Source organism: Salarias fasciatus, chromosome 7 (assembly GCF_902148845.1).
Source record: "Salarias fasciatus chromosome 7, fSalaFa1.1, whole genome shotgun sequence".
Lineage (NCBI taxonomy): Eukaryota > Metazoa > Chordata > Actinopteri > Blenniiformes > Blenniidae > Salarias > Salarias fasciatus.
Window position 1 is genome coordinate 7012447 of NC_043751.1, and position 141557 is coordinate 7154003.

Consider the following 141557-nt stretch of genomic DNA (forward strand, 5'->3'; position numbering starts at 1 on the left):
AGGGACCTTCTTTGTGTTTCCTGCGGTCATATGTCCGATGTGTCCTTCTTCTGCTGCATTTCAAGTTGAACCGTGATGAGAAAAAGAAGAAAAGCCTGGGAAAACAATAAAGGACTGTTTAGGATGATGTCAGATTAAACTAAAAAAATTCAACTTTTTGAGCAATGTGCAGGTTTTCTGAACTGTGTGGGATGGAAGGAGTTTAGATCCAGCCAGCTGGTTTGTTTTGAATTGCTTTGTGCGAAAAGGCCTCCATGTTTGTTGCATTATAGGAAACAAAATCTATAAAGTTCTACTGTGTGACTTAAACATCTCTATGCGACATATTCAGACTGAAACGAACCGTGAAAACTGATGACAAGACTGGTGACAGTGTTGTGTAACTCTATTCCCATCAGACTCCCACCCTCCCACACCAGCTCCGCCCACAAGGATTTATCTGCCATGAATCATTTTCCATGTGGGCACAAGGTTAAATATTAGCATTGCACGCTTAACAAACTCAGGCCGGCGATGGAAGGAGACAGGACCAGCCGTAACATGCTGATCTGATCAACACCCGATGGTGTAAAGCTGAAAAGCAGAACAGAACCCGGTGCGCCAGCTCTGTGCTGTTGGATGCCTCGTGTCCCTGCGGGTCAAAAACATGCAGAAATATCAGAAACATCAAAACAGGCGATGAGGAATTTCACGCGCTGAATACACATGAGGTTGTGTTTCAGCTTTACTCCTTTTAATTGAATGCATGAACACTTTTTCAATTACTTATATTCACATCTGCATCGCAAGAAACTAAATATTACATTTTAGTGAGGATTTCAGCTCTGGATTTGAAGGGTTACGTCATGGGCCTCGTGGCTCTTTGGCCCTTCTTTTGTGGCAGATCCCTGTATGCCTCACACGAGCAAATAAACACTTTTTTAAGATCTTTTCTATCTCATGTTTTGCACAGAACTGCAGGCAAAAGTGATCTTAAATTATTTCAATCAAGAAAAAGACATCACATGCTTTTCCTCAGAGGTGCTAAGTGTTGAGCCTCCTGTTCTAGTATTTGTTGTCTGCGGCATGAGTCATGGTATCACACCAAAAGGGGACGTTTTTATGAGCTTGATTTTGTTGGTTGCGATTCAAATTCCATGACTTTCAAAAACCAACAGCCTTTCCCGGAGGGTGTCGAAGTAAACTCAGTTAAATGTGATTTCCTTTGGGGTTATTTTTTTGTTGTTGGTGTTGTTGATCGTTTGCTGGTTTTTAATGTTTTAATTAATTCAATTTTTATGCAATTTTATTTTCATTTAGTTTTCAGGAACGGGAGGAAACGGGGCTTGGGGAACACAGCAGGACGATGTCAATGGCTGCATTCACGCTATCAGTGCACTGTGACCCAGTTCTGATTTTTACCTCTTATGCAGCACAGATCATACCTGCTTGTGGACAATTTAAGCAGGAAAAAGACACATGGACTGGATTTGGGATTGGATACGGACCTCATTGTTGTGGGAAAATAGATCAGAACACCACGTGACCAGGCTGATCTCATTTTCGTGACACTGCTACTCTGACGTCACGTCGTTGACCCTATATTGAACACGCGATGAATGAATGAGAACCGAGGAGCTGTCCGACAGGAGGACAGTCCAGCACACAGCTGCTCATGTCTTCTCTGTCGTCTGGGAGAGGAGGAAGTGATCTCAACGTAGGCATAAGATGCAATTCTGGCCTATGTCTTCCTTCATGCCAAAAAATCCTGGCAATGTTTGGTGAATTTCTCAGGCATCAAACATATTCAGAAGTAGCCTGAAGTTTTTAAACACTGGAAGTACATATAGGCAATACTGTATCTCTGATGTTCTTGGCAGGTGTAACTGTAAGAATCAGATCAAATATATATATAACTGCACGGTCCAAAAGATTTGATTCAGGCAGCAAATCTGATCTGGGCATCAAGACTTGGAATGTAAATGTTGAAATAGTCCCAGGTGAGTTCAGAAGTGGACCAGCACATTCTGGTTGCACTCATCAGTTCTCGTCAAAGAGACGACCCAGGAACACCTCCAGCAATCCACAGGGACCAGGCAACAAAGAAACCCCAGAGACCAGCCTCAACCATCAGGACGGCGAGGCCAGAACACCAGAAGAATCACCCCAGTGCCAGAGCCCAAGAACCCAGACCTGCAGGAACCCAGACCTACCTCCATGTTGCAACAACGTGCATTGCTGCTGTCGCTTCCCAGCACCATGGCATTCAACATTTCCTCGCATGGATGCAAATGAACCGATTTTGTATGCTCATACAGTTTAACAAAATGTCCAAAGTTAGTGGAACACCTCAAGTACAAAAATACTTTCTTCATAATGGGAAATGGATCCACACATAGCAGTGTACTGTATGCAATTATTGATGCTTATCAAGTTCCTCAAATATAATCGCAATTTATTCCTCATCTCCCAGTCTTCACATGATCTGACTGAACCAAAAACCAGTTGTAGTTTTATGACCACAGTGCTGAAAATCAGAGAAACAAAAATGCTCCCATTGACACCCTGTTTTAGAGAGCTTGAGGTTCAACAAGCGTCTTTGTCCGTAATTTTAAAGGCTGAGAATTAACTGACTGTGATGAACTACTCATGAATGTATGAAGACTTCAGCCTAAACTGGAACGAAGTAGAGGGCGAGGAAGGCTGAGGACAGCACGACTGACCACACTGACAGTCAAATGGAGCTCTTTGGTGATTCAGAGCAGAAAGCATGGTGGAAGTATCATCATGAGCCGCTGTGTGGCTCTGCTGCCATCTGAGACACTGAGGCGCTGATTTGCTGAGACCCTGTAGAAAACATGCTATATTTTCACACTTGCGGTGTCTCCAGTTGTTGACTTCTCACATTAGAAGGGGCGGGGCTTGGTGACCCGGGGAGGTGTGATGCACTGAAGTAATCGGTCAAAAGGGAGTATCTGCATGACAGCTGTCAGTGCTGCGTATGGAATAAAGGCCGTCTTCATACGTACTCGTCTGTTTCGTTTCTGGTAGCCTCCACACACTCATGCAGATAAGTCAGGGCGACAGGTTGCATGTGTTTTGCAGGTGGCTTACGTCGATCCCCAATTAATGACTTAACTGAAAACACATCATTTCTGTTTTTCAGAAAAATTTTGTGTACACAAAGCAGCATTTTTAAAAGTGAGATCCATTTACACAGAAATGGTAGAAAAGTAGAAAGCTGGAGCTGTTTCCACAACGTTCCGTTTTCAGTGGCTCCGCATTCATTTTATAAATGCAGTAAAAGTTTTTGCGTTTTCACTTCAAATCACAGTCATGTTAACGTCAAGAGACGGCTCGTTCCACCAACCGAGCCACAGCCGCGCGACTGAGGAAACACCTCTCAACACATGTGCACAGTAAAGCCAAACAAGTGTTTTCAGAGGCTGTAAATCCACGTTCTGCGTTTAAACTCCCTGGAGAATCTTCTCCATCTGGAAACACGCGTCCCATAAGTGGATCGACTGCATTAAACTGCTCATCTGTCAACATGAAATCTCAACGCATCCTGCTCGTAAATCAGCGTTCGTGGTTTTTTGTGCTCAGTAAATGAATCAAAGGGTATATAGAGCATCTGTTCATCAAAGGAGTGACGGAACACTGAGATTTATGAATAATTTTTAAAGGGAGCGTGTCAGCTGCAATACAACAAGTTACTCATGATGCGAAGCAGTGAAGGCTTTGAGGTCGCGGTCAGCGGTACAAAGCAAAGGTCAGGAAGGAAAGCATGCTACTTTAAAGTGTCCAGAAATGAGTGCTGGCCAGAAAACAGCTCTCAAAACTTTTGAAGAAAAACAAACCTTTTTTTTTTCTTCTCAAAAGCAGCAAAGAATGAAACCAGAAACTTTTCTTGGTGTGGTTAGAGACCTGACATGAAGCCGCGAATCGTGATTCGACCCAAAGCAGTTAGTCTCACAGCATCAAGTACAGATTTGTAATTTGTCATTTTAATTTGTGAGTTTGCCTACATGTAATCAGATTTTCTATGCTCAATTATGACAAAATTGTGTCAAGTGGAAAAGGATGCATTTAAATTAGTTCTCAAAAAGTTCAAACATCCAGCTGGAAGAAATTATATGAAGTGAAAAAAACAACCAAACAAAAAAACAAGTTGGAGATGTTTGTTCCCAAAAACTGGATTTGGGTGAGGATCCTGTCAGCTTGTCTCCCATCCCCACCTGCTGCCCATGTCTTCTCCCCTGCTTTTGGAATGTGAATGTGACTCTGGCTTGGATTACCTCTTTTAACTAAATAAAACCTGCTCAGCATCTGAATCGATCTGGTCCACATGTTGGTTTTTTGTGTTCCGTGACATTTAACACTGGAAGAACACTGTGTTTGGTTTCTTGAAACGCCCATAAAGAACATTTCTCAGGGTACAAACGATTTCAGAATGATCCCTGTGAACAGTTTTCTGGAACAGGTACTGCATGGCTCTACAGGTGGAGCAGCTCATCCTCCAGTCACAAGACTGGTGGTCTTGTTGTGTCCATGTCTTCAAATTAGTAGTTACTTCTTCAAAAAAGTTAGCGACATTTTGAAAGCAACAAGGCAAAGTAACTACCGCCTGTTTCAATATGTCAAAGAATTTGGATCCGTTCTTAATGGAACTTTAAGATGCATCTTCAGTTATTGATTACAAAACGGAACGTATGCATAATGAAATAAATGGACACTTGACAGAATAAAGGAAATGTTACATTAATCAAAATTGCCAGTAGGAAAGAAGTCCTCATGAATCTCTTGTGCCACACCATGGGGGCCAACCCCCTTTGGTTGGAAATCACTCATTAAAAAAAAAAAAAAAAAAAAAAAAAAAACATTTTATAAAGATGGACAGTATGAGCAACACTTAAAGAGTGTAAGGTAACACTTTACTTGAAGCACCCCTGTATAACACATAAATGATCACAATGCTTTATAACATCAGGGCCTAACGCTAATCCTAAACCTAACCCTAATCTTATGCTGTATAGTGGGTTATAAAGCATTGTGATCATTTATGAGTGTTTATACCTACTTACGATGTGTTATACCGGGTGCTTCAAGTGAAGTGTTACCGAGTGTAAAGCCATCTGGTTCAAGACAAAGTCAAATGCCATTCTGTCTCTCATGTCAGAGGCTGAATGATTTGGAATATTTCAACAACTTTTCTTCAAAATGTCTCAAATGCCTTCAAGGGATTGAAGTGTTCTCAAGGGTCGGCCCCAAATTCTCAGCTCTTAAAAAGTTCAAATGCAGACTCGTGACTGTGATGGTATTTCTGACATGCTTGATAGGCAGGTTTCTGTCCTGGAGCAAAAGTTCCTTATAGTTAAGTGGGAGCTGTACCTGCTTTTAACATACATGCAACAGTATTCTGTATATGCAAATTTTCTCTGAACACGTATCTATTCACAGGTGAGTAGCAGAAGTAAATGCACAGATTTTCACAGTCGGGCTGATCTTACAGCTCTGAAACTGCATTTGGCGGTATCTTAGTGCTCTTTCATTAAATATCATAGGTAGTATTCAGGGTACATCGAGAAGATTTATCATTGTAACGAATATCAAAGTCCTGCAATCAGGGTTAAAGCTTATTGAAAAGATCTTTCCAAAGTCCAACGCCAACTTCTTCAAAGACGACATCTTTGAAGAGTTCCCGTCAGCATCTGTCACCAGTGGCGCCGCCGCCCATTAGTGTCACCCATAGGCCTTCGGGCAAAAGTGGCCACACAGGATGAAATGTGCCCAGAGCTGTCAAAAGAGCCTGAAAATTAGCGGCAAAGCAATCTGGAAGCGTGACTTGTTCTTTTTTCCTCGAGGAGGGCCCGAACAGCAGAAGACAGGACAGATGAAGCAGAAGAAAGAAGACTTTGAAGAAGACTGATTAAGGTGGGGGGGCAGAAGTAGGTATTTATGAAGAATCCGCCAATAAAAACTGAGCAGAAGATCACAGCTGAAGAGTACCTGGCTACATTACAGTTTTCGTCTTTCCTGAAATGTCCTTTGGTGTTGAACTTTACTGCCATCTACAGGATTTCACCTTGTTTTGCAGTCCAAAGACATTTTCCATTCACACAAGTCAGCATCAACAAATACTGTCTGCGCCCAGAACGAAGAAGACACAAACCTTGGTGTGAAACATAAGGCCTGCAGGGCTTTGCAAGAGGCTCCAATCCAGCTAAACCACCAAGAAAAACATTCAATGTTCATATTCCATTAGTGTGTTTCTTTCTTTTTAAGCAATTTTTTTCAAGAAAAGTGGACAAAATGCAACACTGAGCGTTTGTGTTTCTGCTTGGCCGTGCGCTCCAGTGTCTCGGGGTTTCTTGTGTTTCTTGTGTTGATTCTGAATGCCTTTGATTTTTTTTGGAGTATTTTGGTTTTACTATTTCAGAAAAAAATTTAAAAAATGAGTTTCTTCTTCAACAACGACATGTTGAGTTCACCTCTCGCGAGCCAAACATAACAAATTGTTTCACAAGTGAAAAAAAATACTGAAAGTTTACATTTGGAGTTTATTATGGCATTATTTCAGTTCGTCACTCCACTGCAGGTGAAGCTGGGCTGCCTGCGGCCCCTCAACTGTATTCTTGTTGTAAGTTACTGCATGTAGGATAATGGGGAGATGAGATTATCAGTGATAATTTTCCCAGATGATTGAGTTTTTTTTTCTACAAATTTGTGTTATTTTGTGACTGCTTTCAGATCGATGGACCATGGGAGCAGCTTTGTGAGGCTTATCTGATGAAAAAACTCATGCGGATACAAATAAAGTCATCTCCATGTATCTCCTAAAAGCAGAAAGTCACACACTTCCGCTTGATAAAAATCAGTCTGGTAGATTTAGTCCTTGATGCACTAACTACGACAACAACCCAATCTCATTAGTTTAGGTGCTTAGGCTGCATTTGTGCAACTAAACAAGTCCTTTTAAAACACACACGCGAGCATCCTGACCGACTTAATGCATTTCCTCAGCCATCATCCGGATCGTCCACAGTTCATGTTAAGCCTGAGCTGTTTGCCGGTTTAATTAAACCTAATTCAATCCAAAATGAATACGAAAGGAAGTGCTGCAGACGGTATTGGCGGCATGATTTTATCAATCATTCGCACAAAGAGAGGAGTCCGTGTCTGCGTGTGCAGCGAGAGAGTCCATGTCCGCTGTTGGCCTTTAGCAAAAATTAAAGGAAAAAAAATCAATCTGTGTTGCTTTCATGCGATTCAGTGAGTCAGACGTTCAGATCTGGTGAAAAGAATCACAGAGAGCGTTGTTCCACGTCTGTGTTATCCTAGCGCAATGAGCTGTGTGAGGCCACCCCTGAAACCGACAGGTGACGGCATGAAGATCCCACCTCACACACGAGATTTTAGCGGATCACAATTCTGCACGGCCACAAGTCGATGGACAATAACAATGTTTTGCTCCAGAGCGTCATGAGTCCCCGTCCACATTCTCCTGGGACGTGGTCGTTTCAAAAAATGAAACATTGCTGTGTAAATGGGGCGTCAGAGTTTCAGTGAAAGTATCGAAGCAGCTCAACAATTTATCAAATTAAAGTTACATGACACCCACTCTAAGGTTCAACTTATGCTTTCTATCTTCCACTTAACCAAAGAATTCTAATCAGTTCCTTTTCCTTTTTCAGCACTGTGAAGCCTTGTAGCACTGCGTGTCTTCAACATGTTGGATTTCTAAAGAAAGATGTGGGTGCATGCTGTTCCATCTCACACAGCGACCTTCAAAGAGTCTTGTCCTGGCGCTGTGGTGCAAAGTTTTCCACTTGGGATCAGACGGAGTCCAGCACTCATGTGGCAAGCTTGTTTTCACAGAGGACGAGGTAAAGGGCCGTGTTTGAAAAGTTCTGTGCAGCTGGCAGAGTTCTCCCACGCTTGAATGATGCATTGTGCGTCGTTCCAGTTGAAGCTCGGCCACGTTTGCCGTGTTACTCATCAACGAGCTGCTGAATGCTGGAGGGTCAAGAGAGGCAGGTTGAGCAAATCAGCAGAGGTGACAGGAGCGACCTTTACCCAACAAGAGGGACGACTGTTTGATGGTTGCCAGGAAGCAAAGCTGCAGTTAAACCCTCTGATCTTCTCTGTTAGCTCGGTGGCAGATCCAGCAAATAAACAGTCATCTCAAGTAATATTTGAGAGAGTGAATGATTTAATTCAAAATGTCAAGTCAACGTAAAGAGGACGAGTGCCAGTAGAAACCTGATTTCCCTCATGTCTGCACCTCTCACTGACAGCCTGAAACAACTTTTTAGGAGGTAATTTAAGTATGAAACCTTTTTATCTAATGGGGGACAATGAAATGCTCAAATCTGATATTCTAACAGTCAGTTTCAGAGCCTTCCCGTTGTCCAACTTTGAATGTTTTAAGTCGCACTGAGACATTCATTTGAACCGCAGATTTTAATGCTCAGGTCTGAAGTTTTTCTCTTTTTGCTGGAATATCAACGTGACGGTCAGCTGAGGCTTCGTTTACAAGACGAGTGTGTCTTGTAAACGTGTGTGTCAAGTGAAAAAGTTCAATGACAAGTCACAATCACACTAGACAAGACCCCAGGAAGCCCCTGAAACAGCACAGCACGTCACAGCAGGGGGCAAGATGCTGGCAAGGAAAGGCAGACACGGAGCGCCATAACCAGGTTGCGGGCATAGTATGCAGAAACATCTGTGCCGAGTACCGACTGGAGACCCCAGAGTCTCGATGGAGCACACCCGCGAAAGTGGTGGAGAACTACCAAGCCAGGATCCTGTGGGACTCCAAGATTCAGACTAATGAACTGGTGACGGCCAGTCAGCCTGACAGAGTGGTGGTGGAGATACATGCGAAGAGAGCAGGAGTGATGGATGTAGCCATCCCCAGTGACGGCAAAATCAGAAAGAAGGAACAGGAACAGCCGGAGAAATACCAAGGGCTGAAAGAGCAGCTGGAGAAGATGTGGGGTGTGCAGAGCCCTGCAGCTCCCAGGCCTCTGGTAGAGAACCCCAGCCTGAGGGAGACGCTGCCCCGGTAGGTATATATGAAACACAGAACTAGTTCATTCAGTTGATTTCAAATTAAAGTGGCAAAATGAAGGCTTTTTTTCCTGTTTTATTCTCTTCATTATGACTTTATTGATGATTTGATAGAACGTCCTTGTCTTTGTGCCATGTGATTGTCTTTCTCAAAACATGTCAGAGCTGATCCAGGATACAGAAAAAGATCCTTTAATGTCTTCACATTATTTACATGTCTTGCAGGTTGTTCTTCCTGTGCCTGTGTGGGCTTCCCCATCCCAGAGTGAACGCTGTGGCTTCCTGTGTTTGTAACATGCTAAACTACCCCTCTGCTCTATTGTAAGGAACATTACTCATATTTTCTCTGGATTGTAATCCAGAAAAAGAGAGCTTGGCTGTGCTTGGTGGCTCATCAGACACACCAGGAGCGTTCACCAAACGGCAGAGACTGGATCAAGTGGATGCGGAGTTTGAAAACTGCACCGTGGGTTGCTTGGTCGTGTGCAGGTGAAGAGCAGGTAGCCAGAAGATCAGGGGGGTTGTTGTGAGTCAGATGTGCAGATAGGCAGGAAGTCAGGAAACACCGACACTGGCTCCGCCTCACAAACACACAAGCAACAGAAAGCTGGTTGCAGGTCAGAGCAGACAGAGAAAACACTGTCGAAGTATCAACTGAGGCAGCTATCAGGCCAGAAAATCAATATAATTATTTTAAGGAAATGAAGAGACTTCCTCTAAGTCACAAAGTTCTTCATAAAAACAAATAAGACTCTGCAAATAAACAGTCGAGACGATCATATGAAAATCATTTTAGTTGTGAAACCAGACAGAGGACTCCTACAAGAATACGTCCCGTGTTTAGAAATAAGGTTGAGGACAAAAGCAACACAGGATGCTCAAAGCTACATGTTCACTATATATTCTTATTATAAAATAATAAAATAATATTCTTGTTTTATTTGCTCCTTTACGTCCCATTCATATTGAAGCAATATTACAGAACATCATCAGCATAAGTCCACACAATCACTGAGACTTCTTTATGATTACTCTATTTTATCAATATTATTACCACTACCAATGTTTTACTAATTTGGTACAATATAGTGAGATATTTTTTGATATAATATTACTATATTTCTATCAGATTTGTCTATAAAAATATATTTGCAATTTGCTCGTATGGCAATTGATAGGAAAGGATTTTTAACCCTTTTAAAAGATTGTTTTCTTACTATAAATTGCTCCGAAGTAAGTCCTAAAACGTTCTTATGTTCTTAAATCCTTTACAAATCACTTTTTAAATACTTCAGCTGATATTTCACATTCTGGTTTTTGGAAGGATAACAAGGCTGCTTTTGGATCAAGATCATGTTAAAATGCTATTTACAGTATGTTAATAGTAATTAAAACTAATTTAAAGGTGTGAAATTGACAAAAGTCATACTCATTTCAAAACATACAGGGAATTCTATGTAAATCACTTCTCACTGGATGTTTGTTCTTGTTGAGTGATAAAATTCTCCCATTCATTGTGTTATTGGTTTAAAAAAAAAGTATCTTTTGATGAAGTACTGGATTTTTTTTTGTGCAATCAATGATTTTGAAATATTCTAGAATATTTTTTCATTATTTGAAAGCAATAAAAACACACTTCATGAGACGAGTGCAACAGAAGTTCTCCAGAGGTTACATTCGTCCTGCAATCCAACAAAACCCTTTAATCAAGCCTTAATTTTCCAGATATCTCAGAGGTAAAGGGTTCAAAGCGGGAGTACTGATTGATCTGAAGGAATCTGGGAAGCCGTGCAGAAAGCGCATGAATCATGAGGGCAGATCTGATGGCGGAGAGTGACGGATGGAGGCGCTCAGTACTGGGCAGGCTTCACCGGACGCGCCCAGACTCTTGATCAGGAGTGGAAGAGCGATCAGCGATATCGCAGAGCGAGGAAAGCTGTCCGCGTTTAGAGAGAAAGCTGTGAGACGTCCAGGATGGAAGATGGGAGGACGTCTGAACGCGAGTACGAAGCCAGGTGAGGCGCTGATCAGGTTTTCAATCCGAAATGTGAGCAGTGACGATGATCTTCCAGCTCTCGGGCAGCGCCGTGTGGAAACGGCTGGTTAAAAACCCTCCAGGACATCATGGAAGCCAGAAAAGGTGTAGATTCTGTGAATCAACACCCCCCGACCCCCATCGACACACACTTAAAAAGGCCTCTGACCACATCTGCCATGGAGAACTAGTGATTCCATCCTGAAAATGTTGATTGACTAATTCCTCCAGATTCTTGATCACAGCATGAGAAACCTGCCCTGCTGCAGACCCGGAGATCTTCAGAGTAAAACAGCGTTCACCTCCTGAGTCGATGCTCCAGCTGCTGAGTGACGGCAAAAAGAAAAGTCAGCCAGTCAGTCAACACACAATGATACGGGTTGGTCAAACAGGCTGTGTGTGTTTCAACAAGTCTGACAGATTCAGACAGAAGTTTGATTTAATGGTTTGTTGGCTCCGTCAGAATCACGCAGACAGAAGGAAACAGATTTATGTCACGCCAGTGGCCCAGGCGTAACGCCACCTTTGATAATCCTGGTCCAGCGGCTTCCGTTCCGGAAAGTTCTGTGGATTTGTTCCTCAGTTTCTGCTTTCAGACGAAGCGCTGCTCCATCGCTGGTTTCCTGGTCGAACGCAGCTCCAAGATAAAAACATTCAGTACTGTCATTTGGAATTAGTTTTCAACTTCCCGTGGACAGTTTCCATGTGACAAAAGAGAAACAAGTGAAGAATTCCAGCTGATGGCTTTGGAGCAAGCTTATTTAATTTTAAGTACAGGTTGAGCATTGAGTAGAATGTGTGCAATGCTTTCTCAGCTGGAAGCTCAAAAAGCCCTCAGCCTTCGAGTCAACTGCACATGTGCCATTAATACATATTTTCAACTTTATGCTTAAAATACAGGTGACTTCATTTCACTTTGCTGCATTTATGTTTGGAAATTAAACAAATTTATGATCTAAAACACAAAAGTGAACATTTTGCATGTTTCGTAAAGTGCTTTTTATACATTATTTGTAACAGCACAAGTTAAAATGAATTTAAAGGTTGTTAGGGACAGAAGCAGATCTTAAAATAAATCAGCTCCCAGTCATGAAGCTTCAGGAAACATTTCTCAGGTACTTCTCATGACTACAAATCAACGTGGCGCTGCCAGGGGCGGCCCTCGCTCGGAGAGGAACTCTCCTCCAGGCGACGCTTCACACCGCCTGCGATGGCGACGGAGCTGCGATCGTGGGAAACATGGCGACGCCCCCAAAAGCAGGAAGCATCAACACAGCATCTTGACCGACAGCCTGACGGTCGCACTGCGACAGATCGGCTCCGGCGGGGCGCCGCTCGAGGTGTCGAAAAGTTTCCACTCCGTTCTCTCAGGGCTCCTCACGCTCAGTTAATACTTCTTAAAACTCTCATCCACTGCCAGGTGACAGTCCAATGGCACGAAGCCAAGACCAGCTCGCCGACCGGATCCTTCAGATGGAAATAAGACCGAGCTGATTGACACCTTCACACCACGGGGCTTCTGAATTTTGCATGATGAGCTGCAGAAGCTGCTAGACCAGTTCCGGAAAACGTTTGTTTAAAGGTGCTGTAGGCAGGATTTTGCTAGTCATTGCTAATTTTTCTGTGTTTTCTTTGGATTAAATGTTAGAGTATCCATTGATAATCCTTTAGGAGTGTAGCACTACCGCGAGGGCGCAGCGTTTCCATCTGTCTCTGTTCTGAGCTGAAAAGGAATCTCGACAGCTCCAGGTATCTTTGACCAATCAGAAGAGCCCATGAGGCTCTAAACTGTGATTGGTCGAGGGGCGTTCGTTGCACGTTCTTGTGGGAGGGGCTTAACTTGCGTGAGGGCGTGATGTCAGAGAAAACAGGACAGGATTGGCTGTGCTGGGTTTCAAATCGCCGTCTTAGATGGTTCAAACCGCCATCTTGCTTAGGTAACCCTAAGCAAGATGGCGGAGATGCGGAAACCTGCCTACAGCACCTTTAAGTCTAATGGCAGTAAATGATACAGCAAAAGGAGGATGTGAAGTATGAAGCTGAAACTTTTTAAGCGGCTTGGAGAAGTCCTGTGAAGTCCCCCTGCCTTGAAGCGATGCTGCGATTCCTTGATATGCTCCATGGTGCCCTGCCGCACACAAATCTGATCAATTTCTGGACATTTCCAGCACGAGCGGGGCGAGCGAGAGGAAACTCGTCGTAAACAGATGCCGTGCATCTGTAAACCGCATTACATGCTGCATTGAAGTTGCCAGAGCGGATAATGATATCATAGTTTTTGTACATCGGGTTCAAGCGTGGAACTTAATTTGGGAGTTTAAATTGGATTGGCACTGGGACGGACATCCTGCTCTGCGAGCGGATGGCACGGCCGGCCGGGCGTCTGCGCACCGTCTCCCCAAACCCTGCAGCGACCGACCAACCGACCGGCAGGCCGGAGCGCCGCGGGCGCCACCTGCAATGACCCCAACACACACACACACACACCAGAGCCAGAACCATGAGCTGTAATCTCACTTTATTTAATAAAATCTAACCCCCCACCCCACCGTGCTCCACCACCACCACCACCACCACCCAGGGCTATTGCATAAAAAGAAAACCGTACAAAAAAAGGTGAGTGGCTGAGCGAAACCAGGTGAGACGGTAAGGTGGAACGCCGGACGCTTCCTGGATGGAGGCTTCACCTCGCCTGAGGCGCCACTCGAGGAGTTCACACACATTTAACACTGACATGGACTCCCAGGGAAAAGAGGGTTCAGGCCACCGAAATCTGGGCTTGCTTCTTACTCACAAATTCAAGTCTGAACTTAGAGTCACATTTTTTTTTTCCTGCCACAGAATTTTGATAATCATTCTGCAAATTCCAGCTTTCACCCTCAAAGTCTGACCAGAATCTGTAATTCAGTCTTTTTTTTCCAGGAGCATTTATATCTTTCTCTGAATTCTGCCATAAATCTCAAAATTATGACATTTAACACGATTTTCCATTCCAATTCCTTCCAGATCTTGGAAATTTTTAATGTTTTGTTAAAATTCCAATACTGAAGAAACGGTTCGATTTAGCATTTTTCTGGAAAATCTCCCTTAATCCCTTTAATCAACCACAAATCTCACATTAAAAATCTGAATTCTGATGTTTTCCTACAGATTTTTCTCAGAAATCTGCATAAAATCAGACTGTCTTTCCTGAATAATTGCTATTTTTAAATTCAGAATCCTGTTTTTCTTTTAACAACCTCTTGCCAGATTTTTTCTTGAGATTTTCTACTCAAAATTTTGCCTTTTTTTCTTCTTCTCAGAATTCTAATACTGAAGTAATATTTTTTTTACCCTTTTCCTGATCAAACCTGATTTTTAAAAATTCATGATTGTGACATTCAGTTCATAATTCTGCTGTAACCCAGATTTATCTCAGAATTGTCAAACCAAACTGAAAAAAATAGCTTTTTCTTTTCTTCAGTTCGTTTGTTGAAAGTTGGCAGGTTCCAGAAGAGGAACGAGAATTCTGAGGGTTCGTTCTCTGACGTTTTGCAGCAGCAACTGTTAGTTAGTGAAGGATATACAGTAAATGAAAGCATACTGAAAGTGGTCAAAACATCTGCAGTGCATAACGAGAGCAATAAATAACACTGGATACAGTACCGTCGAAAATGTCCGTACAAACACACTAAACCAGATGGATGCATAGCGAGGCTGTGCGGCGCAAAAAGCACCGGCCCTGAACTACTGAGGGGGGTAAACAGCCGCTCGACTGCGGCTGACTGGCCCCGCAGCTCCAATCACAGGGTCCGCCAGCAACCTGGAACACTTACAGCATTTCTTTTCAAACCGCAATTTGTTTGCTGGCTGCCCCACAAAACAGTGCATTAGTGTTAACTCTGCAGAGCAGTATATAAAAAATAAAAAAAAATAAAGGAAGGTGAAAATGTGGAGCAGCCTCTGAAATCAAATCAACATCATCTCGCAGGATGTGGGGCATCCATCCCCCCCCGCCGCCGCCCTGCGAAGACGGAGCTTTGGAAAACACATCGTGCTCAGGAAGCGCCGCTCGCTGTCCAGAACAAACAATCCAGAAAGGAAAAAAAAAAAAAGGTGTGTTCTTCCCAGTGGGCAGAAAGATGTGTGAGGGCTGAGTTTATCAGGAAAAAACAATGAGGGAGGGAAGGGTCGGCGTGACAAAGGGGAGTGAGATAAACGCCTTTAAACGGGCTGGCGGTGAAACGTGACGCGCTGCCGGGAGGGAGGAAGCGGCGAGCCAGATCCATGACGATTACAGGCCCGATGTGTGTGTGTGTGGAGGGGGCAGATACAATCCTACCTTGAGGAAATCTGTTGGGGGAGGGGGGAGGGGGGAGAGAGGGGGGAGGGGGCTTCCTTTAATTGTTTGCGATACAATCATTCTTTTTTTAAAAACACAATAAACGCCGAAGTGACTCACATCGTACAGAGAAAGAAAATCCAGTGATAAACAATGACGACACATTGAGAAGCAACACAAATATAGCAACGATTGATATGTGAAGTCACATTCAGACGGAGAGAGCACGCGCACACACACACGCGCACGCACACACACACAGGCAATATGCTTTAAATAGATCACCCTCGATCGGCTTTGTGCTTATTGTTACATGGACGCCATGTGCAGATGGGCCTTTCCCTGCCTGATGCGGTCAGTGTGGCGGGGCGGGGCCGTCCTCAGCGGCCGCTCGTCCAATCACAGACGTTAAAAGAAGTGGTGAAGAATACGAGTTTGAAACGAGTCTTGATCAGAGAGCTCTATAAAAGTGTTCCAGGTAAAAAGTCCCACAGTGTCAATCCCCGCTCAGGATGCGCTCGATCTCCTCGAGTCTCTTCAAGGCGGCGGCTCTCTTCTCCTCGATGTCCTTGATGTCCTTGGTGGACTTGCCTTTAGTCCGTTGGTCGTGCTGGTGGGAGTCCGCGGCCTCCGGCTGGTCCCCGTCCGCCCCCTCCAGGCTCTCTGCCGAGGATTTCCGCACATTCTTCTCATTCCCAGCCCTCTTTCCAGCAGCCGCGCCGCCCCTCCCTTCCTCTCTGCCCTGGCCGACCTCCTTCGCCCCCTCGGGCCTCTCCTCCTCGGCCGCTGCCGCGGCTCCCTCCGCCGCCGCCGCCGCGACGATCGGCTGCCCCGCGGCGCTCATGGCGGCCATCTTGCTCCGCACGATGCTCAGGTGGCGGCGCACGTACTCCTCGTTGGGCGCCAGCGCCAGCGTCTCCTCCAGGCAGCGCTCGGCGCGCGGCAGGTCGCGCTCCTCGAAGTAGACCACGCACAGGTTGTGCTTGCCCTGGACGTTGGCGGGGTCCATGCGCAGGATGCGCTCGAAGCAGGCCTTGGCGCCGCGCGTGTCCTTCTTGTGGTTCATGAGGATGTCGCCCTTCAGGATCAGGCCCTTGATGTGCTCCGGGTGGTGGCGCAGCAGCTCGTCCAGCACGGGCAGCGCGTCCACCTCGCGGCCGGACTGCGAGTAGAGCAGCGCCAGGTTGAAGAGCGCGCTGCGGAAGCCCGCCTGCAGGCTGATGGCCTTGCGCATCCAGCGCTCCGCCGCCGCGTTCTCGTTGGCGTCCATGGCCAGCATGCCCAGGTTGAAGTAGCCGTTGGCGTCGTCGGGCTCCTCCTCCACGTAGGCCAGGAAGCGGCGGTTGGCTTCGGGCCAGAACTTGGGCTCACCTGTCGGAGGAGACGCACACGTCAGTCGGTCTTCACACGTTCCATTCCGTCTCTTGACCCTTTAAATCAGGGTGTCAAACATAAGACCCGAGGGCCAAAAACCGGCTCACAAGATGCTCGGATGTGTGCGTCTTTGTGTATGACACCTGCTCTGGGTGTCATAAAGACGGGCCGGGTGTCATATTGATTAAAAAGGCGGTAAACATGGGTTTTCCTCTAATAATAACTTAGAGCCCTTTCTGTAGGTCAAAGGTCAAAGTGACCTGGTTTTTTCACCTCAGGTCGCTGCTCGGCAAGACCCAACACGAGCTCCAAACCTGAAACCTTTCAGGCCGCTCCATCATGATCAAGTTTACGAGAATGAGCGAGGCTGCAATGGCCTTGACCTCTGACCTCTGACCACCAAGCACTGGCATGTAGCTCCTCGGGGAGTCCTTGTGACCATTTGTGAAAGATGAAAGAGGAGAGGTTGTCTGGAGACACCGACTTCACCGTCCTCTTTACAGTTTGAACTGCATCCGTTAATTTAGGAGTCAGGAAATATTTCTGCCAAAGCTAAAGGCAGAATTAATTTCTAAGGCCTCATTGAAAACATTTACCCAAAAATCCTAATTGTGTTACCTCTGCCGTGTGATTACCTCAGGCCATCAAAACCTATTCAGCCTGACCTGAAGTGACAGTGACTGTATGTAGAGGAATAAGAAACTGTGGTGAAAAGAAATAGCTGTTGATGCCAAAATAATCTGGTTATGAAAGTAGAAATCTCTACATAATCAGACAGCCACACGGCAGACGCACCGCGATTGCAAAATGAAACCGACAGCTGAGAATGAAAGGACGTGAAATGATTCTCTTCAGTTTGTTAAAAAGCAGGTCTCGACAATTAGCCTACAAAAAAGTCTGCGTGTTTCTTATCAGCCACACACGCCGTCTCCTGAGAGAGCGGAGGAGCTCTGATCAACACAGCTAATCGCTGGGCTCCGGGACACAGACCGCAGCTGGATCGGTCGCAGGGAAACGGGAGATAAAAGAAAAAAACATGGCTGCGGCAGGTTTGGCGCTCTGGCGGCTGAGCCGAGTTCCTGTGGCTGCGGCGGAAGAGACGGTCGGGAGGCGCCGCAGACACATGATTCAAACTGTGAACTGACGGGAAAGAAGAGTGACGTAGAGAAAGCAGCGGTGTGAAGGCGTCTGCTCATGATGGGAGTTTTTGGGTCACATCAGGGATAAATTTTCACTTCATTATTCATCAAAACATCTGGTGCACGGCCGACTGGGAGGCTCTTGATCGACGGAGGTCATGTGAGGAGAGAAAAAAAGCCTTTCCACCTGTGGAGGAGGAGAGCTGCGCTCAGGTGAACGTGTGAAAGGAAAAGGACTGCACGCTTCATTTCTATCCTGAGTATTTGCTTTTTTTAGTCAAAGCTCGTTGCGGCAAACACCCCAGATGTCGGCCTCTGTGGCTCTTATCTGGAGACGTGCCGCCGCTGGAGTGCAGCAGGATTTACAAAAGCAAAGGCCATGGGTGGGATGGGAAACATAAAGCGCCTACACCTGCTGAAAATAAAACTGTTAATTAAATGTTTTGGTTGCCACTGGCTCGGTGAAGCGTGACCTGACAGAAACTTGGCCGCGGACGCCGCGCCGCTGCACACACGGCTCCTTTCAACAGGAGGGTCGATTCTCAGAAGCGGAGTCCACGCCCGAAAGGTAACGTCAGGTTGCCTCCTTTGTTCTGTGCTCGCTGGCGTGAAAGGGCTTTAGAAAAAGTGGCGAGCGGCGCGCTGCGCCAGCAAGTGGAGACCGGATTCAGACGCTCACCGGACTCCTGCATGAGCAGCGCCGAGTTGAAGAGCGCCAGTTTGTGGCGGGGGCTGAGCTCCAGGGCGTGGTTGAAGTTCTTCAGCGCCTCCGACGGGTCCTTCATCTCGATGTTGACGATGGCCAGGTTGTACCACAGGTCGGCGTTGGCGCGGTCCAGCTCCAGGGCTCGCAGGTAGGCGTCCCGCGCTTCAGTCAGCTTGTTCATCTTCAGCAGCAGCTCCCCTCTGAGGAAGAGGAGAAGAAGAACCGGAGGGGTTTCCGTTCGGTTAGCACGCTGGCGCTGCTGGGACAAACAAAGCTCTCTGAGTCAGACTGTTTCAAGAGCTGAGTTTCGGTTCTGGAAGCAGAAAGTCTACAATCTGACAGGCACAGAGGTGAGAAACTCGGGGTCTCGCCTGCTGATGTAGGCCTGTTTGAAGTCGGGCCTCATGCTGATGGCTTGGCGGTAGAGCTGGTCGGCCTCCTCCAGCCGCGAGTCGTTGGCCCGGATCAGATTGGCCAGGTTGATGTAAACGTTGAGGTGGTTGGGAGCCACGCGCGTGGCGTACTTCTTACCTGGGATGACCTGCAGAGAGGAAGGAGAGCAGACAAGCTGTTAGTTCGACTACTTTTGCAACATTAGAGCAATTTAAAGAAAAAAAAAAAAACACGCAGTCACTGCTCTCGTCAGTGGCACTTTGCAACTTTAATCCTCCTCCTAATGGCCAGCTGACGTCACCTCATACATTTTACAATATCCAGTGTGAATGTGTGAGTGAGTCAGAGCAGACTGAAAACTAGTCCGCAGAGTTAGAGGCAGCTCTCAGAATTAATTTGAAGGCTTGAAGTTGCATAATGTGTTTGCGCTGCTTCTGTGGAGGCACACACACACACACACACACACACACACACACACACACACACACACACACACACAACAATCGAGAGGCGAAAAACACAAAAACTGATGACAGCGTTTGTAAAAACCAGACAGCAGATCGTTAAAATCACCTTCAGGGCTCATTTGGCAATTTTACATCTGCTCTTTAAAGTCACGGCGTTATTTCGTACTTTACCCAAACTTTAAATGCCACTATGTAAAACTGAGGAAATACCTATCTCTTGTGTTCCACAGTCTCTACTCTGGTTCATAGCTCAGGATCAGAAAGTAAACTGTGTTTAATAATTCATTAAACACTTATTTATTCCCAGACATATTTTTTCATCCATTGGTTTTTTTTTTTTTTAAATAAGAAAAAGACTAAATGAGTGTTGTTTTTGACCCTTCATAGCACTCAATCTGAATCCTGTAAATCCACTTGATAAAATCCAGGGGCTTCTTGAAGAGACCGATGCAGGTCAGGGCGCCTCCCTTTAGAGAACGTCAAATTTCGTCATTTTCACAGGATGATCCAGTGCATTCAGGGCTCACGAGGGCACGATCTGTAAACCCAAAGCTGAATAATTCAGCGGAATCTTTCAAACTTAGACGACCACCGAGGGTTCTGGACACATTTCTCAGGCTTAGCTGATGACTGGAAAATCCAGCGGTGGGGACTGTTTTCAAGGTAGCTGTCAAAGAGAATAACCTACGGCGAACTGGAATTCTTGGTTGTTTTAATCTATTCTAATGTTTGATATGATTCCTATTGTTCAGTAAATTCAATTCATGTAAGCTCCATCTGTTCTTCAGTTTAAACTGCTGATTGTGTTTCAGTCAGTGTTTCTCACTTCTTCTTAACTGAACATAGAGATCAGTGCTTCAAACTTTGTCTTATATATTACAATTTGGGGCGACAAACTACAGTGGGGAAAAAGATCAGAAACTTCTGGTCGTACTGTGAGTTAAATTAAAAAAAAAAAAAAAAATCAACTGTGAAGCTTCTGTCATGAGTTAAACAATGTTTTCCTCAATATGAAAGATTTTCGGTTTATCAGGACAACACCGATACTAACATGGCAGCAGGTGGACCCTGCTGCCATCTGTCTCCCACCTTCATGAAACCACAGGTGGAGCAATGCGCACAATGTTTACAAAAACTGGATCCATCAAACCAGACACATTCTTATTCTCCTCCAAATGGATCTCCTCTGGAGAAGAGTTATAAGCGTGTGCACTGAGCTGATCATCAATCACAGGCAGCAATAAAGTTTTCATTGGTTTGTTGTGTTGGAGAAAGAAAAACATCAACAGTCCTGTGTGTCCATGACCCTGTCCTCTGATGTCTTTCCTTGGATTGTTCAACAGATAATAATCCTAATCTACCCCGGAATCGCCCACAGAGCAACAGGATAACTACTTTCACCCGCTGTGTTTATTTATTGGTGTTCGATAAAATCGTGCGGCTCTAAAGCGGCCAGTCCCAACATAATTCAGGTTTACTAAATCAACGGCATACAGACTAAATTCTAAAAGAAATATCATCCCGATAACAAGTTTAACCTGCTGAGGCTGTAGCGGGTGAATAAATGAGTTCAGAATGATGAAATGATTCATTTTCACTTGGCTCAGCCCAGCTCGCTGGGGGGTGAGAGACGAGGTACCTGTGGCATGAGTGATTTAGCAACCAGGTAAGCCTCCTCCGCCTCCCTGGACTTGTTCAAGTTCTTGTAGGTTCTCCCGACGTTCATGTGTGCGCCGATGTCGTCTGCGGCAGACAGAATGAAAAGTTAATTTCCAACGCGCAGGAGCATATAGAGGAAACGGCAGGGGTTGTGAGGGAGCCCAGCGGCATAACAACAGTTTGTGGGAGCTGGTCAGGAGGGCAAATGATTGAATGCACTCAGCTGGGGTGAGCTTGAGGAGATTAGCATAGCAGGAAATCCTCACTGGGTTAATGTGTTTACTTTAGTTAATCTAGGGGAAACACTCGTGGGAGGTGAACCGGCGAACGCGTCAGCGAGAGTTCCTGCAAAGCCAGACCATGACTGGGTTTGTTTTACCGACAACTTCAAGAATCACAAACAGACGATATGATTATCAACCAAGTGTGGAGCGACATCAGCCCAACACGGTGTCTGGAGATGAACTGAGCGGCCCGAGACCGACTCTGCCGCCCCCTGCGGGCCCGGCAGCCACACTGCTCCCACCAGCGACCCGTTTACCTGGCTGGACCCGAGTGGCCTGCAGGAAGTACCGCAGCGCCCTGGCGTAGTTGTGCTGGTTCTCCAGAGCGTGGCCGACGTTGTTCCACAGCTTGGCGTTGTTTTTGTTGACCTGCGGTGGAAAACTGATGGGTAAACGGCCCGTCTGGACAGCGGAGATCCAGGCGGCGCGCGGTTGTCCCACCTCACCTTTAGCGCAGACGTAAACAGAGTGTACTCTGACTCCCAGTCCCAGTTCCTGTTGAAGGTCTTCACTGCATGTGTAGTGAGCAGCACGCCGATCATCAACCAGGAAATCTTCTTCAATTGTCTGGAACGAAAGATTCGAGAACCGGCTCATGTTGGCTGCAGCATAGAAGCGCAGTGTTAACCCAAACACTTTAAACGTGCATATCTCTGTGAGGAAACACTACTAAGCTAAAAACAGGATCTTTTCGGGAAGAAACTCACCCTTTATGCGAGACAATCCTGAATCCATGAGCAACGAGGACACAGAAGCCCATACTGGGCACGTAGAGAACCCTCTCTGCCACAACGAAACCCACCGGGAAGAAGAGGTTGGAGGCCGGAATGAAAGGCAGAACGATCAGAGACAGGGCCTGAAAGGCAGAGGAAGCTTTTTAATGCAGTAAAGATGACGGCGCATGAAGCTCTGCTTATAAAGTTGTGCTCGTTAAATGAACGAACACGTGTCTAAGATTCTTTCCAGTAGAAAGAGTGGAAGAATTAGGATCTGATAGCAGCGACGGCCACACGGCCACCCAGTAACAGTCTGCGTGTGACTCAGTGGTTGTTCTCACTTCTCTGCTCCATTTGAGAACCAATAGATCTGTTCTAACATGTTTCCCTGAGCCAAAGCTTAAAGGCAGCTGTTTCATAAAACGAACAGGACAGCAGGATAATTGGTTTAGCTCATTTCCCGCCCCCCCCCCCCCAAAGACAGTGGATAAAAAAGCTTCAGCTATTTTGTAACTTAAAAAAAAAAAAAAAAAAGCTGCAAAATCTTCCACTGTGGTATTTTTGTCAAAACTTAATAAGTAGTTCGAATCATTAAAATACGATACCTTTGACTGTTTTTTGCAGTACGTTCAGGAAATCATATATTTTCATAATGATTATGCAATTATGGAGTAAATAAAGCGCCGCAGTTCTAATGTGTTGTCTTGATTCAGGTGGGAAAAGCTCTTCAGCAGACTGCGGTCGTCCAGAACTCACGCTCCCCGTGGGACAGCTGGAGATGGATTTCAATGGGTTGATGTGGTGTTCCATTGTTATGCAACATATCCAAACCAGACAAAAACGCCGCAAAACGTCAGGATTTCATGTATTGTGCTTTGATTTGTGCTTTCCTTTCTGTAGAGCAACACTGTGAGGAAGTTGACTGACCTTTCAGTAATGAGAGCCGTGAACCTGTTGCACAACAGATGCCAATTTGTTTCTGTGTCCAACCGCGAACAATCCGCCATTCATCCCTTCAAAGCGCCATCAAACGTTTCGCTTTCATTGCGCTTCTGTGCGGGCCAACAGTTTAATAATGTTTGTTTTTGTTTACTTAAAAACAGGATTAAAAGGGTATAAAAGCTACTAAATCTTGATGTTGCTCATCATTTTAAACTTGTTCAACAAACAAACAACAGAACATGAAGGCAAGAGAAGGGAAAAGCCAACTGGCCTATTTTAGCGACCGATCCAGAAGAAAATGAAGCCGTTTAGCTGCTCATTACGCCGCGGACGCAGCCGTCTGACATCAGGAACCAATTCAGCAAATGGTTTAGGTCAGACCAGTTCCACGAGGAATAATGCCTGGTCTCTCATTGTTCGCTTGTTTACATCCCAACAGAGGTGACTCAACCAAATCTGAGGAGAGAGAATTATGACGGCACAGAGAACACAACGGGGTGGGGGTGGGGGGTAATCCCTGACTGAAGGAGATTGGAATCCTCTTGGTAATTTTCACACAGCCAAAAAATATTAAAGATTTGCTTCAAAGTAGAAAGACGCATTAAAATGACAAATCATACATATATTCAAGAATGGTCTCCAATCTCCAAAGCAAAAAGATTCTCTCACAAATCACATTTGGACTTTAGTTGTAAATATAACCCTAAGACCAGGTCACACACACACAAACACTATGCAAAATATCTTAAAATGTTTTTGTTTGTTTTGTATGAGGTCCTTTTTGGGTGAAAATTCCTGTAAAAATAAAGGTTAACTAAAGATTTGTTTTATTTTCATCTGTCTATAGGACTGTTCAACAGCCAAATTCAGCCATATTTCACCGGGAGTGGGCCAGACCAGTGAAATAGTGCCATAATTATAACCTTTAAATATAGTTTAGTTTTGTTTGTGGCTCAGAATATACATGATGAAAATATCTATACTTTCACAATACCAGAAAATGACTACCATCTTAATATGAAGCTAATTTTAATGATGCCTGTTCTGGTGTAAACTGCAGTGAAATGTCCGGGAAACGTCTCCTACAGCTGAAACTCACTCGGACAGCATGGCTTTGAGGCTAGCTTGTTAGGAACAACACCGCTAGCTTTTAATGGCAGCAACACCGATAGCTCAGGTCTCGGTCTCGGTGCTGCGTTGTGAATGCAACTTCTTAAAAAAAAAAACTGTTAAAAAGTTGATGGTTCTGTCCATAACTAGTCAGGTAAGCGTCTGCTACTGTATGTTCTACCTGGAAAATGTAATATTAATAAAGGGTACACACTGAAAAGTTTGAGAACTACTGCTTTTATAAATGACTGAACCAAGCTTCCTCTCACCATGATGACCGTTCTGGCAGAGCTGTGTCTGTAGCGCAGGCTGTGGTACGCCAGCAGGCCCAGAAATGTGTAGAAGACCAGCGTGGCCAGGTTCCGGAGGTCCAGGAGCGACTCCACCAGGGGGATGGTGCCCATGGTCCAGTCGCAGCACAGCTCGGACGGGTTCAGCAGGAGCCAGGCGTTTACGGGGAGCAGGTAGTTGAACGTCAGCTGCCTGGTGGGAGTGGAGCTGACCGCTGCCGGGTTATCAAACCTGCCACAGAGAGAAGACAAGGACGTTTGGTCCTCCGCCAAGGGTTGGCAGCATTACGGCCAGTTTTGGCCCATGGCCCTTATGTTTGACACCCCTTTTCTAGACTTTTCTATGTTATATATAAAAGCTACAGTTGGGTTGTGCACTGCGCTAACTTAAGTGTCAATCATTAGTGAGACGACTGCGTCCATTTGATTGATTCGTCAGTTCTACAAGTTTAAAGCGAGTCTTCGGCACCATGTGCGAATGAACCTGCCATGTATGAACCGTTTGTTCGGATATAACAGGAACAAAGCTATTTATCTCGCATTTGGTTTTCCATCTGGGGACTGAGACGCCCATCTGGAATGAAAAAGCTGTAACTTGCGTAACCATTGTTCAGGCTCAAATGCTTTCTGTTGTCCCTGCAAGATGAAAAAGTACGTCAGAAAAAGTAGAGACTCTCTTATGGTTTGATACAAACTGTTTGGTTCATCAACTGAAATCTCAAAATGACCCTAGACATTTATTTAGTACTTTAATTATTGATACTCGGTTTCGAAAACTCTTTATGTTTTTAAAGATATGACTTTCAGAAGATGTCCTGTCCCGTTATCCCCGGGTGGCCTTTGACACGATGCAGGCTTCAGGGCATCACTACAAGCAGTCCAGTCACCGGTCAGCTGAAGCAGGCAGTAGAACGTTCTCCACGATTACATGATATGATTTATAGCCACTTGTCCAGTCTTCTGAATACTGCTTTTAGCCTGCGCAAAAGAAGGTGATTGTTTGGGCCGAACAGTTCTCTTTTATTTGTTGGTCAAGAAAACATATTTTTTATAAAGACTTGTGGTCTCGCAATTAAAACGAACTGCAGAATTTATAGAAGTACTTTGTTAGAGCTTTATATAAGCAGGAGGTACTGGACCAGGGCTCAATAACTCAAGTGTGATTAACATCAGAGAGCACAGAGCTCTGACGGGACTTTTTTAAAGTTCATCCTGTAAATGATGCCATTTGTGCATGTGAAACTAGGAGAGTCACTGTAGTACATAAAGCCCGTTTGTTTACAAGTGGAACGGAAAACTTTCATTTCATCTCGGCGTCGATGGGACGCTCGGCGCCACTGACAATGCAAGTTTGTGAAAACAGATCCAGATCGAGGGAAGTGCACATTTTTAACGCTACTCCCGCGCATGTGCATCCCGGTAACAGTAAATAGTTCTTCTGCATATGTGCGAGACGACTGACAATAACACAGTGTCATCAGTTTTATGCTGCATTTTTATCCACAGTCTAGAGTACGTCGTGTTCTTCTCTTTCAACCTATTTGAACAGTAAAGCACTTTGTTTTTAAATGTGCTGTTGAAATAAAGTTGATGTGACATGAGTTGACTCCCAGTCCATGTTCTTCTAGGTCTTCGAGGATTGATTATTGAGAGTCGCATGTAATGCCAATCCAACTTTGTCCATGTAAATGCTGTGTAATCCCATTGACAGCATATTCAGCATATTTTGCTTTGCATGCATGTATTTGTGGTTCCAGTATGAAAACAAAACAAAAAAAAAAATAGCATCCACTAATGGCTTGACATGAAATGACACTGTTCTCAGTATTTCCATAGATATTGCTTTCAAAATGAACCATAAATGTTCAACCTGTCTCAAAGGAAAATACAAAAACCTTGTCACATGAGCAGAAAACTCAATCAGCAGCTCATTTGGAAGTTGTGAAGTCATTAAAGTGGTTTATCCAAGATCAATTCATGATAATGAATTAAATAAATGCCGATTTTGTATTGAAGCGGATCACAGACATCGTAGTAACTCACAAGCACTGAAGAGCCAACCACAGATCCATTATCTATGTTAATGTCAGCCATGAGACATATTTTGCCTGCTTGAGTGAATGTTACGCATTTATGGATGTTCAACTTCAGCGAGACACGCTGAATGCTTTTCAGTGTTTACATTTTTACATGTAATCCGACATAGGATACCCTTTGAGTCAGTTATCGTGGTTATTACGCAAAGTCCCTCATGGCACACGTAATCCCTACTATAGCCAGAGGCAGATAAAATCTCACTGTGGTGTCTTTAGCCTGAAAATGCTTTCAGAGTGCAGAGGATGGAAAAGGGAACACCGAGAGGAAAACTTTTTTTTTTTTTTTTCCAATAATTATTATTCTTCAGAAATTAAAGAAATCTACTGAGTAGGCTCGACTTGGTCACACCAATCAGATGGCGATAAAGTTTAAACAAAAGTCAAGTGAAGTGTATCGAAAGTCAAACTAAGCAAATGCAGCACTGGCGGACATGTTTGGGGTCACCAGGAGCGTTACCAGCCATCGGCTGGGCCAAAGCAAGCGTGAATGGAAATTCAGACAATATTAGCTAAAATCGACCACATCGGGACGGAAACGTCTGAGTCGCGCTAATCCGGCAGTTACACTGAACATATTTTGTCTTCCCCCAGGTTCTTAACACATGATCAGCCTCTCCTTCCAGGTAGGCGCCTCCATCCCGGACATGAGTCTCCGCCTCTCCGGTGTGGTATGCGGTCCAAACGTCAGTGGAAGCGGCGCACAGTCGGTGTGGCGATAATCAAAACACGCACCGTTGTTATGGCTCGAACAGAGAAATTCGCTCAGACAATCTGGAGACAGCTTTAGGATTACGGCAGGAGGATTAGGCTGTCTGGGCTAATCGTCTGGAATTTTATCTTCGCGCTCAAATGCCATTAAGTTGAATCCCGTGCAAACAATTCCAGAGTTTTGACTCAATAAATACTTAATCCGGTGGAACTATTGACATTTGGTCTCCAGCCTTGGGTTGGTACTGACCGGTCACCGAGGTCATCGGAACAGCAACGCCCTCCAGTCCAGGCTGGAGGCTTTGGAGGCACAAAGGACAGAAACACTTCTGAGACGGAAGGAAAAACAGTGTTGGATAACACCGTTCTACATTTGTGTGAAATTAGGCTGGAAAATCTTGGCAACAGTGAGGGCAACAAAAACATCATTTGGGAATTCAAACTGGTTCTTTGGCTGAACCTTGCAAGCAGGACGCGATTTGCCCCGGAGGATGGTCTGGTCAGCGACCAACCATCAGCTGATGGGACCAAACACGCAGTACGATTAGAAGATCTGCGTGAAGCAAAGCTGCCCGCCTTCGATCTCCTCACCCCGTCACGTCAGGTAGAAAGCTTCAGTAGACTGTCACGGCGAAAAAAAAAAAAAAAAAGACCTGGGTGTGGACCTTGGGTGTATGGGTGAATCCATCTCTCTACATTTATTAGCTTAGTCTCCACCCAAACATTCAGCTCTTCACGTTTTGATATTGAACAATTTCATAGGTCTTTAGAAAATGCGAACTTGTGTCTGAATGAAACTACATTTCTAACAGTTCATCTGAAAATACTGGAGAAACTCCATCAACTAGGCTGTTGCTGTGATTGGCCGGTGGCTCGGTCATGCTTTCTATGTAAGTGCTCACTAACAATGTTTCCAGATTGTATTAGGCTTCCAAAGCCCAGTTTGGCCAGAATGAATCAAGGATTTAATTGCATGTTTTCTAATACACGACAGAGTATGAGTTGTTAGACTTGGTATATCTCCAACAATAACATTTGAAAGAATGGGGAATTTTTCACATACCACGGTCTGAGATTGCAGATTGGATTGTTGTGTAATTCGATCAAGCCCTTCTAGGAGGATTTTGTTCTATTGTTTCAGTGAAGCATTGCTGAGTTACAGTAGTCAGTAAATTGTATTTCAGTGTGAGTGAAATTCAAAACTTGAGAAAAATATTTTTTAAAGTCCTCAAAAATAAATAGTTATGTGAATATATATTCTTAGATTTCACTGCAACATAAGCGGATTATGGAGAATATTATTTACAGGTTTCTGTGGTTTTAGCCTTTAACCTTCCCCCACTGATGGCTTTTAGCGCCCGAGATGAGGGAATTAAAGCCGCGATGATTTCGTACTAATGTATTTATAATTCAGGGTCAAGCAGGGCTCTTGATGTTCCACTCAACAAGTTGTGAGCCTTTTCAGTGCATCCGTCAGCTGAGAGCGGGCAGAAGCCATGGGAAGATCTTCTACTTTCATTAAATACAGACCTTATGTAAAGCGTTACGCAATCGCAAATAAATAAAGGAGCCAAAGTAGTATAATGTGTTTATGTAATCCTCAAACCCATTTACATATAAATCACGACCTCCAGTGGCCTCCAGTGTGTGGTAACATTTTTTTTTTAAAGCTGTGACTTACCCATAATGCAACTGACAATGGTAGAGAGAAAAGAGATCTTGATGTGGTTAATTTATATAATCAAACCATGATTTGCTTGATTACTTTAAAATTGTTCTACAAATAAAAACTGGCGTTACATTCATGAAATGTCATAGCTGCCATTTAGATTTACTTTAAGCTTTTTTTCTCTTTTTGTGGATTTCCCCACTTTAGCCATTTTATAGCTCTTGGCTAAAGTTTTCTTTTTTTTCTTTTCCTGTTCTTTCTGAGAAGAAAAATTTTACTAGACGTTTCACTTTGGCCATTTTTCCTGTATTATATATTTAAATTTTGAGTAGTTTAAGTAATAGACCATTCTTGAAAATGGAATGATAATGAAATAAAATGAAAAAAAAAAAAAAAAATTCTTCAAAATTCATGGAGCCGCAGGTCGAACACCTCTTGCAGCTCTAGAGTTGTCCCTACCTGGTGAAGACGGGCAGCTGCGACTGAATGACCTGCACCCGGACGATGACGAGCAGCAGCGTGCTGATGACGAGGACGATGAGCTTGAGCAGAGTCTGCAGGACGGCGTACGGGAAGCCGTCTTTCCCCTGCAGCACCTGGCGCATTGTGTGCAGCAGCATGGGCAGCGTGAACTGAGAGCAGACACAGAACAGTCATTTCAACACACGTTTACTTTTTCCTTGAAACGTTTGCTAATTGAAAATAGTTGGAACAGTCAGCATTGTGTACACTCGTGTGTGTGTGTGTGTGTGTGTTTTGTGTCTGAGGAACTCCTGCTTCTTCCACAGACATGCGTGATGGATGGCTGACTGAAAACACTCAGCGGGTGTGAGATGAGAATGCATTCCTGGTTTGGAAAGACGCCGTCTCCCACCTGGACTCCGTGTCAAAGGCTCAAATAGTGCGGACGTGTTTTTTTAAGCACTACAACTCCTCTACACACTAACGCTGCGGACATGTTAGCTCTTCTTACACATTACGTGTAATGTGAATACTGCATTGTTTAATACTTCAGTCTGAATGTCTGATCAGATTCAGGATTTCAACTCATCACTGCATTATTTTAGGGCTCAACGTTTCTCTGTGGTGGTATTTTTGCAACACCTCCAGTTCTTGCAGTTAAGTGCCATGTCTGATTCGACAAAGGTCCGATCCAAAAGCAAACGCTTGTGGATGACAGTGACCGTCCTGCTTTGGTCAGCTGAGTGTGCAGCAGAGAGCAAGTTGGTCCGAAAGTCTTACCCCCTGTGCCACAAACACTTCGTGAACACAGCAGATGCCGACGACGGTGATGCCCTGCTCCTTACACAGCGTGGCTGCTGCCACCAGGACGACCGTCAGAGCGATGGGCGCCCAGACTGAAAGGGGGGAAAAAAAAAGAAAAGAAGAGGGAATCGTGTGTCGGTTAACATTGAAACATTCACCGTACAGTATTCTTTACCTTGGCATTCCAACACATCTGATTAAAAAAACCTGAAATTTAAGTATAATTAAACAGTTTTTACTTCAGTTTTCTTATAAATGTTTGAATAAATCTGGCTCTCTTACAAGAAATAAATTGCAGTATCGGACCTGACATCCCTAATGTTAAAGTGTGTCGTTCACCACGTCTCACGATGGGAAAACCACCATTCTGCAGATGCTGTGAGATCCTTTGAGCAGCATTCAGCTGTACAACCATTGGGTCATACCAGTCAAGTGGATATTTCCACATGGGTATTTCCTCATGTCCTCGCTCAGCAGGGCGATGCACAAATCAAAACCTGCTTCCCAAGAGGAAGCTGACTTGGATTCCATATTCCCCAGATCTCAATCCAACGGGACATCAGAGGGTATGTGTGAACAGATGATCTGCTGCAGATATCTAGCAGCAGATACCACAGCTCACCTCCAGAGGGGTGGGCTGCACGCCGCCTGGCAGACGGTCAGAACATCACGGCTGACGATGAGCGTTTTTTCTGATTTAAAAGCCACAGTGCACAGTGGGGAATACTGAAAGTTGGTAAAACCCTCGATCACGTGAGCGACATGTCTTCATTCAGCGCAGCACAAAAAACAATTAATCCTGCAGAGCGGTTCGCCTCGTGATTGACAAGGGTTCTTTTCAGCTACCCTGCCTTTGGCTGAAATATCCTAAATGGATGCTTGAAGGTTGAGATTTACAATTTAGTCTTTCACAACTTTAATTCCCATTTAACTTTGCAGCAGAAAGAATCAGCTAAAATTTGGCCCTCTGGTGGTGAATATTAAATTTATGTGGCATTTACACATCAAAGCATAAATCCTGAATTTTTACAGTCGTTACTCCTTCAGATGAAACCGTTTCTCGCCCTTAAAACTGTCTGGGATGGACAGATATTGTCAAGGCAGATTAATGAATCCAGTGCCTTGCCACAGTCCTGATAATGAATCACAAACATTTCCCCAAACTTACCGATGGAGCGGTCCGCACTGGTGGACTTTGTGTATGCCAGGAAAGCAGCCAGGAGGAAAATTGAAGAGAGAAGCTCAGCTCTGCCAACCACACCTGTGACCTGATGGCGAGAGGTGACAGCAGTCGGCGTGCGCTCACATGGAGACACAACACACACACACACACGTCTACAGCGGCAGGATGGCCGCTGTAATCTAATCCGGCTCTCCTGAATCCGACTGTGAAAACAGGTTTACTCAGGTAAATCATCCTCTCAGCAGCAGCTGTCAGTTAAGCAAATGGTGACTGCCCTCGTGTGGGAAGAAACAACATTCTCAGCTCTGTGGGCTTGCAGGCACGGCCTGAAACCGCGTCCGTGGTTCCACGAAGTGTCGCTTAAAAATAGCGAGTTGTGGCTTTCAAAAAAAAAAAAAAAGAAAAAAAAAAGTTGGGGGGGGGATTAACACCAGGATTCAAAGAAAAGACGTGTGCTGTGCTTCAACTAATCCATTTATCAGCTGCAGGGAGGGGTAGAAAAAAAAAAACTCATTCAGCCACGATAAGATGAACTTGTTGCGAGAATATTACCGCTACATCAACAGCATAGAAAAAAAAGAGCATTTTCCTTTAATTACCCACAACATGAGTGTTATATAGCTGCCTGATCCAAAACGATGCCACTTCAGAGCCTGAAGTTATGGTTGGGGAGCACGTAGATATCATTTGCATCTGATTATGCTTGAGGATATGACGAGAAGACCCACAAAACTGAAGTCCCCATTCAGGAAAACACACACACACGCACACACACACACCAAGGAAGACACGGTGGACGCACACAGGGGCTCATTGTACACACTTATCATGAAGGGACCTTCAGTGCTCGGAGCATATCTCAAAAACAAATGATCCGTTCAGAGCGAGATTCCAGACGGCGATAACATGAAGGGCATTTGTTGGACTAACTCTAAGGGCTCATTTGTGAGGCAAATTGTTTCCATTCAAGTAGTCTGAGGAACTCTGCATAGATTAGTGAGCACCGTGAGGACGAGCGGCGCAGCGCGGCGCGCTGTGTAACTGTAGCGCGCCGCTCCGAGAGGCAGAATGTCCTCTTTGTTTCCCAGACCCTGTCTGCTGGTCATCAGCTCGGCTGTGATGAATCGGATGAATTACAAGTTCTAACTGGAGATCAGGGTTTTTTTTTTTTTTGGTTTTATTTTTAGTTGGGCCAAAAGATCAAGTTTCAATTATCAATACTGAAGGAAAAGGTTCAACAAACTCCTTCCTTAATCCAAGTTAAACTATGACAACTTATGTATATTAAATACAAAACATATTGATGAACTTTCCTGCAGAACAGCTGATTTCTCCGTTGAAAAAAATCTGATGAGAAATTACAAAACTTCAAGTTTAGCATCTCTTCTGAGACTGCTGCTGGTTTTAAGTACTGGTTTTAAGATGTTATTGGTTTTAAAGGAGTCATATTATGCAAAATTCACTTTAAGAAGGTGTCTTTACAGTCATATTACCTCCCAGAGCCTCTCTATGATCCCCCAGAAGTGAAAAATTTAGTCACCTCCCTCCACTTTTAAGGAAATATACACTCAAACACGCGATTCTGAAATCTTACTTTTGTCTACATCAACAAGAGGAACACCACTCCCCCCTGGAAGAGGATCCAGCCTTTGGGGGCCCCCCGGATAGGTGGTTATAGTAGTATTGTTGCCGTAGTCTCATTAAGACGTTCAAATTTGAAAATTGTCTTTTTCCTCCTTGTCTCGCTACGCCACATTTTTGAAAATGAAACTGAAACTCCTCAGAGCCACGTTTTAGACCGCTCAAACTCAAACATAGGATGAATTTGGGGCAAACAAACTAATATACTATGTTTTTGGGGCTTCTGTGGCCTATATGACGTGACTGAAAAGCAGCATAATAGGTCCGCTTTAAAAGCGTGGCTTCGCACAGCCACACCTGTCTGAATATTCATCCTCAACAATGTTTTCTTTATTCCATTACGGCTTGAAGAAAACTAGCAGCTCACATGAGAAAAAGCATCAGTAAAAAACAAGCAAATGCTGAATTTTTTAGACATTTATTTCATTTGGTTTATGAGTTGAATGCTTTGTTCTTTTAATGTTTATTTTTATTGTGTTTGTTTTGATGTTAGTATTTTTATAACTCCAATTAATTATGTATCTAATGTCTTAACATCTGTCATTACTTTACAAGTGCTTTGAGCTACGCTTTGATTCTTGTCTCTTTTTTTTTTCTTAAATCAGAGATAAATCATTATTTCGACGTGTTAACCAGTTGCTGTCTTCCTCGCACTGAACACTCCTGTTATTCTGTAGCGTTTCATCTATTCCAGCCTTGTTCCACACGATTTCTAACTTTTAATAAAGTACAAATAACGTCAGATCATAAAACTTAGGCATCAGATTGCTGTGAACACTCAACATGGTGGCACTGCATGGTAATAGTGTCTTCACAGCACAGCAGCAGCTGTAAAAATGCCCATGTCGATAAGTACATGATGCTGGACAATGGCAGAATCAGCAAAAAACAAAAAATACAGTGTGCACTCTTTAGGTGTCAAACAGCTTTTTCCTATCTACCCATTTTAAGCAGCGAATCTTTTGAACAGGAAGTGCAGTGTAAACAGTCCGAACATGGTCCGATTAGCCTCAAACTTAACAGATCAGATCAGATCCCAGCCTCATAACGACAACAATCATCAGCCATTGGCTACCAGCCGCCTGCTGGAAACAGGAACTGTACTGCACGTGCTCCACTCAGCCCCAAAGTTTACATGGAGGAGAAAAAAAAAAAGATCTTGATTTGACTGTAGTCTGTAGAGAACTGTGACCGCCTCAATGAAGTCCACTGTGACTGCGGCAGGCGTCACTATGCTGTCATGTTTCTTCAATATAAAGAAATGTTTTATTTAAAAAAAATAAATAAATAAATCATGTTCTGCAGAGAGCTTTTGTAGCATTTCTCCATTGCCTTGAGTCATAACCCAATGCAAAGCAAATGAAATCAGTACGGCTAAAACAACAATGAATCCTGCTGTTACTCATGAAAGTTAGGAATTTGTTCTAATCAGAGGCCCAGGGATAATAACCATCGTAGTAAAATGAAGAGATGTGAATGGCATTTGTAGCTGGAGTTTCTTTCATCCCATTACGAGTTATAAACATGAGCACAGCATGTCTCAGGATGAAGTATAATCCTGCAGCGAGCATGCCTTACTCGAATGGCTTTCTGGCTTTTTTTTTTCTGCTTACCATGATAACTGAAAGCCGATATGGTTTAGAAGTGTGTTTTTCAACCAGAAGAGAGGGTGGGACGACCTTAGCTTTGATCTCACAGTGAGCCCACACGGCCCGCTCCGTCAGGATGCAAATACAAGTACCTGCACAAAAAACGGAGGCTCTGTGTGTGTGCGCGCGCGTGTGTGTGTGTGTTTCTAGGAGGGGGCTGGCATGTCGAAGCAAAGCTAAAGCGGAGATGCTTCCTAATGCCCCAACCAGTGTTCAGTAAACACAGCTTATCTACACTGGCCTCCTTTATTTGACATGTTTCTATGTTAATATAAGCTCCATTGAGCTGAAACACAACACACTGACTTCTCGGTGCGTTTCAGGGCGACTGCACAGAATGACAGCCAGTTGTTGTTTTTCTGCTGTTTAGAGGATTAGTCTTGAACTCGGGATTATTGGAAGGTGCTGCTTGGTTTGAAAAATACAAATAAAAATTTCATATCGTTAAAGAAAAAAAAAAAAAAAAAAAAAGTGAATGTTGGAACATCTGGAGCCATTCAACTGACAGCAGGCAAAAGCAGAGTAGAGGTCACAAGACCATCACAGGGAACACACTCGCTTCAACACCTGCGAGGCTGTTCAAGCTCAAACATCCTCAAATTTCTAATGTACGTTAACATGTAGTGAGAAATATGTTGTCCACTCTGTTCAGATACTCTCCATTTATGTTAACAGATATCTGGCTTCCCGATTACTTCCACAGAGCGTTCACTGGTGATGCCGTCATTGTTGGAGATACTCACAGCCTCAGTGTGGATGGGGTGCACAGCGAACAGCAACGCAGCCACCAAGCTGGAGGTTTTGTCCAGAAACAATCGGCACACTCGCAGGAAGAGCACGCACACCACGGCGTGCAAGACGACGTTGAGAAGGTGGTAGGAAGCAGCGCTGAGCTCGCTGAAGAGGTAGTTCAGTCGGAAGGTGAGGACGGTCAGGGGTCGGTAGGATTTATGACTCCGCTCCTGCATTGAAACATTGAACACATACAGGATGAATCATTCCGAGTCTTTGCTTAAAATCCAAGTGGAGTCATTCTGAGGAGGCAGCATGTGAAGAAAGGACGAAGACAGTCATGACAGGAAGCGCTCCGTTTGACCCTTGATGAGACCTGCGATAAGGTCAAAAGAAGGGTTCACATACAGCTCCACATTGTCCATCGGCACGGCAAAGATTTCAAGTAATAATGCAAAACCTTTGTTGCATTTTCCGTATCCATTTACACGACAACAGTGCACTAAAAATGCAACTTTTTGAAAATGGCTGGAATTGGAAGTTGGAATTTTTGGAAAACGCTTTATCTCCATGGAGACAACAGAAACGCTGCGACTGCAAGGGAATGCCACCGCTGCGCTGCAATCTATAGACCTTCTGTACATGCATGAGGAGATGGACAACAGTAACCACGGTGGCCTCATCCGTAAGCATTTCAAGTGAAAACGCATCGTCTTCCTTTCTGTTTCAGAAAAGTTTCACGTTTATACAGCTTCGTTTTGAGAGCCATGTCCATTTCCACAGCGATAGTAGAAACACTCAAAACAATGTAGTTAGCATTCCAAGTCAACAGCTGGTGGTACTGTTAGTTTTTGTCACTACACATCCATGCGTGCAGAGATCAATGCACTGTAAACGTGAACAATGGTGGATACACAGATGTCTGCACCGACAGAAGACTAAGTTGAATTGCTCATATGTGTGACTGTCAACTCTGAAACGACAAAGTCCAAGAGAAAATGGACTGGGAGTAATGACAGTCAAAGAAAACATTGTTACTGTCCATCTACACACACATATACAGAAAAAGGGTTTACTGAGGTCGTGGTGAACATACACAAGTGTAGCGTCTCAGAAAAGCTGTGTTTTAATCCTTTCTTATAGACAGAATTTTTTCAAAAAAGTTCCACAGACACCTGTTTCCAAAAAGATGTATTTTCACATAAACACACAATCAAAAGTTTTATATTTTTCACTTGGCAACATCGTTGTGTAAATGGTTCTTTAAATCGAATGCCTTTCGTGTCATTGCACGTCCACACATGATAAAATTCTCACAAGACATGAGAGCCAATTGACCTGTATCTCATTTGAAAGCCATCCCGTGTTGTACACGCGCTGCGGAACACATCTCACCTCGGCCATAGGCGTTCCCCAGAAGTCATTGAGGAACAGGTTTCGGATGGGGGTCGTGGGCCGCAGGTCCTTGTTGTCGAGGATCGCCGAGACATCGTCAAACACGAACCCACACGACAGACTGTTCCAGTAGCATCCCACCACCAGTCCAGTCAAAAGTAGAATCTCCTTCCATGACACGACAGCCATCGCTGGCCAAAGCCGTCATTGATCACTGCGCAAAGACCACAGAAACCACATAGAAAGGTGGAAATCTAAATGGCATTAGAGATTTTTCACAACTAGTAGCTGTCATCATGGTCCATTGTTTTCTTTTTGAAAGACAAAAACAGTTTCATAGTTGAACCTCACAGTAACAGAACGGTAATTACCTAAATCTGAAGTGACAGTGCAGAGTGACAGTTCAGCTGCACTTTTTTGAGTGACCAAATTTTCTCCTGTTTGGACTCTTTCAGATATTTTGGCTGGTTATCCTTTTTTTGCTTTAATAGAAAGATCTGTGGATTTCAGAACAACTCTATTTTCCTCACTTTTATAGTTCGATGCCTCTGTAAATTAACAAGTTACAAATTACTTCTTCAAACGCTTGGAATTTCCTGAAAGAAATTGTCGGTGTAATAAGTAACAGATCTCAGAAGGGTAGATCAAAAACAACAACAGCAGTTCGGGAAGAAAAACACTGCAAGAACTGTGAAAAAAGACAGCAAAATAGCAATTGGGCATTTCGGCAACAATCTTTCGAGCACAGGAATGACGGCATCACGATGCACAGGAGCATAAGACATAAGAACAAAACGTACAGAGGCGTCTGCAGGAGATGCAAACTACTAATTACCAGCAGGAAAAACAGGAAAGCAAGGCTGGAATCTCCCAGAAAACTACAGAGATGAGCCTCAGAAATTCTGGGGCAGTTGTATGGCTAGATGAAACAAAGATGAGCCTTTACCAATGTAAAGTTTGAAGAACAAAAGGATCTGCTCTTTATCTTAAACGTACCAGTTTATCTCTGACACAGAGTGGAGGTATGGGTTTATCTTCACAGAAAATATTGAACAAAGGCCTCAAAAGTCTCCAGAAACAATATGTCAAATAAGAGACATATTCAAACTGATTTCATCATGCAGCAAGATCCTGATCCAAAACTGTCAAAAACTACAAAGGAGCTCATCAGGAACAAGAAGAGGAAGGTCTTCAGACTCACAGGGAATTTTTCTCTGCTAAAGATAATATCTTTCAAAATAATCAAAGCGGCTGCAGTGAAAGGATCAAAAAGGTTTAGTGACGTCAATGGGTCCCACTCTAGACGCAGTTATTGTCAGCCAAGGATTTATGACTAATATGGTAATTTTACTTTTTCAAACACCATTATGATGCAGCAAACGACGATGGACCAAGGGCTGGCAACCTTGATCATCAATAGAACCACTTTTTTTAATCACCTCCTGACAACCTCAACAACAACAAAAAAAAAGTAGGGAGGCACCAATACCACCTTTTATAGGACAAATACAATGACAAATACGAGTCTTTAGCTACTTGCTGACAGAGTATTTACTAAACGTCTGGACACCCTCTGTTCCGACGCTATGCACACTTCCATCAGCCTTGCAGTGGTAAATGGTAAATGGACTACACTTGTATAGCGCTTTTTACCCTGCATGACAGAGCCCAAAGCGCTTCACACTGCAATATCACATCACCCTTTCACACCATACTGGGTGGTGGTGATATGAGCTAATATAGCTCCTATATGTTTAATGAAATACAACGAACATTTATTTCTATGTTAATTTGTAAAAAGTGAACCAGAGACACTGCAGAGGCAAAACATTCACATTTCAGAGCTGCAGTTCAGAGTACTAGACAAAACTGTACTGATCCTTTCAAAGTAGGGGGGGAAAACCCTCAAGCAAACCAATACTATAGACTACTAAGTAAAAAAAAACAGTTCCGACTTCTGCACTTTAACAAAGCGGTGCAGCTAATGTAAGTAAAGTAAAATAAATCTTGCAGATGTGGAATGTTATTTTGGCATCGTTTAAGACAGTTGGTGGCAATGATGCCTACAATACCATTGTCCTCTCATTCAGAACAGCAAAATTACTTTCTTGGTCATTTATTGTATTAAGATCTGTAAATGTGTTGCTTCCCTGGGAGGTGTAAATACAAAAAATGATGGTTAAGCACCGACACAAATCAAAATATCTTATCTTTAGTGATGACAAAGCTGCTTCTTGGCTGATCCCCAGTGATTGTACCGATAAAATGCATCATTACAGAAAACCTAAAGCCTTCGAATGTCAATTAAAAAAGCATGGATTTCTAAACCAAAAAGCCCATGTTTACTGGGATGAAATGACACAATTAAATTAAGCCTGGCAGCTTTAAACCTCACCCTACCATGCTCACCTTTGGAGTGCACTTGGGCGTGCACTGAAAAGTGCAAGCCCATGATAATAATCATATCATCACATGCAAAATGAATGAAGCACCATTTAAACACGTTGTAAAAAACTGTAACACACTCATACTGTGACATTGTTTAACTTATCGGCCGGGATGCAGTGAAGCTGACAACGTGACAGCTGAATGGAAGAATTCTAACCAACGTTAGCTCCAATGCTACAAAAAAAAGTGCAGAACTCGCATGACATAAAATAGCAGTTCAGACGAGGATGATTCAGCATTATAGTGTACATCTAATATAGCAAGCGATTACTAAGCACATATAAGTTCTAACAGTACAATCACCGGTGTTCCGGATTAACTGGCTTCCCTGTTAACCGGTGACCGACTCCCTTTAGCGTGCGTTGTTGCTGCAGATATCTGCACAAGAGTCACAAAAAACACGGCACTTCAAATCCTGACTGTAAATATAGCTAAACAACGCTCGTCAGAAAAGCTGTGGAGTTCGGTCGTGTTTTAATTATCGGCTTAACGACGGAAGCCAAAGGAAGCTGGTCATCATTTAACAAGGAAACCAATTAATCCGAAGCACCAGCAGACGCTACTCCCAAAGCCACTTTAGCTGCTAATGCTAACCAGCGAGTTACCGGCGTTCAAGCTGGATAAGCCGGTCCGTCACTGTACTTTAGAGTTCCTCTTACCACGTCTATACCCGGGCAGACGACGGTAGCAGCTGTGGGCAGATATGAAAAACTGAGGAAAACAGAGACGCTGAAGACACAGCAGAGGGAACGTCTTTCCATGGGTGCTGGGTGCTACCCACAGGACTGGCTTTAACTTCCGGGTCAAAGGTCATCCCGCAGGTGGCTGATACTGAAGCATCCCTTCATCAACTTCACGGCCATATAATATAATATAATATAATATAATATAATATAATATAATATAATATAATATCATATAATATCATATAATATCATATAATATAAAATATTTTTTTATTTACTGCTGGTCAAAGGTTGTTACACCTGTATATATTAAAGGTAATTTATCAATTTGTGATACAGCACCCATGGGATTGACTGGCAAGTTGAATAACTAATCGCAGTAAACAAGTTTTATATATTATTCATTTATTCAAATAAACAAAATTTATAATTAATGCTTACTGTATTTTGGATATGAAACATGACAATACGATTGAACATAATCTTACCTGTCAAAGATTTACCAGCAATTTTTAGACAACAATCCTTTTATACACAACTTCGCCTGCTTTGGAGAAAACTGGTTTGCAGAGTACAAATGAGGAAGGTGTGCATAAGAGCTCCAAGCAAGCTTGTACAAGTTCTGAAAACTGCTTTGATGCTTCTCCCTGTACTGAAGGCGGCCCTCCATCCTGGGGATGTTTCGTTCTGCCGAATACCTCTAAACTTCATTGGTGGCATTAGCAGTCACATTCTGGTTTCTCTGTGTCTCCATCGCTGTGCCATCCAACACCCAAAGTTTAAAACAGATTGTGTAGGTGAGAGTCATAATTAATCCAGATTTTCCTAAAAACAGAAAAACTAACTACCAGGTGCTTCAACAGTAACATCCTGTGTTAATGTTGATGCTGTAGGTAGAGATGGTAGGTGGATGATAGGTGATAGGATAGGTGGAGCTTTCCAACAAGCAAGGCAGGCAGCTGCCTGAGGGCCCAGACCATCAGGGGTCGTCCCACAAGGGATAATGAGTTTTCCTCTGCAGTAATGTCTCAGAATGTAGCATTGCCTGTTGTCTGCTATAAATTAACTCTTTCAGCAGTGACTGCCTCAGGAGAGAGAAGCTTTTTGCTTTAATACTTATCAAAACCTATTTCAGGTCAATAATGTCTGGAGAGACTTTCAGGACTGACTCTGATTTCAATCAGGGGCAATTTGTGAAGGCCTGTAGATCTGCAGTTAAAAAGTTGTGTTTTTATTTTTGCATATTTTTTAAATTTATTATATTTTATTAATTTAATTTATTTAATTTTCATTTTATGTATTTCAACTTTCAGTTTTGTCTCTTAATGTGAGGAAATTTTCGCAGTTGCACTTTGATACACTTGCTATTTGTATATATGTATTAAATGTAAAGTGAATGTTTTTTTATTTGAAGATATTCATTGCATTTTATTGTTTGGCATATTTATATTCTACTACATTTAAACACTGCTTGTCATAAGAGCACAATTTCAAAGTTATTTTGTCTTGACAGTTTTAAAAAAAGACACTTTCTGACCATTTTTTGTTGGTTTCAAATTATTCATAAATATTGTCAGAGGGGCCCCTTGTGAATTTGTACCTGGGGCCCCAGGACACTGTAGAATCGCCACTGTCAGCGGTCCCGCTCACGCCTGGCATTGACAGGGTTAACCAACCAGCCGACCCCGCTGCGTCATCGGCGACGTCACTCCGTCCAAAAAACACAGGCGTCGATCCGCGCGTCGCTAAACTTTACCCGGTATTTCTCCACACACTCCAAAGCATAGACACACGGCGAACCATCACTGATAACAGTACTATGTGCTCGATGCTATCACATAGCCGACGCTTGTATTTCAGGACCACACCATGGTTCACTCATTTTTTTCCAATCGTTGATTAGCCCACTTAGCTAACTGTTGTTGTTAGCCGTAACCTAGCAGCCAAAGCGTCAGTGGAAAGCCGTGGACAACTGTTTCTTTTTTAATACTTATTCTAACTACATGTGCTTTAAATTGAGCCGATCTAGCCTTCCGGGTCGAGCTTGGATCATGTGAGACTTTTGATTCCAATGTCAACTCCTTTTTTGACGTTAAATGCGGTTTCTAACAGTGCCAAACAAGTCATGTTTATCTTCAGTAGTCTCATAACAAATAAAAAACAAACAAACAAACATTTGTACTGTTATATCTGAGGTTTTTACCCACTGCTTACTGAACTAGTCAAGATGCCTGACCTGGATAAACTCTTAAGAATAGACCCTGAGTCCCTGGTCAACCTGGAGAAGGAAGACGTGGACAAGGTGTTAGACATGTTTCTTTTGGTAAGTGACTTAATTTTACACCAAAATGCCTCACCTGTTCACTTATTTTGCCATCCATTAACTCTTTTAAGTGTAAGTGTATTTTTCACCACTGAAGCATTCTCCAGTGCACTTTACACTCTTTCTCACATTCACCCATTTGCACAGTGCACACACACATTCACACATGCGTTCACACAATAGTGGAGATCAGTGTGAGTTTCCTTGTCTTGCTCAAGGACAATTCAACTTGTAGATGGGGAATGGAACCTGCAACCTTCATTCTTAATAGAGCTTGTTTAAGCAGCACTGTTGACTCACTAAAATAGCATAATTAAAATGTTGTCAGTCTGCTATTCACTGGTGACATTTCCACAGATTCTGGACGTCTCCATCTGATTCCTCCTGAACTCCATTAACGTGTGATAAACTAATACATTTGCATAATGCTATTGAAAGACATGTTTTCATACAAAACCCAAAACCAGTGAAGCTGTCACGTTGTGTAAATCGTAAATAGAAACAGAATACAATGATTTGCAAATTCTTTTCATCTTATATTCAACTGAATACACTGCAAAGACAAGATATTTAATGATTGAACTGAGAAACTTTATTTTCTGTTGCAAATAATCATCAACTTAGAATTTAATGGCAGCAACACATTCCAAAACAGTTGGCACAGGAGCATTTTTACCACTGTGTTCCATCGCCTTTCCTTTAAACAACACTCAAAAAACATTTGGGAACTGAGGAGACCAACTTTTGAAGCTTTTTGGGTGGAATTCTTTCCCATTCTTCCTTGATGTACAGCTTACAGCTTATTCAACAGTCCGGTGTCTCCATTGTTGTTTTATACACTTCATAATGCACAACACATTTTCAATGGGGGACAGGTCTACAGGTCTGGACTACAGGCAGGCCAGTCTAGTACCTGTACTCTTTTACCACAAAGCCACGCTGTTGTAACACGTGTAGAATGTGGCTTGGCATTGTCTTGCTGAAATAAGCAGGGACATCAATGAAAAAGACGTCGCTTGGATGGCAACATATCTTTCTCCAAAACCTTTATGTACCTTTCAGCATTAATGGTGCCTTCACAGATGTGTAAGTTACCCGTACCACCACAGATGCTGGCTTTTGAACTTTGCGGCTGTAACAGTCCAGCTGGTTCTTTTCCTCTTTGGTCCAGAGGACACAACAACCACACTTCCCAAAAACAATTTGAAATGTGGACTCGTCAGACCACAGAACACTTTGCCACTTTTCATCAGTCCATCTTGGATGAGCTCGGGCCCAGCGGAGCCGGCGGCATTTCTGGGTGTTGTTGATAAATGGCTTTCGCTTTGCATAGTAGAGTTTTAACTTGCACTTAGAGAAGTAGCGACGAACTGCAGTTACTGACAGTGGTTTTCTGAAGTTTCCTGAGCCCATGTGGTGATATCTTTCACACAGTGATGCCGGTTTTTGATGCAGTACCGCCTGAGGGATGGAAGGTCTTGGGCATTCAGTATTGGTTTTCGGCCTTGTCGCTCACGGGCAGTAATTTCTCCAGATTCTCTGAAACTATTGACGACATTAAAGACTGCAGATGATGAAATCCTTAAATTCCTTGCAATAGCTAATAGAGAAATGTTGTTCTTAAACTGTTTGACAATTTGCTCACGCATTTGTTCACAAAGTGGTGACCCCCACCCAATCCTTGTTTGTGAATGACTGACCATTTCAGGGAAGCTGCTTTTATTCCCAATCATGGCTCCACTTGTTCTCAATTAGCCTGTTCACCTGTGGGATGTTCCAAATAAGTGTTTGATGAGCATTCCTCAATTTTCTCAGTCTTTTTTTACCTCTTGTGCCACCTTTTTTGAAACATGTCGCAGGCATCAAATTAAAAATGAGGTAATATTTGCAAAAATAATAGTCTACAGTTTACCAGTTCGAACTTTAAGTATCTTATCTTTGTTGTGTATTCAATTGAATATAGGTTAAAAGTGATTTGCAAATAATTGTACTCTGTTTTTATTCACGATTTACACAACGTGCCAACTTCACTGGTTTTGGGTTTTGTATTTGCTTTGCTTCATACTCTCTTTATGTTTCTTATTTTTTTTCCCTCTGCTTTAATTTTATTTCCCACACAGATGGAAGACTGGCAGGTGAAAGATAAAGATCCAGAGAGCATCGGAAAAGTCCTCCACCTGTCCCAGGCCCTGATGAAGGTGTTCGCCACAATGATTTCCTCTTTCTGAGCTGGGCTGGTGATCTGTCCCTGGTGTTTCCTGCTGGATTTGGCTAGAGTGTTCAAACACCCTGAACTAGTTGAAGCAGAACAGAAAATAGAAGAATTGAAGATTTTTTTAATGTGCATTTTACACTACATCCCTGCTATTATAGAGTTTGGGTTGTTTTACTGAGGAAAGGAGCTTCATACCTCATCCACACTCTTTACTGTGATGCTTTCATTAGATGTGGGCTCCTTAAATATGAATACTATGTAGTTTTGTAAACTTCTGTGTGTTTCCTCCTCCTGAACTTAGTGTCAAGCTCGCCAAATTTCTGTCGCCGTCCAGTTCCTTGAAAAAATGGGTACAGAGCACGTGGCCAAAGGTGAGTCAGCAGACGAAGTCTGAAATGATCCATGGGTCCAGCGTTGTTGACAGCTTCTGTTTTTCCTCCTGTACTGTAGAGAAGAACCTCCTCGCTAAGATCTCGCGTCTGGAGAAAGAGCTGAAGGTAAAGCCTCACACAGTCTGTACAGCTTCATACAGTCTAATCTACTGACTAAAAACAGCTAAATTACCATTTGATGCATGAAAAAAAACACATGTTTGCATCTTTTTCTCCTGCAACACTGCTAAGAGCTTTCAGCCAATCACTGAGCTACAACTCTGCTACAAAGGGATTGGTTGTATTGAGCACCTAAGAAGATTAGAGTTAATTCCCTGCATGCTCACTGCGCTTTCTTCAGCTTCTGCTTCATTCTGATTTTTATCTGTTTTTCTCTTTCTTTCAGAGGTTTGTATGTTCTTTGTGTAAACAGGAAGTGGAAATGATGTGAGACTAAAGCTCCTCTCTTTGTTGGTGTTTTTCGTGTGTTGCTTCCTGTATTTACGGATCATCAGGATCACAGCCAAGTCCCAGAATCCCGTTTTCTGAGAGATGACATCCAACAGATGAAGACCCAGCTGGAGCAGAAGGAGAATGAACTGAGCCAGTTAAAGAAAGACATGGGCAACGAAAAGGAGAGCAATAAGGAGGTACGGGCACGCAGACCACGGTCCTGACTGACTCATGTTTCATACACTGCCATGGTTCACTGGAGAATTTAGATTCCATCGAAAAAGATAAAATACCAAAAGATCAGGGGTGTCAAATAGGAGGCCCATGGGCCAAAAGTAGCTCCAGTCTGGCCTGTCAAACCACAAAGCAAATTATCAATCTTATTTTTTTCCCCCACAAATTGTTAAGAGTAGCAAACACAACACAACACAACACAACACAAATCAACACAACACAACACAACACAACACAACACAACACAACACAACACAACACAACACAACACAGACATCAGTGATGCTGCCATGAAAGCTAAGCTAACTAGCATTAGCCTCAAAGCCATGCTGTCAATTTGCAAAAACATACACAATTCAACAGCTATAACAGATGTACGTTTGGTCCATGTCACTATATTTTGCAACAAAAGATATAATTGAGATTGACTTTATTTTGATATTGGAGTCATTTTCCATGGTAATTGTTTGTTTCTGTGATATATAGACATTTTCATCACATACTGTACCACAACAAAGAAAACATTTCAAGTTTAAATTTAAAGCTTGTTATGTCATTGTTTTATTCACTGAAGATGGAATTGAACTGTTGAGCATTTAGGTGTGATTTTATAGAACATTAGTACCTGTCTATCTATCTATCTATCTATCTATCTATCTATCTATCTATCTATCTATCTATCTATCACACACAGGTGAACTTATGTAAACTTCTGTTCATAAAAACAATTCTAATCAAAAATAACTGAAAAAACAGAAATTAGGCTGGAAGTAAGTAGCCCCTCAAGTAAAATGAGTTTGACGCCCCTGCTTTTGATCATTTTAAACTTCAACTAATGTAATCTACTAATGCTGATTTATTACATAGAGTTTCATGAAGAGAATTCCTCTCATAAATGCACAGATGTGACATTAGATCTCCAGAGTTTCTCGCATTTCCAGTGGGATGCTTAGGATGGTTTATAAAAACATCAAGTATTTGCACAGCGTGACTGAAGCTAGAATGTGAACGTATCATTTTTAACTCTATTACTGACCAGGGAGTAGTCCCTCAAGACACCACTTAAAGAAAAAAAAAAAAGCCTGAAGAATGCAATAACTCAAACCCTGTATGAGCTTGGAAACAGATCGGATGCTGAAACTGAGAAGGTTTGCTTTATTTGGCCTCGACACCAACAAGGCGCTTTAGGAAAATAGAGAAGAGAAGATTTATGGATGAAGTGAAGGAGGATGGTTGTTGTAACAGACCGGGAGGCAGGGGATGGGCAGATTATCCACTTTGGGAGAAGCCGAAAGACGAAAAACAAGGGAAATAAATGGTTTTCTGATTTTGTCCCTGTCCAAGAAAGGCCTCTTCTCCTTCCTCCTTCCTCCTTCCTCCACCCAGAGTTTCACCTCTTCGTTTGAATCCACTGTGTTGAGGCTTTGAAGTGTCTAAAACACTTGATTCTCAATGATTCGAGAACACCAGGCTGATAATCAGGGGAGCTTTAATTGTCGCTGTTTCTGCATTTTGTTTTTTTGTTTTTCCCTCCTAGTTGGCGGCGCGTTTAGAGGAGGCTGAGGACGAAGTCAAGAAACTGAAAAAGAAGGTATGCACGGACCAGAACAGACAGACAGTGTGAACCCTTCATCTTCCTCCTGTGTCTTTATTGTCCCTCATTTCAACACTGAAGCTCGGTTTACATGACAGCGTTTCAAGTAGGCCTGCACAATATATCGTTTGAACATCGCCATCGCAATGTGTGCATGTGCAATAGTCACATCGCAGGAGGTGCAATATTATTTTTATTATTATTATTATTATTTTTAACTTTTGTTTTGCTTTGTAAAAGCAGCAAGCTGCTCCATACTCCGCATAGCTGCACTCTCTTCCTCCCTCCTGCTCGGCACTCACAGCGGGGGGTGGGGGTGGGGGTGGGGGGGGGGGGGGGGGGTGGGGGGGGACTACACTCTGAACACAGGCGACATGCAGGAGGAAACAAAGAAGGATTTAGTCCCCAAAAGAAGGTCAACATGTGAAATTTGGATGTATTTCGGCTATAAAAAAAGACGATACGGAACAAAAAAACGTCCTCAGCCGACAGTGCCTCGTCGTGATTGCCTCAACACGAGGTAATACGTCAAACCTGTTGGACCATTTGAAACGCCATCACAAGACCCCAGGTGAAACTTCATCTTCTCAAAAAACAATTACAGAAGCTTTCGCCGGCATAACACCGTATGATAGGAACTCCAAATCATGGATGCAATAACTTTTTACCTAGCGAAAGACATGGTGCCATTGAACACCGTGGATCGTTAAAGAGGGATTTAAAAAAATGATCCGAACGCTTGACAAGCGGTATGAAACACCACGTATTTCTCTCAAGTGGCCATCTCCCCAAATACAGCTATTCAGGTCATCTGGTGAAAATTCTTCTATTTTAATATCGCAATATATATCGCAATATATCGCAAGCCCCCAAAAAATCGCAATGTCAGTTTTTTCCAATATCGTGCAGCCCTAGTTTCAAGTGAAATCACATAGCTTTTGTATTTTACTTCGGATCTTGCACAAGACTGTGCAGTAGCAGTCTGCCATCTGAAAATAGATGGAGCCCCAAAAAAGGGTGTTTTCAGTGACTCTGACCACAACGGTCGGGTAAACAGACACTAAGAACACAACAAAAGCATTTTCTCTTGATATCGATGTTGCGTAAACGGGTCTTTAATTCAAACTGGCTGCTGTTTCCTTGTTTTCTCATCATCTCTTTTCATCTCTTTTGTGTAGTTAAGAAAACTTAAGAAGGTAAGACATGTCAGACAGTGCGGTTGAGTCACTTTAGGTTTCCCATAGCTGAAAAAAATGTGCAAAATCCCTTCTGTATTTGTGTTCCTGCTGTAGAGGTTCCAGTGTTATTGTATATTTATCGAACATGTTAAGAGCAGGACCTCGGAAAAGTAGCGACTCCCTGGTAATTAAACATGTACTAGTTAACACCTCTTGCTTCAAGGAAGAGCAGTTTTTCATAATATCTCCTTTAGCTTTCCACTTTCACGCACCGTGATATTTAGTGAGTGTTAAGCCCGCTTCGCCATGTTGATAAGGACAGTATGTATGTAGGGGGGTGTAACATCTCCTGCACAAGCCAGAGTCTCTGAAGCCATTTTGCTTTGACGTCTGATGAATCCTGTGCTGTTTGTTCGGCTGCCTCAGAATGAGCAGCTCATGCAGGACGTGGACTTCTACCGCAGAGAGCTGGACGAGAAGGAGCAGATGCCGTCCAGAGACGAGAGCGCCGAGATGCAGAGGAAGCTCAGCACGGCAAACCGCCAGCTCTACCAGTGTCTGGAGGACCTTCAGGTGCGGAGAAGTACATCTAAATAAGGCAGCATGGCTTCATCTTTGATCAGGGGAAATCCTAAATCTGGAAAGTCACAAAAAAACGAAAGAACAATATTGTCTCCTGTGAATAACTGAACGTTCTCCTGCATGTTTGCAGAGCTTTTATGTGTCTTGTCGTGTTACCTTTTCCTTTGTAGTGCTGATTTGTGGCTTTTGAAAGTACACGGGTCCACAAATCAGGTTTTATTGCGCGCGTCTTCCTCTGCTATGCAGCGGGCCGAGGACGAAAACAGCCATCTGAAGAGGCAGAACGAGCAGATGCAGGCCAGCCTGGAGGAGGCGGTGAAGGAGATGGAGAAGATGACAGACGAGTACAACAACATGAAGATGGTCGTCCATCAGACCGACTCCGTGGTAGATCAGCTCCGGAAGGAGCGGGATGACGCCAAGCTGCAGGTCAGTCCTGCCTGAGTCCTGTTTTTTTTTTGTTTTTTTTTTCTAAAATCTGTGGGTGGTTTGTTACCTGACTCCCATTTGACTCCCATTTATAATCCTCCTGTGTCTTTATCACATCCGAGAAGTGGGATGTTATCAAAAAAGGCCAGAATAGAGAGATAATGTGATGTTGTTTTTCTTTTGTGTGTGTGTGTGTGTGTGTGTGTGTGTGTGTGTGTGTGTGTGTGTGTGCGCGCGCAGGTCAGAGAGTTGACGGATAAGATTCATCGCATGACCGCCGACGATGACCCAATCATGGCGGCGGTCAGCGCCAAGGTGGAGGAGTGGAAGGTGGGCGTTCATCAAACCGCTCAGGCTCTCAGGACGACTCCTTTTTTGGGTTTCACTCTTTCGCAACACACACTGATATTATTATTTACTCTTTCTGGTATTGAGAGGAAGTCAAAAAAAAAAAATCAATCACCTGCAAGTTATTGGACATAACGCAGAGCAATACATACAGCCAGAACGATTTTCACTAAATTCAGGAGAGGTTTGGAACTGGCGTTCCTGCGAGTTCTAATCACGTTCCACCCTCGTGTGGCGATGCAACGTTTTGTCTCTCTTCCTCTCGCACACAGAGAGTGCTGTCCGGCAAGGACGATGAGATACTGGTGTACCAGCAGATGATCCGCGACCTCAGAGAAAAGCTGCGCACGGCCCAGCTGGACTTGGACGCCAGCAACGTTGTTGCTCTGCAGCAGGTCAGTCCACAAATAGGAAAGGAAGTATGCCTCTTTGTCTATATTTATACGTATACATATCTCCAGCTTCTCATCTCCTGCTATTGTGGTGTGTTATTGTGTTGTCACAATGGTGATTAAGTTTGTGACAGCCCTAAGAAATTCTTCCAGCCTTATATGGGAAACAGTGCAGGCCAGTTTTGGTCACATTGGCAAAAAAAAAATAGAAGTTTGTCCTGATACAGAAGTTTCTTTGAGGAAAACATTGTTTGGCTTAATCTGTTACAAGATTACAGTGAATGGGGAATTATCAAAGCGGTGAATGTAGAAAACTCCCCGTGTCATGTTAGATTTTCCCACAAAGCGTGATTTATTTATAACCAAGTCTTATTTGAATCGAAGCTAGAAAAGGAGGAAACACTGTTACAGAGAAACAGAAGGCAGCGACATGTCCTATGTTGCTGAACTACTAAGAAAAGTGTAGAAACTGCAGAAAAAGCGCTGCATTTTCAACAAATTTCTCAAGAGTAGCAAAATCAACACAACTCTGAGACCTGAGCTAAGATGTGTATGATGCTGGTATTAAAACCAGCACAGGCCTCAACACCATACTGTCAGAGGGAGTTTTTGGACAGTATGCCGTATCTTGAACCATTTAAACTGACTTTATGTCTCAGAGATCACAGTAATCTTTGGTTTTAATTGTTCCATTTTGGAAAAAATAGTTTTTCAAAACGTGCGGTCTGTGCCACAACAAAGGAAAACTTTACAGTCCAAATTTGAAGTTTATTGTCAACTAAAATGAGTTTGACGCCCCTGCTGTAGTGCCTTCTGGTTGGAATCATGCAAAATATTGTTGTTTAACAATGTCGCGCTATGACAATAAAAACCATATCTGAAATAAAAGCCAGATGTTTCAGTGGACCACGTGAGATTTTTATCACAAAGTTTACTGAATCTCGACAGAACCTGGGACCAGAGCTTATCTCCTTTAGAAATAGATATTTTTGGTAGACAAAGCAGTTTTGCCTAAATTTGTGGAAGAAATAAAGAATTATTCTCACAGATGATGTTTTTTTTGAAGTGTTCCTGAGACCATGCCCCGCCTTCCTCAACCTGGTTAAATCTTTTTTCAGTGCAGCACTGAGTTCACAGCCAGTGTCGATTTTAAAGCAACTTATTTCACATCAAAGAATTGATAATTTACCAGATCAAGTGGAGTTCTCAATGTCATTTTAAGAAAAAAATAGCCTTGAATTGTTACTTTTTTTAATTTGGTGAGTCTCTTCTTTAAAAGTGGCCTTGATAGTAAGATAGTGACTTGTGCAGAGTGGTTTGTGTGTACCTCAGTTCTATTGATATGTGTACGTTTGTAATCAGATTTCTTTGTTTGTTGAGACTTACAGATATTTGTATGTGTCTAATATATTTTATGTGTTCGTGCTGAGATTTGCGTGCGCTTGTAGGTGTCCCTCTTCATCTCCACCTCAGGCGTTCCACTCTTTCCTTGTGGGAGAAGTTGATTTTGCTCTCCTTCCGTGAGACTCATTCGTCTGGTTTCCTTCGCCGGCGATCAGGACGCGCAGGCTCAGTATTGTCTGGCTCGCGTGCCTCTTGGCCTGTTCTTTGAGCGCTTTTTCATGCAGCCTTCAAAAGACTGAAAACCTGTGACTAAGGAAAAACAAGCACCCTGCTCACATACAAAGAAGAGCTTCTCTCCTAAAGGTGATGACAGACATGTAGGAAAGCAAAAAACATATCACACAAGCACTGATTCTGTTCAGCACACGCTAATCTCGGTACACAGAGATAAATCTCCCTGCTGGCTCAGAAATATCCGTGACCATACACAAATTAAATCCAGTTTTATTTCTATAGCACCAAATATGACACAGTCATCCCAATACAGAGGAAAACACAACGGTTCCACATGAGTTGGTGTGAGGAGATAGAAGGAGAGAAAAGGGACCGGACAGACACAGACAGCAAGCAAACAGACATAAATCCTCTCGTCACGGACAGATGGAGCCTCAGACCGCGAGTTTCCACTTCTGCCGTCAGAGATCCTGCAGCAAACAGAACGATGACTTTATTCGGCCTTAGCTTTTGTTTGATTGCCATCTCTGTTTTTCCACCAACCGTTTCGCTTAATTTCCCACTTTTCCATCCTTGTCTTATTATTATTATTATTTATTTCAACCTTCCATCTCTTCTCGCTGTCCCGATGCCAGGCCGTATACGAGCTCTGCGGTGTAAGTGCCACGCGCCTCTCATTCTCTTCTCCCTCATTTTCTGTTGGTAAATCTCCACCTTGATGCAAGCGGTGAGCGTTGAGTGATGCTGCGGCTCGTCCACCTGAAATCTGACCTTCTGGAAATGTGTGGTTGTGCCGTCTCAAGGCCGTCCAGGACAGAGACGAGCAGATCAAGATGCTGTGCGAGCAGCTGGAGCAGTACACGAAGGAGATGGAGCAGAGCGCCGTGTTCATGGAGGAGCTCAAGACTTCCACCAGGAAGGACAGAGGTGCGTGGCGCCGGACTCAAGGTCTTCACACCGTGAAAAAAATCCACCTGATGAGCAGCTAATGCAGAATTTTCTGCCCTAAATAATCCCAAACAAATAAATTAAATAATAAAAGCATAATAATTGATAAAAGTCTGTATTGTGCATGTTGATTAATGGATTTTGATTCCAGAGATCGTCGTCATTCTTGGTGTATTCCAGCAAAAACCTGCTCCATTCCGTTAGTATCGGTTTTACGATTGTCACAGCTTGTTATATTCACTGACTGAAAACTTTTTTTAATTCCTCTTAATTACTGGAACAATGCTTGTTCACGTTTGTTTTTGCTGCAATAGAGATTTTTTTTTAAATTTCTAAATATATAAATATAAAAATAAATATTTGTAAATAATGATTGATTTTCTAAATAATATTTCTTTAAAATTGACTTTATGTTGAGATTACAGTCATTTTGTGAAAATGTAGCCATTTTCATCACGTATATTCTGCAGCACAACCAACAAAAAAGTAAAGTTTAAATTTAAAGGTTTTTACTTGATGATACTGTGGTGTGTGTGGTCCCTGAACTGAAATGTGTGCGACACCCCTGCTCGACAGCAACCATCATGCATCTGCAGGCTTCCTGTTATTGGATGCAAATACACTCACCAGCTGTTTAATTAGGAGCAGCTCACTGTTTTTTATTCATTTATTTTAATCTATTGTGATGCTGTTGTGACGACGTGGCTCAGTTGCTGCTAGTTTCTCCACGAAGGGAACGTTCCCCGTGCCGCCACAGTAATCATAAACAGGAATATGTAAAAGAGGAGCAACGTTTAGAAGCTACTTTATAAACCAACACATCATTATTCTGATTTCAATGGGACCTTTACATTATTTCATTATATCATCGTTATACAAAATTCTTCCAAACTTCTACAGGAAGTAACCACGATCAAGTAAAACATGAAATCTGAGATTCTTGAGATCATGTTGTATTAGATTTTGTTGCTCCTTAAGGGAGTTGAAGACCTGTTTCTCCTCTTCACCGAAGGCCTGTCGTCGAGCTCTCTGCAGAAGAAGGTGGAGAACCTGAAGTCGAAGCTGGAAGCCGCAGAGAAAACGGCGGCGGAAGCAGAGCGAGCAGCGAAACAGGCAGAAGCTCACGCCGAGGCGAAAGATAAGGCGCTGTTCGAGGCCAATAACCGCTTGAGTCAGTACGAGTCTGTAAGTCGATCAATCTGCTCCCATTTTATTACCAATCTTCTACAGTCGAGACTTTGTCTTTTTTTTTGTCTGTTGTCCCTTTTGATAGACAGTTCCTCTTTTTAAATTTTTTTTTTAGCATGCCATTTGTTCTTCTCACTCTCCATAATTGCATCCTGGTGTCTTCCCAGAAACAATCCCAAGTAAAGAAAGGAGCTGAGGACAGTGAGGCATTCAGCTCTCCTTCTGTGTTTCAGGGAACGTACGGGCTGAAAGCCGCCATTGCCGAGATCAAAGAATGCAAAGCTCAAATCATGCTCAGAGACTGTGAAATCTCGGACATGACCAAAGACATCAACCAGCTCTCCATGAGAATCAATGACCTGCTGGATGAAAACGAGTATTTCAGAGAAAAACTGGGTCAGTCTTTTTCTTTTCTTGTGGGGAAGATTAAAAAAAATCCCTCCTTCTCCCCCGATCTGCGCCGCCCTGTCTATTTAGACACAGCTGACTGGTCTGGAACAGTCACATTTATTTGACTTTCCCTCATTTCACGCTTTCGCCCCGCAGGTCTGGAGCCAAAGCAGGAAGTGGAGCTGTCAGAATTCAGGCATGCCAAAAACGTCCAACAGCGGCAGTTTAAAGAGGAGAACCGAGTCCTCGCCAAAGAGGTGAAGCAGGAGCGTATAGGAGGTCATCTCTACGCTGGATCATTAACTGCTGCTCTCAGCTCAGGAGTTCTTTTATTTACTTTCCCAGATTGAGCGGTTGGAGGAAGAGAGGCTGGAGCTCAAGATGCAAATCAGACGCATGGCGAAGGAAAGAGGTGACATTAAAATCCATACCACTGATTAACCATTAAAACCAGGGATGAACCAATAACACACGGCTTTCACCAGCTGGAAGCATCAACTGCTGCACAGAGATTCCTTTATTCTGACACCAGTGAGTCTTTCAGTAACATGAAACTACCATCATGCTCTTATCCCGCTGGTTCTGCAGGGCTGAGCCAATCAGGCACGCAGCTGGAGGAGGACTCCCGGCCCGACCCAGTGAGCAGCACCGGCGTGGAGGAAGAGACGAGACGCAAGGTCAAACGATCTGAACGATCCCAGCAGCGTGGATACATTTTTAAGTGAAAATGCAAAACCTTTCATTTTGTTTTGAGTTTCTGTTTACATGATGAAGATGCAACTTTTTGCAAACGCTCCAACTTCATGAGAAAAAAACAACTATTGAATATTGACGGAATAATCAGCTGTTATTCCTGAATTCACTTGCACCTTTTGGTCGCTTGATCGGCCATCTCTACCATCTAGATGGCTGTAATTTGTTGTTTATTTTCAATTCAGCTTAAAGGCATATTCGAGGATTCTCCACCTATTTCGTACAACACAGCCGATTTGCCATTTTTGGAGCACTGCGCATGCGCGGCTCCCTCCGCATGAGGACTGTGGGAGCGCGCACGTCAGCCGCATGTAAGTTTGTTTACATTTTGCGCTGCTGGAGCATCGTCTTTCCGCATAGGATCGAAACACATCTGTAATCATGCCGGACTCTTCTTCCAACTATACATAAGAATACGATCCGTAAAGTAGTGTCTTACATGTTTATGGAACAGAAACACATTTAAATGGGATAATAATCATGTTACCTGTCCAGCAGAAACTTCCCCACATCGTGATCAGTCCTAAATCCCTTTTGTGCTTTGAATGTCCGCCATCTCGTAAAGGAATCTCCCAGTAAAACAAGCGTTCTGCCTTCTTTTCTATGGCCTTTCTTCTATCCTCTGCCATCTCAAACGGTGTGCTCTTTTTGCGGCTAGCCATCTTCGGAGGTTTATCGCGGGAGGAGCAAGCCTCTTCTGAATGAGGCTGTCGCTCCCACTGCATGTCACTTCCTAAACAAGGCTCTGCGCATGCGCAGCTCGAAACCAGAGCGCACAGAGGCGGCGACTCAACATGATATGTCGTCACGCAAACGCGTTCCCACATTGATTGGCATTATGACTGCCCAATTACAATTTGGAACCATACAATTCTGATTGGTTCTAAGGATCCTCCAGTATGTCTTTAATATTTTGTGTAAATGTAAACTCAGAATAAAAAGAAAAAAACCCTGAGAACTATAAAACATTTTAGATACTATGCACTGAGGGGAATAACACATTTCTGTTTTGGATTTTCTTGTTTTATTGACGTAAAGGTGTCTTTACAGAATGAATACCTCGAAAAAGAACTGAAGAACAAGACCAGAGAGCTGGAACTCAACAAAACCCAGTTTCATGCCAAATGTAAGTACATTCACATTACTGAGCGTTTTTTTTTTGTGGAGTGCTTCAAACTAGATCAAAACAGCAGATCAGATCATTTTTGTTACTGAGCTGCTCAGCCTTACCTTGATTGGTCTTTCCTTTTGTGCCAAATCACAGTGGAGGAACTCACAAACGTGAAGAGCGACCTGGAGGCTGCTCTCAACGATGTGCTCCAGGCAATGCGGGTCTCCAAGGACACCAACCTAAGCGACGGCGCCCTCTCAGGGTCAATTCAGGAAAGGCTGGCTCATGTACGTATCTCGGACACGTTTACACGACTGGGAACCATGACAAGTGTGGAAATCAATTGAGCTGCCGTTTCCTCGTCTTGCATCGGTTTCCGTTTCACTAAGATCTTTATGACTGTCTCATTTGTTGATTCAGTCCTTCAAACAGCAACGTAACAGATTATATCAGGCTTCAAAAGAGCTGCGCTAACTTCCTGTTAGCACCTGTTAAACGAATGCTCAGCTGAAAAACACACCAAGTATTAATATACCTTTAAAAAGGTTCATATATAATGAGCAATCTTTTTGCATCACATGTAAAACCTGAATTTTAAATAAAACAACTGCAATTTCAACAATCAATTCACCATCGTCTTTACAACTTACAGATCACAGCGGATTTTTAATGCACTATTTACATTTTCAAAGGCCAGAAACATTTTGCCACATGTAGCTGGACCTCAGAAATATAAGAAGCTGGTTCATATATGATCAGACTAACCTTCATAACAACAAATAACATTCATCTGTCTGTATAGTAATCCTGATCATCTGGACTGACTCACCAAACGATACATACTAAAGTGCGCCCCCGGTGGTCAAATGAATGTATTGATGTTAATGTCAATTTCTCATAGCTAGCAAATTTCATCTTGCCGTTTATTTGACGCTGCTGTATATGAGACTTCGTGCTGCACGTGCCGGTGTGCAGCAGATGAAATCTTTGAGGGTTTAGCAGTCTGCAGCATTAGTGTTTGGAAGACCCGTCCGCACAAACATCCACGGTTTCCTCACTCCCATTCGTTTGTTGGAGAGAGTATAAATTATGAACAAATCAGGTTATTGGCTGAGAAAGATTGGACGTTCAAATGAGGCAAAACAGCAGTTTTGAGGTTGCACTTACAATATTTTCACATCTTTATTACTAATTGTTGGTAACATGATATATTGCTGTTTTTTGTGTCCAACAGTATACAGTATGCAGTATATTATACAGTTTCTGAAAAGGGGTAGCTCAGGAAACGGTCCACATGTAGCCTAAGATGTTTATTTATTTTGTTAAATGTATGAGACGAAGGCAATTTTTAATATTTGATTCAATATTTGCAAAGGCAAACTTTCATCGGCATAGCTCTTGAGTAAAGTCCATCAGGTGAAATCTGAAAACATTGGAAGCTGGGTGATCACTTTGAACTCTGTCCTTCAAATAACTCAGGCATTATCCGTTCGAGAGAGACCTCTGTGATCTTTTGTCAGGGGATATATGGGCTGTAAAATAAAATCCACATGAAAAAGAAATCCCACATCTTCCATCTCTTCCCCTGACCCGACATCTTGTTCCTTAACAAGCAAAGTCTTTATGGACAGGCTCAGAACAATGGACTTTCAGCTGTCTTACCGGATTTTCTCAGTTGATAGATCACATGGTCACTGCCTTAGCAACCTCAAAACAAAGAGACTGTGAGGAAGGAGACTGTTTAAGTGATACCACACAGATGATGGAGAGGGCAGACACAGCTGAAGACTATGTTCTTTTGGCTGTGGGGTCACACTGCGGGGCTCAGGAGCTGACATGTCCGGGCCATAAGTGAGTAGCGGAGCATTCCAGATGCCGGCCACATGCTGAGAGAAAAACACTTATTAGTGTATGAAGTAATGCAGTCTTGGACTGAGGATTAAAAGTATAAAAGATAAATCCAATTTTCTTTTAAGTCCAACTTGAGGCGGCCAACGTTGCGTTTCGCAGCCTGGCAGTGGTTGGGTGTCTGTCACGCCGTCTGTCTTGCCTCTCGCCGCAGATCACGGACGTGAGCGGCGGAAGTGAGGCGTCTGAGTCGGAGCCACACCTCAGGTCCCTGGTCCAGCAGCTGGTGGGGCGAAACCAGGAGCTGAGACTGGAGCTAAAATCCGCCCGAGAGGAGGCGACTGGCAGCCTGGCTCAGCTGGCCAGAGCCCAGGAGAAGGTACGAACTGGCTCATCGGGGCAGGTTTGGGTTGCGGATTGAGAGAATTGCTCGATCGGGTTATCAGTCACCCAAACCACCAAACATTCACTCAACTAACTTGTCACTCAAACTGCCAGGCTTCCATTGTGAGGGACCTTTCAGACACTTCCAGACTCGTGATCAGCCAGAGGCGTCCAATAGCAACACGTGTTACTTCTGTTTCTTATAGCTGAAGAGAGAGGAATCAAACACGTTTGTGCCCTCAGGCCTCAGTGATGTTTTTTTCTCTGACAAATATTATAGCAGCCAGGTTGCAAAATGTTATACCTTTGCTTAAAAACTACAAAAATCTGTCTTTCTCCCCGAGGCAGCTGTTGCAACTCATCGTTAGTTCCTCCATGTTTTCATTCTCCCACACCCGCCATCTCTTTTATGTTTCTTTGCTTCTCATTTGTAATTTTTTTTTTTTATTTATTTCTCTTGTCTGTTGTAAAGGGTCCTTGGCTAAAACCAAACGCTGTATTTTTTTTTAATTTTTATTAGCTTGTCTGCTCACTGTGTTGCTTTTGTGGCCTGGTCAATTATAAAATTCCACATGCTAAAGACATATTTTCTGAAGATAAAAGGAGATATTTGAGTTTTGAGTCTCCCATTTCCCATCTGTCTTTCCCTCCACCTTACAGTTTCATTGTTTTTGTTGTTCATGTAATTTATTCATTGTTCTTTTTGAAAGAAATGAACAAAATCTGGCCTCATTTTGATGAAACAAGCATAGTTTAAGAATGAAGACAATTATTTTTTATTGTTGGGGATGTTGTGGGGTGCACCGATAGCAGTTTTTTTTTTTTTTTTTAAATAACTTGTGCTCTGTTATTTGGAAAAATAAAATCTTAAGGCACAAAGACATTCACATCATCTGCAAATGTGTTTATATTCACACCGTCATTTCTTCAATACATGCTCGCTTTGCCTTCAACTCTACTGTCTTTTTTCAGGATTGTTTTTTTCTTCTTCTGTGCCCGCCAGGTGAGCCGTCTGGAGGGTGAACTGGAGCTGCTCAGGAAGTCAGGCGGCGGGGCGGTCGCCCTCCGACCCCTGACCCTCCCTGCAGGCCTGGAGCCCAGCAGCACCGAGGTCATCAGCTCGCTGAACGAGTACGCCGTCCGACTGCTTCAGGTCGGTGTCCCTGACTTCTGCTGACCTCCAGATAGAAATGCTGATGGATAAACATCTGTAACTCCTGTGATGTTACTTTTACCAGGAGCTGAACAACAGGGAGGAGAAAAGCAAGACGCTGACTGGAACCCTGGAAGAATACAAGGAGAAGTTTGCTGTTCTCAGCCACCAGCAGGGACTGCTCTATAAGAAATACCTGAGGTGGGTTAGCAGGGATTCTGGCACCGATTAGCGTGAAGTAACTGTAACTCCACCGCTACTCAGTAACTGGTGACTTTACTGACATCAGTAAGGCTGTTTCTGCACTTTCAGTGAGTTTGTTGTCAGATTGTTGAATCGCTGTCTCTCTCCGTCTGTTTCAATATCAGCTTCATCCTGAGCCAGTGATATCATATCATTTCCCTTTATGTTCCCTTCATGTTGTCCGTTGGAGGATAAATCATTAATCCAGAACTGACTCAGTACTGACAGCAACAGCAAACATGTTCAACTGAAGCACATAACCTGTCTTAACGTCATGTTACTCCAACTGAGCTGACAGCACAGCAGTTTGGACATTATTATTAGGAAGAGCTCAGGTGTCAGTGCTACCCACAGGGTAATTCGCTTATTATTTCACTGAATTCCTCTTTTCTGCACCTCATCAGTCTTGTGGATGTCAAATGTAAGATGTCAAAATAAACCAACATCACCTGCAGAGCCTGTATTGCAAACCCGTATTGGAGCTGTCATTACCTCAGACTTGTCTCTTTTTTAGATCTTCTTCCTCAAACGACTGAGTTTACCTCAAACTGAACTTAATGAATGAATCAATCAGTCGTCAGACTGCCTTTGATGATTCTGTTCTGTTTCGTCTCAGAGAGAAGGCCGATTGGCAAAAGGAGAACGAGTCCTTTACAGACCTGAAGAACAAGCTGGAGGAGCAAAAGCAGGTGGACGACGTCAAAATCCAAGAGTTCAACGTAAGTAGCGCAAGCAAGCGCGTACAAGTGCATCGACATTTAAATTATGCCTGCCACAAAGCATCTTCACAGCACCACAACACGTGTGACAGGCAAATAAATCTCATCAAAACCCTTTTTTTCCCCCCAAATAGGAAACACGCACATGGGGAGCGAGCGCTTGCTCTTGTCATGCAATGTAAAAAATGTGCAAGGGCTTTGGAAATCGTTGGACAGCTGTACACAATCCAACATGTGCAAATCTGATATTTGAAATAAATAGGAAGGAAGGATTAACGACTGAGCCAGTCAGCAAAGAATATAAAAGCTGAGTTGGAATAGATTTCCTGTTTGCTTCTCTGTACTGAATCTGCCAATAAGAATTGTTCTGCAGTTCATCACAGGGCGCCATGAACGAGTCAGCCACACACACTCAGGTTCCGTTCACTGATTCACTTCACGTCAAACATAAGACCGGGAAAAATATGCAAACTCCGCACAGATAAACCCGGCCGACTGCAAGACGAGTACGCTAACCTCAACGATGCTGCAGGCCTGACTGAAAAGTGATCGTGGAATTTAATCTGCTTTTGAAAACGGTTCTCATGAAGCGTCGTTCTCTGACAATCACAACGCCGCTGTCGTTACAACGAACCACCAAAGTAGCGCAAAAGTTTTGAAATTTCACTTCAAAATGGGTCTGAACTGAGGCGTCCTGCTGCTTTGGCTTCTTTGTAATTTTTTTTTTTTTTCTTTTACATCCTTCAGGAGCTGTTGGCGACTCTTCAGAAGGACCCAGAGGAAGTCAGGAGACAGCTGAGCGAGGCCTTCCGCCGACTGACGCTGCTGAAGGTCAACGAGAAGAAGCTGACGCGGCGCTACACCACCCTGCTGGAACAGGAGCAGCACCTCCGCAGCCAAAACTCCAGGCTGAGGGACGAGAGCGCCGAGATGCAGACCGCCTACACCCAGAGGGTGGGCTTCCTGCAGCGCTACAAGGTAGTGAGGAGTGCAGCCCGAGAGTGCTATATACGGGTTTTATAGTATTTCCTGATCATTTATTTATTTCTTCTATCTGCAGGAAATGGCTGCATACAAGCTAGCAGCCTTGCAGAAGGCCCTGGATGACAGCGTGCCGTCGTCAGACCTGGAGAGGGCCAACAGACAGTACACTGAGCTGACGGTCAAATACAGAGACGTGCTGCAGCGGGACAGCCGCCTCATCCAGAGAACCACCAACCTGGAGCATCTGGAGGTACCCAGACCTCGTTGTGGTTTACCCTCCACTGTTGTTGGCTTTTGTTTTGATAAATCGATTGAGCTGAGGAAATCACCATTGCATGACAAATGCCCAACCTTCATGATAAAATGTCCCAGAGTCTTTTGATCAATGAAGTATTTTTTTTATTAAAATCGTCCGGGACTGTAACACCCATCCCTGCATCGGTTGGTTAAATACACCTCTAAGCCAAAACCGTTTTCTCCTCCTTGTCGTTCAGAGTGAGAACGAGTCTCTTCAGGAGCAGATCGACGTCTTAAAGAAAGAGCTGGAGATCACAAAGGAGAAGCTTCATACGCTGGAACAAGCCTGGGAAAACGTCGGTTCCACCGGTGAGGAAACTTTTTCTTTTTAACATTAATTTTACAAAAACAGAACTTTGAGTAGAATGTTTTTAAAACATGCTGCATCATACTGAAGTTCAGTGTTTAGTGTGTGTGTGTGTGTGTGTGTGTGTGTGTGTGTGTGTGTGTGTGTACCAATGTGGTTTTCTGTCCACTCATTATTCCATATTGGCAGGAAATCCACAAACATACTGTGGAGTTAACGTCCAATTTAGATGTAACAAAAGGCTTTATTTCACCCAAGGTTTTTTCTCAGCTTTCATGTTGCAGAAATGATACATTTTTCTGTTTTTCTTTGAGTCTAACATGCAAACAAACAAAAAAGAAACAGCGTTTTCATAAGAAGTTGGTATGACCCCCCCGCCCCCATGGTATTTCAGCACAATGCATGTGAACCATCAGAAAGTAAAGCTAAATTCTTGATTTAAAAAAAAAAAAAAACATCCATTCTTGCTCGGAAAACATCATGTGGTGGCACCAGCAGACACATAAATGCCCACAAAGCCCCAAAAAACGACGGCTGTTTATGTCTGTGGCTTCCCGCGCTTTAATCTGCCGTTTTCCTCCTTCAAAACGAGCATTGTTTCCACACAATAGGCGATGATCGCAGAGCTGACGCTGCGATTGTTCCTCACATTCGTGGCTGGCTGTGTCATCAAACCTGTCAGGATGTTGATTGAAATGTTGTTTTATGCCACAGCTTACATTAAATCGTGGCCATTTGTTTTTACTGTCAGGTGGGAACCGTGACACGAACGGGGCCGACGGTGAGACGGTGTCCGCCGTGCGGCGGATCACCACCCTGGAGATGAAGGAGCTGAACGAGAGGCAGCGAGCCGAGCACGCCCAGAAGATGTTCGAGCACACCAGGAAGTCGCTCAAGCAGGTGGAGGAGCGCAACGCCGAGCTGGAGGCCAAGTTTGCAGAGGTGAGACTGCAAGTTAAGTGGCGATGAAGGTTATTATGAAAAAATAATTAAATGCAAGCAAGCATTTTTTCAGTAACTCCTTTCAAATCAAAATGTTGTCCACCAATTCTCCACCGATTGGCACCGTTGCTCACGCCTGTCTTCAGCTGACTCAGATGAACATGGAGGCTCAGCGGGTGGAGCGGGAGCTGAGAGACGAGCTGGCTGACAGCGTCAGCAAAGCCGTGAGCGACGCCGACCGAGCCAAGATCGCCAAGCTGGAGAGAGCCGAGGCCGAGCTCCGCGCCGAGGTCGCAAAGTAGGTCTGAGGACGGACGTCCAATATTATGATAAAGAAATTTGTTTAAAGATCATTATTTTCTTTGAATTTTGCTTCCTGGTTTGACCACGGGCCTTATGTTTGATACCTCCGGGTTACAGTATTGTGAAGGCTGTGTGTATTCTGCCACTGCAGACTGAAGGAGGTGTCTGATGTCGCTGTGGATCAAGTGTCAGCTCTGCAGTCCAAACACGAGTCCAAGGACAAAGAAGTAGAAGCTTTGAGGAGGCAGTTGCTGGATCTGCAGGTAACCTGACTGATCGGAACAAATGGATGAGTCAGTCCGCTGTTTTAACAGTATTTGTGAGATTCTCTGTCAACCCAGAAGAGTTGATTCTTGTTCAGATGTCTGTAGAAATGAGACATGTTGGAATTTTAACAATTTATTCAGTGAAGAACCCCACAGCTGACCAGAAAAAAAAAGGGTCAATGACAAAAAAATGAGATTGAGAACAGATTTGCAAGTATTTCAATCAAAACAGGGGTGTCATAATAACCTTCTGTACTGTGCCACAGAGTATAAAGAGGATGTAGAAGATGAAAATCTCTGTTTTCACAAAAATCAAACAGTTTGTATGTTATTTGACTAGAATCTCACTGCATTCCGGTGGAAAACAAAGTGAAATGTCCAAAAAAAAAAAAAACTTCTCCTACAGCTGTTTCATTATGAATGTTTTCATGAGTGTTTTCTTTGGGGTGTTTCCGTACTGTAGTCTTCAGTTCCACTATCTCAGGTTAGAAATTACAGCATCTGCTCTAAATGATATTATCTTGAAAACAGGAAAAGGTGTGTTAGAATGAGAAATGTGAAGCTGTCAGTGACCTGCTGGTGTTTCCCTCCCTCAGTCTCAGTCCGATGAGAAGGCGCTCATCGCCAAGCTCCACCAGGACATCGTGGCCCTGCAGATCCAGGAGTCGGACGCCGCGGCGCGGCTGAGGGCGGCCGCGTCTCGCCTCCAGCAGCTGGAGAGCCAGCAGCTGCGGGCCGAGCAGCGGCTGGAGGCCTGCCAGCGCGCCCTCTTCCTGGCCCGCCAGGAGGGCCGCAACCGCTCCAAGCACCTCCGGCAGACCGTCCAGTCGCTGCGCAGGCAGTTCGCCGGGGCGCTGCCCCTCCCCCAGCAGGAGAAGTTCTCTCTCGCCATGACCGGCCTGCAGGAGGACCGCGCCAAGGCCCAGGAGGAGAAGAAGAAGGCGGTGGAGGAGAGGAGGAGGGCGGAGGGCAGAGCGCAGGAGCTGGAAGTGAAGCTCCAGGGGCTGGAGGAGCTCGTCTCCACGCTGAGGGACGCCAAGGGCGCCCAGAAGGTCAAACACAGAGCCGTTTATCTCATGTTCCTACAAATCAAATTCACCTGGAGCCTCAAAACATCTTTAACCTTTGCAAAGCTTCATATATGCAGTAGATTTGAAACACGAACAGAATGTTGATGAAGTTTCAGTTTAGGATGTGAAACATTTCGTCACATTTTCAGCTGTTTTCAAACCTGATTTTAGCAGTTTCCTTCATCTTTTCCTGCATTTTCAAACACTTTTAGCATTGTATAATAAAATAGAAATACTTTTTTAGTCCCAGTGGGAAATTCCCTTAATAAGCATTGCTCCACAGAGAATAAATTGACAAAAGTTTAATATCAAATAAGATTTGATAAAAACTAAATTTAAATACTAATATGGACACTAACATGTTAAAGGTGACTAAAATAAGCACAGAAAGGATGAAGTTAACAAAAACACAGCAAGCACCATTAGCAGGGAGGATTTGTGGAGTCTTATAATCACAAGAAGGAAGGATATTTTAAACATTTCATCTCTCTTTTTTTTATTTAACCCCCTCCCAGAAATTGTTGCATTTTTTCTCCTTTTTATTTATTGTTTTTTTTTTTTTTCCTTTTTCATCCAAGCGGTAAAAGTGATTGAAAATAATGAAATGTGTATTTAGGTATAATCCATTAAAAGCTTCAGAGACAGCAGGACCAATGCAGCCACAGATTCCAGATCCCCGTTTTAGAATTTTACTCCAAATACCTAAAAACTCAACAAACACAGAGGAGGAAACAACTGATTCCACATGCTTCACTGAAACTCTTTACAAAAAAGTTTATGTTTTAAGAAAATTACAATGAAATGTTTGTACAGAACATATTCGTAGTTAATAGAAAAATTGGATTATTTGAAGCTGCTGTGTAACCCCTCCTCTGCCACCGTTCCTTTAGTTTATCTGTCTATAAAGGGATGAGGCTTGCGCATATTTTCACACACGGGAACCTTTATGTGACTCCAACCAGGTGATGGAGTGGCACAGGAAGATGGAGGAGGCTCGCCTGCAGGAGCTGAGGAGAGGCAGGGAGCTGGTGGCTCAGAGGGAGGAGATCAAATACCTGAAGAGCCTGGTGGAGGAGCTGGAGCGCACCGTCCGAGCTCTGGAGGAAGACATTGTGCAGCAAAACACAGTAAAATCAGAAAAGAGTCTCAAGTCGAATCTCACCTGCGGAACCACACAGACACATTGAGCGTAGTGCTGAAACATCTTCTTTATCACCTTCAAGCTTCAGGAGGAGCGCCAGCTGGTCTGGGACCAGCGAGAGGTGGAGCTGGAGCGGCAGCTGGACCACTACGAGAAACAGCAGGATGAAATCCTGAGCGGCTCAGACAAGGTCAGCCACACCTCAGAGTCCAGCTGAGAGATGGTTCGCTTGTTGTCGACATTTCATACAGCCTATATACATTTTAGAGTTTTTCATTCAAACCCACACTCATTCAGACGGTGCTCCCTTCCCCAATATACATTACGACACATTATGTTTGAAAATGTTAGGAGACTGTACCTTATGATGGTTGTAACATGATATAATTCTGGATAATATGCTGTGATAGAATTCAGCGTAATACGACCTACGTAGTGTACCTTTCTTTATGTTCTGTATGTAATATAATGCTATTAAGCACTGTACTTAATGTGTAAATAAACTAAAATATTGTGCAGTATGGATGTGATACTGAACAATATGACAGGATTCTGGTTCACTTCAGTCACAGAAGGATATTCATTGGCATCATTTGGAGTCACAGTATCCGTCCGTCTTCTCTATATTACTATTATTTTACTAAATATTCTCCATTTCTGTGCCGTAGTCAAGCAGAACATGACTGAACCCAGTGAAATGACTCTTCATAACTTTCATTCTTTCAGCTGGATGAAGGAGCCGGATCTCTACCGGACCCCACGCTCCCTCTGGCCCAGCAGCTGGACTTGGCTTTGGGTAAAGTCAGAGAGCACGCCCGCACCGTCCTGGAGACGCAGGCCACCTGCAGGAGTCTGGACAAGGCACAGTATTCAGTCCCTTCTGTTCAACGCCCGGCGTTGTTTTACCTTCTGCCTCATCGATTGGGTTCTTCCACTCTGCAGAAGCTAAAGGAGAAAGAAGCCGCTCTGAGGGCGGCGGAGCAGAGCGTCCTGTCCAGGGATAAAGAGCTCAGCGAGCTGCGCCTTCGCCTCCCGGCAGCCGCCAGCAGGGAGCGCCTGCTGACGGACCTCTCCAGACAGGAGGAGGGCCAGCTGGGCAGCCAGCGCACCCTGAAGGTGGCTCACCAGACCATCAGAGACCTGCAGGACCAGCTGGACAAGAAGGAAGACGTGCTGAAGAAGTACCGCAACCAGCTGACTCAGGCGAGACAGGTAGAACACGCTCAGCTTCAGCAAAAAGCCAAATACCGAAAAGTAGAATTCATTGACAACAAGGACGCTGTGTTCGCTTTCGATGCACTCAGCCGTCTGCTCTCGCTTCAGGAACAAGTGGAAATGATCAAGAGGCATCAGGACGAGCTGAAGGCGCTGCACCAGAAGCTGGACCAGCACATGGACAAGTCTCTGGACCAGTTCAAACAGACAGCAATGGTATTTAACAAATGTTCCTGAAAGATTTTATGATTTGCAGGAGAGTGCTGCTTTACATCTGGACCAGATGGACTGAGGAAGCAACATCTCTTCTTATCTCCTCCTGCACTTAATCCGACTTTATCCTTCAACTCGTCTGAACTCTGCAGCGTTAAAGCATCTCATTTTTTGGCTGCTGTTTGAAACTTTCATACCATGGATGAAGAATTAGATGCAAACCAACAAAAAGTCTGACTCTTTCTCCACTTTCTACCTTTTTTTATATTATTTACCAAATTCAATTACAATTTTTTAATTCGCTTTCTGTAGTCCCAATTTTGACTTTTTTTTTTTTTTTTTTTTTTTTGCTGAAATAAATTGAAAAGATTTTACAGAATATTCATCTAGATTATCTCTATCCTTGAGCGGCAGTCCAAGCTAATACCTGACCATCTTTCCAAGTCTCCTTACTCTCTTATCTGTTCATTTTCTGACGTTTACTGATTAATTTTTCATTAGTTTAGCATTCCAGCTTGTATATTTCCTTTATCTCTTGCTATCATGAGTAATTTATTGACAAAATAACTCTGTGTGCCGAATATTTTTCACAGTTCTCATTATTTTTGCGAAAACTTTTCTTGCTGTAATACATCAGACAAAAAACTAAGGGTCAAATGACCCTTTCCTGTTGATCGCTCCTCCCTCCGTCCAGGAACTGATGAAGAAACCAACCATCCGGGTAGCGACCTCCAAACACCTGGAGCAGCTGGCCGAGCTGGAGCAGACGGTGGCGGAGCAGGACGTTTCGCTCTGCTCCGTCACCGACAGACTGAAGCTGACCAGCGCCGAGCTGGAGCGCCAGAGGGCCGCCACGGAGAAACAGGCCAAGATGCACGCAGAGGAGATGTCAAAGTAAACCTGCCGTCGGCTCCGTCGTCACTAATAAAGCCAGAATTCCTAATTAGTCCTAAGAAGGGGAGTGTAGAACACATTTTAGTTCAGAGGACACATAAAGCTTGTAAATTCCAACAGAAACCCAGACCCTGAGAGCGCTAACCACTGTGTGATATATAACGCTCTGCCAGCGTGAGCCAAAGCCGGATTAACCAACATATTTCCTGCTGCTGGAGGCCGGCCAGTCCGCTACAATATTGGAGGGAGGGAGACCAGAAAGCACGTACCTCTGGCAAAATAGAAAATCCACTAATAAATACACATCATTAAAACATTTGGGACCTCTGGGTAGAGAAAGCCTGTGAAGGATAAACCTGATCTTTTCCACTGTAAACATAATGCAGGAACAAGTGACAGTACATCACTTTATACACTGTACATTATGATATTTGACACCAACACTGAAAAATGTGTTTTTCATAAACCTGGTGCTAAATTATTCCCCATTTATTTACTACTGAAGCCATTAAGAGTGAAATATGTCAGACTTTTATCCCTTGAAACAGTCTTTTTAATACTTACACATATATAATTGCATCCTTCTGACTTTAAAACCGGACTGTAAAGGGTTGAAAGTCAGTGTGTGGAGCAGCTGTGGCTCAGAATGAAATATTTCCTTTTGCATAAATACGAGGGGATAGGCGGCATGTGTTCAGCTTTACTGCTCCAGCATTGTTCTGAAAAGCAGTCTTCCTGCATCATTCCGTCCGGTGGCCACAGGCCAGGAGTCAGAAGCTTTAAAAATTAAGGAAAAATCACTGAAAACAACAGTTTGAAGATGGTAACGTGCTTCTGACATGCTGCTGGTGGAAAGTGCAGATGCATTTATGGATGGATGGAAAGACTTCAGCTAGAGGCAGCAACATCATTACTGAAGTTTTATTGGTCTCCAACAATATGGAACGATCCTCTAACAGTAAATGACGGAATGTGTTCTTCATGCAAGAGAGCTGTTGCAGCTGTCCACAGTTCTGAGGAAACGGCGCTGTCATTGGACTGGAAACAGATTCAAATTCAGTGTGAGATTTATATCTACATCCCTGAAGTGTTACTAACACACGGTGAACTCATGTTTTTGGGCGTAAAGAGATGCTGGTTGCTACATGCTGTTGTGCACATATACAGATGCTTTTCAAAAAAGTTAGAATATCTTGGAAAAGTTTATTTATTTCTGTAATTTAATTTAAAAAATTAAACTTTCATAGATTATAGATTCAGGGCTCACAGTTTAAACAATTACAAGTATATATATATATTTTTTTTTTCTTGTTTTTTTTGTTTGATTTTTTTTTTCCATAGTTTGAGCTTCCGGGCTCATGAAACCCATGACAACAGAAATGAAAAAAATGAGAATACTGTTAAAAAAAATCGCCGTTTAATTCTCAGTTTTTGCAGGGGAAAAAAAAGACATAAATTAGGATCACATCAAATCAATCAAAATGTGAAATTTTCAAAAGGATATGTCAATCTTCAATACTTGTTGGGAATCCCCTTGTCTGAATCACTGCCTGGATGCGTCGTGGCGTTGATGCTCTCAGCTTGTGGCATCGCCTGGGAGATCTGGAAGCCCAGATTTCCTTGATGAACGTAAAAGAAAAGAAAATGAGAGAAATCGAACCCTGTTGGGCAACTATAACTTCTTTCAGAAGACAATTATCTGATAATTATAATTAAATATTATCATAAGATAATTGTCTTCTAGAAGGTAATTGGAAGAATTTCCAGTCAGTGGTGCAGTTTTAAGACTCTTTATTGTCATTACTTCCACTGAATACTCTGGATTTGATGTCTGCATCCACTTTGGGAGCCTTTCTGTTGACTGCAGGCCAGCCCCTGTCGAGCTGGTCACTTTGAACCGTGTGTGATTTACTCCTGGTCACGTCCCGCTTGCTCTGTGTTCGTCATCCATTCCCATGCTGGTTTCATTTCGGCAAGCCGTGACTCACTGAGTCACCGCAGAGACGTGCTCGGTAATCCGATGGCGGTTGATGACTGGTCTTTGCAGGCTGGAGGAGAACCACATCTCTCAGCTCAAAGCTCTGACCGGTGACAACGAGGACCTGAAGATCCAGGTGGTCCAGATGGAGAAGGAGATCGGTGACCTCCGGATTGAAGTGGAGGCCCAGAAGGAGGCCAACGTGCGCTCCCCCAGCAACACCATGAAAAGCCTGGTGGAGCGGCTGAAGGCTCAGCTCGGCCAGAAGGAGAAGCAGCTGAAGGTTTCGCCTTGTTTCTACTCTCGCGGCTTCAGGAGCGTTCGGACCGCCAGGCGGCTCCCTCGTGACGTCTGCTCGCTGCTTCCGCAGGCCCTCAGTAAAGTCGTGCTGGAGCTGCGAGCGGAGATCACGTCCGCCGCGGAGCAGCAAGTCATGGCGAGCGTCGCGCAGAAAGAGGAGAGCCTCAACGTGCAGCTGCTGGTGGACAGACACACCAGAGACCTGAAGGTGAGGCATTCCTCAGCTCTCTGTCGAAACGGACGTACTGGACGCTGAGGTGGTGGGATTTATCCTCCGATCATCACTGATCGATGCCGTCTGAAGGCGAAGGAGGCGAATGCTTTACGTGTGTCTGCCTGCTCGTTTGACCCCTGGCTGACTTCAGCTCAGCGCCCTCCGCTCCTGTCATCCTTCACCATTCACACCTCATTGGAGGCCCAGACCGAAAATCCAGCTCAGTGATGGATTCTGAAGCGGCCGGGCCGTGCATCATGATACGGAGGACAGTAAAACGCCTCCATGCTACTGCAGAGGCAGTGCAGTCTTCTGCATTTTGATTTATGAGCCAGTAGTTCGGTATTCAGCTAGACTTAGCATAAACTTCAAGGGTTTTGTTTTCATGAGAAAAAAAATTCTGATTCTTAATTTGTTTTTGTTTTACCAAGGCACGGATACAAGAACTCAACGAAGAACTTCAGGCTGCGAGAGACTCCGCACGAGCCCCCCGGGGCCGAGAGAGCAGCCTGAAGGAAGAGGTGGACGGCCTGAAGCAAGACCTCCAGAGGAGTCAGAAGGCCCAGAAACGTCTGCAGGCTCACAAAGAGGAGCAGGAGCAGGAGATCCAGAGGCTGGAGCAGAAGATCCGGAGGCTCACCAGTGCCCTGCAGGTCGGTCTGTCTTCGACACACTGTGTTGTTGGCTGTCGGTTTTGCCGTGCGTTAACATGGATGAGCATGTTTCGTGCATTGTCTGCAGCCAGTGCAATCAGAAAAAACGCAGATCTTTGAATTAAAGCATTTCTGTTTATCAGTGATGCATATTGTGTATTTTTGGAGCAGCTGCAGTTTGCCTGTTGTAAGATTGTGTCTGCTAAAACCTGCAGCGTTCGCATCTCAGCCTCCCAAGAAAAATGAAGAGGTGTGAAAATCTGCTTCTTTCTATGTTGCGGTTTAGAATCAACCAGAACCAGATGTGAAAGGGCCGAACGTGGAGAACCTGCAGAAGAAGATCAGGAAGCTGGAGTCGGACCTGGAGAGAAAAACAGAAGCTGAAAGTGTCAGAACCGATCATGGAAAGGTTTGAACATCATCTCAGTCCACATGGAAATATTTTGGAGGGGGTGAGGTTTGGTGCACAGGTGAAAGACGGAGCAAAAGGAGCAGGAAGTCAGGCCTCACTGTTAAGTGATTGATTCTATCATATTAACTCCTGACAAGAAGAAAAAGCTGAAAGTGACCATGAAAGGATTAAAACCAACCTGAGCCTGAATGGATTTCATCTGTGCTGAAGCAAACGCCGTCGGCAGGCGAGCAGCACGCCGACCGAGGAGTTGATCGTGTCTGGTTGGTCAGCACGGGGTTTCTGGGAGGGATTCTACATGTCGGGGTCGCTGGTGATTACCCAACCCTTCTCACATCTGTCGGTCGCAGGTGTGTTTGTTAATGAGTGTTTGCTGTGCTTATCAGACTAAAGAGGAAATCCTGCGCTGGGAGGAGGGGAAGAAGTGGCAGGCCAAGATGGAGAAGGTGAAGAAGACCCTGAAGGAGAAGGAGCTCGAGGTGGAATCCCTGTCGAAGCAGCTCAGCACCCTGAAAGACCTCTACGCCCGGTCGGTGTGGACATCAGGCCCGACGCGCCGCTCTGTTTCCCGTCTTCAGTCAACCAGAGGATTTTCTGTGTGTGTGTGTGTGTGTGTGTGTGTGTGCAGGCTGGAGAAGGAGAAGGGCGCGCTGCAGAGGAAGCTGGGCGGCCGAGGCGTGACCACCGACCAGGTGGTGGGACTGCGGCAGTCCGAGCTGGAGAAGGAGGTGGAGGAGCTGAAGAGGAAGAACTCTGAGCTGGAGACTCAGATCCTCACCGTCAGGTAGGAACCGACCCGATCCGCTGTGTGTTCAGAGAGCCTTGTGAGGGGCGTGCATTTGTGGGATGTGCAGCAGAGCTGCTTCTCATTTGTTACTCACTGAGCCTGGACGGAGCGCAGAGCGAGAAAGATGCAAGGCAGCGCAAATAACAAAACCCAGTGGAAAATGCCGTAAAGTTACCAAAAAGTGGCTGCAGAATACATATTTGTTTAAAAAGATGAAGGTTGGAGTCACAGGAGGTCACACAGGGTTCAAAAGCGGTCGCTTCTGGCCTCTAGAGGCTGAACTACTGAATATCTCTGAGACGTGAGAGAGAAGCATGCTTTTCTGGAAGGGGTGTCCAGTGTTAAAACCCCAGTTAATTAAACCACTTCCATCCCCTTCAACTTTCAAAACAAGTCATAAAAACTCCAATTGAATCATAAAATTGACAGGAATCCACTGTGAGGAGGCCAGCAGGCGGGCGGCCGCAAATATGGCACCGTTTAAAAATGAAATAAACAGGCTGTCCAAGATTTATTGCCAAGAACCATTGTTACAATAAAAAAATAATTTAGGAAACACATTTCCTTAGTTCTTGAACTAAGAGGAGCTGCATATTTCAAATCAAAGCCCCGGAATGCCCATAAACATACAAACATATTAGCCACGAATGCCAAACAAAAAACAGACGTTCCATTTGTGGAGAACATTCCCACAAACACCTGCAAAGGAGTGGCCGGAAGTTTAGAGAAACGCGAGGCAGCAAGCTTTTACAAAGGACATCACTCCAGGGCATCTCGACGTGACGATCTCGCAGCATAAATCCACAATATAGCTGAAACCAAGCGTCCCAGGCTCAGAGGTTTAGTGCCAGAATGTGGAATCAAAGCAGGAGTCTGAGAGTCAGAGCCAGGACAAATGATTCTCTCTTCATTATAAAAACACAAGAGAGATGCCTGTTCGATCTGCGATGAGACTCACAAAAGTAGATTTGAAAACCTGAACCGTTTTCTCCAGTGTCTGTTGAACATCTACCAGTCCGTCTGCATGGATTGCTCCTGAAGGGAAATTGTTATTGATCTGCGATGCTTCCTCAGTGTGGCTTTTTTATTTGGACAAGAAACCACAAAACGGCAACAGCAAAGTGAAAACCGATGTAAATGAAATTAACTGGGAAGTTTTATCCACCTCTTCAAACAAGACTGAATTAATACTTAGAAGTCCATCCAGCGACTTCCCCCTATCTGTCATATTGGATCAAATGTTCAACAAGCCCAGTTGTGTTTGAAGAGTTTGGTACTGGGCCGTAAATCTCTTCAATTGTTTTAAAGACACGCAGCTGTGCAACGTGTGTTTCTTTTATCGCCTGCCGCCGCGTGGAGCCGTTGGTTGTAATTTTTCCTTGTTTCTTTGTGCTCTTGTGATTCTGACTCCGCCCCTTTTCGCCACAAACGATGTGACGTAGAAATAATGGAGCAAAATACAGTTTGTTAACATGCGGCTTTGCAACCGTGATGAGCAAAAGAGGCACTTTGGTCACCAAATACGAAATGTGTGGAGCCACAAAACATGTTTAAACCTTTAAAATGAGAAAAACGCAGCTCATGAAGTTACAGGTAGATTTGCATTATATCCAAAAACTGTGTTTCACACTGGATTCATTAGGTTTCATACTACAAGCATTTGTTGCCATTTTTTGCTCCCATCCCTCTTCTTCGTCTTCATTTTTTTGTAACTTTGAGTAAATGTAACCACTTCTTGGTGTTTTACCTTCTTTGCTTTTTTTTTTTTTTTTTTTTTTAATTGTTTCAGTGGTTTGAGCTGTTTTCAGGCCCCGTTTCCATGAAAACACTTCACATGAAAATGCATCATTTTTGTCTTTTTTTTTTTGTTTGAGCAAAGTCTTTTCTTTCACACAGCAGCGTTTTTAAAGTTTCAGTTAACACATAAACAGCAGAAATGCTGAAAGCCGTGTAGTTCCCATGTTGGGCCACTATTGGGTGCTGTTGGATGTTCTTGTACTGAAACCACCAGAGCCGGTTTATCCGTGAGACATTATCGGCAAATGCCAGTCAAAAAAAATGTTCCCTTTCAGTGTAATTGTGTTCAAACTACTCGTTACTATGAACTCTTAAAATGGAAAATGTCACATTGATTCAAATGTAAAGCAATGCCCAATCGATATTCCTACTAATGATAATAAGTCTGGACGAAGGATCAGGACGGACTGAGGGTCAACAATCAAGAGAAGCTGGTTCATATTTTTTAAAAATGCCTTTTTTGTAAATAGTTGTCTATAGTTTTTTGCTGTTACTGTACTTATGTACAGATGTATTCTTTTATAAGTTCATGTAAATCGCCGTTGGAGGCGCCGCCGTATAAAATCTCGCCTCGGGCGCCACATTGTGCAGGGCCAGCTCTGGAACTCTTTTAAACATTTTGGCAGTTTTTCTTCTTGACCTTCTCTAGCTGCTTCAGCCACTTGGTTTTTTTTTTTTTTTTTTAAACAGCTGTTTTACCTTTGTAAGCAGTTTTTTTTCCCAGCATTTTTTGGCTATTTCCCCTTCTTTAGCCTGAATTTATTGCAGTTCAGTCAGAGTGTTTCGTGATATGTACATTAGAAATCTTAGGAAAATGTTCTGTACTTACCTTTACAGGACACATTTCTATCTTTTGGTTTGATGAGACACTGAAATCAGTTTCCCACACGACGTTTTCTGACGCTTGCGGTTAACGTGCGGTTCCTTCCCTGTGTGTCGTGCAGAGAGCACCAAGCTTTACCCCGTGACGACGCCATGGAGAACCTGATGCAGAGGAACCGCTTCCTGGAGGAGAAGCTCCACGTCCTGGAGAGCCAGGTCGCCAAGGAGTCTTCATCAAGGCCGTCTGTAAGTCATCGTTCCATCAGTCGCCCTAAGAGTAGATACGGATTCAATTTGACATTTTTGTAAATGGAAGTTTTTTGAGTTGTGGACTTGTGGTCAGACAAAAGAAGAGATCTGAAGCTGAGGTGAACGATGTGCTTGAGAGGAGCACTTTCAAATCTATAACTATGACTTTTGGACAGTTCAAACAGTTCACTTTTATATTTTATGACTCTCTAGAGACTTGAAGATCTCTCGGTTTAAAGAAAGGTTTAATGAAGATGAACGGACAGTTTCAACCACAGTCTGTGGAAAATCTGCTGCACTGATGTATATAAACGGCAGTTAAATAATGTGATGCACTAGAACCCTTCTTAGGGACGGGACGGTGGCGCAGTGGTTGAGGTTGTGATAGTAATGGAGGATAGTAATACATGTGACTAGCTATCTAAATGAGCCAAACAGAGATGGAAGCGTTCTAGTGTCTCCGACGGATCAAACGCGGCGGCGGCGTGAGGCCACCTCGCCAGGATGCTCTTTTATAAGCGCACTCATGTTTGTAGCCGTTGATTTACAACAGCAGGCGTTTAATAGACCCATCAGAGTAGCTGTGAGCTAAATCAGGACAAGAAAACAAACCTGCTGCACCACTCCTGAGCATCAACAGGGAATTTATGAGGAACTCGTGTGTTTCAAATGCCGTAAAGTTTTCGCTTTGAACATTTAATTTGTTGCCTTTTCCATAATTTATGGGGTTTAATGAGTCACACATGTTGGCATTTCATTTTATCTACGTTTTCCATAGCTTCCCAATCCCTCAGGAATCTTTAAGTGAGATACTCTGGTTAATTTTAAGTCGAATATGGATGTTCGTCACTCTATAACTACGTGTTATATATCCAGCCATGCTTATCATGTGTCGCCAGGTGTACGGTGTGTAGGAGTGCGGTACATTTTGTTCCATTTATTCTGAATCGGTAAGGAGTCCAAGATGTTCTCCTCTGGCGTTTGTTTTCACCGCTCTCTGCTTGTCTCTTTCTTTTATCCGCCTGCTGCGTCGTCGGATTTAATCTGATTGATTGGCTGTGAAGGGGAAAAGCGCCTCTACCCAGACTCAGACGGGGATCTGCTCCCAGACCTTTGATGTTGAGAATGGATCACGCGTCCGGCCCGGGAGCCGTGAGGCCGCGGAGGATTCCTCAGACCAGCAGAGGGAGACAAAGCAGAGTCAGGCTGACAGAGAAGCTCAGAGCAGGCCTGTGTCGGCAGAAGACGACCAAGAAGAGCCTCCGAGCCAAGACGAGGAGGAGCAGCCTGCGGCTGACAAGACAGACGTGTCTGCAGGGGAGGAAGCAGGCCCTGTGGAAGGAGACCACAGACAAGCGGGAGGAGATGAGTCAGAAAGTAGAGCCAACAGCCCCGGTGGCTCTGAGGGGAGCGTGACGAAGGATGAGAAACCCAAAGGTCCGTCAGAAAGTGTGGGATCGGGGACGCCGTCGCCTTCACCGACAGGCGGTGAAACGAGTGACGGGCCAAACCAAGACGGCGAGCCGGACGGCCAAGACGAAGAGGGTGACGATGTGGGGGTCGCGTCAAAGAAGAGGTTGATGAAGCAGATGAAGCTGATCGATGAAGAGTCTGAGATCATGAAAGAGGAGGAAGAGGAGGTGAAGGGTGAAGAGGAGGGTGCAGAACCAGATGTGGATTCAGCTGCTTCACCAACCAAGCATGCAGAGAACTTCTCCAGTACAGAACGGGAGGATCTCACACAAAAACCAGGGACCAGACCACTCAGACATGTGAAGGTACTGCAGCTTGTGTGCTCTGCTCACGGTAGAGAGACGGCAGGCAGAACCCAGCGGGTAGCGAGTGGCTTCTAGTGTGTTCCCCCTCCGACGTCAGGTTTCCGCTGTGTTTGAATGTGAGGTGCATTCCCCTTTAAACCTGAAATCAATGAAGATAAAGCCACTAACGATCCACCGCTGTGCCTTCAACCCCCCCCCCCAGACGTCTGGACGAGGCACCGGCACCCCGTCCCAGAGAGATCAGGACCTCCGGAAGGAAAACCTGAAGCTGGCCTCTGAGAACCTGGAGCTGCGTTTGCAGAACGAGCAGAACATGAAAGACGTGCCGAGACTGAAGGTACGACGAACACAAGCTTTGGTTTAGCAGCCAGGAACAAACTTAACATCATCGTGACGTGCAAAACACTTTTTTGGCTTGGATTTTCTCTTTCTTGGCCCTCCCTGGTTTTGTCTTATGTTCATCCATAACTTTGTTCTCGGTGCAGCATGTATGTCAATATGCTGATGACACCATTATTTATAGATCTGGTCCCTCCCTGAATAACTGTCTTCATTACAGACCACATTCAGTGGCATCCAACTTACTTTTTCGACTCTCCTTTTAAAATGGCAGTTCTCCCAGTCTTAGATTTATGACGATGTATATAATCTACAAATTCACAATCTGGATGTTATTTTTCCCATGCTGCTATCTGCTTCAAGACTGGAGCTTCGTTTCAGTTTTATTCCCTGATAAACTGGACTGAAAGACAGACTCACTGCTTTCATTTCATTCAGCAAACTCTTGTTGGATAACTCATCTATATCGGAAGTCCCTTCTCAGAATTTACAGCACAACTTGTGGATTCGTTGGTCTGGTCGTTGTGCTTTCTTTGTAAATTGTAAACTGCTCCTCAATCCGACCTGCCTGGCAAATTAAAGATGGAATGATTGAAAATGTATCAAATGCATGAGGTAAAAAGAAAAAAAAAGAAAATCTATTGCGGGGGGGAAAAGCACAGCGGCATTTTATTTGCATTATTCTGGCAAAGCACTGTTGCTGTGTCATGATTACCGACCATCACTGCTTAATTTACTCGCACTTATACAGTGAGAACACATAAAATTAGCAAAAACTTGGCCAAAAAATGAAAAAAATGTGCGTCTCATGAAACCTGATTTCATTTATTGTATCATTAAGGTTGCCAGTCCACTTGTACAGTACGACTTTACAAACTGAACAGTGGTTGGAGTCTCAGCAGGACATCATACAGCCCACTTTATGTGAGTTGTGTTGGTGCCAGGTTTGTTTTAAGAGCAGTTTTATTTCTTCCCCCCTCACAGAATCAAGTGGCAGACCTGAAGGAGATGTGCAGCGCTCTGAAGAAGGAGAAGGCAGATGTTGAGAAAAAGCTGGCTCATATACGCGGAGTGAGTCGGCTCCCTCGTCTCTACACACTGCATGCGCTCGCATGCTTTCTCAGACAATATTAAACCGAAATAATAAAGCTGAGTGAGCCAAGCAAACGCCCGGTCCAACACATGCTTCCAAATGTGTTCCAAATCAGGCCGGCCAGAGCGGCAAGACGGTGCCCGAACTTGAGAAGATCGTCGGGTTGATGAAGAAGGTGGTGGAGCGTGTGCAGAGGGAGAACGAGGCGCTGAAGAAATCCGCCGCGCCCGCCGACCAGGACAGAGTCGCCGCGCTGGCGCAGGAACTGGACAAGCTGAAGGTGGCGAGCGTCCCGACTCTTTTTACCGGTTTACGTTCGCGTCGTGTCAGCTCACGGCGAGTGTTTGCTTCCAGGCTGACTACGACGCCCTGAAGAGGAGGAGCGAGGCTGAGCTGACGTCAAGACTCGAGGCCAAGACCAAAGGATTGGAGAAGATCGTGGTGGAAAATGAACGTCTGCGTAAGGAGATCAAGAGGGTGAGACCGATTGGACCGACCCTAACCTTAACTTGAAGTCACTTTGATTTAATCAGAGCTTGTTCTCGCCTGTTATCTCACAGGAAGTGGACGCTGCGGACCGGCTGAGGGCCGCCAAGACCAGTCTGGAGGTGACCAACGAGAAGCTGGAGGCCGAGCTGGAGGAGACTAAGCAGAGACTGCGCACCGCCTTGTTCAAGCCCCTGTCTGAGGGGGCCGAGAGTCAGCCGGGCAGGGCCGCCGTGGTCACCAGGTCCGCAGATCCTTCTACAGCCGGTATCAAACAAGATGCTTCACTCCGAGAAGCTTCACCAGTCACACTTTGATCTGGCAGGATGTTTGAGAACAAGATGAAGGAGCTGGAGAGGGAGCTGTCCCAGAAGACCTCCAGCCTCTCCGAGCTCAGGCAGCAGCTGAAGGAGGCGACGGAGCGGGAGGACAGAGCCCAGGCCAGCGTCCGGCAGCTCGAAGATCAGGTGCCCGCTCATCCACCATGATGGAAACGGTCCATATGGCCACACATTTCACAAAACCTGCCTCCGTCATCCATCCACAAGCAATCTCTCACTGTCAGGCCATGTTTCCTCGAGCGCTGGTCCACCTGTAAATCTAAATCAAAGCTGTCTGAGCTAGAAACACAAAAGCTTTGATCTCCTCCACTTATAATTCTCTTCTCTCTCCTCCTCAGCTGGTTTCCACAGATGACTGATCACGTCACTCTTAGCTTCTCTTTTTCATGTTTTTTTCTTTGTGCTCGAGCTCCCAATGGAGTTGGGCAAATTATCTGGTGAAACACAAAGATGTGTCATCCTTCAGACGGCTCAATGCCCAACGACGGAAGGACGATGGCCATTTTAACACATGAAACTCCTCTAAATGATCTTTACTTTATCCATAGACATACACTGGGTCCTTCTAATTCACTAAATTTAATAAAAATAACATTCAGCAGATGTCTGTTAGCCATATGATATATTCCACCTATCTAAGACACACTGAAGCTGGAGTCAAATTACATAATTTCATTTTCCAAAAAGGAATGCGAGGGGTTTCAGGAATTGCATGTTTAGGTGTTGATTAATTAAGTTTGTTTTGTTTCTCAGGTCGACGTGCTGAAAAGGTTTCCTGCTGCTGTGAAAACTGACGCAGGACTAAAAGAGCTGCAGGCTGTCAGGTATTACAAATCAGTCAGGGTAAAAAAAAAAAAAAGCAAACTTGACACAGATGACAGTCGAACGTGAGCACAAGAAGTTGGAGAAATGTTGAACTGTGAGATCAAGGGTTTTCAGAGCTAATCTGATGCTCCTGAAGCCTGTTCCTCAGACCTTTCAAGGTTTCTTCGCTGCATCAATACAGAACGTCGTCGTTTCTCTTCAGGTTGGTCAACAGCGAGCTGGAGAAGGAGAACGCAGAACTGAAACGAAGGCTGGACGAGCGACTCGGGGAGACGTCTTCCAAACTCGGTGAGACTCCCAAACGCTTCCCTCCTCACGACGCTGAAGGAGAAGAAGAGTTTCAGCTGAGTTTTCTCGCTCGCAGGTCCCGGGAAGCTGAGAACCCTGCTTCAGGCGGCCGAGGCCGACCGAGCCAAACTGCAGAGCGAAGTCCAGAGGCTGAAGAAGGAGCTGGAGAACTTCGACCCCACCTTCTTCGAGGAGATCGAGGATCTGAAGTACAACTACAACCTGGAGGTGAAGCGGAACGTGCTGCTGGAGGAGCAGCTGAAGAAGGTGTGCGATCGGTTCGGCGTGACGGCCGACATGCCCAGCGTGTCCGTCAGCTGACGCTCCTCAAACACTGACTCACATCTCAACCCTAGTTGACGTTTACATAGTTCTGAATCTCAGGCAGCTGTTTATTTGTTGTTTTTCTACATTTGTGGAAGGAGGATTTTTTTAAAAAATAAATTCCATTAAAAAAAAAAAAAAAAAAACAGCGTTTCCGTTATTTATTGTTCGTTCTGCATACAGTATGCTTTAAGACTGAAGCTGGTCGTTTTAAACAATGTGGAATAAATAAAGTGCGACGATGGATGAGTTTCAGGTCACTCATGTGGAATCATAGCCGAGGGGGTCCGGGGACGGGGGGAAGGGGGTATGAATCGTCTCTTCACGGCTCCAGGTGAACGTCCTGCAGCCGTCTGAAGCGGCGTCCCTTCACCGCCACGAGGGATGCCAACAAGTCCTTGCTGTCGCTGAAGGCGTCGGGCGTCCCGTCCAGGCGGACGACCACGGGCGTGCTGCCCAGGCGGGTGTCTCCGTCCGGCCAGCGCAGGCCCAGGTGGTGACGGTGGATCTGCCGCACGGAACAGAACAATTCAGCCGCGTTCCCAACAAATCTGTGCCAAATATCGGAGAAAGACGCTTCTACCTTCACCAGCATCCCGTCGTTGCAGTGCCAGACGATCCCCTCCACCCGGCCCTCCGGGCTCTCCTGGAACCAGGAGGTCAGCTGCCGGAAGTCCACCGGAGGGGGGTCCCGGACCCGGACGCTCCCGTGTGGCACCAGGCAGTGGAAAGGCTGCTTCTTACTCCCCAGGCCTGTTGGTGCCACAGAATCACAACAAACTCAAGAACACAGTATCAGTGGAGTAGAGGTGAGCAGGACCAGCCTTTTTCGATTGAGGTTTTACCGTAAGGGTTCCCGTTGACGTTCGTTCCTATGAGCTCTAGGGTCTGTTCCTGCAGGTCGGCCATCGGGAGCGCCGCCAGTTCCAGCAGGTCGTCTTCGTCCGGCGCCGGCCTGAGAACCAGAGCTGCCCCGAGCTCCGGCTCCACCACGGAGGAGTGCCAGCAGTACTGCTTGTTGTCCTTCTCCACTGGGACCCAGCCTGAAGGGTCACAAGGTATTTTACACACAGAGAGTCGGAGCGTTTCTGTTCAAAAAGTTGCGTCTTCAGTGGCTCTGAGCATCAGTGTCATGACAACTATCTCCCTCATCGATATTAGTTCAGCATTTTCATTTGAAAAGTCAGCCAGTCTTGAACATGTTATGCAGCTTTAGTGTTATTATAACAACCCCCTGACATGATCACTGTGACTTCAACAACACTATAACCAAGCAGAATGTAGGAGTCACTAAAATGTTCCAGAAACTTCTCAGTTCTGTCAAAAAAAGCCTCGTTCATGTTGTAAACTGAACCTCGTCCCAAAAGGAGCGGATCTTTCTTTTCTTTCTCTCGGGTAAAAGCTCAGAACATGAACCACAAAGGAAAATGGACAGGAATGGAACAGAAATGTAGCATCTGTCTACTGACTATGGCGTTCATTTCAGAAAAGTAAAACAAGCGTTCCTCGGTCCGTCATTCTCTCTGGACGGCTGATTTGCTCGGTTTCTGCTCCTTGAGCCTCTGCAGCAGAGCGGCGTTTCAGGAAACACCTGGACTGACCTGGAATATGTCCGTGCTCGTCCGGCACCGGGTGTCCGTTGTGATGTTTGACTCCGTGAGCCGGGATCCACGCGTCTGGCACAGTTTTAAAGTCTTCCTCTACATTCCATATAAAACCTAACAGACGAGAAAATAAATAGGTGCAGTGTGAGGATTCTGCTGAAAGTGAGCAGTAAGCAAGGCTCTGGGAGGTTGGCTACCTTTGCTGCTCTTGTGAGCGTGCTGGTACTTCTTGAACCTTTTCTCCGCCTGCTTGTTGGGTTTCCGGTCCAATCGAGCCCAGAGGTGCGGCTGTCCTGTGCAGAACAACACCAGACCGCGTGTAAACGGAAGCTTACAGCTTCAGCGTCCTTCCAGCTGAGATCCTCTCACCTTTATAGAGCGTGACGTAGCAGCAGGTGCCGTCCAGCTTCTCTGTGGCCAGCGCACAGTGCACGCTGGCCTCCAGAGCCACGGGGTTCACACACTCTGTGGCAATCACCTGGAAAGGCTGAAGGACAGGAGGACGCTCATACAGTCGCTTATATCACAAGAGCATCAGGTTGTTTGAAGTTGTAATAGACATAAACGTTGCAAAAGACAAACTTTCCTGAGACAAAAAAGAAAAAATGATTGGTTTTCAATCGAAATGTCGTGTAAACGAGCCTTAGTCTCACATTTACACTGCAATATTCTGAAAACAATGTTAATTCATATGGCAACGACTGAAATGTTGAAAACGATGTTGGTTGTTTTTGTAATCAGACCACACACAAACACACATCTGCAGTGAAAAATACACTATAAACATTAACCATGACAAGTGACTCCACATAAAATTACCGATAGTGCTTGTTAAATCAATACCTGTGTTGCGACACTGAGCATCATTGCAGATTACATGTTCATCACGTAGCAATAAAGGCGATGTCACTGGCTAAACAGAATGATGGAAGAAGCTGGATTGAAAAGAACGTCTGAGGGACTGGACTCTGGGAAAACTGTGACGGAAGGTCAATCAGTTCTATGAACAGATTACATGAACTTAATCCCATATTACAGAGGTATAAACCTTCAAAAGGTTTGTTGTTTGTTTGTTTTCCCACTCTATGTATATTCTCTTAAAATCGGATGGTGACGGTGGAGCAGTGGGCAGCACTCTCGCCTTGTGGGTTCAAGTAGCAGTGGAGTTCGCATGTTCTCTCAATGTGTTGCGTGTGTTTGCCCTGATGATGGTGATGGAACCTGCACAGGATTATGGGAGATGGATCCTGCATCACGTGAATGGATCACGTCCCTCTCACTCACTCACACACACACACACACACACACACAGTGACTAGTAGTTTCTCCCCTGCCACGCGACCTCAATGCCATCCTATCTGTGATTGTTAGTTGATTCGTAAAGCAGAGGATGCTGGGAGGAGGATGCAGCGATGCTTCCTGTGCTGCTCGTGGAGCTTGCGGGCCCACGCAGTTACACACGGCAGGAAGACAAACCCTCACCCGCGCAGCGCGATCTTTTAAATCCAATCACTGCGGATCAGCGTGAAACAGAGACAGGTTCGCGCGCGTGGTGCGCGTGCAGTGGACGGTCTGTGTTGTTTCTCACCTGACAGTCTCTCTTTCTGGACGCTTCCTCTCTCACGTCGGTGAGGAAAACACACGGAACCTTCTGCTGCACGGAGCCCAGCCGCCGCATGGTGTCCGCTTGCCGGCCGAAAACACCCGGGTGGAGCCTCCTGAAGGCTTTCGGAAGCCCCGAACTGCTGTTTAAACGTGTAACGCTCCTTTTTTTACTGCAAAATGTGAAGGCAGCGTGACGCCCGCTTTCTTCTTCTGCGGGGATCATTTGGAGCGCTGCCTGATCAATGTGGGTCGTTACCGCCCCCGTGTGGCAACCGCGAGAAATGCACTCATTTAGGCAGGCGGGGAAGTCTTTCCTTTTATTTGTTTATTCTTTCTTTTATATATTATTTTTTATAATTCTGTTGATTTATATTGCACTTAATATTATTTTGAGACCCTGAAGAGCAAAAGTTAGATTAAAAAAAAATGATAGAATGTCACAGTACATTCTCTGCTCATAGTTTTACAGCTATAATCAGCTCCAAAGCAATTACCTAAGTTCGGCTAGTGAAAAATACCAATACTGGCCAATTATAATGTGCATTAAATAATGATGACTTGGGACCTGTTTGGGCCCCGAAAAGTCTTGGCCTTGAATCACACTCAGCATCTAAAAGTCTAGGTTTTGTCCTGGTCTTGGTCATGTGACTTGAGCTCTGGTCTTGGTCTTGAATCACTCTTGGCTATTAAGAGTCTTGGTCTCTTGGGTTAGGTGGTCTTGATCACCTCACCACACTAATAATATAGTGTGAAATAATTTTGTCAGGTCTTATAAGAAAATTTAAGGCCCTGTTCACCAAAAACTACCTGTTTTAGAGTTGAAGGGTCAACCCGGGTCATTAGGCAACCCTTGAAAAATGTCAGTTTTTCTTTTTATGTGTGTGGTTTTGTACTTTTTTCTAAAGCACCTGAGGGTACAAAAAGAGTCAAACAAGGGTTGTTTTTTTTCTTTTTTTTTAAGAAGAGTGTTCTCTACTTTTTGTCTCAGAGTGGTTCAGTCCATCAGTCATCCTCGTAAAATAATGCCATAATAACCACGAATTGAATCTTTTAAAGTTGTTTGTTGAAGTAGTTGTTGTTTTTGGTGCAATATACATGATGAAAATATTTACCCCCCCAAAAAAAACAAAAGAAAACAATTAGTAGAGTATTTCTATAATCTCAATATAAGGTCAATTTTAATGAAACCTTCCGGTGCAAAATACAATGAAAAGTCCAAAAAAACATTTATAGCTGCTGCATTAAGCATGTTTTTACAAATGTTATGGTTAATCACCTTCTCATAAACAATAAAGTCTTTTAACTGGGGATGCACCGATACCGATACCGATATTGGGTAGTGATCCTGACACTCTGAAAACCTCTGATTTATCCACTGTGACAGTTTCCGCCACAAACACACGATGCAGCTGCAGCGTCAGCAGCATGTCTGTTGTCCCCTTCAACCCCTGAGAAATGTTTCTGTTTTATCCGTCCTCCCAACACGGAGCTGCTTGATGGATCATCCGCCCGGCTCGGCGCGAGCAGGGCGGGACGACGCAGTCCCAGAATCACAAACGTCCCGCTGCTACTCTGAAGCTTTGATACTGGGATTCACGCACAGCGTGATCTCGCTGGAGTACTTCCTCTCTGATTCCTCGTCCTCGTCCTCCGGTCCCGGCCGATTGTGAAGGTCAATCTCGCTGTCGGCGTGCTTCCACATCTCCGTCTCTGTGTCGTCCTTCTGCAGCGACTGAGACCCACACGGGACGGCGCTCCTTTTCAAAGCATGCAGGGAAGACAAACTGTGTCTTTAAAACCCTTTTTTGGTACATTTCATCAGAGACTTAAAAGAATATCAACTCTTTTAAAGCATCTGAATCGAAGACTCACAGCTTGTAGTACCAAACCGCTCCAGACGCCATCAGAAGCAACGCAACGACTCCCAGAACGATGAGAGCTGTCAGTCCAACTGGGGACAACAGAAATTTACTAAATAAATGAAGGATTTTGATGGCATGAAAAAAGGATGTAAAACTTTATTGTGAAGCTTTCTGCAGCTTTTATTTGATGGATACTGGCAAATACTCGTCTGGCCATAAAAGAAATCAGACTGAGGCCTGTTTATTAAGCAACGTTTCAAGTGAAAGTACAAGTGTTTTTGTCTTGATGTTTCAGAAACATTCCATCAACCAACAGCACCCTCTAGTGGCCTGCATGCTAACTACATCGTTTTCAGCATTTCTGCCATTTCCATGTAAACAGATACCGTTTTCAAAACGTTGCTGTATGAATGCAAAACATTTCTGAGACAAAAACACAAAAACAACGTCTTTTCACTGTCAACGTCATACAAATGGGATCTAAATTCAGAAAAAGAGACGATTGGTGACGGCAAAACACCAAAGACAAATTTTTGCCTTCACCAATTGTCTCTTTTGCTTTTTTGTTTTATTGTTTGTTTTTACCTTTTTTTGCAAAGCTAAATCTCCCTTTGAGATACTGTACATGTTTGACAAAATGATGTGAAGCACCCAAACCGTCAATCGGAACGCAAAGCAGTGAAACTGAACCAAAACAAAAGATCAGATTTTACCTCCCAGTGAGCTCTCTGTAGACGTGACGACGGATCGGGTCAGGTCCGGTTCGGAGGAGCCCAGGGCGCCGGGGGAAGAGACGGAGGTGGAGAAGGTCAAGCTGACCGGCGCTGGTTTTGTCGTGCCGCCGTGACGAGTCGGAGGAGAAGGAGGTGTGGTCGACGATGTCCTGGATCCACGTGTGGTAAAGGTCGGCAGCTTCTGCTCGGGGGGCGGAGTGTGTGTTGGTGCGACTGACGGCGTGACGGGTATCGGGGTTTGGGTCGGGGGTGTCAGCGTGGTCGATGGTGAGGTATTTGTCTCGTTCCGTTCTTCGATCGCTGAGGAAACAAATGAGTTTGACAGAAGGCACTTTTCGTCTTTAAGTCAAGCATCCATATGAAGTCGGTCTCTGAAGGTACCTGATGCGTTGTAGCAGAAGACGGCGAACTTGCGGTCCAGGTGAGCGTTCCACGTCACCACCCCGATCCGGCCCTGACCGCATTTTTCATCCGATGTCAGTCGCGGAACGACGGCGATCTGCTCAGCGATCCACCCAAATCTGTGAGAGCAGGATGTATGAGATGATCAGTCAAATCGGACGAAGACACATGGATCTAATCGAACATCTCAGCGGCTCACTTGCAGGTCTGCAGGCCGTCCTGCAGCGCTCGCTCCACCTGCTCTCTGGTTGCCATGGTGACGTTCAGACGCTCACAGGCTTCCCTGGCGGCAGTGTAGTTGAAGGTGTACATCCCTCCTTCGCTGACCAAGAAGACCCCCGCTGTTCCGCTGCCTCCCTGAGGGGCGGCTGAAACGTTCAGGTGGACGTTTTTAAAGAGCTTACAGCGCCGTTTTAACAAAGACGTTCATTTTCCAGTGAGTTTTAGAGAGGAAGCTTATTTTGATCTACCTGGGTTTTTATAGTGTCTGATTTCAAATTCATCTGTTTGTGAAAAAAATAATGATTTTGGGGTTTTCTGCGAAAACTCATCGGGATCCGTAGAAGGCTGAGGACCCAGAAAGCCTTGTTTTACCACTGTCTGATGTTTTGGAGGCAGGTTTGATACCCCTACAGTGAGGTTACAGGTCTCAGAAATGAATTCAGGACTAAGACACACACACACACACACACACACACACACACACACACACACACACACACACACTGGGGGCGAAACAAGTCTGGCTGAACAGGCAAAATATACACAAATGTAATGGTTTAGTCTTTTCTGTGGCAAATTTAAAATCAGCAAAGCAGTATTTAGTAAAATGTTTCCAATCCTGTGTCCATGGTAGAATCTATTTTCTGTTTCATATGGGGATTTCCATTATTTAAATGTATTGGCTTTTCCAGAATCATTGTTCTATATTGGTCTGTGTTTGGAGTGGTTTAATTCATGAAAACATTAATCTGTCGTTTAAAAAATAATCTGAAATTCTCACTGGATGAAAAAGAAGAAACAGCATTTAATGATGCTCTACCAAATGATGGCAGTAAAACCTTTTAATTTATTAAACCACATCCCTTTTTTTTTTTTTTTTTTTTTTTTTTAACCTTTCACACCAGCAACAAGAAGCTTTATATGAATCTCAATTCTGAGTCTTACCTGTGGTCATTCTGGAGTGGAAGGCCAGCAAAAATACCGCAAAACACAGAAGCAAAAATTGGTTAAAAGAGAAAAGCTTCACCATGTTTGGAAGTGTAACGCAGATAAAGTGAGTCGCGTAGGAGCCAAGGACCGAGAGACTCTGAGAAGAGGACAGAATGTGATGTGGATGAAGGGAGGAAACAGGAAAAGTGAGGTTAGCTCTGCTGGCCGGCCTGCTGTGAGATAACACATCCCCAGGAGAGGGAGAGACGTCAGTGTGTTTGATCCGCGGGGTCCTGATTCTCACCCCGAATCTAGTGACATTCTGAAATCTGCAGCTTCTGGAAGGTTCTCCAGGTGAAATTAGAGCAGCTCGGACGGGACGTGTCGAGATGCTGAGGTTACGACGGGGTTCTGGCTGCTGGAAGCTGCTCATCACTCCGTTCTTGTTTTCAACCTTTTTCTGCTGCGTCAGCATCGTGTTGGGCCGCGGCTGCTGGCCCAGGCCCGTAGGAAGGGGAACTTCCTCCTGTACTTCCATCATTTCAGAGCCAGTTGCTAAAACTGCGATATTTCTCCTGAAAATCCTGCTGAGGAAGGGCGTGTGTGTGATTAACATCGGAGTGGAATTATTTGTGAAACATTTAATCAACTTGGGGGCAACAGGGTCCCGGAGCTCATTCCAGAAAACACACATTATTCTGCCTGTTTACCTGCTGAGGAGCCCAAACAGCTGGGCTGAACGACGCCTGAAAGTCAAGACTGAGGGTATGAAGCATCAAATACACACAGCACTGAAATTACATCTTATTGCATCTAATTACATCCCTCATTTTGAGCCAGATGTGAGTTGGATGTTCAAACGCTGGCAGGAACAGGAACAGAATACACAGCTCTAAACACACACGATCAGATTACACACCAAATTACACACACACAAAAACACACAATTAGCTCCGACAGACATAATTTTGCACACACAGATCAGATTTCTGTCCCCACTAATCTATATAGCACGCACAAATTACATGACAAAACACACTTTAGACACACAGGGATCAATATACACACACCGATTATCTTCCCACATACACAGATCTGAACACACATGCACGTACAAATCCTTCTGTTGCCGTATGAGCACAGAGGAGCACTTCTCTGTTTTGTCTCACATCATCCCAGAAGGAAATCGGCGCGTCTCGTGGCTCACATCAAAGAGCTGAGGCGGCCCGTGAGCGACGGCGTCTTCCATCTGCTGACGTGTTCCGAGTGAGAAGCACAGCAGGGGATCTTCCACCGAAGCCACTCTCATTCATCCATCATAACCCCAGAGCTTTATTGTTTGAAAAAGTTGCGTGTTTCCTCAATTCCACAGAAATGATGTTGGAATGTTTTCAAAAAGCTGCCTTGTCGGTCGCTTCCAGCACCGCTGTCACGTAAACTGGAGACCCGAAACGCAACGACGGCTGACAGTTTTCATTTGAAAACACTGTTGTGTAAAACAAGCCTAAAGCTCAAAACACAGCACTGCAGCCCAGAGCCAAACAGCTCATTACAGCAGTGGTTACAGAGGGAAATCTAATTTACTGTGAGCAAAATAGCGTGAGCTTCATCTGGTGGGAATGAGCTTGGTAATGCTCACGTCCCAAGGAGCTGCAGAAATAGCTTGATCGACCGTTTTACTGAACCAGTTGAGATGAAGTTGGTCGCTTTCACAGGAGTGTTGAGCCTGAGGCGAGCTGTGAGCGTTCTCACAACATCAACACAACTCGGGGGCAACATGCTAACTACATCTTTTTCATTATTTCTGCCATCTCTGTGGAAACAGACATGAGTTTTCACTTGAAACGTTGTCGTATAAACAGGGCCCGAGTGCGACATGCTGATGACAGTGGAAAAGACGTCCACTGAAAAAACTTGCCAAGATCTCTGTATCAAGGGAGAAGCTGAAAAGACACTTTCATTTTATTGTGCACCTTGTTGAAAGGCTGAAATTAACTGAAGATTATCACATCACACAGGTCTGACACATGCACGGCCGTTTCCTTGTGGAAGCGACTCGACACCGTCGTGAAACCAATCGTTGCAGGGTGAAATCAGATGTGTGTTGTGACTCCTGGTGTCAAACTCCACCTGCAGCGAGTCGGGCGAGTCTGGTTCAGCGTGTAAAACACGTGTCGTCTTGTCTTGCGGAATGAGCTTCGTTTTCAATCGGAATAACCACCACAGAGAACAATTTTCCCCTCTTTTTCCACGCTGTCAGATCTTCCAGTAAACCTCTCCCCACAGGCTCTTGACAGTTCACATTTCTTGTATTGAAAGCAGCCTCTCAATCACTGAGCTGCATGCTTCTCTAATCTGCGGCCCTCGGCTTCAGGAAGCTCCGGCGGGAGCCGGCGGAGGTGCGTCAGCGTGGGAAGTGATCTGCTCCGCTGTGTTTACGGCCGCTTTATCATCACGTGTCGACAGCCAGGATGTTTCGGTGCACAGCAGGCGAGAGGGTTCAGCGTGTCCTACTTTCATGACTCGGTGAGGATGGTGTGAATAATGGAGCTTCCCCCTCCGTCTGCTGGAGGCTGCACGCCGCAGTGGGTAACTGGGTCTCCGGGCTGTAAAGGATACAGGGATGTTAAAACTGACAGGAGCTGCAGGAGAAGCTAATTGGTCACAGCTCCCTGGGTAGAAAGAACCTCACAAAAAGAATAGCAAAATGCAAAGATGAAAGTGTAACTGTCCCCTCACGCTGCAAAAAAAATAGAACAAGAGTGAACTGTAATTGAAAGAGTTTTCCGAGGTCACTGATCCAAAACCAATTACAGACTCTTTTTGTCCCTCAGGCAGAATCCTCAAATGTCAGATTTCTTCTAAACGCCTGTTTTAAAGAAATATATATTCAGTTAATGAGGTTGTCTGTGACTGAAACCCATGAAAGAAGAGCACACACTCATTTTTTTACCTTCAACTTGTGTGTATCTGTCGAGACTTAGCAGCCCTGTCTCTTGATCCAGTCACTCAGTGGTATAAGAAGACCGCACGCCAAATTCAGGAGGGAGCGGAAATACATCCCAGGTAAAAGTCCTGTATTTATGGAAGACTTTTAAAAGCCTGTATTCACCACAGCTGCTGTGGTGCATGCTGGGAGGGTTAGTGCTACTGACAACCAGATCAATCACATCATAACTGTAATATGCTCCAATGTGCATTTAAAGTGTCACCGTGGTGAATCCTGCTGCAGGAACATTTGTACTCGAGAAATGCTGTCTGGCAGGTTTCTCCTGTGTGGTTTGCATGTTCTTACTTGTGCCTGCTTAGAGTTAGGGTTAGGGGTTAGAGCACGGCTAAGGTAGGGTTCGGATAGGGTTTTGGTGACAGTAGGGTTAAGATAGGGTCAGGGTTAAGGTAAAGTTAAGTTAGGGTTAAGGTAGGGTTAGGGTCTTACTGAAGATACTGCATCATTCGGTCCCAATCCAAATATGTACACAATTAATCCACTCGAGGTGCATAGCATGGTTGACCCTCACTCTGGGACAAGAATGTGGCAGATGAGTGACCTCTCGTGTTGACTGGATCATATTTTGACTTGAGGGACCCACGTTTTTTTAAACTTAGGCGACTGACTTGATACATCCGTCAGTGGCTCAGCTCCCCTTCTGAAATACTCGCAATGCAGGCAAATAGTTGGGGAATTATTCCCACAAATGACTAAGAGCATTTCCTTTGTGTCCAAATTAACCACACTTCATCAATAATTGGCTTGTTTTAGGAAATCTTCATGGTTGTGAATGAGGTCTGCAGCACAACCTCAGATGGTGTATGTCAGCAGTACAACCCTGGTTTTGATCCTTTTGACAGTTACTGCTCATTTTTGCCGCATGACCGAATCCAAGAACTTTTACTTCTGCTTTTAGGATGCCTCTTTGTTGATATACATTTACCACTCTTAGGTACAAAACTTTCTCGTGTGGAGAAAAAAAATATTATGTAGTGAAATCAATCAATAGTACAAACGGCGGTCCTCCATGTGAAAGCCAAACAACGGATGTTCTTCAAAGACATAGTTGTAGAAATTACTCTCTTGTTTGCCGATGTCACATGAGTTCATCATGAAATGTTTCCTGTCCAGAACACGGAGACTGTTGCTTCTGTCTCATTGCAGGGTTATCCTATCATATTACTTCATCAATAATGCAGGCTGCTCAGCTGGTGATAGGATCCACACAGTCAACTTCACATGAAACTGAGAGCTTCATTCAGGTCCGTGGTCCCGAGCCCCGACTGCTCCCTCCGTCTACGCCTGCAGCAGCGTGAGTCACGGCCACGGCGGCGGCGCCTGTTTGTCTTGGAGATGGCGCTCAGGGCGAAGTCGCACACGGACCTGGAGATGACCGGCAGGTCCTCGTTCGACGACGGCGTGTACAAATCTCTCTCCATGAGCAGCAGCAACCTGAACAGAAGCAGCCGGTTGGGGAACGGGGTGATCGAGGAGGTGAAGGTCCTGTCGAGGCCGTGCAGGAGGCCGGTGCGGGCGGTGCGGCCGGTCAGCGCCGTCACCTCCAGCAGCTCCTTCCTACAGATCAACCATCTGCAAGGAGAGCTGGTCAGGAAGAGGAAGGTACGGCTGACAGAAATCTGCCATCTGTGAAGTTAAAATGTGTGCTAAAGAGTATCGAGGCTCACACTCCAGCGATGCTACGCTATGATTAAAGTACAACTGAGTGTGTGGTGGGGCAGCACACAGTTTTATATTTGTGAGTGCAGCGGATTATTTTCACAGACAACGGATGCCTCACTTACAACAAAGGAAGGTGTAAAAAAAGTACAAAGGACCCTAAACAAACCACAAACATTGAGTTACTGTTCCAAAAGTTCTCACAGTTATCTAACAAATGGTACAAAAAGAGAACGGCTTTTCCCAGTTATCTGCTAACTTCCTGCCAATGATAAGCACGTGCATTGAAATAAAGTACATACTGTTCGTTTGCAGATAAGCTTGACGAGAGATTATCCTCGTCTAAAGCGAGTAGCTGTTCAAGTCTCAGAGTTTTGCTATCTGAGTATTTCTTGTCCAAAAACACTTAATATACTTTTATTACCTGACTTTGTGGGGTTTTAACTCTGTTCAAGTGGATTTCATAAAAAGGCTTTTCGGAGAGACTCTGCAGACTGCTGACAGCCCTCAGTGACCTCAGGAAAACCCAGAGAGATTGAAGGTCGTTCTTCAGCTAAGAGGAGTTTGTTATACAGCTGAAGTAAAGACTGTCTTTTAGCAGGGGTCTCAAACTCCCGGTCTGGGGGCTGCTTTCCCTTCCCTTAACTCAAAACTCAGGCCCCATTTTATAATGCATTTTCAAGGGAAAACGCTAAACTTTTGTTGCATTTTGACAGTCCGTCTACTCAACAAAATCACTAAATCTTCCAGTCATGTAACCTATCATGAAGCGTGTATCCCTTGTGATGGATCTAGTGTTGATGGCGTGCCGTTTTGTCAGGAATGTGAAGACCTGAAGAAAGAAAACAAGTACTTATCCAACGAGATCCACATGGAGCGGATCGTCATGCGCACGGAGAACGAGCTGACCATGAGAAACCTGAGGAATCTGAACCAGGAGCTGCAGGCTCAGGTCAAAGAGGTAGTGACGCTCCTGACGCCAGACACCGTTTGAAGCAGAACATCGATCGTAAGAGTCTTTGTGAAATCAGTGATATCAGTGTAGGTGAAGGTCTGTTGAGTTTCCAGTCCTCCAACAGCCTTGAAGGCTCCAGTGTGCGTAGTGAGTGTTTTCTTTAAAACTGCTGAAGTGGTGAAATCTCTCTAGTCCATCTACGTCCATGCGATGTCCTGAAGCAGATCCTGTTTTTCACTCGCAGGCTCAGAGTTGAAATACAAGTAGAAACAGCGGCTGCTTCTGTTTCCTGACCTCACACACTTCGGTTACACTCCCCTGTCTCTCCGCCGGTGACCCCGGCCAGCTGAAGCAGAGGCTGTATCAGAGCCAGCAGAGAGCCGCTTTGTGCACGAGGGCCGCGGACGAGGCCGAGGCGTCCCGAGGGGAGGCGGAGAAGAGCCGGGCGCTGGCCGAGGCCCGGGCCCTCGGCTCCACCAGGGAGAGGGAGGCGGCCGAGGCCGACAGGGGGCGCATGAGCGAGGAGCTGAGGCTCTTCAAGAAGGAGGTGATGGAAAACATGTTTGGTCACTCATCCATCCATCCATACATCCATTCATCCATCCACACTGGAACCCACAATCTGATGCTCAGACATTCTCCACAACACAGGAATGTATTTTCCTGTTTAAACAGGATATGAAAAAGACACGATATTTCCTCTGCCTGAATGTGACTGGATCCTTCGTTCGCGCCTGCAGCACACAGATCTGCAGCTTTTACAGGCACAAACGGAGAAGAACTACTTCGAAGCCAAGCTGAGGCTGGACCGGGTGAGCGGGGAGAAACAGGCCCTGCAGCAGGAGAAGCGCAGCCTGGAGGCCGACAGAGACGACCTGCGACACAAGCTGAGGCAAATCACGCAGGAAAACGTCCAGATTAAAGAGAGGTGAGTCAGAGATGAATATAAAGACATCAGAGGAGGGGGGGGGGGGGGATAAAGACGACAGAGATGAAATGGAAAGGTGGTCTGATTCATAGATGTAAAGATATTTTCTTGACACTAAAACTCATTAAATCCCACGCCTGTCAAAGCGCATGATATTCCCCGAAGAATTACAACGGAGAGTCCAGGAACCCACATGTGCCTGATCAGTCCAGGTTTATTCAGACACGGTGCAGCGGACAACGTGAAACACTCACGTACCTCCGTCCGTCAAGAGGCTTCCGCCTTCTGTTCGCAGTGAGATGGACTTGAGGCGCAGGGCGGCGGCGCTGGACGAGGAGAGCAGGAAAGCCCAGCAGGGTCAGCGCGAGGCGGAGGCCGAGAGGCGGCAGGTGGAGAAGGAGAGGCAGGAGAGGGCGGCCGAGTGTCTGAGCTGGAGGGAGAGGCACCGGGAGCTGGCCGACAGGCTGCGGGCCGAGGACGACCTGAGAGCTCTGAGGCAGAACAAAGCAGTGAGGAGTTCACCTTCAAATGACCTTGGACTCTCTTTTGTGTTTCTTTGTCTCTTTGTGACTTTGCCAGATATTCTATGTCCCTGTGCTCATTGTGTCTCTGTTGACAGTGTCAGGCCAACATCAAGAGCTACTTCCTGTGCATGACGGAGAGCGACCAGAGGGTCAAAATCCTCAAAAACCCAGACGGCTCTCCAAGGAACTTCACGGTGAGCGTCAAACTCCGATCGACGGCTGTTTCACGCTTCCAGGAGTCCGTCTGAACTCTCCGTTACTCTTTCTCTGTGCAGGAGGGAGACCCGGTCTACATCTCCACCCCAGAATCCAGTCCTGAGGAGACCGAGAGGAGCTCCTCCAGGTGATCAATGTGTCCACCGGGGGGCGCCGCGTTCCAAACTACAGCTGCCACAGAATCGACTTGGTTTCATCTTTAAAATAACAAAGGAGCATATAAAAAGAAAAAAAAAAATGCTACATGCAACTATATATGAAGATTCCATGTCCGATTTTTGTTTTGTTTTATGTGAGCCAAACAGCTTAAAGTCAGAATAAAAATAATGATGAGTGTATATTAGTGTTTACCACAGCTACTGAAGGGGCTGTAAGCGTTTGCATTAAAACTTTGGAAGCATTTTCCTCACTTCACATGACGGCGTCGGACCGTCTTCAAAAATTGTTTTCAGTGGCTCCAAGCACCGAAAACGCAGCAAAACTTTAGTTTTTTACTTGAAAACATTGTCGTATTAACAGGTTTGTCTGATTCATCCTCGCTAAAAAAAGACATTGACGCCTATATTTCCTCCAGGACCATGTTGAGAGTCTCCGCCCCGCACACAGGCAGAGATCAGGGGCCCAGTCACTTCGACGAGCTGCCCGCCTTCGGAGGAGAGCGACCCGACTCGGCGCCCACACGCAGGAGCAGGAAGGTGGTGGAATACTTCTGGATTCCCACCGACCAGGAGTGATCAGTGCGTTTTAAAGCATACAGGATGCAGACCATCTGCGACCACTGGATGAAAACTCAATGCTTCCAAAGTACCACAGCTAAAAGTCACCACTGCAGACTTCATAGCAAAATTTAAACGGATGATATGAAGCGTGTTTTGCCAGAGTAAAAACTTTACCTGTTTTTCTATTAAGCTTATAAAGTGGAAAAACTGGACTTGTGTGGAATAACATTATGGATTTCTTCTGCCTTGTTGGTAAAATAAACTTGGTCCATGTTTTTCAAGATGGCGTTTGAAAGCCAGAATGTCATTACGTGTTCGTTTGCAGGGAAGTTGCAGCTATGAAGCACACGGTGTAATACCACGGATGACCTGTAGGGTAGCAGGCAGTTAAGCTAGTGCAGTTAGAGAAAGCTACATTTCTCTGTCGTTTTAAAGGGTAACATCACAAAAATCACTAATGAAAGTCAACGAATAAAAAGGGAAACCAAACTGAAATGTGTATAAAGTTGACAAATCAGACGGGAGAGCTGATGAACGGTGCTCATGTACTGGACTTTATTGACATTAAAGCAATATAGGTGCACAAAAATTATGAATACCTTACAGTCAGATCCAGATTCTTGGTTAAAACTTGATCATCTGTTACCTTGTTTTTAATACAGCGAGCAAAGTGGGGGGGGGGGGGGCGGGGGGTCAAGAACAATTAACCAAATGGATTCGTTTCCACCTGAAATGGAAAAAATGATTTCAAATAAACGCAGCCCACATCGACGCCATCCCTCCAGAAATTTATTCAAAGAACGGCTCAATTCCTAAACACCAGCTCTTCTGTCTCTTAAATATGGATCATCGTAAACTGTGTTGAGGCTTTATTGGAGAATTAAATAAAAAACACTTGGGTTAAGTGTGCGATCAGGCCAGGACTTCAATCAAATACTTCAGATTCTTCTTGGATTTCATCTTCCCAGCACAAAAAAAGCCGATCTAACTAAGAGGTAGAAACACAGGCAACTCTGAAACGTTACGGCGGCACACCAATGAACACAAGGATTTTTTTTTTTAATAGGTTTTTCTTTTTTTTTTTTTTTAAATATTGTAACATTTGGACGATGAGTACTTGCAACCACTCGTGTGAATAAAAGACAAGAAGAGCGACATGTAACAGAAAAAAGAGGAAGTGGTTAAAAAAAAAGCATGCTCGTCCTTAAGGGCTACGAAGAGCACTTATTTAAAAAAAAAAAAAAAAAAAAGGTTTTAGTACGGGGCGACTACGCATGCAGTTATGTTGTTATCGTCAGCGGACGCTTCGCTCGGCCTGGCGACGGCTTTTGGACCCCTCGCACCAAATCTCTCATCCTTTTGGTTGTTCTGGCAGCGCTCGCCGACGTGCCGCTAACTTCATCTGGCTGGAGGGAACAGAGGGAAGGACTCTACGCCTTTCTTAAAGCTTCTTTTTCTTTAAACTATCGGGGGGCGCTGAGGGCTGGAAATCAAACAGGAAACATGCAACACAGAAAAAAAAAAAGAAGAAAAAAAAAAAAACTAAACAAAATGTGGCGGAACCACTTCTGACTTGACGAATTCCCGTTTGTGCGGAAAACGAAGCGAGCGGCTCCGCTTCGCATGCTCGAGCTGGAATTCAGCATGGAACGCAAAACGGGAGGAGACGAGAAAACCAAGCTGATCGACGCCACGATGATGGGATGCTCCCTCCATCCTCCTCCTCCTCAGTCCGCCTCGTCCTCCGACTCCTCCTCCTCCGCCGTCTCCAGCCAGGTGAGCCACTGGTTGACCTGAGCGGGGGAGGGGAGGAGAAAAACGTCAAATGAGGATGAACTGGGATGTGCTCGTCCCGTGCTCTGGGTCGGAACCGTCTGTGTACCTGGAACAACGCTTTTCCTTTTCCAGGGAATTCTTGGGTGATGTCTTCTTTCCATGCAAGGAAGGCTTCTTCTTCGATGATCTCCATGTCGTAGAAGTTGACAAAGTAGCGCAGCAGCATGCCTGAGAGGACAGGAGGTTTTACAGACGGGAGTGGGGGAATGGCTGGATGGGTTTCGGGTGGGGGGAGGTGTGTGTGTGAGAGTGTGTGGTACCTTTGGGGAAGCTGCTGGCGTTGCAGTGCACCTGCAGGGCGTAGAGGGCGCTGACCTGCAGCTCGGTGTGATCGTGCAGGAACTTCTGCATGACGGGCTTGAACGCCAGCAGCAGCAGCTTCTCCTGCTCCAGCTGCTCCTTGGAGGGCGCCGCCAGCTGCTCGTCGCCCTCGGCCACGCACAGCTCCTGGGAGATGTACTGCAGGAAACTGGAGGGAGGAGCACAGACTCAGTCTTCACAAAGTGATTTAAACACCAGAGTATTTTCAAGCTTTCGGCTCTTCCCGACACGTCGACACTCGCCAGGCTGTACCTGGTCATGAGGATGTTGACAAAGCCTTTATCGGTGTGGAGCTTGGGCGAGATGTTGTCTTTGATCCACTTGTAGATGGACTGAGGAGACGGGTCTGCCTTTATCTGCTTCAGCAGCTCCTTCTCCAGCTTCAGCAGCGGGAACAGGAAGCTCAGGCCCTTCCCCTCCAGGATCTCCAGCATGCGGTCCTTGTTCTGATCGATTTCTGCCAAAGATAAACTACAGTCTGAGGTTTGAGGTTTGAAAGGAGGGAACGCCTCTCTGAACATGAATTCCTGCAGTGCACGTCAACCACCACCAGGGGTCAGCCATGATTTGGAATAAAAAACACTTGAGTTTGATCATCCAGGCTTTTCAGATTATCCCCAACATTTCTCAGATTTCACATTTTTTTCTTTTTGTGATATTCTGACAGAAACTATGAAGTGTTTTTCCTTCAAGCAAACGTTTCCTAAAAGTGAATCATACAACCGTTCGCCGTGAACATTAGCATGCAGTACAAAAACCCCAAACATCGTAATCAACATAAATGATTCTTGCTCAAAGATAAAGCCAAAGGACGTACTGACTCTAAACTTTCCTGGCAGTTAATTAAAAGAAGAAATGAGGAAGAGCAGGGTCTTGCTTGCGGGCGGTACCTGGGAGCATCTTCTGCATGTTGACCTTGCTCTGCTGGAAGAGGTCGGTGAGCCACTCGCGGTCCTTCAGCTTGGCCGTCTGCTGCAGGCACAGCAGGAAGAGGGGGAAGTGGGTGCCGTTCTCCAGCGGGTGGGCCAGCTCCGCCACGCTCAGCAGCTCCGCTATGATGGCCCGCGCCGCGAACTGGGCCAGGTAGGACTTCACCAGGGGCACGTCCACCTCGATCTTGGGGCACTGGTCCAGGACGTTCAGGAAAGCCTTGAGCGGGGTCGAGAGAAAGCTTTGAGCAGCGGTGCGCCTCAAACATGTCTTGTTTTGACGCGAGTCCGGTCGTACCTGCATGAAGTTCTCCCCGGTGATGAGGCCCTCGGTGCGCAGCGTGTGGATCAGGGTGCTGGCGTGCTCCTTGTCCTCATCGGGACGGTCCAGGGAGCACACGATGATCTTACTGAGCATCTCTGGCAGGAAGTGCTTCGGCGCCTTCATCTCTCGCACGCCGCTCACGGCCTCCGGCATGTTCTTGGTGTTCAGGTACTCGGTCACGATCACCTCCTGCAGGGCGGAGCCGAGAGCAGAGTCAGCTGCTGTGATCGCTGGAGAGGATCCCTAAGCCACAGCGCTTCCTCTGCCGCTCGTTCCGTTTTCCTACCGTCATCTTGAGCAGCTCCTCCCGGGCAGGCGGCGGCTTCTTGTTCGTCTTCTGAGGCTTCTCTTGAATGGGAGGAGGGTTGGTCTTCAGGCCAAGCTGTGGAGGCTGAAGGCCAAAGGTCAGGAAGTTAATGCAGGAAATACCAAAATTGCGTTATTTTTTGATTGCAGTAAATGAAATGACGGCATTTAATCACGCCTCAAATTCATACTCCAGCACTAACAGCATCCTTCCTTTCAGTTCGGCTCAAACTGACAGCCTGTTAGACGATTTCCTGCCCATCAACTTTCAGTTAAAGCAATATTCACACATCAGCTTTCCCAGCATTTAATGAAAGCTACAGGAGGGATTCAGATTGTGTCCGATACCTGTCCCAGAGGAGGGGTTTGGGTGCGGGGGGGCTGGGCGCTGGGAGGCATCATGTTGGGGATCTGTGGCTGGAGCTTGGGCACCTGGTTCTTGTTGAGGAGGAATGACTGAGCAGGCCGGAGGCTGATCTGTGGCATCGGGAACAGAGAGCATGCGGTCGGATCAGTGGAGCCTCCATTAAACATTCTCTACTCTCTCCATGGTTTAAAGACGCCCTCAGCTCTCATAATCGCAATCAGTGGACCAGCTCCCGGTTAGAAATGTAGAGACAGAGAGGAGCAGAGGAGGGACAGGAGAGACGGAGGAGAGTAAAGGCAGAATGCAGAGCAGAGGAGGAGACCAGCAGCTGGTTGTGTCCCTCAGAATAACGCGTCTTTTTATAATCACTGGGCATCGAGAGGACAACACAGGTCGCTGGCGTTTAAATCCACTCGCCTCGTCTGCGTTGAGCTGTCCTTTCTTGCTGAATCGTGGAGGCATGTCCTTGGACTGGACCTGCTGCTGGGCCAAGTGGTTCTGGTTCTGGTTGAGGAAATGTTGGTTCTGAACCTGTTTGAAGAGAGAACGGTCAACAGAACTCAAGACAAAAAGATGGAGTTGATTTGTTAGGAGATCATTGGCTGGGCTGTCTGAGGGGGATCATACCTGGTTGGACTTGACAAAAGACTTGGGCCCCATGTCGAACTGCGACTGTGGCGGGGGGGCGATGTGGCCGCCGTGGCCGTTGAAAAGCGGGTTGGTGCGATGGCGTCCCATAGTGGGCGAGTATCTGTCCTGAATAACCCCTGGGCCAGTTCCAATTCCACTGCCTGACAGCACGGAGCACAGGAAAGAGTCACGACGACAAACCAGCAGCGACACGGCAGTTTCAGAAATTACAAATGCAGCCGGTTTCCATTTCTGGAGGAAACATCTGTATCACACTTTAGGAAATAAATTCATCTTAATGTCATTGTATGTCTAACAGGACGAATCACAGTCAGTCTGGACGTCTGAACGCTGGAGCACGCTGCTACTTTACAGCAGCCAGCACAACATAAGTATCTGTTGTGTTGTCAACACTCCAGTAACTGGTACTTTACAACTGTGCAGTCACAGAAACAAATACCATGTTGGGTTTCTGTGCTGCGGCACAATGACTTCTTTCAAATGCGCTGCGACTCCCCGCCAACATTTCGTCCATCGAGAGGGGAGCGGGGGGAAGGCCATGTGCACCAAACACAAATTACTTGGAATATAAAGGGTGAGGGGGCATTATGAGGGCTGGAGACGACCGAAAAACTAACCTGGCATCTGTCCAAACATGTCGGCCAATCCCCCGAGAGTCTCCCTGTCCAGTTTCATTCTGTTGGGCATGAAAGGGCTTTCCAGGAAGAAGTCCATCCTCATCCCCTGAGACATGGGCGCTGGGATGAAAACACCCAAATCCTACAGAAGACAGCGATTCCAAACATTAAGACCACGATTCTGCTCGGTCACACTTTGAGCTTCAACGTGCGTTTATTCAATTCTGGACTCACTTTCACTGCGTCCTGACGGATCTGGTTAATCGTCTTTGGTCCGTTGTCGATGAAAGCCTTGCGGGGGACCCAGTTGTTTTCTCGCAGTTCCACTGTGTCTTGCAGTAGGAAGCGGATCCGAGCGGGCAACTCCTTGTTGTTCATTAAGGATCGCATACGGCCAAAGTACTGATCCATTAAAGACTGGGAGGAAACACGGCAGAAACCAGGATTTACACTCAACCGGAGCATCAGAGGGTCGAACTCAGTTTGTATTCACATGGCTGACAATGTCACACGCTGAATCTGAGCTGTTACCTTTGCTTTCTCATGGTCGAGTCTCGGCCCCACTGTTCTCATTATCTGACAGAGGCATTCCAGATCCTCTCCCATATCCTTGAGCTGGACTCTCTTCTTCTTTTCCAGAAGCTTGAGGAGCAGCGACACAGAATCAGAAACGCGGACCTCACACCCAATCTTCAACAAGCACCAGTCCAAGAGCGTACGTACTGTTTTGATGCACTTATGAAGGATAGATTCATGGATGAGGTCGAGTTTGCCAAGTTCCCCGATGAATTTAATGTTGCCAAGCATCTTGATCTTGGCGATGGCACGCTGCTCCTCCTCCTCAGAAGTAAGAGGGTTGTCATGTTTGTCATAGACTGGAAAGACGGAGAGGAAGACGGCATTATTTATGATACTGGAGACACTGGCAGGAGCTGCTGGTTGCGCACCGAGGCCAACTAAAGTCTGATATTCTTCTGAAACAAAGGTTAGACCAATTTTTTAAACCGTCAGTGAAGCAGGAGAAAATTTAGCTACAAGCTGACGAGCAACGGGAATCTGCAGAAATTTACAGTCTCATCTAATCGTTTTAAACACCCTTGTAAACAATCACATCTCAGGTTTTGATATAAAATACAATTCACACCGATTTTGATAGTTGGATGCATAAGGTCAAACACAAGGCTCACCACCAGACCACTAAGCAAATTAAAAAATTAAAATAAAACACTGATATTTTTTTTTAAAACGTTCACGAGTAGCAAACAATAACAATGAGAACCGAGCTGAAGAAAGCTTTAGTCTCATTAAAAACGGCTTAACGTTGACATTATAATTTTTGGTGGTAATTGTTTGGCTTTGTGAAAATTCTGCACCACAACAAAGAAAATCTTTAAATTTTAAATCTAAAAGTTATCAAGGCACTATTTAACCAGTTTTTCCCACACTTGAGATAAAGCTGGACTGTATGAGGCCCCTGAGGTAAAAAGTGTGCCGCGACCCCCCCCCCGCCCCCAGAACCCACAGCGAGGAGTTAAAAGTAACACGAAGCACGAGGACTCACTTTCAACATTTCTGGTGCGGTTTTCAAATTCATCTTGAAGCTTGGAAATCAGCAGTCTTCTGAAGGTCTGCAGTTGGAACAAAGTGTACAGTTGTAGCACAGAGAGCGGCTCTCATGTTTTACACTGGAGGCACAACAAATCTGCTGTTGCACGGGGCCCAACGAGCCAACGACAACAAAGTGAAGAATTATGATCTTTTCTTAAAGGTCAGATGGGTGCTGATTGCTTTAACAACTCCAAAGAAAACAGAAATGCTTTTTTTTTTTTTCTTTTTTTTGTTGCACAACATTGTCATCCATCACTGGCTGACAAAACAATGAGGCTGGGAGGAGCGGCACTCACTGTGCTCTGCTTTTGGGATGTTTGGATCTCAGATGAAGGGCCATCAAAGTTTGGTGCGTCCTCTGCCAAGCGCAGACATAGCTGAGCATAGAGCGAGCTATACTTCGGCTCTTCTAGGGCTTTGTCTACAATCTGCAACACACACAAACGCACACGAGTCAAGAGTTGCATTGCCGAGGTCATTAAAGCGTGTAGCGGACGGCTGTGACTCACTCAGTCGCCTGCCAAGACTGGATCTACCCATTTCCATTTGGCAAAGCGCTAAAGAATCTAAAACAACACAGGAGGAGTGGAATTCATACCAGCAAGATGATTCCTTTAAGGACGAGTTTTGAATCTACGCCCACGTTCAGGAGCTCAAGGCATAGCTTGTCAAACTTCTCAGGCGTGAGTTTGTTGAGTATGCTGGAAAAACAATAACAGCAGGACGATGTCAGAGCGAGACAGCGCTCCGTCAAGGCGTTTCACACACAGCTGAATCTCTACAGAGACGCGCTATACTGGAAAAGACATCACCGAGCATTTTCAGACACTGAAAGTCATTTAGCAAACATTTCTCTGAGCTCCGACTCCACAATCACGCTTTTGTGGAGGACGCCGTTCAAACCACACGTGGGAAACAGTCCCCTCTTCGTTTGCTGTAAACATCACCTGATACTAAATGGGGACACAACACGAGATGCCTTCAGCGAAACACATGCTGAGCTGGTGACGGCTGCTATATGGCGCTCGAACACCACAAGGAACTGAAAATATAGTGGCATTGTTTAACTCCTGCACTCATTTTTATACGGATTTGATTTGTTTTTTTACTGATTTGGTTGTATGTTTTCCTGAGTTTTCCATCTACCAAATTATTTGTTTATTTTATAACTCTTGCATGCCTGCTTTACTGTCTTCCTGCACTCCCCACCCTTTCACGCTGTTTTCGGCCATAAATGCACCAAAAAAAACCCCCAAAAAAACAAAACCCTATTAATGAATGTGAGCCGACATTTCGCTCCAATACCTTCAGTTCATTTCAAGTCAAAACTACCTCATTGCCTTTCAAAGAAATCACATTTGATTTGGTTGCTGTAACAGAAAATTAATTTAATATTCCATGAAATTCTACAATGCTAGAACGCCACTTTGATGAAAAGTAATGCCCCCCCCTTTCCCCGTCGGAGAACAATAACATGAATTTCTTGTACTTTCACACACTGGAGCCTTGTAAGGTTTTATTAGAATTTAATGGGGCTTTAATTGTTCCAGTAAAACTAAATGAAAAATACAAATGCAATGGAAGTGACACCACATAGCCCCATCTTACATCTGTGATGAATAATATTCCTTTTGTTGTAATAACTTTCAAATAAAGTGTCAGTTACAGAGTTGACGCTTCCTCTGGACTCTGGATAAAAACTACATGGATGTATGGGGGGGGGGGGGTAAATAAAGAAGCTATCTGTGTGTGGAGGTGAGCGATCTACTAGGAAACTGGACTTGGAACTCACCCCCTCACTTTCCTGAAGATTGCATCGTGTCGCTCTTTTTCGTTGCTGGAGTTGGCATCTCGTCTAGTGCTTCGTGAAGGAACCCATCTCTGAACGCTTTGCCCTGGGGTTTTCCCCAGGAACTCGCTGCAGAGGCACAGACACAGGAGGCTCAGCGGAGTGGAACCACGCTACACTCACAAGACGCCAGGAGCAGGAGAACCGCCGTATTACTACCTCAACACACACACAGCGAGGAAAGAGGACGGTCCTGTCTCCTCATCTACCACTACAGGCTTGAAAATAAAGACTGGGTACTAACAAGCCTCACTAAAGCCAGTGCTCTCATCAGATGTGACCCTTTAGTGTAAAATGATCCTGCGCAGGCGTGTGTGTGTGTGTGTGTGCGTGTGTTGTCTGCTGTTGACTTCATGTAACGGCACTTCTGGGAATTCAAATCACAGTTTCCTGGTATTCTGATCCTCTAATCAACAAGGCCGCTGACTATAATTGCACAATGTAGGAAACTATTGACAATAGTCACTGGAGGCATACTAGCTCCTATTTAAACATTTCTCATTGATTGAATTTCGGGATGATGGCAAAAAAAAAAAAAAAAAGGGGACAGCGATCACATTAATAAATTTTTCAAACTGCTAATTTAACTGTTCTGGCACTAATTGTGTCAGTTTATAACATTATCAGTTGTGAAAAGCATCATTTGAATTTTTATGGCAAGTACAGAAACACTGAATATTTAGTTAGCGTGCCAGGGCACAAGCTGCTGGTGTCGTTTCTTTTCGTAATAAACTGCAATGGCGAGTACATGGACATTCGAAAGGAGAGACAAAGTCGGATTGCTAACGCGGCTGACCCAACGCTAAAGCTCTGAATTCCTGTAGGCTCAAACCAACCTGTTGCCGACAGTCTTGGTATAGTGCTGAGGTGCACCCCTACCACCTCCTCCCCCCGAAGAAGCACTGCAGAAGAGAGAGGGAGAGAAAACTAGAAGCATTAGATTCACGCTACGCCGAGCGAGGCTGCGTCTTCACCTCGAGAGGAGACGAGACTAAATACGCTGCGTATTCATTCAGTCACTCAACCTTTAGAACACACCCGGGAACAAAAGCTCTCACCTACATGACGGATGGATTACAGTCTGAAAAACCGTTTTGTCAAAACAACAAACGCGTGTCTCAGTGGATTATAAGTCATTTTGCAGGTAAACATATCGAACAGACATTTAGATTTTGCATGCATGAGATCAATGGCTCATCAATTATTGGTGATTTACTGAAGCTGTGATGGAAATGAACGCTGCATGTCTGGCCTGCCGACGTTCTAGTCTGCATCAGATGCATTAACGGACACGTCTGAAGCCCATTAGCGGGGTTACCAACCTCCTTCAATTAGGAGTTTAAGTTCCCTTTAAAACAAAATTGAGAAAATTTCTTAGCAGAGAAAGTAAAAAAAATAACTGCATTAATTTTAATTTCAGAATCAACTGAATCGATATTAAAACTGGGTCCATAATACGTTTTAGCGTGGTGATATTTTTCTTCAAACAAATGTTTAACAACTTCTTTTATAAGTCACCCACATTTTTCAAGCGCTCTCACTCGCCGGTTCTAAATATTTAAAAGACGCTTAAGTTCAAGGAGTTGTGATGTAGCTTTAGTAAACTGTGCAAGTGAGATGAATGACTGCATAGACTTCCCCTTCCAGTAAGATTCCAGGCAACGTGCCAGCGTTTAACCTTTGCATTATTAAAAAACAAACAAAAAAAAACCATGCTGTGATGCATTAGTTTGCTCTGCTGTGCCAAGAACACCGAGCCATTACTATTAGGAACTATGGGTGTGAGACGAGTGGAGAATACATTATCCATTAATGCATGAAGCCACCTTGAACGCCGTGTGTGTTCATACGATGTTATTAGGAACTTTGATCAATTAGATTTATGGCGGTCTGCAGAAAAATGTGAAATCATGCAGCTTAAAAACCAAACGCCAGCAAAATTAACCAACAGGAAGTGCAGGTGTCTAATCAGTTTTCTTACTGGGTGACTTTCTTTTCAGTAAATAGTTTTCTCACAACTGAAGGGCAGTCGCAGACCACCGCGGGGTGTACAGATGTTTCTACCACTGTACTTATCTAAAACATGTACCCTTTCAGTATCAGTTGTGTTTTTAATCCCACCAGAGCAATCACAGTTCAAACTTATAGATGAACAATGAATGACTCACTATAAAGTGGAGAATGGGCGAGAGACGAAATATTGTGAAAAGAGCAGCACAAGTTCACTCTGTCTGCCGTCAGAAAACATAAACCAGCTGCATCTGGTATCCTGTCACTATCTTCTGTATTTAAGCCTCTCTCAGGCTACAAATCAGTGTTGATGGGAAATACTGTACAAATTTCCTTTGAACAATTTTCCAAAATTGTGCATTTTCATACGTGTGTTGTTTTAATAATAATGTGTCATTGTTCTGGCGTCAACTAAACTCTGTGCCGTCAGATCTGGCTGATGTGACTAAAACCTTTAACCTGGAGGGGCTGCAGCCATATGACAGACGTGATAAGTTCGTGAAATATTGCAATAAATAGCAATTTGACATTATAAAGTAATTCCTCATCTCTGCCACATGCTTAGCGTTTTGGGCTCAACTGCACGACAATGATTTCAAGTGAAAAATGCAAAACTTCTGTAGCGTTTTGGTTCTCCGATTACATGAAAACAGCACTCAGACACTAAAAATATCTTTTTGATGAAAATTGCTCCCAAATAGAGGTATGCAATGTATATCATCTACAACAGAATCATCAACGCCGTTTTGATGATGTTGGAGCCTGGGACATTCATCCGTCTCCACCCGGTCCTTTGTTTCTATGCTTGGTATGAAAAATGCCAAAAGAACTGACTTCACATTATTACCATTTATTTAAGTATAGCCAGATGTACCGTTCAGCATGCTGCACCTTACGGGGAAAAACACAGGACAATCCCCTGAGTATTTTGGCCCGAAAGGATCCTGATCATTCATGCAACAGAGCTTTTACTCCATGTTGTTCTGGGCTGGGCCTGCCCCGACAGATAGGTTGGACTTCATTTGCAATTGGGCAGTTTGGTGTTGAAGTCAACTGAGATCATTATCAAGGATGTTTGAGACACTAATGTGTGAGTGTTGGTATCTCCAGAACATGTTAATATGTTTACACTTTAGCAGAACATATTATACACTTAGTCCATCCAAGAAGAATCTCAACAGCATCTCATTTTTGGTAAAGAACGACATTTTAAAACAATTTAAAATTATATCAGAAGACTATCGCTATTGGAATATTTAAAAAATATTAAACACACACACTTTTGTTTTGGACATATCGCGTAACCCCTACTTCCAAGGTTGAACTTTTTGAAAACACTCGGGCTCTGTCGTGGTAAACTGTTCTCCTGCACACACGCACGAGCAGATGGACAGTAACAATAATGGCATTTTCCAGAGTGTGTGACTCCCAGTGCAGATTCTCCTGGGACCAGGTAGTTTTAGACTTGAGAGTCACCTGTAATAGCAACCCAACGTCATAGTCTGACCACACGAATATCCATGTGCTCCCATTGCAAATGTTAATACTGCATTGTTCAGTACTTGCATGTGTGTATGGTTTCATGACAAACAAACAGTGCCATCGTCATCGGTGTCTGTGTTGTTGCTATACTTCGCGAACATTATTTTCTGAATGTTGCCCTGTCCATGTCAAACTTTTCTTGACAAAATAATGCAAAATCTATGCGTTTTCCCATGAAAAATTAAAAGTGCCCCACTTGAGCTTTTGTATTTATAGAGAGGATACCAATGCAGCCAAACCTCAATTTGGTGTGCATTGTGAACAGGGTGTGTGCCGCTATCAGCAGTCCACAAACAAGAGGACAGAAAAGCTCCCAAGGCTCGCAGTGTGCACCCAACCCCCCCTTTTAAAAAGGTCTCACAAAGGAAAGTGTCTGACAGCCATTTTGAGCCTTCCCACATCCTGCTCTGTTGCACAGGCCGGAAGTTTCAGCCCTCACTGTGATTTTTTTTTCGGCCCTGATTAATGTTTGGTGTTTCATCTGCAGCGTCAGGGTCATTACCTGAAACGAGAAGCACCCCCTTCTGCAATCACACTCTCCACTTTGGCGGCTTGACAATGAAGAATACTCAAAAGAATAAGAATAATAGGAGGGGATGGGGAAAACGGTGCTGGGGGAGAGAAAGAAAGCAATTAGAGGCTGTGGGCGAGTAAAACAGGCAGACACAGAGATCCAAATGCAGCTGTGGGAGTTATTCTGACATTTGCATCACTTGAGCCTCATAAACGGTGCAGATGTCTTTGTTACGAGCCTGGCTCCACCACGGAGAATTGACATGAGACAAACGCTTGACGGATGTTACTGACACTCGGAAATATATGCAAGACTTTAAAAACAGTAAATGTCAAATGTGCGTCGGCTAACCGGCTAATTCGTTAGCCTTTCCATCAAGATAGCGGCGTCACGACCCAACATGTTTATGCCGTGTTTCTGTGTAGCTCTTTCGCACAAACTCGCCGCAGATCTGGGACTGCTGCATGCCGCTCTGCCGTCCTGGATGGGGGACGAGAGCAGACTGGATCCAGCCGCACCGCTGCTGCAGTGACACGGGCAGGGCAGCGTAGCGTGGCCGGCCGCTAAAGCTCCGACTCCCCGGTATTTCCACAACCATCCCCCGGTTTATCACACAGGTTAGTGGTAAGATAAATGCCGTATAACGGGATGTCATGCATGTAGCTCTCGGTGTTTATTTAATTTCTCTGCAAATGTTGCAACCAACAGTAGACTGTCGACGACGCCATTTTCTGTCTGAATTTAAATCAGCTGTCGGTGAGCTACACTACTGACCGACCGACCGGCTCCGGAGCTTAATGCGCCGCCGCTAGCAGGCTGCAGCTAAACATTAGCCGCTGCAACAGGAGCCATTTTGGATCAGCCGGTGCGGCTTTCGGGAAGGGAGAGGAATTTACCTTACCTTCACCAAAGCAACTTCAGTTTGGTATTGTTGTGTGGCTACCAAAGAGGAAATGAGACGGCTGTAGAAGGGAAAAAGGTGGGTTTTGCGACGGTCTCAGGAGAGCTACAAGCAGAAAGATGACCGCACAAACACACACATCTAACCCTCTCTGCTTAGCTAGCTGTGAGAGAGCAGCAGCTTGCAGCCTTATGGGGGCAGATAGGCGTCAATTCCGATTGGTCGAGCGTTTTGTTGCCATGTCGGCTTTAGCCAATTACAGTGAAGTATTTATTTTTAGGGCGGGCCCTTCTGCGCATATTATCCAATGAGCGTTCGTTCCAGACAAAGGAGACCGCCCCATTGAGTTGATTGGCATGAAGGAAAAAATGAAGCGCACAATCACTCAACTTAAAAAATAATGTAATTATTCAAACAAGTGTGAGGGAACTTTTTTACAGTTCTATCATTAAAACCCATAAATATGCAGCTGCACTCTCAAGAAACAACTTAGATTCTGTTTCTGAAGCTTGTTGGTATGTTTTTTTCTCCAATATGAAAAAATATTAATAAGATGAGTAAAATAAGTGTTTTCATCTTATTGTGACCATTGTTATCACTATCCCATCATTTTACAGCAAGGGGGAAATAAGACAGACTTTCCCATAGGCATGTCAAGGACATCTAGAAAATATCTAACCCAGGGATGTGAGACAATCACACAGGGGCCCTTTTCAACTGAAAAAATGTGTGTTATCATAATTTCCCACCAAAAGATTCAAAGCTAAGACTCAAAGTAAATGAATGAATTTATTAAGTTTGGAAAAGTGACAGTTGTGTTCAAGTTATTATACTTTTTGTCCTCCTCCATCCTCTCCTGGTTGTGTAAATGTTTTCTTCGACACAGTGAAGGTGAAGAGGTGGCTGGTTGATTAACTGGTGATACCTGGGGGACTTCTGGGGGCTGTCTGGGGTGATGGAGGTCCCCAATTATTTTCCAAGCTGCACGTTGAAGAGGGGGTCATGACCTGAGACTTACGCAGCAGCCCGTCCTTGACTTGGAAATATGTGGTGCAAAAACTGGTGGATGGAAGAGGTAAAAATGAAGTCAGTGTGTAGAGTTTGGGATTTTCTTCAGCTGAACAGATTGAATGAGATTCTGAGGAGACGATCACAGGTTTGACTGATGCAACCATCAAATTTCACCATAAAGACAGTAAGAACACACTCATGTAGAAGAAAATCAAAATTATTCCGATTATAGATAAAATAAAATCTCCTCCCAGCTTTACCTTCAGGTCAGTTGAGAATCTTCAAATAAAATGTCCTTTAAGAGTAAAATAAATCTCAGTAAGCTTAGAAATACTATGTAAAACCCAAAAGCGTATTTAAAGGATACACTATACTTTAAGATAGCAGGGTCAAACATAAGGTCAAATCCTTCATTTGTAGTTTGAAAAAACTAACTTAATAAACAGAGAAAAACTTAAGAAAAAAACTTAATAACGACTTATTTAGGCAAGGTGAAGCTATTTATATAGTGCCATTCAGACACGGTTTACATGAAAATACAGGAAAATATTAGATGTAGAACAAGACGATTGAGAATTATTATCTGAAGCAATTAAGATTTAATATGACTGACAGTATACACCTGATTGGGTTTATGTTTAAAAAATAGATACTAGAGGCAGGTTTTCCTCTTTTTTCATCTTTTCAAGGAAAGCATATATAACTGCTTGCAGCGAAAGCAAAAGGGAGCAGTGGTATTTTAAATCAGTCCTATAGCTATACGTTCCTTTTATTATTGTGGAATGTAACAAAACTCTACCTGCACCTGCTGTAAATACTGTGAATAATCTCATTTGCATATTAGGAGTCCACAGTTTATTTATGATGTTGTAAACACAGCCATGTGTGTTTTTATTGCCAAGTGTTATGGCCCACATCTTTTGAAATGCTCATATTCTATTAATTATTTTTGTTGATGTTCAGTTCACTTATCTTTGTGCATTGTGGTGCTGTGGCAATTACTGAATTTCCCCATGTGGGATCAATAAAGTCTCATCTAATTTACAAGGTAGAATACAAGTATGAATACCAACCTTTAGTTACTTGAGAATACCAAATACCTATATAGCGCGAAGCCTAATTCATTGCCTTATTTATATATTCTGTAGACCGATGATCAAGGGACAGAGCTGTGTGCCGCAATCAGCTCAGCTCATAGCAATGTGGAAGCCCATCAGTCCGTTTCTGTCCTGAACAAAGAGAAACAATCACATAAATAATATCAGAGCCCCAATTTAATCTCAACTGCTGGTTTTGGAGGCTTTTCTGACAGTCAAAGAATAAACATCGTATTAGCTGCCCAGCATGTGTTTTCTTTCTAGTCCGATATCATTCAAGATGTCACAGTGAGCACAAAGCAAAGCGGCACCCAAGGGCAAACTTTTCTCTTTTTTCCACTCTGCCTTGGACCAGTGAACCGAACCACGAGTGTTAACACTGCCTTCCAGTCATTTTAATATTACCTGATTTACATAAATGAATAAATCATTTCGCCCAGTAGAAGAGTGGGACAATTTTGCTGCAAAACAGCAGAACATCCGAGCCAACTTAATGTGAAAAAATAAAACTTTTATAGTGTACTCAATGCTGACAGCAAACTGCAATAGAAAATATCTCATGTAAAATACCTTTATGTAAAAGTTCTGTTTGACCAGAATCAGACGGCTTTAATGATCCTCGGAGGAATTTAATGTTTGAGGTGTATTGTTGTGTAAAATGTAATGTCAATTGTAATGCAATACTAGTTTGCACCACTAGATGGTGTACTGAGTTTATAAAAGCTACTGTAGGAATAGTCAAATGTTTTGCTACATATACTGTTTTCTGAGCAGCGTTCCGAAATCCTGATCTAAAGATTTCAGCAAGTTCAGCAGGACGTCTCCATATTGAACGAAACCGGATGTAAATGTGATTGGTCCAGCCTGTCGCTTGACCGCATCACGTGGACAGAGGAGGTGCTGTGATAAGGCGATTTATGGAAAACTTTAACTCATGATGAAAATCAGAGTCTGGTGAAGCCAGCTCGGTTGTAGAAACAAGTGATAGAGACCAGAACATGTTCTGAAACCGGACGCTTTATATATTTATTTTCACTCTGAAAATCTACATTTTTGAATGGGTTTCAATGAGACCAGGGCTCTTTTTGAAACCAGCATCATCGCCCCCTGCTGGAATTTTCTCTGGAATTACAACTTTTTTTGCACTTCCGCATTATCTTCATGTTTTACCAGCAGAGGTTGGCGCTTGGACCAAACAGGAGAGGTAAAAAAATCCTGAAAAACCAAGTGACCCAACTCTGTTCTGTTAAAACTTCATTTGAATCAAAGAGTAAGTGGTTTTTTTGGACTGTGAGAGGAAGTCAGAATATCGCGCACACAGGGAGCACATCTAACTCCACACCGAAGGGCCCCATGCCACAGTTTGTATTTCAACTGTAAAGCCTTCTTGCTGTGAGGTAAGAGTGGTATTCACTGTGCCACCACACTGTGTTTTGCGTATCTGTTGCCGCTGGTGGCTGGAGTTACTGAAAAGGGAACTTTTCAAAAACAACTCCTGCGGTGGAAGTTCTTGAATGATTCAGTCTTTATGGAAACAGGGTAAAATGCAACTTTTTGAAAATGCTTCAAACTCTGTTGCAACTCTTTGAAAACTCTCTGACTTCATTACAAAAACAACCAACTGCATGAAAAATGGAGAAAACTCACATTGTCGTGTAAACGAGGCCTGAATGGACTGAGAGACGATCAGCACTGAGGTGCAGGTGTGATGAGACAACAAGAACGGAATCATAAGACTGTTGTGTCTGGGTACAAAATCAAACAGGAAGCAATGAAAAAAAACAAACAAACATGGCGAAATGCGGCTGAGAGAGGTGATTTGTCACCGTGCACAAAGCCACATGTCATCAATCTGGAACATAACGCAGAACATGAAAAGGTGGCGCACGCCGCTGTGCACATAGCTTAGCAGCCCGCTGAGACCTCTCCCCTTGGAATAACTGGAGCATGCAGGAAAACACAGAACGACAACAAGCGACAGTGAGGCAACAGTCGAACTCTCTCCCAGTGGCTGAAGGAAAACAGAGAGAGCTGCTTTCAGTCGAGTGTGGCGGAGTTCACGGCAGGTGAAGGCACAGCGAAAAAGAAGAGCTTCGCTTTGTTCAAATGGAAGAATGTGCACGAAACTAATGCAAGTGACAGTAGGATCATTTTAAAATCTATACCCAATTCAAGCATGAAGCCATGAGTCGGGGGTGTTTTTGTAAAGCAGATCACATCTTTTGTTATCATATAAGTGACAGGGATATGAGGAACTTTTTGATTTTTCACAGAAATCCATTTAGAAATCTTTAACTTTTATGGGACTATTTTCTGGGGCTGAATTGGGATTATTTATGATTTTTTGTCAGTTTTACACTTTTCTGGAGACTTATAAAGAGGACACAAGTTTAAGCTGAACTCTCTCTTTCTCTCTCTCTCTGTTTCAGACTTAAACTTGCCAAAGTTAAGAAGCAACAAAAATCCACTGATGCCTGAGGGTTTTAATTTTTAAAATGTTGCAATAGGGTCACTAAATGCTGACCTGTAATGACCAATATTTTGCTTTTGTAGCTGGTGAGACATCATTTATGTCTTAAAAATATGATTATATTTCTGAAAATCAAGCAATAAACCATTTCTGCAGCAGATGTGTGTAAATATTGCTTTCCACAGATCCATTTCAGCTCAGGGGAAGCGTTAAAATTCTAACATACTCCAAGAGCTGCAGACCTCACAACACACTAATAAGAGCTCAGTGATGTAGAGGCAGAAACTACCTGATCGTTAATGAAATAACATGAGCGTCAAAACAAAAACATGCATGTAAGAAACAGTCACCTTTTGCCAACAGCGTCCTGAGGAGAAACACTGCAGACTGAGGGATTTCAAATGTTCCATAAGATTTATCAAATGAAGCGTGACTGTCACATGGAGCACAGGGTGTTTTTTGGACTTTTCACAGTATTTTGCATCAGTAAACACTGCTCAGATTGGTATAACATTTCAATGACAGCTGTTTTTTTTTTGAAATTGTCAATTTGTTCAGGTTTTATGAGGAGATATATCCGTAAATGTAGGCTTTCTCATTGCACTCATACCTCTTTGGTCGATATGGCTCCTGAATTCTGAGTTTTTACACCTCTGTATTACAGCTTTGGGATGAATTAAGAACATGTTCAGCAGCCTGGATTATTTTTACATGAATTAGATTCTCAACATATCAAAACAATTTCCTCATACGTTCAATCGCCACAAATATTCTTGCCCAAACTCAAACCTAATATTTGTCAATCCTCCAATAGTGCTTTTTCCATGACTTTATTTATTAAATGTTTATTTAGTCATGTCAACCCCCAAAATGACAAAATTGAATTCAAACTTCTCTTACTTGAACAAAAACTCCTGGATTTAGTCCATCATTAATTAATTCCTTTTTAAAATGTTTCTCAACATTCATGTGATCAATAAAAACCTGTCAGATCACCATGTCCAATTTATTCCTGAAATCCCAAAACGTGAGTTGGTTTTGTATTTTTACTTGGAACAGGAATTGATATTATCCACAGATTTGTTTCATTTGAACAAATCTGGCAATTTTTTTCTAATGTTAAGTAATTGTATTCGTCTTGTTTGACTCGTGAATTTTTCCCCTTTTCTTTTCAATTGTTCATTAAACTTTAATTTCAACTTGTTTATTGGAATCATGTAAGTTCCCGAATGTGAAGAGGAGCAGTTTTATGATGATCTTATTTTCAGATTCTCAAAAGAAGAATCAAGAGGACAGTGAACTTCAAAAACAGGGACTGGAGTTAAACTGATGAAGTCGTGGGTTCTAAAAAGCACACTGGGTGATTGGTAATTATGACTAACACTCCCAGGAAATGAACATGAAGGACTGATGCGGAGCGTGATTAGAGGTGTTAAACTAGCAGGCAGGAAGTTGTGTGGGGGCAGATATGAGCATGGCACCTGAGTGCAGTTAGTTTTTCTTTCCACTAGAGTGCAGAATGAGTCCTCTGGTGAAGACTTGAGAGAGCTCCAGACTTCTGCTGCCCCCCAGCCTCCTCCATTAGGATGCACTCTCAGTCCGGATCCCTCCTGAAACCTATTACCTTCCCCTATCGAACGCACGGACTTCAAACCCCGCAGACAAAAATGAAACACCTGTGTGCTGTACCTTTGACAGCACTATCGTGTTGTTCTCTCTAACCTCGCTCTCTGTTTGTCTCTTCATTATTATCCTCCAGGAAGACTTTCATCTCACAGGTCTGCAAGTGTTCCTTTATTTTTTTTTTTTCCTTCTCCGACTGCTGAGGATCTCTGACCCAATTAGCTGCCTTTATTAAATAACAGTCCACTGGCCCTCATCGAAACCACCAACCAACCCTCACACCAGCCCCGACTCCTCCTTTTGTGTTTTAAAGTACAAAGAGATTACCGATTTAATTAGCTCAGGACCTTGCTTCCACATCCATCCCCATATTCCTGCGTAGTTCTGAGATAAAGGCCTCAGCTGTGTGACAATATCTCTCCAAGGCAACGTCGCAAACTTTCTGCTCTGCTTATCTCACACTGCTCCCGCAACTCCAGGTCGTTGTGTTAAATCTCATCACTCAGAAGAAGAAGAAGAAGAAAAATAAACAATCAGCGGATCCAGGAGGACTTTGTTTCTGCTCTGACGAGTGACCTGACCGGGAAGGGACATCCCACCAGTGTTGGCCAAAGCCCTGCAAACCAAATATAGATGGAAGGATGCATGCTAACTCCATCATTTTCTGAGTTTCTGGTATTTTAATGTAAGCATAAATTATTTAAAAAAAAAAACCACTGCTGTGTTAAAACAGAATAAAAAAACTAAAACTCACTTTAAACGTCTTGTAAACGAGGCATTAGTGTGACACTGACCTGAGGGCAGAACATTGCCTCAGTGCAGTGGTTCACCTTGAGAAAATACTGAGCTCTCCAGGCACCACAATCACATTATGGGGCTTATCTGATAAACTCCAGAGCGCTCAGAGGAGACACGCGTCTATATGACAACTACAGGTTGATATATTTATTAACTATCAGTGTTATACTGGCTTAAACATAGCACCTCACTATCTCCTCACAAATAAAGCAGGATAGCACAAGAAGAATAACAGCTGGAATGACAATAGTTTGGTTGAATATGAGGTTTATGCTTTCTATCCAATGATCATCTATGTTGCTTATTTCCTGTTCTGGGTTGTGAAGCACCGGAGTCAATCCTGGCTGACGGGGCAGGACGCACCCCGGACAGCTCACCAGTCCATCACAGGACAAACACAGAGAGACAGACAACTACACACACTCACATTCACACCTAGATGCAGTTTAGGGTCTCCAGTTAACTTCACATGCATGTTTTGGACTTTAGGTGGAAACTCATGGCCTCCATGTGGCAGCTTTTATCTCCTAAAGTTTTCAATTTAAATTTTTGTCATTATAGGGGGAACAAAAGTCTGCAAGGTGGAGCAGTGGTGAGCACTCTTGCCTCTCAGTGAGAAGGTGCTGGGGTCTTTTAGGTCTTTCTGTCTGCAAATAAATATACATAATGCATAATATAACAAGATTTATATTGATAGTTACGCTTTGATATTTTGTGTGACAGCAAAATCAAATCTGGATAGAAATTTATTGATGGATGGATGGATGGGTGCAACAAAGACCGTGACTTAGCGTTACCAAGCGCTTTCTTTTTTGGTACCGTCAGGTAATGATCCAAATATTCAGATGCACCAGTTTAAACCCAAGGTGAGCTTAAGGTGAACACACGTAACCACCCATATTTTATTCACATGCCTCCCCAAAATATATTCAAGTGGATCTTTCAGCCTACATCTGTTTTCCTCACTCACACCAGCTGAAGAGTTTCTCAATAGCCTCCTCAAGTTTAGCCTTCCTGAGTGAAAACCAGTGACTGTAGACACAGCAGCTCTGGGTGATTTTGTCTCCAAAACAAGACAAAACATTGAAATCATTTTCATACATGCCACCCAGTAGTTTCAGGAGCTACAAAATTTGTGGAGCTCTCTAACTGTTGTGTTCATTGTGACGGATACATGTAGAGAAGTGCGCTGTGACAGGGTGTCCCATATCGTCAAAGCAAAAACATAAAGAGACTGTTTTGCTTGCATTCACAAGTAAAATGGTGGTTATATCACTAATATATGGTAGATCAGTAGTTCTCAACCTTTATTCAGTGAGGAATCCCTATTTCATTTAAATACTCTCTAATGAGGGCAAAGTGCTTTTGGTTGAAAAAAGAGATAAAAACATAAAATAGAGCACTTTTTCATCAGTTTCTGATTCATTGAATTTTATAAGAGTGCAAAACATTGCTCATTTGAAGTGGTGTTTCTTCAACTATTTGGAAAACGGATGTAAAAATAACTGAAGACTAAAACAAATAATAATTCAATTATTATTGAAGATTTCCACACACAGGAGTAATCATCTACTTAAAGTGCCCTTTTTTGTGATTTTAATAGAGAACCGACTTAATTATAAACATGTAGAACATGCCAGCTGGGATCAAACCATCATGATATGGGGGCACTCAGGGTTTATGGTAATGAAATGGAAGAGCTGGCCTGGTATGAAATTCAGTTTATGATTTCACGTTCATATTTCACTGAAAAATTATTCTGAGGACTTTTAAATTGTTGGTATTTTTAAAACATTTTTTTAAAAATCTCACATACCCCTTGGCATACCTTCAAGTACCCCCAGTGGTATTACCACCCCCATTTGAGAACCACTGTCGTAGATCTTCATTCCTCAGTAACACCCCACCAAATGCAAACTTTTGCCAAGAAGAACTTCAGTCATTTGAATTTATTTACTTGGTACCAAAGTACAGTACGACTTTACCTGCCAGAGTAACTCAGTAGATACAGGTGAGCCTGACGCCCCAGAACCATGGAACCAATGAAAACAGAGCCAGTGCAAGGATTTCTGTTTTATTGTGAGCTGACTGATGTGCTGTATGTCAAAACGACTGCGTAAACAAGTGCAATCCAAGCATGCGATGTGCCTCCTTTCACCTCCTCCTCCTGCTGCAGGAGGAAACCTGTACGTTATGCAGAGCCATGGCTGACTTCACTCCACTTAAAAAGCCTCCGCCGTCATTCAGTAAAGGCTTGTGCTGCTGCGAATAGAAAGACGGCAGATGAGCTCATGATTTACGAGGAGGTGAAAAAAAAAAAGGCATGTACAGTAAAAGCAGATGAATCCATTCGTCGTTTCAAGTCTGAAAGAGTAAACCTGTCACTTATCACAAGCATCAGACGTTGCTGTTATTTGTGTTTCTCCAAACAGGATTTAAGTAGAACCTTTTGAAAAGAGCGAGGCCTGCGAAGACGGCTGGCGTTTAAAGAAACAACCGCCGTGACCTTTTCCAAAAGACGCTTTTATCGCTCCCTGACAGCCACAGGATGATGTTTTCTGTTTAGCTTTATTGAAAACCAGCTCGGGTCTGCCTTGTGCTGTAAAGTTAAATGAGGTTCAACAACAGTTCTTATTTGGATTTGTAGCTTTCTGAGACCCTTAAACGATACGGATAATCTGACAGGAGCGTGCCAGTGACTCAAACCGGAGGACGTGAACACAAGGTCGCACGCCGTACCTGTTTATACGGCTCTCACCTCTCACCTGCGCGTCTCCATCCGTGACCTTCACAGAGTATTCCTTCAAATATGAATGAAGCGCCCCTTTGGTGACTTCCCCTGAGATGTCTGTGACCTTTCTGGTAAATTTCAGAAGCAGCTATTTATTCTCTCAACACGCCGTTTTTTCAACATTTATCTAAAATTCACATCTGAGAGACGTCCAGTGCCGACAGGGTCTCTGACTGTTGACCAGTGAGCTCCCAGGACTGGGGGAGGAGAATCCTCACAAACAAAACAAAAAAAAAAAAAAAAAAAAAAAAAAAACAGGTATCGACGAGCGGATTTGGTGTTTTGCAGAGCGCTCGTCTGATCTGACTTGTCAAAAAAATCGATTTACAGCGGCTAAATGCCGGGCAGAGGCAGGGATCGTGCAGGTAAACATGAGGTTTTTCGGCCAGTCGTTTTTCTCTGCAGTGACATCCAATCATCAGGCGTGAAAACTGTCACGATAGGTACCAATTTACTGTAACCTCAATAAACTGGAAGGTAATGCAGGCACCAAGCACGCATTCTGAGTGGGGAGTATGACTCTCTCTTGTTGTTTACTGGCAAAAACTCTGCTATCTCCGGCCGCCTACACAATTTCACACCGCCATACACAGTATCCGAGGGCTGTTGAAGGGTATTCTGGGAAATGGCTAACCAGAGCGGAGAGGGAGGGAAGGAGCGGCGAAACATTTTCGGTGGCTCGTCCCAAAATAACTTATGGAGAACATAGAATATCACAGATTGTTCCCGATGGCAGATGATCTGAGGGTGTGTGTAGGAATATCAGTATCGCTTGGTTTTTGCTGCACAGTTTGTTCTTTTGTGAAAAAAAAAAAGAAAAAAACCCTCAAAAGCTCAAACAGACCATGAAAACACACGAAAATAGACCCAAGGGGCTGAGAGGTGTTCAACGCTGCACTGCAAGGCTTCGATGCTCACACCACTTGTGCTCTTTGTGGATATTTTTTATTTTCTTGCCCATCTTTGTTAGTTCAGCCTCTCTGGTTATTATATCAAACTAGTCAGACTCATTTTCATATCTGATTAATTATTTTTTTTTTTGCATCAGTGGTCAAAAGCTTTGCATGTTGCTTTGTTTGTTTACAGATTTTATTCTTATCGTGTTTCACCCTTTTGATTATCACATTTTAATTGTTTCTATTCTTTTGCTATTTTTCTATAGCCGTTAACAATCTCGCAGTGTTTATTTGCACTTTTTCTCCAGTTTGACATCTTATTTTGCCACTTATTTTTATTGCTTATTTTCTTTTTTGATAATAGAGAATGTATTTCTTTATATCATATTTTCAGTCCTATTATGATCATTTAATCTTGTGTTTAAACCACTATTTGATGTACGCTTGTGGTCAGTTTACATATGTCTTGGGTTCATGGCCTTTGTTTTATTACTTGGACTGTTCGGCAACGTTTTGTTGCCATTTTATAATAGTTTGGGGTCAATTTATGTCTCGTGACTTGATATCTCATGATTAGGGCTTTCCATTTTCACTAAAAGTCATTATACATTCATTTATTTGTCTCAGGTTTAGCATCATTTTTTTTCTACGTTGCTCATTTGGTCATGTTTTCCATAGAAACCATTTATTTCATGAATGAACCAACTGTTGACTGATTTCAAGTATAACAATGAGTGTATTCAAATATAAAACATTAAATTGTACTGTAGATCAGAATGGTCTCTCTCGATCCTGAATATCAAAGCTGAGTTATTTTGACATAGAGGCTCAACATTCCCTCCTAAGCATCTCGACAGCGTGTGGTCATGCTGATGCTCTTTTGTCGAAAGCTTAAATACAACCTTGCAGCAGTTTTAACGTATGGCTGCGGCCGTCTCGGTCGTCCGTCCTCTCTTCCTTTCACCACCGTGCTGAGTGGCACTCTAATCGTCAGCTTTGCACTCTCCACTTGCAGCCCACCACTCACGAGGCCTCTTATATGAACGCCGTCTCCTGTATGTTTTCCTCTCTACTGTAATTTATATCGAGAAGTGTCTCATGCGTTGAACTCCTGCCCAATAAAGCCTCGGTTCAAGAAAGGGAGCGGCCCACCGTGGCAGACTGGAAAACAATTGACTGCGTTCAACCTTTTAATCCCTCCCTCCTTTTGTCCCCGGAGGGTTTTATAAAAAGTCTCCCATTCCCAGGCTGTCTGTCGCAGAGCTGATAAACTGTGGTACATGTGACCCTCCTCACATGTGAATCAATAATGCACTGTGATATCTTCTTTTTAATCTCCCCAGTCAATTACATTGTACCTGACAGGCTAATCTAAAAGAGCGCGTTACTGTTTGAGCGGCCTTTGGCAAAGGGTATCGCTCTCGCTGGGAGACAGAGGTCTGGGCCTGCTTGTACGAATTAGACCACACAGAGCAAAACAGTTTAAAATCAAATCTGAGAGATGTGGCGGCAATAATTCACCCGCTCATATGAAAATCAATACAGTGTTTGCAAAGCTCCAGTCGCTTTGTGGTTCATCAGAAGACGACGACGCGCTCGTTCCACTCCTGCACCAACTTCTCTAAGCGGAACGATCGATCACTTGTCAGCCGAACGTCGGAGTTAAGGATGGCCTGTTAAGACAAAGGGAGGGTGCGTTTCCAGCACAAAGTGTGAGAGAATCACCCTCCTCTCGTAGCAGAAATCCACAAGCAGGGATAAGCCGTCTCTCGGTAGAGCGAGACAAAACTGTTGTACTTAATGGTGAAACTTCTCAAACTTTGCTTCTTTTTTCACAATAAACAGGATCTTGTTTGTTATCTCTCCGCCTGGAGAATGAAGGATTAAAATATTAGTGCTCCCTGTTTGAACTCTATCCCCTCATTCAAAACAGAAGTCAATATGAGCAGCATTATGTAAACATGTTGACAGAGGCCGGGCGCCGGGGGTTGGTGTGAGTATCCCTCCGTAGTTCGACTCTGTTCGTACGGAAACAGCAAGAAATGCTGAAGTTTTCCATTTAAGTCCACTAGTGGGTGCTGTTGCTTCTGTAATAAAACCACACAGAGAACAATGTTATCTAAACATGGCTACTAGGGGTGACTGGCGACTCAAAAACCACCAAGTCCAGGAGAACATGGACCGGGAGTCCTGACACTGCGTTGCTGTTATTGTCCACCTGCTCACACACCTGCTGCAGAATGACTGATCCCGACCGTGGTGTGTGTGACCATTAGCAACGCTTCGACTGTAGAAAAAGAGGCAGCTCCATTTTCAAAAAGTTGCGTTTCCAATGGCTCTGAGCACGGAACACCCAAAACAGAACGAAAGTTTTGCATTTCCACTTAGGCAACTCATGCAAAAACTTTCTTTGCAACTCTGTGAAAAGCTTCACAGCTTCTGTTGAGGCTCCTGCGACAGTAAATACAGAATACACTTTGAGAATAAAGTTCCTGCATAAACAGATTCTCCACCTGTTTTGTCATTTTTCTGCCCTCCCAAATATGTTTTTAAATGAGAAGAGACACAGCTGGCTCCTGTGGATATGATAAATAGGCAGAGCAGCTAGGTGGCTCCGGTCGAAAGCAATTTCTGTGCCGAGCGGGAGCAGAGATTTCAGGCACGACCCCGCCCGCCTCCAAGTCCCGCAGAGGAGGAAATAAAAATCTCAAGAGGCCAGAACTCCAAAAACAGTTTGATTGTTAGACCTGCGCAGTCCTGCATTCATCCTGCACTGGGGTGTTCATGCAGGAAATGCAAACGATGTAAATTGGATAAGTGCAGCGCAGAAACACTGAGCCGTCTTTTATAGCGGCCTCATTGAAGTCAGTGTCAGGTCAGACGCAAAGCAGAAAGATGCCCAACAGCAGGGTTTGTTGTTGTTGTTACATTCTGGTTTCACAGCAACTTACCAGTCATGATTTGGCTGTTTGGCAGTCTGCAATATGTTTAAACATACATGCATTAGTTAATGATGATCATAAATATTTAAGTTTAAATAATGCAACAAAAACTAAATTCTCCAGTGGAAAAGGTCTGAATGGCACTGCTGAGTTTCATTAAAAGACTAAACAGGTGAGGCACAAACAGACTGGTTTGATCAAGAGGGTTAGGGTTTAATTTAACAATTAATTTGGATTAATCACATAATTTGTGAACTTCTTATCAACACAAAGTCCCCAATGTAATGCACATGATGTCTTTATCTGAATCTGTTAACTTAAGCGGAGCAGTTTCACCCGAGAACGAGGATATCTGTAACATTTTCAAGCTTCAAATGCAGAATCTAATCCTCAAAATTCACCTGAACTGGACAGGGGTGGAAAAAACAACGTCTCAATGACAGTAACATGAGTTTTCTCTCCTATTTCTTTTCTTTGAGCCAACTGCTAACCCTAACCCTAATTCTGTGGTTAATCGCATTTAAAAAAAAATTAATCATTGACAGCTCTCCATTAATTAATCTTGATGAATGTGATTAAAACTGACAGCCCGAGTTCTTGTGTAAAAAGGACCTGAACCTCTTTCATCATGAGTGGCAAAGTCCCTCCGCCACCGCTAATTGTCTCCGGGTGAATATACGCCCATCTTTGTATTACAGAAAGAAAAAAAACTCCATCCTGAAAGTCATTTGAACAGAGAGCAGAACTAGATTTATTGTGTCCTTCATTTCACTTTGTGGCTCTTTCTGAAAGTTTTTCACACTCAGAACTGGAATAAATGTCAAACTATGAGAACAATGACAATGCCAAAACAATGTTATTCTCCATTTGCTTCATTTAAGCTGCTTAGGCAAGATCATCTGTCAGAAAAGAGAAGAAACCTGCAGAACCAGACTCAGAGGAGGAGACTTTCTGCACAATCGCAATAGGACAGACAGACAGTTTGCAGCAAAAGGATTCAAACCCCGGATAATATTTTTTTTATTAAAAACAAACAAAAGAAACTTCCAGTTTCATAAATACTTTTTCAGGTTTGATTTGTTGCTTCATTCGTGCTGTTTATTGCCGTGACTTAAATGTGGCGACTCGGTGCTGAAATTAAACCATAATTGCGCTTTAAGTGAAATAAATCAGGAGAAGAAGAGCTCACAAAATAGCACTTAAACACACCATTACTTGTGGAGCTGTGTGGTAATTTTGACCCACGCCATTTACCCCACCCCTTCATTTGTGCCCATCATAAGAGAGAGCGAACGTAAATAACTTCCTGCCACGGAGATGGAGGAGCCCACCGAGCAAGAAAGCGGTCCTGCTAATTAAAGCCTCCGCCTGGGCCCTGCTCACCCTCCTCATTAAAACCTTCACCCATCTGTGTCTGCAGCAAAACACTGTTGTTTTACTGACCAGACATCAGGAATAGCAGCAGTCAGAGGTTATGAATGAGAAGGGGATAAAAACAAAAACCCAAAAAAAACAATAACTTTGTGAAGGATGACATCCGAACCCAAATTAAGTTAATTTGAGGTTCTGCAGTCAGCCTGTCAGGTCCTCACATCGTCAGGACTGCAGCAGACGTACGGCTAATAGGCAGGACGGCCCTGCGGACAGAACACTGCCAGCCGCAGACTCGCTGTCACACTCGATCTGCGACGCAGCCTCCTCTCGCTCGCCCTTCGCTCACACCCAGCCGCACCGTCAGGAAGGAGATGCAGGTTCATTTTCACCACCTGGTTCACATTTTCAGCATCCTCTACCCGGCAACGCTTTGAGTGACGCACCTCCGTTTTCTCTGTCACCGCTTACTCTCATTAGGAAACATAACTTGGCCCGCTGAATTCTGGATGGACAGTTGCCACAGCTCATTGAGATGATGAGCAGGATCCAGACATCCACAAGCCCGCCTTTGATTTATATTCAAATGAGCTATACACCAGGAAATAGTTCTCACGTTGTCTCCCGACGGGATTCCTTTATGATAATACTCCAAGTCTTTGGATTGTAGTTGATTTTTCATTTTTCCTGTTCTTCAGTGAAGAAGCACTAATAAGCTAAACACTGAGTCCACCTTCTCTGCAGCTTTGTTTTCCTTTAGTTTGGATTTCTGATCTGTCTTTATCTGTTGGTAGAGTCAGCAGTCTGAACTGCAGAATTTTGTGTGACTAATAAGAAAAATGTGGCTCGGCATACCTTTATTTGACTCAGAAATTTGTAGCTGTAAACTTCGTACTCTATCATAAAACAAACACCACATATTCAGGCCCTTGTATATTTTTCAAGTGAAAAACCATCAATTTGGCTTTTTCTCTTCAGTAAAGTTTCATGTTTGCACGGAAACGCTGCAAAAACGATGTCCATGTACAGAAACATGGTTTATTTTTCATTATGCTTGTTGTATGGACAGTATGAACCCAGGTATCTTAACAGTCTGACAACAATGAGATCAACTGTATTTGAGATTGAGTGTATTGGTGGTAGATCATAACTGTGATTTTTATTGTATACATCTAAAGAGGCACACGATAGTCAAGACAATTTAATATAGGATATGTAAAAGAGTAAAAATGTAGAAAGTTGCTGCCTTTCTCACTATGTTTCCATCTTATTATGACAGCAGTGCCTCATTTAAAGCTTTGTCATCAGAAACTCCAGCTGAGGCTCTTTAGTCATTGCATGCAGTCACCTTGTGAAGGTTTTCTTTTAAAAAAGTACCTTTGAAAAGAAAAAAAATTGCAAAACTTGCCGGAACTGCCTCAAGGAGCCCCGGAGGCCTTCAAAGCCCACTCAGAAATCCAGCATTTTCAGCAATTATCCTCTAACCAGAGCTTGGATTGCAGTGACAGTGTTTGTGCCAGGTGTCCCTGCACGGGACTGAAATGCTGAAGAACTCCGCATATCCTCAGGTCAAAGTCATACAGCTATCTCCGAGTCACCGCCGCTATCTGAATAATCCAAAGCTGGTGTAATTGAATATTGAAATACTTATCTTCAAATAGAGAGGACTCCTAAAGGCTGGAAAACGGTACAAACTCTCAGAGACCCTTGTCACTGCTACGCCAAAAGCTTTGATGAGCTATGGATATTTCACCCCTGTGATTGAACAGAAATTCAATTTCCTGTTTTGTAACTCAGGCATCATAGCCTCTCGTTTTGCTGTTGCAGCATTTGTGTCATATCATATGAGCCCAAATGTAAGTGCAGTTATTAGATGTCAGTGCCACAGATTTGGGTATTATAGCCAATCTCCAGTCTGTTATACAACATCGAGGATGACTTTCAGAATACGAGTAACTTATGGTGTCATGGTAACAATAAACATCCTTAGGGGCTGTGCACGTTCTTTAATTTGTTTCTTCAAGACTGCATACATTACTGGGAACATAACTTACGGTGTTACTGAGAAATGTAAACCGTTTTTAACAGGTGTGAATCAAAGGCGCAAATCAGCTCTGAATTCAGCAGACATGTTGCTGTCATTTTCGACGAGGCGTTTTTGTCAACTGGCTCCCCGTGGCTTTCATCTGTACACTTATGTCCAGTTTACATAACAAAGTTTCAAGGGAATATGCATTGTTTTTGAGCTTTCGTTTCAGAAAAGTTTCATATTTATAATTTGTACTTACATTTAAACAATGCCACTTGCATGGCGGGCCGTGAGGCGGCGCTGTTGCTCGTTTTTGAAATGAAAACACACCCATGTGCAGAGAGCAGTACATTATAAAACTTAACAATGGCGAGCACATGGACACTGTTGAATGACACTGGATTGTTATTATGGGAACTCTCAGCTGAGAGTTGTGACTCTCTCGCCATTGTTGTTATTGTCCATATTCTTGCACATGTGCAGAACTATTTACTATTTGCAGTAGTTTAGAAAACCTCTAGTTTGGGAGCTGTTTTCTAAAAACTTTATAATTCATTGTCTCCGAGCATCGTTGATGTGTAAATGAACACCCAAGAAGCAACAAAACTTTTTCCATTTTCACTTGAAAATCGGTCAACAAACTGACTTCAACATTACCTTCATTTTTATTCATAACTACATAAGGTTTTCTTCTGCATTGTTACTCTGGCTGTTTCTGCAGGTTCGAGCCTCAAACCGATGGAGCTCCAGCGCCAAAACAACATTCCTCGACTGTCCCAGAATGTGAGTGGGTGTCAGGACTCATGATTATTAACAGTGAAGGACCGTTCAAGGATGGTTTTTGATTTCTTCTTCACAGGCAATAAATAAGTCATCGCTCAGCTTGGTAGCCGCGCTGCTTTCCGCGGCGTGTTGTTTTCGCTGTTCAGTGTGTATGTAATGCAAATGAAGTGTTGCCAAACATTTCTGTGACTTTCCCTTTCCATCCTCTCAGCGTGCTTTCCCCACGGAGGGAAGACGTACCCGAGTGGCTTGTACATGGGTGTAATTAAGATGTGAGACCGCGATAAGAAAGCTCTCAGAAAGTTTACAAACTGAGGCAACATGAAATGGTAATGTTTAATTTATGTCTACGCCTTTCAACATTTAATGATGTCCTCAGATGTTCTTTAGGGAGAAAAACACACATATTTCTATGCAAATGAGGAGACAACACAAACAAGTGCGCGAGCCTCCTGGATCACCACATATCACACAGAACCAGACGTGCAGATTATGCCCGCGTCTGAACAAATATGCCCCGCGCCTCTTTATTCATCGCTTTTCTGTTTAGTTTGTTGCCTTGTTTGCTTGAGCAAAGAGTATTATTCGGCTCCAACAGTTATCCCACCCGCATTGTCAGATAGCGGCCAGTTCGCTCGCTCGCTCACACGGAAACCGCCCTCTTCGGGAGCTTAGAAAAGATTTGTTTTAATTCGACCAAAATGAGACTAATGTCCAATTAATCTTCTCCAACAACGGGGGAAATTAAATGTCTCTATTCAGCATGAAAAGGTGCGATAGGAGGGGAGATTAGCTTAACTGGTTCAATGACACACCGTTCGCCGCGGGGGAATCGGTGCTGTTAAATCTTGTTGGTGATTAACTGTGATTAGGTGATGTCTGATAAGCAGATGCTGATTAGTTATTGCATTTGTTAATGGAAACGCCACAGAATTTCAAGCAGAGTCGTTATTAATATTAAGCCAATCAAAGAGACTCTGTTGTGAACCCCAAACTCCTCGGATCGCCTTTTAGCGGTTCACTAGGTAAACATCTCCTAATTAATATACTCCGTCAACAACATCCAGCATTCCTGTGCAACACAGATGTCAAGCATTTCACCTTTGTACAAAATGAGAAATGTTTTCAGTGTTTCCTTTTTCTTTTTTTCTTTTTTTTTCACCAAAATCCTTTCCTGGGCAAGCTGTCTTACTATTCTGAACCCACAAACATGCCTAAACAATGTGAGCCAGCATAATGGATTCCACTGGGATGGTGAATGAAGTGTTGAATGCTGCAGATCATCACTGGCGAGGCCACCGCGGGCTTGTTATGTTTGTGCTGTATAAATGAAGCTGGAGCCATTGCAGTTCACTCATTGTTTGCTGTCACTCAAACTACAAGTGGCTCCCAACAGCTACACAAACACAAGTGTGCAGCTTCCAAGTCACACCTCGTATAAAGTTTTGTCAGCGAGCAATTTGGTGTCTATATTATTAAGTAAGACTGAGCAAGTTTTTGCGGTTCTCTCGGAACTGTAAAACAATGGATTTTAGGGGTGGATGGATTCATCTTGAAGCTTCTGCCTGCTGCTTACTTTGCTTGCTGCAAGTGTTCAAAATGCACATGTTCTTGTGATGTTTTGATAGCTTTGTCATATATATGAATACATTAAGACTTATATTTCAGACCATCTGGTAGTAAAGTGCGCCAAGACACGGTCAGATGTCAGCCTAGCGGTAGCGGTGTGATGTTAAGAGTCCACAGGCGTGTTGTTCTCTCTCATGGAGACGCACCACATCAATAGTTTGTGGGTGTGTGACTTGCGGGCCACTAGTCGGTGTCTACAGACGTGTCACTCTGAGGCTGTCTGCTCCTGGAGTTCAAACCAGACCAACATCACGGCTCAGTCGCAAACTTTCTCTTTTATTACTGAAACAGTTGAGCGAAAAGTTTTTCTGTGAAGCGCGAGGCTTCTTGTGGGAGGCAACAAACGTGTCATGCTGACGATCAGACAGAAGTTTGAAATGTGGGATCTGGTTACATTGTGGCGACTTTTCTTCAAATGCATGTTTTTGGAAACCATAGGATGTCCTCAGGGAGAACATGCAAACTCCACATCGAAAGGCCCCCAAACATATAACTATACATATAAGCAACACCATCTACACAAACTTGCTGTCGTTTTTAATCATCCAGATATCCAGACATGCGAGAAAGTCTTATTTTTCAGGTCAGCGAACTTGCTGCGATACACAGTGAAGTACATTTACCATCTGAAGGTCTTTCCTGTGCAGCCTGAACGAGGTCGCAGTGGCATTAGTGAAAAAAGAAAGACTGTCCTGTGGAGCTTATCTAGATGGACCTGAAGCCATTTCCATTTCCATCCATCCTCTGTAATGTTTTATCCAGTTCAGTGTGGCAGGGTTGCTGAAGTCAATTTCAGCTAACAAAGGCAGGATGCATCCGTGACAGATAATCAGTCCATTAACGCGCAAACACAGAGAGACAGACAGCCACAGACGTTCACATAAAATTCAAATGTGCTGCCTTTACATGCGTAAATCGCTACGTGCATCTCAAATGTTTTCGTGAGTCACCGCCCTCATACTCCCATGTGTCTCTTAGGTTGGCGTGGTTGTTAAGCAATATATCAAGATGACAGTGCAATTTAGAGCTGGTGTAATAAAGAAGATCATCGGTCTTACTAAATGTTTTAATGGCTTCTTTGTCCTGATGCCCATGCGAGGTAATGTCGTAAATACGATTGTACCCACAAATGCATTCAGGCCGTCTTTCCTTGAAAAGATCCTCTGTTTCCATTGCCTTTCCAGTTCGGATGCCTTTGTTTTTTCCACTGGTGGCAGAAACACAAAATTGTGTTTTATTCAAAATTGTGTAGTCTGTTTACATGGAAATAATGCTGTTAGCATGTTGGGCTGCTGTTGTGGGTGCAGCTGGTTGTTTTTGTAATGAAAATATACAGATGTGCAGAGAAAAATGTGACATAAACATTGACAATGGCACGTTCATGGACATTGGTATGGACAGACGACCAAGTGGGACTGTTATTTTGGTGACTTTTAACTCTAAAACTCCCAGGAGAACATGGACATGACACTCTGGAAGAAAACTTTGTCAGTATTGACATGTATTTGCACATGTTCGGTCGTGGTATGCAAGGAATAGGACTAGGAGCTTTTTCAGAGAACCACTATAGTGTAAACGGACACCCAAAATGAAACAAAAGTGTAGTATTTTCACTTGAAAACATTGTCATGTTAAAGGTGTTCCGGGGCCTCAGAGACGTTATCCGTGTCTCGTGCAGCACTGAAGTGACGACCTCAACTCGTTCCTGCCATCTGGTTTCACTTTGAGATGCTCTTGGTTTGTGTGGCTGTCACCGCTTTATAAAGCCATAAGTCAGGGTGCTCATCAAGAGTTTTGCTTGAGCTGAGACTTCACCACAATTGTGACAAATCAGTGCTGTAGCTCACCCCAAGCACAGGAGCTCATTCATTAATTCGACACCAGCGTACTTAAAATCCTCTCTCCTGTCTGACGGGGCGTACCGCACTCTCAGACGTGGAGGCGCTGCTTTGAATAACATCCAATTTACAGCATCAGGCTGCACGTTGGGGATGTTTGTGCGTCTGAGCTGTACAGTGCCACACTCAGAGAAGTCACACATGATGTTCTCCTGACCTCAGCTGGGCTCTGACACCCCGTCAATGTAAATCCCAAACAGCAGCAGAGACAATGCACTGCCTGGGCAGAGGCCAACACCCTCCGTGAACCGTTCTGACTTCATGCAGAATATATTTAAAGAGCTGTCACTGCAGGAGAACAGAAACAGAATAGCAGGAATATCCCATCGAGGGAGAGAGTGGTTTTCAAAGTCCTTATCATGTAAGAAATAAGAGTCAATTAAGCCTTAATAAGGTGCTCACCCAAAATGCAACGGTTCTGCTTCTCCTCTTGAAGACATTGTGTAATTGTGGCCTCAGTCAGTGATCTCTTCCCATACATTAATGTGACTCCTTCAACTCTAAAGTGATAAAAACAGAACAATAAAATTTCCCAGCCTCAGTTTAGCACAACATCAGCAGAATGTTTTGCGGCGAGCCAGCCCCGGGTGCTGTGATCCATCCCGGGAACACCCCAGGTGAAAGGCTGTCGTGTCACGCCGCGCGCAGACAGTCATCAAACTACAAACACGCCATCTGTCGCCGCCGTCAAAAGAATACATAATGACGGGCCATGAACTTGAATCATGGCGTCTAAATGTTCTCCGCCATGCGTGGAGCCTTACTGGGCGGCCAATCAGTGCTGGCTGCAGTTTGCATTAATTACTCGTTGCGACGGGGCATTCCTCGGTTAATGAGACACGCTGCACTGTTGTGTTTTCTTTTTCTTGCTTTTGCAATTAATCATTGGATAGTTAGTGCGGAGAGAGCTGTTGCTCTCCTGTTGTTGGAACACCATCAGGGCGGAGCACAGCATGCCTCTCCAGATGAGAAGACCTGTCGAAACATTTGCTCCAGCCGCCGTCGCTGTAACCTTCTGCCGGAATACAAACCGACTCCATGCAACTTATGACTTGTGGCATTTGAAGCTCTATATTCCAGCACGGGGATCAGGTTGTGTACCCGGGAACAGTAGTGATTACCCCTGACACCTTTCATCAACATCTGATTTTCATGTCAACAGCCGCCCCGTCCAATTCCTGCAGCCCTGCAGCTTCGTGCACCGCTGCGCCGCGCAGCACTGCGGTGAAAAGACCTCCAGCCTCAAACAAGAGATCACAGATTCCCGCACAAGATTCCCGCTGAGCCGCAGCATTAAAAAAAAGAAAAAAAAAGAGAGAGTTTGTGTGTAGAAAGAGACGTGACAAAGTTTGACAGCTCTGAAAGCAGACGGAGGCTTTGTTTGCGACGACGCTGAGCCCCGCTGTTCAGTCGGGGCACGAGCACGCCACAGCGCTACCTGTGAGCTTTGAAGACCGGCGCCGGGTCCTTTTGATGTCTCGTTTCAGGAAAGAGGTCAGGAGGGCACAGTGTGCACGGAAAAAAAAAAAAAAAAACAGACGTTGGGGTGAATTTCAGGAAGAACAAGGAGAAACAAAGTGTGTGAAGTTCCAGAAACATGCTCTCAATCGGGAGTTTTTTCTACTTTAAGATACGCTACTTAGTCACAATGTCAGGTCTCAGATCTACTGAAAGTAGCTTTAACCCCTTTTATGCCAGAAAAACTGTGCATAATCATATGATCTGCACACAAAACTACTGCAAAGGACTGTATCTCATATTCAGTGTATACTATAATGGTGGATAGGAGCTTTTTTTTTCAATTGGTAAAGCACAGTTATGCGATTTGAAAACTAGTAATTGTGAAATATGTGTGCGTTTGCTCATTTTTATGCCATAGGATGAAATCTGTGTTTCATACACAGCATGCCTTTGTTTCACTCTGCTTGGTTAGGGAGAATCACTGCTTTACACCTTGTTTGACCAGTTTTCACAGGAAAGAAGCAGGAAAGCCCCTTTACTCCAACATGGCAGGGAGTGAAGCTGCACGACGGGATCATGCTTTTCTTAATTTTTAATAAGTCCTCCACTATAAAAAGAAGCGACACATATATACACATTACAACCTGAACAGCGGACTTCTAAGTAAAAGTTGATTTGCAGTAGAAAACTTATGAAGAACTGGAGAAACTGTTACTGCAATGAAGAAAACAAAGAAGGCTAATCGAGAGCTAGATATATGGATAAATATATAAAAAATGAATTTAATGCTAGAAATGTTGAGATACTGTAACTTAAGCTGTTGTAGCCTGTAATTCTGTAAACTTTATGGTAAGTAATGCTGTGATTTGGTCTTGGTTTGCTGACTGAGGCTGTTTTCACACCAGTTCATGCAGATTCCAGTGAAAATGAGGCGCAGGAATTTGATGGAGCTGCTTTCACACCAGCTTTTCTCTAGGGTCCAAGCGGCGCTCTGACAGCGTGGCACGCCGTGTTTCCATGATTACTGCATGTCACACCGTGTTCACGAGGTGATACACTGTAATTTGTTTTACTTTATTGGCTCTTCCAGATTAAACCCAAACACAGAATACACGACTATTTTTGTGCTGTAGATTTATGAAATATTTTGCATTGCTCATGGGACTACGGGAGATTCTCAGCTCCAAGTTATGGCACACAAGGGACGTTTGGTCTACAGTCTACTGCAAATGGCTTTCACACAGCGTAACAATTAATATTTTACCTATCAAAAACACAATAGTTCTGTAATGAATAACATAACTTGCCATTGATGTCAAAAAATAGTTTATAAAATTGCTTCTTTCTTGAAGTTTTAGACATCTTTTTCTACTTTTTACTCGCTGAGTTACAGCACCGTTCCCTTTGTGAAGTTTACTGTCTGATAAATTAAGTGAGCGCTCATGTGATCAAACGTCTCAAACGTCTCGGCGTAAATCTGCTCTAAATCACAAACGCTTCATTTCCAATGCAGGATCCTTTGCCTTTTACAATGCAACCTCTTTATTATACCATTTCTTATCAACAACAAACACTGCGAGTCATTCATTTGTGAGTCTGTCTTCTCCTTGGTAATTATCCTCAGACAGGCTGACAGCGAGCCGTGGACAGCAGCACTGATTTGGAATAATGAGGAATGTGTCTTCTCAGGTTCCTCATTGTATAAAAAAAAGGAAATGAATGGCAGATTGAGCCCGATGAGAAAAGATGAAGGCCTCCAGCAAACGTCAGCTGACGTCTGCTGAGAAATGAAAGCCGAATTCTTCAGACTCTTCAGAGAAACTGATAGCGATGGAGGCCAAACTGCACACGCATCCGTCTACCTGACAGTCCTGTTATCCATCCCTTGTCAAGTTAGCATTGTTTAGAGATGCGTTCCCGACTGATATTGTGCAAACGGATGTTTACACCACAGACGTATCAGCAGCAACAGACCCCTATGGATGCCGCCATTGTGAGAGGAAGATGGAATTTGATAGGTTTATAGTTCAGACTCACCTGTCATAGCAATCCAACTTTCTGTGTCTTTTCAAAACCTTGCTGTGCAAACGTCAGTTTTTTCTTTAAGAAAAATGCAAACACGATGCCTTTTCACTTGAAGCGTTGTGTTCTGAGTTCAGGACATACAGAGGGATTCAGAGCAGCAGTGACTTAAAGGATAAGGATGAGCCTGTATCCAGAAGTTCACTGGTTTGAATCCCTCCTATGAAGGGTCACCAATCACCACCGTGATCCTCTGAGTGAAACTCCCAGCTGCTCCGGCTGTGTCAGGAAGGGCATCCGGTGGAAAATGTGTCAAATCAAACATGAAAATCACACGTTTCCCAGAAGAGATCAGCCAGAATTCAGTCTGAGTGGAAACTCTATAAAAGGTCTTCACATCCTGGGAATCAGGAAGCTTTTCTATTCCAACTCTGCAGAAAAAGGCACCTTCCTGCTGTGGGGCTGAGGCGCAAACCACTACCCAACCGTGCACACACCCAACACATGCATTTTAATATCCAACTTGACTTTGGCAGCGATGTCAAAACCCTGCAAAGGTCACACACAGACTGCAGGGAACCACTAATAAAACTCTCCTTGTTGAACAGTTGAAGGTAGCGAGTGTGTTGCAGGAGCGAAAACACTCCTTGGAGAGGTTTCCAGGAGTGTTTTCGCCATGCAGATGGTGCGTGACTTTCATAAAAGCCTTAACAAATGGAAGGAGTAAATGAAGTGGACAGTTCCTCCCAACCAGAACATCCGAGAGGTCTCACAGTCTCGGAGAAAATAGGTTCTCGTCTAATTTCACCGGTTCAAGGAAATAATGACACGAGGAAAAGTATCCAGCACGCGCTAACTTTGTTTCTGGTCCGACTCGGAGAGCCCGAAGCCCCGTTAGGCTCAGTATCAGTCAGACGAGCGTTCCTCTCCCTCTTGCCGTGCGAATACATCCAATCCATTGTTATTTGCTTTACAGCTGTTTCATAGTGCACCGAATATCTTTTAAAAATTGGAGCGATCAATGTTTGAGTGAAGCCTCGCTGGTTTTGAGAGAGACGAAAAAGCAATAATAAAAAAGAAGAAGAAGAAAAAAAAAGAGAATCTATAGCAGTGGCAGCTTGATTAGATTTATGCTGCCGGGTATACAGTCCCCTTAATCTGATATGAACAGGATTCACAAGAACGAGGGAGGTGGTCCGTTAATTAATCAGGATTTAAATTAGCCGTGTGAAAATGTTTGCATTATCTCGGCTGCTTCGGATAAAGTGAAGCGGCGAAGATCGCTATCAGATGGACTGTCAAGGAAAACTGATGAGTTTGTGCAAAACCTATTTAACATACATCAGCGCGTTGCAACCAAAAGCATCAGATGACCACAAGGTAAAGATTAAAGTACTTCATTAAAATTCAAACATTGAACCTCATTTGATCAAAACAATTGCTGCGTTCCACCCCATGAACGCCTCACAGTGGTTTATTCCACGCTGACCATCCCTGAAACACATCAATCCTCTCCAGTGTCCGCGGCGCAATCACTTTAAAGTGACTGTAAGGAGCTGTTTTGCAAAGATTAATGTAAAAGAAGTGGTGCATCAGGCATTTTTCTTCACTGTTTAAAAGAATCTATTTCCTCGCTGCTGAGTCGTGTGTATCAAAGTGTGTGAGTCCGTGGAGGCGGGAGGTCTATGCAAAATTAAAACCATCCCTCCCGCTATAGTTTTGAGCAATTTTCAAGCCATTTGGCTTATTACAAATCCCAGATCTCCCTCATGAGACTTACACTGCATTGGCTTTTATATATTTTTAAGTGTTTTACTAAAAATACAACATAACTGTGTAATGGAGCAAAGAGGACAGCGTTTTGAAGTGACTGTAGTGGAAGATTCTCTTATTGGAATATGTGTTGCTGTAACACCACTGCTTTGAGCAGCAGCAACTTCACAAAGTGATAAGAATTGTGTTTTGGTGAATGTTCAGTGTGTTTGTGGACACGAACGCACAGATAACGTTTTCTTCCCCAGCGGAAAGCAGCTCAGTCATTTCCTCTAAATCCTGAACACTGAAAGAGAAACATCTCTTTAATCCTGATCTGACTAAGTCCTTGTGACAGAAAGAAAAAAAGCAAAACACTGGGACATTTTTACTTGCATGTTTTATGTCTCTCTGCTGAAACAATGAGCAGCTTCTCTTGAAGCCTGGCGATGACCTGAGATAATCCAGCAACACACCAATAAAATTCTAAAAATCTCTAGAAGAAAAAAAACAATTCTTAAGATTAAGGTACAACACACAACACTGAGATGTTTTCTCACCAATCACTGAAAATGCAAGGGTTTGTCTGTTTAAAAACCAACTTGAAACAACATAGAAACAAAACACAGGCTGAACTGAATCCTCTGCAGTGCAGGCGGCCGCAGCTGAGGTATTCCTTGACTCATCTAATATAAAAGTACTGATTGGTGTGGTGAGCGTGGCCTCCAGAGGCTGATATTAGCCTCTGTGATCAATAAAGAGTTTTAGGTTTATTGCATGGCGGTCGATGCAACAAAAACAAGCTAAATGTTCATGACAATTTTGTGCGATAAAGAAACAGAAGCTTATTGATTCGTACAGAAGTTTTCCATCGGACGGATTCTCCCAATCTCAATTAAACTCGTTAGACACAATAAACGAGGGTATTATCTTTAATACGAGGCACTCGGAGCGTTCTTCAAAGCCAGATTAAAGCATCAAAGCAGTCTGAGTCACATTAGCAACACTGGAAAAACACGATTTGACAAATTAAAACTCGCGTGTGCAGCGAGGGGGAATCTAATCAAAGCATCAAAACACCTGATGATGAGAGTCAGAAGCATTGCGACCAAGGTTAGGGGCTAAGTCGGAGTGGCTTCTCTGCCGCAGACGTCTGGTCGACCACGTCGCCGTGCAGGTCGGGGCCGGCCGATCGATGAGCGCGGATACAGACGATGAGGGAGCGGAGTCTGCAGGGAGAGGAGCTGAATCACATGGTCTCCGATCGATACCCCGATACTCAGCAGTGTATTTCACCTCTGTCAAGTCAGTCTCCCTGACCACAGTCTGGAACACACACACACACACACACACACACACAACACATCCGGCCAGACTGAAAAGCTCAATAAGATTTGTGTAGTGCTTTTTACCTCCTGTGCAAATTAAACATTTAACTTCCCTGACATGCAGCGATGCATTCTGTGGTTTGGTGTCCAAGCATTTCTTTTTTTTTTTTCTTTTCTACCTTCAGGGAAGATTAGAAAGCAAAATGCATGGTCTGACTCTGTGATTTCTTTTCAAATTTTGAGCACACGCAGGCCCACATGTGAGGATATTATCTTCACAGACACTAATCAATAGAGCCAATCTCACACCCAGGGGGATTTTACTGCCCTGGCATTTATTGATGCTTTCACGGTTGTGGCCTCTGTGCACATTAAAGCCCCTTTCCCCTCTCTCCCCCAACAACCCCACCTCAAGAATTAACACTTAAAAAGCCCCCGACAAAAAAAAGAAAACCCAAACACTCTGCAGCAACAATTCATTGTTCAACTGAAAGCTTTTGATTCTCAAAGAAAATATTTTTTTTTCGCCCAGTCCCAACAAACGAAGCAAAACAAAACAAAAATAGACAAAAACTATTTTCGTTCTGCTCACACCCTGCATCCTCACACAACCGTTATCTGACTTTCAAGGTTATCTAGAGAAAAGTGCCATTTACACTTGCTGCACACATACACGAAGGTCGGTGCTTCCAAATAGAATGAACAGGTGATTTTCATGTTGGCTTCGGATTCTAATTTTGATGCTTTTTATTGATTTCAGTTAATCAAAAAGAAAGGAAGACTATGGAAGGAATCTGTGCACAGCACCAGCACCAGAGATATGCTTTAAGGCCATTTTTCAAGGTGCAATATTTAATTTTTCTAGCCGAAACAATAAAAAATGTACCAAAGCGAGAAGGAGAGTGTTAGAAGAATCTTTACTGAAAATGATTTGCAGCAAGAAGTTGAAACTTTGAGCCAAGACAACTGGAGGATTAGAACAGTGGGTGTTTTTCAGGAGCGAAGTTACATATTTCATTTACAGGAGTTCTTATGTTGAGAAAGAGATGGTAAAATACTTTCTGGGAGGCAGGGAGTCATCAAAGCCTGTTATTAATTTACTGCCATGACATCTTTATGGTCAGCAGACATAAGATGCACCATTCAATCAGGACAAGTATATAAAAGATTAGGGTTGAACTTATTTTCCATCAAGAAGTATGTCTGTAACTGGAGCTGGATGGAATCCCTGTGGGCTGTGGGTGTAGTGGAGGGCGAAAAGCAAAGCAATCCAATAGTATGCATATATGCATATAATATAGCAATTCGTTAATATGCATTTTGTAAGTAAAACTTTTATTTTGGGCATAGTTAGAGACAAACATTTCAACCTGGCTGATTGTAGAAGTCTTGTATAGACTAGGGGTATTGGACCAGACACTCATATTGGCATCGGTGCATCCCTATCTGTCACAAAGTCGGGCTGCTGGGAAAAAAAAAGAGTAATAGACAAATTTGCAATGCCTTATAAGGGGTACAAAAAATCTTTTCATTAAGTCTACAAATAAAAGTTGTGGGGAGCCAGCTGAGAAAATGCCTCTCACTAAAATCACGCCAGTCTCTCTGCTGAGCGATTCGCTGGTTTGAACGTCCTTTTTAAACACGTTAAAAACAGAGTCATAAACAACACAAACTTTAGACTGAAATATCAAGTCTAGATAAGGCCCGCGAAAGTTTAAATTCTTACCACTAGTTAAATAGAAGATCAGAGGCTTGACTGTGAGAGGAAAGTGAAGAATGAGATTAGACAGACCAGCAACAAACAGCTCAGATCACATCACATATAAATCCATGAAGGAAGTTTGTCACAAACATGAGGACATTTCTATTGATTTTTCTCCATATAATTCTATATTAGCCTGTATTTTGAAGTAATGGACATATTTTCTTGTTTTGCTATTTTAAACACATGTAGATGTTGCGATTACATGACTTATATTGCTTTTGTCATTGTCTCGATCTTGACTGTCTATTACTGAGGAAGAGAAGAGAGGTGGGATTTTCCTACTCGCCATTTGTCATTTTATTCACGCGCTTGATGAAATTTGACTCTGACTCGATCGAGCAACACTGCACTGTAATAGCAGCAGTCGCGGATGTGACGGCAAAGGTAGAGGTATGTAAAGTGAACCTATCGTTCCTGCGCTTTCATAGTAAATTGAACATGATCATTTGCTGGAAGCCCTCTCTGATATGAGACGACCTTACTATGTGAGTAAGCATTTGGATCGGCTCCATTAAAATAAAAGAGTAAGTGTGGAGAAGTGACCTCGGCACTCTGAGGGGTTTAAGCCCAGTGATTTCTCTGTTTCTTACTGACGGATCTCTTTTTTTTCCTCACCACGTTTTATCTCTGCTTTCACACATGTCAGAGGTCTTTCCATTAGTGCAGTCTGAATGAACAAACAGGAGCTGATGTAAAGGGTACATCTGTTCATTCAACCGAGCCTAAAGTCTGCTATTCTGGGTCCTCTGAGGAGGAGAACAAGGTATCAGAAGTCTCCGGGAGAACTCTTGTTTCTACCAAAGGGAACCACTCAGTGGGATAGATGGACTGAAGAGCTTCGACCCTGCTTGGGTTTGACTCTCTTGACTTGGGTGAGTGATGTATGTCCTCATGTGTGAAAAATTAATGGACTGCCAACCTGTACCCGATGATTTTGTCTTGTGGGGAACACGAGTACTAACTTTAAGCTACAGAGTACCAATACAAGTACGTATTAAATGCCAATAAGCTTAATTCCTGCTCCAGACAGAAACAATATGCAAAGGCGATATGCTGCTGTGAACCACCCCCACTGCTGATGCTTGACGTCATGTTTAATCAGAGATCATTCACGAGGACCAGTCTGAGTGCTCTGTGCAGTATCAGACCCAGTAATAGTATCGGTCTATCCCTAGAATAAATGTATTGAAGCAAATTTAGCACATCTGAACAATGAATATGTGGCATAGATGTTAGCAATCAGTATGCTGGACAACTGTTTATCTAAGGTTTGGACAAATAATGTCATTTAGTCAGATTTAAGAAAAAAATTATATTTTTCATGAAGCAACAAAACTTCAGGATACAACTTTTCTTACTGTACTCGTTCTTTCACTGAGACAAACACCATCCTCGAGAGTGGCTATATTTCCTCCCCATTCACTCTCTCCAAACTGTCCTCCTCATGCGGCTGAGTCACTCTATGTCCATCCGTTGTCATGACGTGATTACAATTCATCAATGATAGCCAGGAGAGCACAGTGACTTCATCTGTCGTGGTGAGTCAGTGAGCCACAACGCTTCGCTGTCATTAAAGCTTTTTTGCTGTCTGATGTGAAGCGTCTGCATGTCACCAAATGAAATTATACTTAAAATCCAACAAGTACCTTGAAAGGAGCATGAGTCACTTCAAAGAGTTAAGTTCTTTAAAAAAGGCCACAAATATTCCTAATTTTCCTCCCCCGAAAGCCTTTCTCCCCCTCCCGTTGTGCCTCTAAAGCAATTTGTAGTGCCAGATTGCCTCTCTGCAGTATGACAGGGAGAAGTGGCTGTTTATCAGGCAAGCTGGTATTTAACTTTGTAGGACACATTTCTATTGATTGGGCTTTGTAATTTTCTCCTGAGTAGATTGAGCTGCTGGTTGCAGGCTGGTGTGCATTAAAATTAACATGATCTGCCTCCAGCATGGCTGAGTAATGTCAGGGTGTAGAGAGCCATGCATGATTCCAGCTATCATTTGTGTAATGTGGAAGATAGCCACAGGAGAGGAGTGAATC

General features: G+C 44.1%; 6 protein-coding genes and 1 non-coding gene across 10 annotated transcripts; 2 read left to right on the forward strand and 5 right to left on the reverse strand.

The window, feature by feature from the left end:
* Window positions 1-13609: 13609 nt before the first annotated feature.
* On the reverse strand, window positions 13610-40055 carry tmtc3 (transmembrane O-mannosyltransferase targeting cadherins 3). 2 transcript variants are annotated; one of them, XM_030096572.1, is made up of 14 exons: window positions 39934-40055; window positions 36827-37040; window positions 35443-35661; window positions 31395-31494; window positions 30203-30318; window positions 29420-29592; window positions 24467-24719; window positions 22137-22285; window positions 21876-21996; window positions 21687-21798; window positions 21126-21229; window positions 18998-19167; window positions 18600-18826; window positions 13610-16778 (listed from the first exon to the last, which is right to left on the reverse strand). In XM_030096572.1, the coding sequence occupies exons 2-14, from the start codon at window positions 37013-37015 to the stop codon at window positions 15904-15906; spliced, it is 2808 nt and encodes a 935-aa protein (XP_029952432.1). In that variant the 5' UTR covers window positions 37016-37040; window positions 39934-40055; the 3' UTR covers window positions 13610-15903. The 2 variants fall into 2 exon arrangements, with proteins under 2 accessions (XP_029952432.1, XP_029952433.1); XM_030096573.1 differs by having other exon boundaries at window positions 39880-40038.
* Window positions 31856-81158, forward strand: cep290 (centrosomal protein 290). Of its 3 annotated transcripts, XM_030096570.1 has the most exons (54): window positions 31856-31866; window positions 40571-40573; window positions 41981-42283; window positions 44404-44481; window positions 44800-44869; window positions 44949-44995; window positions 45385-45519; window positions 47094-47147; window positions 48755-48901; window positions 49157-49339; window positions 49580-49669; window positions 49960-50082; window positions 52461-52584; window positions 53618-53790; window positions 54027-54189; window positions 54340-54440; window positions 54529-54595; window positions 54772-54860; window positions 55987-56062; window positions 56201-56334; window positions 58110-58274; window positions 59283-59432; window positions 59518-59633; window positions 60292-60394; window positions 61142-61372; window positions 61455-61628; window positions 61873-61984; window positions 62734-62924; window positions 63071-63222; window positions 63379-63490; window positions 64090-64545; window positions 65526-65690; window positions 65787-65894; window positions 66431-66565; window positions 66647-66916; window positions 67028-67135; window positions 67827-68026; window positions 70074-70287; window positions 70375-70512; window positions 70950-71171; window positions 71458-71580; window positions 71970-72112; window positions 72212-72367; window positions 75112-75235; window positions 76303-77016; window positions 77219-77353; window positions 78340-78426; window positions 78564-78728; window positions 78803-78925; window positions 79009-79178; window positions 79260-79401; window positions 80029-80099; window positions 80303-80388; window positions 80465-81158. In XM_030096570.1, the coding sequence occupies exons 3-54, from the start codon at window positions 42188-42190 to the stop codon at window positions 80707-80709; spliced, it is 7956 nt and encodes a 2651-aa protein (XP_029952430.1). In that variant the 5' UTR covers window positions 31856-31866; window positions 40571-40573; window positions 41981-42187; the 3' UTR covers window positions 80710-81158. The 3 variants fall into 3 exon arrangements, with proteins under 3 accessions (XP_029952430.1, XP_029952429.1, XP_029952431.1); XM_030096569.1 differs by lacking the exons at window positions 31856-31866; window positions 40571-40573 and having other exon boundaries at window positions 41695-42283; XM_030096571.1 differs by lacking the exons at window positions 31856-31866; window positions 40571-40573; window positions 76303-77016 and having other exon boundaries at window positions 41695-42283.
* On the reverse strand, window positions 80847-84127 carry rlig1 (RNA 5'-phosphate and 3'-OH ligase 1). Its single transcript, XM_030096580.1, has 7 exons — window positions 83905-84127; window positions 82686-82803; window positions 82514-82609; window positions 82314-82430; window positions 81558-81755; window positions 81296-81465; window positions 80847-81220 (listed from the first exon to the last, which is right to left on the reverse strand). The coding sequence occupies exons 1-7, from the start codon at window positions 83992-83994 to the stop codon at window positions 81035-81037; spliced, it is 975 nt and encodes a 324-aa protein (XP_029952440.1). The 5' UTR covers window positions 83995-84127; the 3' UTR covers window positions 80847-81034.
* A 770-nt stretch (window positions 84128-84897) lies between these two features.
* Window positions 84898-88352, reverse strand: lyve1b (lymphatic vessel endothelial hyaluronic receptor 1b). The gene is made up of 6 exons (XM_030096577.1): window positions 88087-88352; window positions 87119-87287; window positions 86899-87038; window positions 86497-86817; window positions 85794-85872; window positions 84898-85678 (listed from the first exon to the last, which is right to left on the reverse strand). Exons 1-6 carry the CDS (start codon window positions 88169-88171, stop codon window positions 85489-85491), a joined length of 984 nt encoding a protein of 327 aa, XP_029952437.1. The 5' UTR covers window positions 88172-88352; the 3' UTR covers window positions 84898-85488.
* A 4061-nt stretch (window positions 88353-92413) lies between these two features.
* Window positions 92414-96094, forward strand: LOC115391526 (plectin). Its single transcript, XM_030095798.1, has 8 exons — window positions 92414-92680; window positions 93558-93698; window positions 94039-94239; window positions 94433-94620; window positions 94916-95129; window positions 95240-95338; window positions 95420-95487; window positions 95935-96094. The coding sequence occupies exons 1-8, from the start codon at window positions 92414-92416 to the stop codon at window positions 96092-96094; spliced, it is 1338 nt and encodes a 445-aa protein (XP_029951658.1).
* Window positions 96095-96612: 518 nt separating this feature from the next.
* On the reverse strand, window positions 96613-110031 carry eif4g2b (eukaryotic translation initiation factor 4, gamma 2b). Its single transcript, XM_030096574.1, has 20 exons — window positions 109856-110031; window positions 108943-109051; window positions 104832-104957; window positions 103638-103740; window positions 103336-103467; window positions 102993-103059; window positions 102155-102306; window positions 101963-102073; window positions 101666-101848; window positions 101432-101573; window positions 100791-100954; window positions 100581-100694; window positions 100145-100273; window positions 99777-99881; window positions 99464-99679; window positions 99127-99385; window positions 98489-98693; window positions 98176-98384; window positions 97962-98083; window positions 96613-97872 (listed from the first exon to the last, which is right to left on the reverse strand). Exons 7-20 carry the CDS (start codon window positions 102236-102238, stop codon window positions 97807-97809), a joined length of 2109 nt encoding a protein of 702 aa, XP_029952434.1. The 5' UTR covers window positions 102239-102306; window positions 102993-103059; window positions 103336-103467; window positions 103638-103740; window positions 104832-104957; window positions 108943-109051; window positions 109856-110031; the 3' UTR covers window positions 96613-97806.
* Window positions 100356-100539, reverse strand: LOC115392649 (small nucleolar RNA SNORD97). Its single transcript, XR_003931895.1, has one exon. It is a non-coding gene; the product is annotated as a small nucleolar RNA SNORD97 (small nucleolar RNA).
* Window positions 110032-141557: the final 31526 nt, after the last annotated feature.

Coding starts and splice junctions, on each gene's coding strand:
- tmtc3 (XM_030096572.1), bottom strand. CDS start 37,015: ATGGCTGTCGTGTCATGGAAGGAGATTCTACTTTTGACTGGACTGGTG. Junction 24,720..29,419: donor CAGCTGCCCGTCTTCACCAG/GTAGGGACAACT, acceptor TCTCTGTGGCAG/GTTTGATAACCCGGCAGCGG. Junction 22,286..24,466: donor CTGCCAGAACGGTCATCATG/GTGAGAGGAAGC, acceptor TCTGCCTTTCAG/GCCCTGTCTCTGATCGTTCT.
- cep290 (XM_030096570.1), top strand. CDS start 42,188: ATGCCTGACCTGGATAAACTCTTAAGAATAGACCCTGAGTCCCTGGTC. Junction 49,340..49,579: donor GGGATGACGCCAAGCTGCAG/GTCAGTCCTGCC, acceptor GTGCGCGCGCAG/GTCAGAGAGTTGACGGATAA. Junction 78,427..78,563: donor AGCTGGCTCATATACGCGGA/GTGAGTCGGCTC, acceptor GTTCCAAATCAG/GCCGGCCAGAGCGGCAAGAC.
- rlig1 (XM_030096580.1), bottom strand. CDS start 83,994: ATGCGGCGGCTGGGCTCCGTGCAGCAGAAGGTTCCGTGTGTTTTCCTC. Junction 82,804..83,904: donor CCAGAAAGAGAGACTGTCAG/GTGAGAAACAAC, acceptor CCTGTCCTTCAG/CCTTTCCAGGTGATTGCCAC. Junction 82,431..82,513: donor CGCTCACAAGAGCAGCAAAG/GTAGCCAACCTC, acceptor CTCGTCTGTTAG/GTTTTATATGGAATGTAGAG.
- lyve1b (XM_030096577.1), bottom strand. CDS start 88,171: ATGGTGAAGCTTTTCTCTTTTAACCAATTTTTGCTTCTGTGTTTTGCG. Junction 87,288..88,086: donor CCACTCCAGAATGACCACAG/GTAAGACTCAGA, acceptor TGAACGTTTCAG/CCGCCCCTCAGGGAGGCAGC. Junction 87,039..87,118: donor GACGGCCTGCAGACCTGCAA/GTGAGCCGCTGA, acceptor CTGCTCTCACAG/ATTTGGGTGGATCGCTGAGC.
- LOC115391526 (XM_030095798.1), top strand. CDS start 92,414: ATGGCGCTCAGGGCGAAGTCGCACACGGACCTGGAGATGACCGGCAGG. Junction 94,240..94,432: donor TGAGGCTCTTCAAGAAGGAG/GTGATGGAAAAC, acceptor TCGCGCCTGCAG/CACACAGATCTGCAGCTTTT. Junction 94,621..94,915: donor AACGTCCAGATTAAAGAGAG/GTGAGTCAGAGA, acceptor TTCTGTTCGCAG/TGAGATGGACTTGAGGCGCA.
- eif4g2b (XM_030096574.1), bottom strand. CDS start 102,238: ATGCTTGGCAACATTAAATTCATCGGGGAACTTGGCAAACTCGACCTC. Junction 100,274..100,580: donor GACAGCTCAACGCAGACGAG/GCGAGTGGATTT, acceptor CCGATGCCACAG/ATCAGCCTCCGGCCTGCTCA. Junction 98,084..98,175: donor CGCCAGCAGCTTCCCCAAAG/GTACCACACACT, acceptor CTGTCCTCTCAG/GCATGCTGCTGCGCTACTTT.